This window comes from Colletes latitarsis, chromosome 12, assembly GCF_051014445.1.
Source record: "Colletes latitarsis isolate SP2378_abdomen chromosome 12, iyColLati1, whole genome shotgun sequence".
NCBI lineage: Eukaryota > Metazoa > Arthropoda > Insecta > Hymenoptera > Colletidae > Colletes > Colletes latitarsis.
Genome location: NC_135145.1, coordinates 10,297,100 through 10,441,278, shown reverse-complemented (window position 1 = coordinate 10,441,278; position 144,179 = coordinate 10,297,100).

The following is a 144,179-nucleotide window of genomic DNA, read 5'->3' as shown; positions in this document are numbered from 1 at the left end:
ATGAGCCAGATGATGGCATATACCAGAACTAACCCTGACCTAACCGGTGTTATCCTCTAAAATGTAGATCGAATGCAGGTTTAACACACTGTTTCGGTGTGGTACCACATTACAACGTGATCCATACCAGAAGAAACCCAGTATCTGGCCAACAAGTATCCGAAATATGCGAAAGTATGAGCTGGATGTTGGCAAATACCAGACATAACCCCGACCTAACAGGCGTTATCCTCAAAAATATAGATCGAATCCCGGTTTAATTCACTGTTTCAGTGTGGTACCAAATTACAACTTGCTCGAAAGCAGAAAACGCCCAGGATCTGGCCAACAAGTATGCGAAAAATGCGAAAGTATGACCCAGATGATGGCAAATTCCAGACCTAACCCAGACCTAACAGGCGTTGTCCTCTAAAATATAGATCGAATCCCGGTTTAATCCACTGTATCAGTGTGGTACCAAATTACAACGTGCTCGAAAGCAGAAAAAGCCCAGGATCTTGCGATCAAGTATGCGAAAAATGTGAAGGTATGAGCCAGATGATGGCAAATACCAGACCTAACCCTGACCTGACCGGTGTTATCCTCTAAAATATTGAGCGGACCCAGGCATAACTCACTGTTTCAGTGTGGTACCACATTACAACGTGATCCAAACCAGAAAACGCCCAGGATCTGGCCAACAAGTATGCGAAAAATGCGAAAGTATGACCCAGATGATGGCAAATACCAGACCTAACCCTGATCTAACCGGTGTTATCCTCCAAAATATAGATCGAATCCAGGTTTAACTCACTGTTTCAATGTGGTACCACATTACAACGTGATCCATACCAGAAGAAACCCAGTATCTGGCCAACAAGTATCCGAAATATGCGAAAGTATGAGCTGGATGATGGCAAATACCAGACATAACCCAGACCTAACAGGCGTTATCCTCAAAAATATAGATCGAATCCCGGTTTAATTCACTGTTTCAGAGTGGTACCAAATTACAACTTGCTCGAAAGCAGAAAACGCCCAGGATCTGGCCAACAAGTATGCGAAAAATGCGAAAGTATGACCCAGATGATGGCAAATACCAGACCTAACCCGGACCTAACAGGCGTTGTCCTCTAAAATATAGATCGAATCCCGGTTTAATCCACTGTATCAGTGTGGTACCAAATTACAACGTGCTCGAAAGCAGAAAAAGCCCAGGATCTTGCGATCAAGCATGCGAAAAATGTGAAGGTATGAGCCAGATGATGGCAAATACCAGACCTAACCCTGACCTGACCGGTGTTATCCTCTAAACTATAGGTCGAATACAGGTTTAATTCACTGTTTCAGTGTGGTACCACATTACTACGTGATCTAAACCAGAAAAAACCCAGGATCAAGCAAACAAGTACGCGAAAAATGAGAAAGTTTGAAGAAGATGATGGAAAATACCAGACCTAATCCTGACCTAACCGGTGTTATCCTCTAAAATGTAGATGGAATGCAGGTTTAACTCACTGTTTCGGTGTGGTACCACACTACTACGTGATACAAACCAGAAAACGCCGAGGATCTGCCCAACAAGTATGTGAAAATTGCGGAAGTATGAGCCAGATGATGGCAAAGACCAGACCTGACTCTGACCTTAACAGTGTTATCCTCTAAAACATTGGTCGTATCCAGGTTTAACTCTCTGTTTCAGTGTGGTACCACATTACTACATGATCTAAACCAGAAAAAGCCCAGGATCAAGCCAACATGTATTGCGACAAATGCGACAGTAAGAGCCAGATGACGGAAAATACCAGACCTAACCATGACCTAACCGGTGTTATCCTCTAAAATGTAGATCGAATGCAGGTTTAATTGCCTGTTTCGGTGTGGTACCACATTACTACGTGATCCAAACCAGGAAAAGACCAGGATCTGGCTAACAAGTATGCGAAGAATGCGAAAGTATGAGCCAGATGATGGCCAATACCAGATCTTACCCTTACCTAACCGGTGTTATCCTCTAAAGTATTGATTGGACCCCGGATTAACTCACTGTTTCAGTGTGGTACCATATTACAACGTGCTTCAAAGCAGAAAAAGCCCAGCATCTGGCCAACATGTATGTGAAAATTGCGAAAGTATGAGCCAGATGATGGCAAATACCAGACCTAACCCTGACCTAACAGGCGTTGTCCTCTAAAATATAGATCGAATCCCGTTTAATCCACTGTATCAGTGGGGTACCAAATTACAACGTGCTCGAAAGCAGAAAAAGCCCAGGATCTTGCGATCAAGTATGCGAAAAATGTGAAAGTATGAACCAGATGATGGAACATACCAGACCTAACCCTGACCTAACCGGTGTTATCCTCTAAAATGTAGATCGAATGCAGGTTTAACTCACTGTTTCGGTGTGGTACGACACTACTACGTGATACAAACCAGAAAACGCCCAGGATCTGCCCAACAAGTATGCGATAAATGCGAAAGTATGAGCCAGATGATGGCAAATACCAGACCTAACCCTGACCTAACCGGTGTTATCCTATAAAATGTAGATCGAATGCAGGTTTAACTCACTGTTTCAGTGTTGTACCACATTACTACATGACCTAACCAGAAAAAACCCAGGATCAAGCCATCAAGTACCCGAAAAATGAGAAACTATGAGCCAGATGATGGCAAATACCAGAGCTAACCCTGACCTAACCGGTGTTATCCTCTAAAATGTATATCGAATACAGGTTTAATTCACTGTTTCAGTTTGGTACCACACTACTACGTGATACAAACCAGAAAACGCCCAGGATCTGGCCAACAAGTATGCGAAAAATGTGAAAGTATGAGCCAGATGATGGCAAATACCAGACCTATCCCTGATCTAACCGGTGTTATCCTCTAAAGTATTGATCGGACCCAGGCATAACTCACTGTTTCAGTGTGGTACCACATTACTACATGATCTAAACCAGAAAAAAACCCAGGATCAAGCCAACATGTACCCGAAAAATGAGAAGGTATGAGCCAGATGATGGCAAATACCAGACCTAACCCTGACCTAACCGGTGTTATCCTCTAAAATGTAGATCGAATGCAGGTTTAACTCACTGTTTCGGTGTGGTACCACACTACTACGTGATACAAACCAGAAAACGCCCAGGATCTGGCCAACAAGTATGCGATAAATGCGAAAGTATGAGCCAGATGATGGCAAGTACCAGACCTAACCCAGACCTAACAGGCGTTGTCCTCTAAAATATAGATCGAATCCCAGTTTAATCCACTGTTTCAGTGTGGTACCAAATTACAACGTGCTCGAAAGCAGAAAAAGCCCAGGATCTTGCAATCAAGTATGCGAAAAATGTGAAAGTATGAGCCAGATGATGGCAAATACCAGACCTAACCCTGACCTAACAGGTGTTATCCTCTAAAATATAGGTCGAATACAGGTTTAATTCACTGTTTCAGTTTGGTACCACACTACTACGTGATACAAACCAGAAAACGCCCAGGATCTGGCCAACAAGTATGCGATAAATGCGAAAGTATGAGCCAGATGATGGCAAATACCAGGCCTAACCCTGACCTAACCGGTGTTATCCTCTAAAATATTGATCGGACCAGGCATAACTCACTGTTTCAGTGTGGTACACATTACTACGTGATCCAAACCAGAAGAAGCCCAGGATCTGACCAACAAGTATTCGAAAAATGCGAATGTATGAGCCAGATGATGGCAAATACCAGACCTAACACAGATCTTACAGGTGTTATCCTCTAAAATGTAGATCGAATCATGGTTTAATTCACTGTTTCAGGGTGGTACCACATTACAATGTGCTCGAAGGCAGAAAAAGCCAAGGATCTGGCCAACATGTACGTGAAAATTGCGAAAGTATGAGCCAGATGATGGCAAAGATCAGACCTGACCCTGACCTAAACGGAGTTGTCCTCTAAAAAATTGGTCGTATCCAGGTTTAACTCTCTGTTTCAGTGTGGTACCACATTACTACATGATCTAAACCAGAAAAAAACCCGGGATCAAGCCAACAAGTACCCGAAAAATGAGAAAGGAGGTGCCAGATGATGGCAAATACCAGACCTAACCCTGACCTAACCGGTATTATCCTATAAAATGTAGATCGAATGCAGGTTTAACTCACTGGTTCAGTGTTGTACCACATTACTACATGATCTAAACCAGAAAAAACCCAGGATCAAGCCATCAAGTACCCGAAAAATGAGAAAGTATGAGCCAGATGATGGCAAATACCAGAGCTAACCCTGACCTAACCGGTGTTATCCTCTAAAATGTATATCGAATACAGGTTTAACTCAATGTTTCAGTGTGGTACCACATTACTACGTGATCCAAACAAGAAAACGCCCAGGATAGGCCAACAAGTATGCGAAAAATGCGAAAGTATGAGCCAGATGATGGCATATACCAGAACTAACCCTGACCTAACCGGTGTTATCCTCTAAAATGTAGATCGAATGCAGGTTTAACACACTGTTTCGGTGTGGTACCACATTACAACGTGATCCATACCAGAAGAAACCCAGTATCTGGCCAACAAGTATCCGAAATATGCGAAAGTATGAGCTGGATGTTGGCAAATACCAGACATAACCCCGACCTAACAGGCGTTATCCTCAAAAATATAGATCGAATCCCGGTTTAATTCACTGTTTCAGTGTGGTACCAAATTACAACTTGCTCGAAAGCAGAAAACGCCCAGGATCTGGCCAACAAGTATGCGAAAAATGCGAAAGTATGACCCAGATGATGGCAAATTCCAGACCTAACCCAGACCTAACAGGCGTTGTCCTCTAAAATATAGATCGAATCCCGGTTTAATCCACTGTATCAGTGTGGTACCAAATTACAACGTGCTCGAAAGCAGAAAAAGCCCAGGATCTTGCGATCAAGTATGCGAAAAATGTGAAGGTATGAGCCAGATGATGGCAAATACCAGACCTAACCCTGACCTGACCGGTGTTATCCTCTAAAATATTGAGCGGACCCAGGCATAACTCACTGTTTCAGTGTGGTACCACATTACAACGTGATCCAAACCAGAAAACGCCCAGGATCTGGCCAACAAGTATGCGAAAAATGCGAAAGTATGACCCAGATGATGGCAAATACCAGTCCTAACCCTGATCTAACCGGTGTTATCCTCCAAAATATAGATCGAATCCAGGTTTAACTCACTGTTTCAATGTGGTACCACATTACAACGTGATCCATACCAGAAGAAACCCAGTATCTGGCCAACAAGTATCCGAAATATGCGAAAGTATGAGCTGGATGATGGCAAATACCAGACATAACCCAGACCTAACAGGCGTTATCCTCAAAAATATAGATCGAATCCCGGTTTAATTCACTGTTTCAGAGTGGTACCAAATTACAACTTGCTCGAAAACAGAAAACGCCCAGGATCTGGCCAACAAGTATGCGAAAAATGCGAAAGTATGACCCAGATGATGGCAAATACCAGACCTAACCCGGACCTAACAGGCGTTGTCCTCTAAAATATAGATCGAATCCCGGTTTAATCCACTGTATCAGTGTGGTACCAAATTACAACGTGCTCGAAAGCAGAAAAAGCCCAGGATCTTGCGATCAAGCATGCGAAAAATGTGAAGGTATGAGCCAGATGATGGCAAATACCAGACCTAACCCTGACCTGACCGGTGTTATCCTCTAAACTATAGGTCGAATACAGGTTTAATTCACTGTTTCAGTGTGGTACCACATTACTACGTGATCTAAACCAGAAAAAACCCAGGATCAAGCAAACAAGTACGCGAAAAATGAGAAAGTTTGAACCAGATGATGGAAAATACCAGACCTAATCCTGACCTAACCGGTGTTATCCTCTAAAATGTAGATCGAATGCAGGTTTAACTCACTGTTTCGGTGTGGTACCACACTACTACGTGATACAAACCAGAAAACGCCGAGGATCTGCCCAACAAGTATGTGAAAATTGCGGAAGTATGAGCCAGATGATGGCAAAGACCAGACCTGACTCTGACCTTAACAGTGTTATCCTCTAAAACATTGGTCGTATCCAGGTTTAACTCTCTGTTTCAGTGTGGTACCACATTACTACATGATCTAAACCAGAAAAAGCCCAGGATCAAGCCAACATGTATTGCGACAAATGCGACAGTAAGAGCCAGATGACGGAAAATACCAGACCTAACCCTGACCTAACCGGTGTTATCCTCTAAAATGTAGATCGAATGCAGGTTTAATTGCCTGTTTCGGTGTGGTACCACATTACTACGTGATCCAAACCAGGAAAAGACCAGGATCTGGCTAACAAGTATGCGAAGAATGCGAAAGTATGAGCCAGATGATGGCCAATACCAGATCTTACCCTTACCTAACCGGTGTTATCCTCTAAAGTATTGATTGGACCCCGGATTAACTCACTGTTTCAGTGTGGTACCATATTACAACGTGCTTCAAAGCAGAAAAAGCCCAGCATCTGGCCAACATGTATGTGAAAATTGCGAAAGTATGAGCCAGATGATGGCAAATACCAGACCTAACCCTGACCTAACAGGCGTTGTCCTCTAAAATATAGATCGAATCCCGTTTAATCCACTGTATCAGTGGGGTACCAAATTACAACGTGCTCGAAAGCAGAAAAAGCCCAGGATCTTGCGATCAAGTATGCGAAAAATGTGAAAGTATGAACCAGATGATGGAACATACCAGACCTAACCCTGACCTAACCGGTGTTATCCTCTAAAATGTAGATCGAATGCAGGTTTAACTCACTGTTTCGGTGTGGTACGACACTACTACGTGATACAAACCAGAAAACGCCCAGGATCTGCCCAACAAGTATGCGATAAATGCGAAAGTATGAGCCAGATGATGGCAAATACCAGACCTAACCCTGACCTAACCGGTGTTATCCTATAAAATGTAGATCGAATGCAGGTTTAACTCACTGTTTCAGTGTTGTACCACATTACTACATGACCTAACCAGAAAAAACCCAGGATCAAGCAAACAAGTACCCAAAAAATGAGAAACTATGAGCCAGATGATGGCAAATACCAGAGCTAACCCTGACCTAACCGGTGTTGTCCTCTAAAATGTATATCGAATACAGGTTTAACTCAATGTTTCGGTGTGGTACCACATTACTACGTGATCCAAACCAGAAAACGCCCAGGATCTGGCTAACAAGTATGCGAAAAATGCGAAAGCATGAGCCAAATGATGGCAAATACCACACCTAACCCTGACCTAACCGGTGTTATCCTCTAAAGCATAGATTGAATCCAGGTTTAACTCACTGTTTCAGTGTGGTACCACATTACTACGTGATCCAAGCAAGAAAACGCCCAGGATCTGGCCAACAAGTATGCGAAAAATGCGAAAGTATGAGCCACATGATGGCAAATACCAGACCTAACCCAGACCTAACCGGTGTTATCCTCTAAAATATAGATTGAATCCAGGTTTAACTCACTGTTTCAGTGTGGTAACACATTACTACGTGATCCAAGCAAGAAAACGCCCAGGATCTGGCCAACAAGTATGCGAAAAATGCGAAAGTATGAGCCACATGATGGCAAATACCAGACCTAACCCAGACCTAACCGGTGTTATCCTCTAAAATATAGATTGAATCCAGGCATAACTCACTGTTTCAGTGTGGTACCACATTACTACGTGATCCAAACAAGAAAACGCCCAGGATCCTGCAATGAAGAATGCAAAAAATGTGAAAGTATGAGCCAGATGATGGCAAATACCAGACCTAACCCTGATCTAACTGGTGTTATCCTCTAAAATGTAGAGCAAATCAAGGTTTAATTCACTGTTTCAGGGTGGTACCACATTACAATGTGCTCGAAGGCAGAAAAAGCCAAGGATCTGGCCAACATGTACGTGAAAATTGCGAAAGTATGAGCCAGATGATGGCAAAGATCAGACCTCACCCTGACCTAAACGGAGTTATCCTCTAAAGCATAGATTGAATCCAGGTTTAACTCACTGTTTCAGTGTGGTACCACATTACTACGTGATCCAAACAAGAAAACGCCCAGGATCTGGCCAACAAGTATGCGAAAAATGCGAAAGTATGAGCCACATGATGGCAAATACCAGACCTAACCCTGATCTAACCGGTGTTATCCTCCAAAATATAGATCGAATCCAGGTTTAACTCACTGTTTCAATGTGGTACCACATTACAACGTGCTCGAAAGCAGAAAAAGCCCAGGATCAAACCAACAAGTATTGCGAGAAATGCGACAGTATGAGCCAGATGATGGCAAATACCAGAACTAACCCTGACCTAACCGGTGTTATCCTCTAAAATGTAGATCGAATGCAGGTTTAACTCTCTGTTTCGGTGTGGTACCACATGACTACGTGATCCAAACCAGAAAACGCCCAGGATCTGCCAACAAGTATGCGAAAAATGCGAAAGTATGACCCAGATGATGGCAAATACCAGACCTAACCCTGATCTAACCGGTGTTATCCTCCAAAATATAGATCGAATCCAGGTTTAACTCACTGTATCAATGTGGTACCACATTACAACGTGATCCATACCAGGAGAAACCCAGTATCTGGCCAACAAGTATCCCAAATATGCGAAAGTATGAGCTGGATGGTGGCAAATACCAGACATAACCCAGACCTAACAGGCGTTGTCCTCTAAAATATAGATCGAATCCCGGTTTAATCCACTGTTTCAGTGTGGTACCAAATTACAACGTGCTCGAAAGCAGAAAAAGCCCAGGATCTTGCAATCAAGTATGCGAAAAATGTGAAAGTATGAGCCAGATGATGGCAAATACCAGACCTAACCCTGACCTAACCGGTGTTATCCTCTAAAATGTAGATCGAATGCAGGTTTAACTCACTGTTTCGGTGTGGTACCACACTACTACGTGATACAAACCAGAAAACGCCCAGGATCTGGCCAACAAGTATGCGATAAATGCGAAAGTATGAGCCAGATGATGGCAAGTACCAGACCTAACCCAGACCTAACAGGCGTTGTCCTCTAAAATATAGATCGAATCCCAGTTTAATCCACTGTTTCAGTGTGGTACCAAATTACAACGTGCTCGAAAGCAGAAAAAGCCCAGGATCTTGCAATCAAGTATGCGAAAAATGTGAAAGTATGAGCCAGATGATGGCAAATACCAGACCTAACCCTGACCTAACAGGTGTTATCCTCTAAAATATAGGTCGAATACAGGTTTAATTCATTGTTTCAGTTTGGTACCACACTACTACGTGATACAAACCAGAAAACGCCCAGGATCTGGCCAACAAGTATTCGAAAAATGCGAAATTATGAGCCAGATGATGGCAAATACCGGACCTAACCCAGATCTTACCGGTGTTATCCTCTAAAATATAGATCGAATCCAGGATTAATTCACTGTTTCAGTGTGGTACCACATTACTACGTGATCCAAACCAGAAAAAGCCCAGCATCTTGCAATCGAGTATGCGAATAATGCGAAAGTACGAGCCAGATGATTGCAAATACCAGACCTAACCCAGACCTAACCCAGACCTAACCGGTGTTATCCTCTAAAATATAGATTGAATCCAGGTTTAACTCACAGTTTCAGTGTGGTACCACATTACAACGTGATCCAAACAAGAAAACGCCCAGGATCTTACAATGAAGTATGCGAAAAATGTGAAAGTATGAGCCAGATGATGGCAAATACTAGACCTATCCCTGATCTAACCGGTGTTATCCTCTAAGATATTGATCGGACCCAGGCATAACTCACTGTTTCAGTGTGGTACAACATTACTACGTGATACAAACCAGAAAGAGCCCAGGATCTGGCCAACAAGTACGCGAAGAATGCGAAAGTATGGGCCAGATGATGGCAAATACCAGACCTAACGCTGACCTAACCGGTGTTATCCTATGAAATGTAGATCGAATGCAGGTTTAACTCACTGTTTCAGTGTGGTACCACAATACAACGTGATCCAAACAAGAAAACGCCCAGGATCCTGCAATGAAGTATGCGAAAAATGTGAAAGTATGAGCAAGATGATGGCAAATACCAGACCTAACCCTGAACTAACCGAAGTTATCCTCTAAAATGTAGATCGAATCCAGGTTTAATTCACTGTTTCAGGGTGGTACCACATTACAACGTGCTCGAAGGCAGAAAATGCCAAGGATCTGGTCAGCATGTATGTGAAAATTGAGAAAGTATGAGCCAAATTATGGCAAATACCAGACCTAACCCTGACCTAACCGGTGTTATCCTCTAAAATATAGATTGAATCCAGGTTTAACTCACTGTTTCAGTGTGGTACCACAATACAACGTGATCCAAACAAGAAAACGCCCAGGATCCTGCAATGAAGTATGCGTAAAATGTGAAAGTATGAGCCAGATGATGGCAAATACCAGACCTAACCCTGAACTAACCGATGTTATCCTCTAAAATGTGGTTCGAATCCAGGTTTAATTCACTGTTTCAGGGTGGTACCACATTACAACGTGCTCGAAGGCAGAAAATGCCAAGGATCTGGCCAGCATGTATGTGAAAATTGAGAAAGTATGGGCCAGATGATGACAAATACCAGACCTAGCCCTGATCTAACCGGTGTTATCCTCTAAAATATTGAGCGGATCCAGGCATGACTCACTGTTTCAGTGTGGTACCACATTACAACGTGCTCGAAAGCAGATAAAGCCGAGGATCAAACCAACAAGTATGCGAAAAATGCGAAAGTATGACCCAGATGATGGCAAATGCCAGACCTAACCCTGATCTAACCGGTGTTATCCTCTAAAATATAGATCGAATCCAGGTTTAACTCACTGTTTCAGTGTGGTACCACATTACAACGTGATCCATACCAGAAGAAACCCAGTATCTGGCCAACAAGTATCCGAAATATGCGAAAGTATTAGCTGGATGATGGCAAATACCAGACATAACCCAGACCTAACAGGCGTTATCCTCTAAAATATAGATCAAATCCCGGTTTAATTCACCGTTTCAGTGTGGTACCAAATTACAACGTGCTCGAAAGCAGAAAAAGCCCAGGATCTTGCAATCAAGTATGGGAAAAATGTGAAAGTATGAGCCAGATGATGGCAAATACCAGACCTATCCCTGATCTAACTGGTGTTATCCTCTAAAATATTGATCGGACCCAGGCATAACTCACTGTTTCAGTGTTGTACCACATTACTACATGATCTAAACCAGAAAAAACCCAGGATCAAGCCAACAAGTACCCGCAAAATGCGAAAGTATGAGCCAGATGATGGCAAATACCAGACCTAACCCTGACCTAACCGGTGTTATCCTGTAAAATGTAGATCGAATGCAGGTTTAACTCACTGTTTCAGTGTTGTGCCACATTACTACATGATCTAAACCAGAAAAAACCCAGGATCTGGCTAACAAGTATGCGAAAACTGCGAAAGCATGAGCCAGATGATGGCAAATACCACACCTAACCCTAACCTAACCGGTGTTATCCTCCAAAGCATAGATTGAATCCAGGTTTAACTCACTGTTTCAGTGTGGTACCACATTACTACGTGATCCAAACAAGAGAACGCCCAGGATCTGGACAACAAGTATGCGAAAAATGCGAAAGTATGAGCCACATGATGGCAAATACCAGACCTAACCCAGACCTAACCGGTGTTATCCTCTAAAATATTGAGCGCACCCAGGCATAACTCACTGTTTCAGTGTGGTACCACATTACAACGTGCTCGAAAGCAGAAAAAGCCCAGGATCAAACCAACAAGTATTGCGAGAAATGCGACAGTATGAGCCAGATGATGGCAAATACCAGAACTAACCCTGACCTAACCGGTGTTATCCTCTAAAATGTAGATCGAATGCAGGTTTAACTCACTGTTTCGGTGTGGTACCACATTACTACGTGATCCAAACCAGAAAACGCCCAGGATCTGCCAACAAGTATGCGAGAAATGCGAAAGTATGACCCAGATGATGGCAAATACCAGACCTAACCCTGATCTAACCGGTGTTATCCTCCAAAATATAGATCGAATCCAGGATTAATTCACTGTTCCAGTGTGGTACCACATTACTACGTGATCCAAACCAGAAAAAGCCCTGGATCTTGCAATCGAGTATGCGAATAATGCGAAAGTACGAGCCAGATGATGGCAAATACCAGACCTAACCCAGACCTAACCGGTGTTATCCTCTAAAATATAGATTGAGTCCAGGATTAATTCACTGTTTCAGTGTTGTACTACATTACTACATGATCTAAACCAGAAAAAACCCAGGATCAAGCCAACAAGTACCCGAAAAATGAGAAAGTATGAGCCAGATGATGGCAAATACCAGAGCTAACCCTGACCTAACCGGTGTTATCCTCTAAAATGTATATCGAATACAGGTTTAACTCAATGTTTCAGTGTGGTACCACATTACAAAGTGCTCCAAAGCAGAAAAACCCCAGGATCTGGCCAACATGTATGTGAAAATTGCGAAAGTATGAGCCAGATGATGGCAAAGACCAGACCTAACCCTGACCTAACCGGTGTTATCCTCTAAAATATAGATTGAATCCTGGTTTATCTCACTGCTTCAGTGTGGTACCACATTACTACGTGATCCAAACAAGAAAACGCCCAGGATCCTGCAATCAAGTATGCGAAAAATGCGACAGTAAGAGCCAGATGATGGCAAATACCAGAACTAACCCTGATCTTACCGGCGTTATCCTCTAAAATATAGATCGAATCTAGGTTTAATTCGCTGTTTCAGTGTGGTACCACATTACAAAGTGCTCCAAAGCAGAAAAAACCCAGGATCTGACGAACATGTATGTGAAAATTGCGAAAGTATGAGCCAGATGATGGCAAATACCAGACCTAACCCTGAACTAACCGGGGTTATCCTCTAAAATATTGATCGGACCCACGCATAACTCACTGTTTCAGTGTGGTACCACATTACAACGTGATCCAAACAAGAAAACGCCCAGGATCTTACAATGAAGTATGGGAAAAATGTGAAAGTATGAGCCAGATGATGGCAAATACCAGACCTATTCCTGATCTAACCGGTGTTATCCTCTAAAATATTGATCGGACCAGGCATAACTCACTGTTTCAGTGTGGTACCACATTACTACGTGATCCAAACAAGGAAACGCCCAGGATCCTGCAATGAAGAATGCGAAAAATGTGAAAGTATGGGCCAGATGATGGCAAGTACCAGACCTAACCCTGACCTAACCGGTGTTATCCTATGAAATGTAGATCGAATGCAAGTTTAACTCACTGTTTCAGTGTTGTACCACATTACAACGTGCTCGAAAGCAGATAAAGCCGAGGATCAAACCAACAAGTATGCGAAAAATGCGACAGTAAGAGCCAGATGATGGCAAATACCAGAACTAACCCTGATCTTACCGGTGTTATCCTCTAAAATATAGATCGAATCCAGGTTTAATTCGCTGTTTCAGTGTGGTACCACATTACAAAGTGCTCCAAAGCAGAAAAAACCCAGGATCTGACGAACATGTATGTGAAAATTGCGAAAGTATGAGCCAGATGATGGCAAATACCAGACCTAACCCTTAACTAACCGGGGTTATCCTCTAAAATATTGATCGGACCCACGCATAACTCACTGTTTCAGTGTGGTACCACATTACAACGTGATCCAAACAAGAAAACGCCCAGGATCTTACAATGAAGTATGGGAAAAATGTGAAAGTATGAGCCAGATGATGGCAAAGATCAGACCTGACCCTGACCTAAACGGAGTTATCCTCTAAAAAATTGGTCGTATCCAGGTTTAACTCTCTGTTTCAGTGTGGTACCACATTACTACATGATCAAAACCAGAAAAAGCCCAGGATCTAGCCAACAAGTACACGAGAAATGAGAAAGTATGAGCCAGATGGTGGCAGAGACCACACCTGACCCTGACTTAAACGGAGTTATCCTCTAAAACATTGATCGAATACAGGATTAACTCATTGTTTCTGTGTGGAACCACATTACTACATGATCTAAACCAGAAGTAACCCAGGATCAAGCCAACAAGTACCCGAAAAATGAGAAAGTATGAGCCAGATGATGGCAAATACCGCAACTAACCCAGACCTAACCGGTGTTATCCTCTAAAATATTGAGCGGACCCAGGCATAACTCACTGTTTCAGTGTGGTACCACATTACAACGTGCTCGATAGCAGAAAAGGCCCAGGATCAAGCCATCAAGTATGCGAAAAATGTGAAACTATGAGCCAGATGATGGCAAATACCAGACCTAACCCTGACCTAACCGGAGTTATCCTCTAAAATATTGATCGGACCCAGGTTTTACTCACAGTTTCAGTGTGGTACCACATTACTACGTGATCCAAACAAGAAAACGCCCAGGATCTTGCAATCGAGTATGCGAAAAATGTGAAAGTATGGGCCAGATGATGACAAATACCAGACCTAACCCTGATCTAACCGGTGTTATCCTCTAAAATATTGAGCGGACCCAGGCATAACTCACTGTTTCAGTGTGGTACCACATTACAACGTGCTCGATAGCAGAAAAGGCCCAGGATCAAGCCATCAAGTATTACGAGAAATGTGAAAGTATGAGCCAGATGATGGCAAATACCAGACCTAACCCTGATCTAACAGGCGTTATCCTCTAAAATGTAGATCGAATCCAGGTTTAATTCACTGTTTCAGGGTGGTACCACATTACAACGTGCTCGTAGGCAGAAAAAGCCAAGGATCTGGCCAGCATGTATGTGAAAATTGCGAAAGTATGAGCCAGATTATGGCAAATACCAGACCTAACCCTGACCTAACCGGTGTTATCCTCTAAAATATAGGTCGAATCCAGGTTTAACCCAATGTTTCAGTGTGGTACCACATTACTACGTGTTCCAAACAAGAAAACGGCCAGGATCCTGCAATGAAGTATCCGAAAAATGTGAAAGTATGAGCCAGATGATGGCAAATACCAGACCTAACCCTGATCTAACCGATGTTATCCACTAAAATGTACATCGAATCCAGGTTTAATTCACTGTTTCAGGGTGGTACCACATTACAACGTGCTCGAAGGCAGAAAAAGCCAAGGATCTGGCCAACATGTATGTGAAAATTGCGAAAGTATGAGCCAGATTATGGCAACTACCATACCTAACCCTGACCTAACCGGTGTTATCCTCTAAAATATAGGTCGAATCCAGGTTTAACCCACTGTTTCAGTGTGGTACCACATTACTACGTGATCCAAACCAGAAAAAGACCAGGATCTTGCAATCGAGTATGCGAAAAATGCGAAAGTATGAGCCAGATGATGGCAAATTCCAGACCTAACCCTGACCTATCCGGAGTTATCCTCTAAAATATTGATCAGACCCAGGTTTAACTCACTGTTTCAGTGTGATACCATATTACAACGTGATCCATACCAGAAGAAACCCAGGATCAAGCCAACAAGTACCCGAAAAATGAGAAAGTATGAGCCAGATTGTGGCAAAGACCACACCTGACCCTGACTTAAACGGAGTTATCCTCTAAAGCATTGATCAAATGCAGGATTAACTCACTGTTTCAGTGTGATACCATATTACAACGTGTTCCATACCAGAAGAAACCCAGGATCAAGCCAACAAGTACCCGAAAAATAAGAAAGTATGAGCCAGATGGTGGCAAAGACCACACCTGACCCTGACTTAAACGGAGTTATCCTCTAAAGCATTGATCAAATGCAGGATTAACTCACTGTTTCTGTGTGGTACCACATTACTACGTGATCTAAACCAGAAATAACCCAGGATCAAGCCAACAAATTCCCGAAAAATGAGAAAGTATGAGCCAGATGATGGCAAATACCAGAGCTAACCCTGACCTAACCGGTGTTATCCTCTAAAATCTAGATCGAATGCAGGTTTAACTCACTGTTTCAGTATGGTACCACATAACTACGTGATCCAAACCAGAAAACGCCCAGGATCTGGCCAACAAGTATGCGAAAAATGCGAAAGTATGAGCTAGATGATGGCAAATACCAGAACTAACCCAGACCTAACCGGCGCTATCAAGTAAAGTATTAATCGGAACCAGGTTTAATTGCCTGTTTCGGTGTGGTACGACATTGCTACGTGATCCAAACCAGAAAACGCCCAGGATCTGGCCAACAAGTATGTGAAGAATGCGAAAGTATCAGCCAGATGATGGCCAATACCAGCCCTTACCCTGACCTAACCGGTGTTATCCTGTAAAGTATTGATTGGACCCCGGATTAACTCACTGTTTCAGTGTGGTACCATATTACAACGTGCTCCAAAGCAGAAAAAGCCCAGCATCTGGCCAACATGTATGTGAAAATTGCGAAAGTATGAGCCACATGATGGCAATTACCAGACCTCACCCTGACCTAACCGGTGTTATCCTCTAAAATATTGATCGGACCCAGGTTTAACTCACTGTTTCAGTGTGGTACCACATTACAACGTGATCCATACCAGAAGAAACCCAGTATCTGGCCAACAAGTATCCGAAATATGCGAAAGTATGAGCTGGATGATGGCAAATACCAGACATAACCCAGACCTAACAGGCGTTATCCTCTAAAATATAGATCAAATCCCGGTTTAATTCACTGTTTCAGTGTGGTACTAAAATACAACGTGCTCGAAAGCAGAAAAGGCCCAGGATCTTGCAATCAAGTGTGCGAAAAATGTGAAAGTATGAGCCAGATGATGGCAAATGCCAGACCTAACCCTGAGCTAACCGGTGTTATCCTCTAATATATAGGTCGAATACAGGTTTAACTCACTGTTTCAGTGTGGTACCACGTTACTACGTGATCCAACCCAGAAAACGCCCAGGATCTGGCCAACAAGTATACGAAAAATGTGAAATTATGAGCCAGATGATGGCAAATACCAGACCTAACCGTGATCTTAACGTTGTTATCCTCTAAAATATAGATCGAATCCAGGATTAATTCACTGTTTCAGTGTGGTACCACACTACTACGTGATCCAACCCGGAAAACGCCCAGGATCTGGCCAACAAGTATGCGAAAAATGCGAAAGTATGAGCCAGAAGATGGCAAGTACCAGACCTGAATCTGACCTAAACGGTGTTATCCTCTAAAACATTGGTCGTATCCAGGTTTAACTCTCTGTTTCAGTGTGGTACCACATTACTACATGATCAAAACCAGGAAAAGCCCAGGATCAAGCCAACAAGTATTGCGACAAATGCGACAGTAAGACCCCGATGATGGCAAATACCAGAACTAACCCTGACCTAACCAATGTTATCCTCTAAAATATAGATTGAATCCAGGTTTAACTCACTGTTTCAGTGTGGCAACACATTACTACGATATCTAAACCAGAAAAAACCCAGGATCAAGCCAACAAGTACCCGAAAAATGAGAAAGTATGAGCCAGATGATGGCAAATACCAGACCTAACCCTGACCAAACCGGTGTTATCCTCTAAAATATAGATCGAATCCAGGTTTAACTCACTGATTCAGTGTGGTACCACATTACAGCGTGATCCCTACCAGAAGAAACCCAGTATGTGGCCAACAAGTATCCGAAATATGCGAAAGTATGAGCTAGATGATCGCAAATGCCAGACCTAACCCAGACCTAACAGGCGTTATCCTCTAAAACATAGATCCAATCCCGGTTTAATTCACTGTTTCAGTGTGGTACCAAATTACAACGTGATCTAAACCAGAAAAAACCCAGGATCAATCAAACAAGTACGCGAAAAATGAGAAGGTTTGAGCCAGATGATGGAAAATACCAGAGCTAACCCTGACCTAACCGGTGTTATCCTCTAAAATGTAGATCGAATGGAGGTTTAACACACTGTTTCAGTGTTGTACCACATTACTACGTGATCCAAACCTGAAAACGCCCAGGATCTGGCCAACAATTATGCGAAAAATGCGACAGTATGACCTAGATGATGGCAAATACCAGACCTAACCCTGAACTAACCGGGGTTATCCTCTAAAATATTGATCGGACCCAGGCATAACTCACTGTTTCAGTGTGGTACCACATTACTACGTGATCCAAACCAGAAAACGCCCAGGATCTGGCCAACAAGTGTGCGAAAAATGCGAAAGTATGTGCCAGATGATGGCAAATACCAGACCTAACCCAAACCTAGCCGCTGTTATCCTCTAAAGTATAGATCGAATCCAGGATTAATTCACTGTTTCAGTGTGGTACCACATTACTACGTGATCCAAACCAGAAAAAGCCCAGGATCTTGCAATCGAGTATGCGAATAATGCGAAAGTATGAGCCAGATGACGGCAAATGCCAGACCTAACCCAGACCTAACAGGCGTTATCGTCTAAAATATAGATTGAATCCAGGTTTAACTCACTGTTTCAGTGTGGCACAACATTACTACATGATCAAAACCAGAAAAAGCCCAGGATCAAGCCAACAAGTATTGCGAGAAATGCGACAGTATGAGCCAGATGATGGCAAATACCAGACATAACCCAGACCTAACCGGTGTTATCCTCTAGAATATTAATCGAACCCAGGTTGAACTCACTGTTTCAGTGTGGTACCACATTACAACGTGATCCACACCAGAAGAAGCCCAGTATCTGGCCAACAAGTATGCGAAAATTGCGAAAGTATGAGCTAGATAATGGCAAATGCCAGACATAACAGGCGTTATCCTCTAAAATATATATCGAATCCCGGTTTAATTCGCTGTTTCAGTGTGGTACCACATTACAACGTACTCGAAAGCAGAAAAAGCCCCGGATCAAGCCAGCAAGTATTGCGAGAAATGCGGCAGTAGGAGCCAGATGATGGCAAATACGAGACCTAACCCTGACCTAACCGGTGTAATCCTCTTAAATATAGATTGAATCCGGGTTTAACTCACTGTTTCAGTGTGGTACCACATTACAAAGTGCTCCAAAGCTGAAAAAACCCAGGATATGGCCAACATGTATGTGAAAATTGCGAAAGTATGAGCCAGATGATGGCAAATGCCAGACCTAACCCAGACCTAACAGGCGTTATCCTCTAAAGTATAGATCGAATCCAGGATTAATTCTCTGTTTCAGTGTGGTGCCATATTACTACGTGATCCAAACCTGAAATAGCCCAGGATCTTGCAATCGAGTATGCAAATAATGCGAAAGTACGAGCCAGATGATGGCAAATACCAGACCTAACCCTGACCTAACCGGTGTCATCCTCTAAAATCTAGGTCGAATCCAGGTTTAATTCACTGTTTCAGTGTGGTACCACATTACAAAGTGCTCCAAAGCAGAAAAAACCCAGGATATGGCCAACATGTATGTGAAAATTGCGAAAGTATGAGCCAGATGATGGGAAATACCAGACCTAACCCTGATCAAACCGGTGTTATCCTCTAAAATATAGATTGAATCCACGTTTAACTCACTGTTTCAGTGTGGTACCACGTTACTACGTGATCCAACCCAGAAAACGCCCAGGATCTGGCCAACAAGTATGCGAAAAATGTGAAATTATGAGCCAGATGATGGCAAAGACCAGACCTAACCCTGGCATAACCGTTGATATCCTTTAAAATAATGATCGTATCCAGGTTTAACTCACTGTTTCGGTGTGGTACCACATTACTACGTGATCCAAACCAGAAAAAGCCCAGGGTCAAGCAAACAAGTACGCGAAAAATGAGAAAGTTTGAGCCAGAAGATGGAAAATACCAGAGCTAACCCCGAGCTAACCGGTGTTATCCCCTAAAATGTCGATCGAATGCAGGTTTAGCTCACTGTTTCGGTGTGGTACCACACTACTACGTGATATAAACCAGAAAACGCCCAGGATCTGGCCAACAAGTATGCGATAAATGCGAAAGTATGAGCCAGATGATGGCAAATACCAGACCTAACCCTGACCTAACCGTTGATATCCTTTAAAATAATGATCGTATCCAGGTTTAACTCACTGTTTCAGTGTGGTACCACATTACTACGTGATCCAAACCAGAAAAAGCCCAGGATCTGGCCAACAAGTATTCGAAAAATGAGAAACTATTAGGCAGATGATGGCAAATACCAGACCTAACCCTACTCTAACCGGTGTTATCCTCTAAAATATAGATTGAATCCAGGTTTAACTCGCTGTTTCAGTGTGGTACCACACTACTACGTGATCCAACCCGGAAAACGCCCAGGATCTGGCCAATAAGTATGCGAAAAATGCGAAAGTATGAGCCAGATGATGCAAATACCAGAACTAACCCTGACCTAACCAATGTTATCCTCTAAAATATAGATTGAATCCAGGTTTAACTCACTGTTTCAGTGTGGTACCACATTACTACGTGATCTAAACCAGAAAAAACCCAGGATCAAGCAAACAAGTACGCGAAAAATGAGAAAGTTTGAGCCGGATGATGGAGATACCAGAGCTAACCCTGAGCTAACCGGTGTTATCCTCTAAAATGTATGTCGAATCCAGGTTTAATTCACTGTTTCAGTGTGGTACCACATTACAAAGTGCTCCAAAGCAGAAAAAACCCAGGATATGGCCAACATGTATGTGAAAATTGCGAAAGTATGAGCCAGATGATGGCTAATACCAGACCTAACCCAAACCTAGCCGCTGTTATCCTCTAAAGTATACATCGACTCCAGGATTAATTCACTGTTTCAGTGTGGTACCACATTACTACGTGATCCAAACCAGAAAAAGCCCAGGATCTTGCAATCGAGTATGCGAATAATGCGAAAGTACGAGCCAGATGATGGCAAATACCAGACCTAACCCTGACCTAACCGGTGTCATCCTCTAAAATCTAGGTCGAATCCAGGTTTAATTCACTGTCTCAGTGTGGTACCACATTACAAAGTGCTCCAAAGCAGAAAAAACCCAGGATATGGCCAACATATATGTGAAAATTGCGAAAGTATGAGCCAGATGATGGCAAATACCAGACCTAACCCTGATCTAACCGGTGTTATCCTCTAAAATATAGATTGAATACAGGTTTAACTCACTGTTTCAGTGTGGTACCACGTTACTACGTAATCCAACCCAGAAAACGCCCAGGATCTGACCAACAAGTATGCGAAAAATGTGAAATTATGAGCCAGATGATGGCAAATACCAGACCTAACCCTGATCTAACCGGTGTTATCCTCTAAAATATAGATCGAATAAAGGTTTAATTCACTGTTTCAGTGTGGTACCACATTACTACGTGATCTAAACCAGAAAAAACCCAGGATCAAGCAAACAAGTACGCGAAAAATGAGAAAGTTTGAGCCGGATGATGGAAAATACCAGAGCTAACCCTGAGCTAACCGGTGTTATCCTCTAAAATGTATGTCGAATCCAGGTTTAATACACTGTTTCAGTGTGGTACCACATTACAAAGTGCTCCAAAGCAGAAAAAACCCAGGATATGGCCAACATGTATGTGAAGATTGCGAATGTATGAGTTAGATAATGGCAAATGCCAGACATAACAGGCGTTATCCTCTAAAATATATATCGAATCCCGGTTTAATTCACTGTTTCAGTGTGGTACCGCATTACAACGTACTCGAAAGCAGAAAAAGCCCAGGATCAAGCCAACAAGTATTGCGAGAAATGCGGCAGTATGAGCCAGATGATGGCAAATACCAGACCTAACCCTGACCTAACCGGTGTAATCCTCTTAAATATAGATTGAATCCGGGTTTAACTCTCTGTTTCAGTGTGGTACCACATTACAAAGTGCTCCAAAGCAGAAAAAACCCAGGATATGGCCAACATGTATGTGAAAATTGCGAAAGTATGAGCCAGATGATGGCAAATGGCAGACCTAACCCAGACCTAACCCAGACCTAACAGGCGTTATCCTCTAAAGTATAGATCGAATCCAGGATTAATTCACTGTTTCAGTGTGGAACCACATTACTACGTGATCCAAACCAGAAAAAGCCCAGGATCTTGCAATCGAGTATGCGAATAATGCGAAAGAACGAGCCAGATGATGGCAAATACCAGGCCTAACCCAAACCTAACCGCTGTTATCCTCTAAAGTATAGATCGAATACAAGATTAATTCTCTGTTTCAGTGTGGTACCACATTACAACGTGATCCAACCCAGAAAAACCCCAGGATCTTGCAATCAAGTATGCGAAAAATGTGAAAGTATGAGCCAGATGATGGCAAATACCAGACCTAACCCAAACCTAGCCGCTGTTATCCTCTAAAGTGTAGATCGAATCCAGGATTAATTCACTGTTTCAGTGTGGTACCACATTACTACGTGATCCAAACCAGAAAAAGCCCAGGATCTTGCAATCGAGTATGCGAATAATGCGAAAGAACGAGCCAGATGATGGCAAATACCAGACCTAACCCTGACCTAACCGGTGTCATCCTCTAAAATCTAGGTCGAGTCCAGGTTTAATTCACTGTTTCAGTGTGGTACCACATTACAAAGTGCACCAAAGCAGAAAAAACCCAGGATATGGCCAACATGTATGTGAAAATTGCGAAGGTATGAGCCAGATGATGGCAAATACCAGACCTAACCCTGATCTAACCGGTGTTATCCTCTAAAATATAGATTGAATACAGGTTTAACTCACTGTTTCAGTGTGGTACCACGTTACTACGTGATACAACCCAGAAAACGCCCAGGATCTGGCCAACAAGTATGCGAAAAATGTGAAATTATGAGCCAGATGATGGCAAATACCAGACCTAACCGTGATCTTACCGTTGTTATCCTCTAAAATATAGACCGAATCCAGGATTAATTTACTGTTTCAGTGTGGTACCACACTACTACGTGATCCAACCCGGAAAACGCCCAGGATCTGGCCAACAAGTATGCGAAAAATGCGAAAGTATTAGCCAGATGATGGCAAGTACCAGACCTAACCCTGATCTTACCGGTGTTATCCTCTAAAATATAGATCGAATCCAGGTTTAACTCACTGATTCAGTGTGGTACCACATTACAGCGTGATCCCTACCAGAAGAAACCCAGTATGTGGCCAACAAGTATCCGAAATATACGAAAGTAAGAGCTAGATGATGGCAAATGCCAGACCTAACCCAGACCTAAGAGGCGTTATCCTCTAAAATATAGATCGAATCCCGGTTTAATTCACTGTTTCAGTGTGGTACCAAATTACAACGTGATCTAAACCAGAAAAAACCCAGGATCAATCAAACAAGTACGCGAAAAATGAGAAAGATTGAGCCAGATGATGGAAAATACCAGAGCTAACCTTGACCTAACCGGGGTTATCCTCTAAAATGTAGATCGAATGGAGGTTTAACACACTGTTTCAGTGTGGTACCACATTACTACGTGATCCAATCCAGAAAACGCCCAGGATCTGGCCAACAATTATGCGAAAAATGCGACAGTATGACCTAGATGATGGCAAATACCAGACCTAACCCTGAACTAACCGGGGTTATCCTCTAAAATATTGATCGGACCCAGGCATAACTCACTGTTTCAGTGTGGTACAACATTACTACGTGATCCAAACCAGAAAACGCCCAGGATCTGGCCAACAAGTATGCGAAAAATGCGAAAGTATGTGCCAGATGATGGCAAATACCAGACCTAACCCAAACCTAGCCGCTGTTATCCTCTAAAGTATAGATCGAATCCAGGATTAATTCACTGTTTCAGTGTGGTACCACATTACTACGTGATCCAAACCAGAAAAAGCCCAGGATCTTGCAATCGAGTATGCGAATAATGCGAAAGTATGAGCCAGATGACGGCAAATGCCAGACCTAACCCAGACCTAACAGGCGTTATCGTCTAAAATATAGATTGAATCCAGGTTTAACTCACTGTTTCAGTGTGGCACAACATTACTACATGATCAAAACCAGAAAAAGCCCAGGATCAAGCCAACAAGTATTGCGAGAAATGCGACAGTATGAGCCAGATGATGGCAAATACCAGACATAACCCAGACCTAACCGGTGTTATCCTCTAGAATATTAATCGAACCCAGGTTGAACTCACTGTTTCAGTGTGGTACCACATTACAACGTGATCCACACCAGAAGAAGCCCAGTATCTGGCCAACAAGTATGCGAAAATTGCGAAAGTATGAGCTAGATAATGGCAAATGCCAGACATAACAGGCGTTATCCTCTAAAATATATATCGAATCCCGGTTTAATTCGCTGTTTCAGTGTGGTACCACATTACAACGTACTCGAAAGCAGAAAAAGCCCCGGATCAAGCCAGCAAGTATTGCGAGAAATGCGGCAGTAGGAGCCAGATGATGGCAAATACGAGACCTAACCCTGACCTAACCGGTGTAATCCTCTTAAATATAGATTGAATCCGGGTTTAACTCACTGTTTCAGTGTGGTACCACATTACAAAGTGCTCCAAAGCTGAAAAAACCCAGGATATGGCCAACATGTATGTGAAAATTGCGAAAGTATGAGCCAGATGATGGCAAATGCCAGACCTAACCCAGACCTAACAGGCGTTATCCTCTAAAGTATAGATCGAATCCAGGATTAATTCTCTGTTTCAGTGTGGTGCCATATTACTACGTGATCCAAACCTGAAATAGCCCAGGATCTTGCAATCGAGTATGCAAATAATGCGAAAGTACGAGCCAGATGATGGCAAATACCAGACCTAACCCTGACCTAACCGGTGTCATCCTCTAAAATCTAGGTCGAATCCAGGTTTAATTCACTGTTTCAGTGTGGTACCACATTACAAAGTGCTCCAAAGCAGAAAAAACCCAGGATATGGCCAACATGTATGTGAAAATTGCGAAAGTATGAGCCAGATGATGGGAAATACCAGACCTAACCCTGATCAAACCGGTGTTATCCTCTAAAATATAGATTGAATCCACGTTTAACTCACTGTTTCAGTGTGGTACCACGTTACTACGTGATCCAACCCAGAAAACGCCCAGGATCTGGCCAACAAGTATGCGAAAAATGTGAAATTATGAGCCAGATGATGGCAAAGACCAGACCTAACCCTGGCATAACCGTTGATATCCTTTAAAATAATGATCGTATCCAGGTTTAACTCACTGTTTCGGTGTGGTACCACATTACTACGTGATCCAAACCAGAAAAAGCCCAGGGTCAAGCAAACAAGTACGCGAAAAATGAGAAAGTTTGAGCCAGAAGATGGAAAATACCAGAGCTAACCCCGAGCTAACCGGTGTTATCCCCTAAAATGTCGATCGAATGCAGGTTTAGCTCACTGTTTCGGTGTGGTACCACACTACTACGTGATATAAACCAGAAAACGCCCAGGATCTGGCCAACAAGTATGCGATAAATGCGAAAGTATGAGCCAGATGATGGCAAATACCAGACCTAACCCTGACCTAACCGTTGATATCCTTTAAAATAATGATCGTATCCAGGTTTAACTCACTGTTTCAGTGTGGTACCACATTACTACGTGATCCAAACCAGAAAAAGCCCAGGATCTGGCCAACAAGTATTCGAAAAATGAGAAACTATTAGGCAGATGATGGCAAATACCAGACCTAACCCTACTCTAACCGGTGTTATCCTCTAAAATATAGATTGAATCCAGGTTTAACTCGCTGTTTCAGTGTGGTACCACACTACTACGTGATCCAACCCGGAAAACGCCCAGGATCTGGCCAATAAGTATGCGAAAAATGCGAAAGTATGAGCCAGATGATGCAAATACCAGAACTAACCCTGACCTAACCAATGTTATCCTCTAAAATATAGATTGAATCCAGGTTTAACTCACTGTTTCAGTGTGGTACCACATTACTACGTGATCTAAACCAGAAAAAACCCAGGATCAAGCAAACAAGTACGCGAAAAATGAGAAAGTTTGAGCCGGATGATGGAGATACCAGAGCTAACCCTGAGCTAACCGGTGTTATCCTCTAAAATGTATGTCGAATCCAGGTTTAATTCACTGTTTCAGTGTGGTACCACATTACAAAGTGCTCCAAAGCAGAAAAAACCCAGGATATGGCCAACATGTATGTGAAAATTGCGAAAGTATGAGCCAGATGATGGCTAATACCAGACCTAACCCAAACCTAGCCGCTGTTATCCTCTAAAGTATACATCGACTCCAGGATTAATTCACTGTTTCAGTGTGGTACCACATTACTACGTGATCCAAACCAGAAAAAGCCCAGGATCTTGCAATCGAGTATGCGAATAATGCGAAAGTACGAGCCAGATGATGGCAAATACCAGACCTAACCCTGACCTAACCGGTGTCATCCTCTAAAATCTAGGTCGAATCCAGGTTTAATTCACTGTCTCAGTGTGGTACCACATTACAAAGTGCTCCAAAGCAGAAAAAACCCAGGATATGGCCAACATATATGTGAAAATTGCGAAAGTATGAGCCAGATGATGGCAAATACCAGACCTAACCCTGATCTAACCGGTGTTATCCTCTAAAATATAGATTGAATACAGGTTTAACTCACTGTTTCAGTGTGGTACCACGTTACTACGTAATCCAACCCAGAAAACGCCCAGGATCTGACCAACAAGTATGCGAAAAATGTGAAATTATGAGCCAGATGATGGCAAATACCAGACCTAACCCTGATCTAACCGGTGTTATCCTCTAAAATATAGATCGAATAAAGGTTTAATTCACTGTTTCAGTGTGGTACCACATTACTACGTGATCTAAACCAGAAAAAACCCAGGATCAAGCAAACAAGTACGCGAAAAATGAGAAAGTTTGAGCCGGATGATGGAAAATACCAGAGCTAACCCTGAGCTAACCGGTGTTATCCTCTAAAATGTATGTCGAATCCAGGTTTAATACACTGTTTCAGTGTGGTACCACATTACAAAGTGCTCCAAAGCAGAAAAAACCCAGGATATGGCCAACATGTATGTGAAGATTGCGAATGTATGAGTTAGATAATGGCAAATGCCAGACATAACAGGCGTTATCCTCTAAAATATATATCGAATCCCGGTTTAATTCACTGTTTCAGTGTGGTACCGCATTACAACGTACTCGAAAGCAGAAAAAGCCCAGGATCAAGCCAACAAGTATTGCGAGAAATGCGGCAGTATGAGCCAGATGATGGCAAATACCAGACCTAACCCTGACCTAACCGGTGTAATCCTCTTAAATATAGATTGAATCCGGGTTTAACTCTCTGTTTCAGTGTGGTACCACATTACAAAGTGCTCCAAAGCAGAAAAAACCCAGGATATGGCCAACATGTATGTGAAAATTGCGAAAGTATGAGCCAGATGATGGCAAATGGCAGACCTAACCCAGACCTAACCCAGACCTAACAGGCGTTATCCTCTAAAGTATAGATCGAATCCAGGATTAATTCACTGTTTCAGTGTGGAACCACATTACTACGTGATCCAAACCAGAAAAAGCCCAGGATCTTGCAATCGAGTATGCGAATAATGCGAAAGAACGAGCCAGATGATGGCAAATACCAGGCCTAACCCAAACCTAACCGCTGTTATCCTCTAAAGTATAGATCGAATACAAGATTAATTCTCTGTTTCAGTGTGGTACCACATTACAACGTGATCCAACCCAGAAAAACCCCAGGATCTTGCAATCAAGTATGCGAAAAATGTGAAAGTATGAGCCAGATGATGGCAAATACCAGACCTAACCCAAACCTAGCCGCTGTTATCCTCTAAAGTGTAGATCGAATCCAGGATTAATTCACTGTTTCAGTGTGGTACCACATTACTACGTGATCCAAACCAGAAAAAGCCCAGGATCTTGCAATCGAGTATGCGAATAATGCGAAAGAACGAGCCAGATGATGGCAAATACCAGACCTAACCCTGACCTAACCGGTGTCATCCTCTAAAATCTAGGTCGAGTCCAGGTTTAATTCACTGTTTCAGTGTGGTACCACATTACAAAGTGCACCAAAGCAGAAAAAACCCAGGATATGGCCAACATGTATGTGAAAATTGCGAAGGTATGAGCCAGATGATGGCAAATACCAGACCTAACCCTGATCTAACCGGTGTTATCCTCTAAAATATAGATTGAATACAGGTTTAACTCACTGTTTCAGTGTGGTACCACGTTACTACGTGATACAACCCAGAAAACGCCCAGGATCTGGCCAACAAGTATGCGAAAAATGTGAAATTATGAGCCAGATGATGGCAAATACCAGACCTAACCGTGATCTTACCGTTGTTATCCTCTAAAATATAGACCGAATCCAGGATTAATTTACTGTTTCAGTGTGGTACCACACTACTACGTGATCCAACCCGGAAAACGCCCAGGATCTGGCCAACAAGTATGCGAAAAATGCGAAAGTATTAGCCAGATGATGGCAAGTACCAGACCTAACCCTGATCTTACCGGTGTTATCCTCTAAAATATAGATCGAATCCAGGTTTAACTCACTGATTCAGTGTGGTACCACATTACAGCGTGATCCCTACCAGAAGAAACCCAGTATGTGGCCAACAAGTATCCGAAATATACGAAAGTAAGAGCTAGATGATGGCAAATGCCAGACCTAACCCAGACCTAAGAGGCGTTATCCTCTAAAATATAGATCGAATCCCGGTTTAATTCACTGTTTCAGTGTGGTACCAAATTACAACGTGATCTAAACCAGAAAAAACCCAGGATCAATCAAACAAGTACGCGAAAAATGAGAAAGATTGAGCCAGATGATGGAAAATACCAGAGCTAACCTTGACCTAACCGGGGTTATCCTCTAAAATGTAGATCGAATGGAGGTTTAACACACTGTTTCAGTGTGGTACCACATTACTACGTGATCCAATCCAGAAAACGCCCAGGATCTGGCCAACAATTATGCGAAAAATGCGACAGTATGACCTAGATGATGGCAAATACCAGACCTAACCCTGAACTAACCGGGGTTATCCTCTAAAATATTGATCGGACCCAGGCATAACTCACTGTTTCAGTGTGGTACAACATTACTACGTGATCCAAACCAGAAAACGCCCAGGATCTGGCCAACAAGTATGCGAAAAATGCGAAAGTATGTGCCAGATGATGGCAAATACCAGACCTAACCCAAACCTAGCCGCTGTTATCCTCTAAAGTATAGATCGAATCCAGGATTAATTCACTGTTTCAGTGTGGTACCACATTACTACGTGATCCAAACCAGAAAAAGCCCAGGATCTTGCAATCGAGAATGCGAATAATGCGAAAGTACGAGCCAGAATGATGGCAAATACCAGACCTAACCCTGACCTAACCGATGTCATCCTCTAAAATCTAGATCGAATCCAGGTTTAATTCACTGTTTCAGTGTGGTACCACATTACAAAGTGCCCCAAAGCAGATAAAACCCAGGATATGGCCAAGATGTATGTGAAAATTGCGAAAGTATGAGCCAGATGACGGCAAATGCCAGACCTAACCCAGACCTAACAGGCGTTATCCTCTAAAATATAGATCGAATCCAGGTTTAACTCAACGTTTCAGTGTGGCACAACATTACTACATGATCAAAACCAGAAAAAGCCCAGGATCAAGCCAACAAGTATTGCGAGAAATGCGACAGTATGAGCCAGATGATGGCAAATACCAGACCTAACCCTGACGTAACCGGTGTTATCCTCTAGAATATTAATCGAATCCAGGTTTAGTTCACTGTTTCAGTGTGGTACCACATTACAAAGTGCTCCAAAGCAGAAAAAACCTAGGATATGGCCAACATGTATGTGAAAATTGCGAAAGTATGAGCCAGATGACGGCAAATGCCAGACCTAACCCAGACCTAACAGGCGTTATCCTCTAAAATATAGATCGAATCCAGGTTTAACTCACTGTTTCAGTGTGGCACAACATTACTACATGATCAAAACCACAAAAAGCCCAGGATCAAGCCAACAAGTATTGCGAGAAATGCGACAGTATGAGCCAGATGATGGCAAATACCAGACATAACCCAGACCTAACCGGTGCTATCCTCTAGAATATTAATCGAACCCAGGTTGCACTCACTGTTTCAGTGTGGTACAACATTACAACGTGATCCACACCAGAAGAAGCCCAGTATCTGGCCAACAAGTATGCGAAAATTGCGAAAGTATGAGCTAGATAATGGCAAATGCCAGACATAACAGGCGTTATCCTCTAAAATATATATCGAATCCCGGTTTAATTCACTGTTTCAGTGTGGTACCACATTACAACGTACTCGAAAGCAGAAAAAGCCCAGGATCAAGCCAACAAGTATTGCGAGAAATGCGGCAGTAGGAGCCAGATGATGGCAAATACCAGACCTAACCCTGACCTAACCGGTGTAATCCTCTTAAATATAGATTGAATCCGGGTTTAACTCACTGTTTGAGTGTGGTACCACATTACAATTTGCTCCAAAGCAGAAAAAAACCCAGGATATGGCCAAGATGTATGTGAAAATTGCGAAAGTATGAGCCAGATGACGGCAAATGCCAGACCTAACCCAGACCTAACAGGCGTTATCCTCTAAAATATAGATCGAATCCAGGATTGATTCTCTGTTTCAGTATGGTACCACATTACAACGTGATCCAAACCAGAAAAACCCCAGGATCTTGCAATCAAGTATGCGAAAAATGTGAAAGTATGAGCCAGATGATGGCAAATACCAGACCTAACCCAAACCTAGCCGCTGTTATCCTCTAAAGTATAGATCGAATCCAGGATTAATTCACTGTTTCAGTGTGGTACCACATTACTACGTGATCCAAACCAGAAAAAGCCCAGGATCTTGCAATCGAGTATGCAAATAATGCGAAAGTACGAGCCAGATGATGGCAAATACCAGACCTAACCCTGACCTAACCGGTGTCATCCTCTAAAATCTAGGTCGAATCCAGGTTTAATTCACTGTTTCAGTGTGGTACCACATTACAAAGTGCTCCAAAGCAGAAAAAACCCAGGATATGGCCAACATGTATGTGAAAATTGCGAAAGTATGAGCCAGATGATGGCAAAAACCAGACTTAACCCTGATCTAACCGGTGTTATCCTCTAAAATATCAATCGAATCCAGGATTAATTCTCTGTTTCAGTCTGGTACCACATTACAACGTGATCCAAACCAGAAAAACCCCAGGATCATGCAATCAAGTATGCGAAAAATGTGAAAGTATGAGCCAGATGATGGCAAATACCAGACCTAACCCTGACCTAACCGGTATTATCCTCTAAAATATAGGTCGAATAAAGTTTTAATTCACTGTTTCAGTGTGGTACGACATTACCACGTGATCTAAACCAGAAAAAACCCAGGATCAAGCAAACAAGTACGCAAAAAATGAGAAAGTTTGAGCCAGATGATGGAAAATACCAGAGCTAACCCCGAGCTAACCGGTGTTATCCTCTAAAATGTCGACCGAATGCAGGTTTAACTCACTGTTTCGGTGTGGTACCACACTACTACGTGATTCAAACCAGAAAACGCCCAGGATCTGGCCAACAAGTATGCGATAAATGCGAAAGTATGAGCCAGATGATGGCAAATACCAAACCTAACCCTGACCTAACCGTTGATATCCCTTAAAATAATGATCGTATCCAGGTTTAACTCACTGTTTCAGTGTGGTACCGCATTACTACGTGATCTAAACCAGAAAAAAACCCAGGATCAAGCAAACAAGTACGCGAAAAATGAGAAAGTTTGAGCCAGAAGATGGAAAATACCAGAGCTAACCCTGAGCTAACCGGTGTTATCCTCTAAAATGTAGATCGGATGCGGGTTTAACTCACTGTTTCGGTGTGGTACCACACTACTACGTGATACAAACCAGAAAACGCCCAGGATCTGGCCTACAAGTATGCGATAAATGCGAAAGTATGAGCCAGATGATGGCAAATACCAGACCTAACCGTTGATATCCTTTAAAATAATGATCGTATCCAGGTTTAACTCACTGTTTCAGTGTGGTACCACATTACAAAGTGCTCCAAAGCAGAGAAAACCCAGGATATGGCCAACATGTATGTGAAAATTGCGAATGTATGAGCTAGATAATGGCAAATGCCAGACATAACAGGCGTTATCCTCTAAAATATATATCGAATCCCGGTTTAATTCACTGTTTCAGTGTGGTACCACATTACAACGTACTCGAAAGCAGAAAAAGCCCAGGATCAAGCCATCAAGTATTGCGAGAAATGCGGCAGTATGAGCCAGATGATGGCAAATGCCAGACCTAACCCAGACCTAACAGGCGTTATCCTCTAAAGTATAGATCGAATCCAGGATTAGTTCCCTGTTTCAGTGTGGTACCATATTACTACGTGATCCAAACCTGAAAACGCCCAGGATCTGGCCAACAACTATGCGAAAAATGCGAAAGTATGAGCCAGATGATGGCAAATACCAGGCCTAACCCAAACCTAACCGCTGTTATCCTCTAAAGTATAGATCGAATCCAGGATCAATTCTCTGTTTCAGTGTGGTACCACATTACAACGTGATCCAAACCAGAAAAACCCCAGGATCTTGCAATCAAGTATGCGAAAAATGTGAAAGTATGAGCCAGATGATGGCAAATACCAGACCTAACCCAAACCTAGCCGCTGTTATCCTCTAAAGTATAGATCGAATCCAGGGGTAATTCACTGTTTAAGTGTGGTACCACATTACTACGTGATCCAAACCAGAAAAAGCCCAGGATCTTGCAATCGAGTATGCGAATAATGCGAAAGTACGAGACAGATGATGGCAAATACCAGACCTAACCCTGACCTAACCGGTGTCATCCTCTAAAATCTAGGTCGAATCCAGGTTTAATTCACTGTTTCAGTGTGGTACCACATTACAAAGTGCTCCAAAGCAGAAAAAACCCAGGATATGGCCATCATGTATGTGAAAATTGCGAAAGTATGAGCCAGATGATGGCAAATACCAGACCTAATCCTGATCTAACCGGTGTTATCCTCTAAAATATAGATTGAATCCAGGTTTAACTCACTGTTTCAGTGTGGTACCACGTTACTACGTGATCCAACCCAGAAAACGCCCAGGATCTGGCCAACAAGTATGCGAAAAATGTGAAATTATGAGCCAGATGATGGCAAATACCAGACCTAACCCTGATCTTACCGGTGTTATCCTCTAAAATATAGATCGAATCCAGGTTTAACTCACTGTTTCAGTGTGGTACCACATTACTACGTGATCCAAACAAGAAAACGCCCAGGATCTTGCAATCAAGTATGCGAAAATTGCGAAAGTTTGAGCCAGATGATGGCAAAGACCAGACGTGACCCTGACTTAAACGGTGCTATCCTCTAAAACATTGATCGAATCCAGGTTTAACACACTTTTTCAGTGTGGCAACACATTACTACGATATCTAAACCAGAAAAAACCGAGGATCAAGCCAACAAGTACCCGAAAAATGAGAAAGTATGAGCCAGATGATGGCAAATACCAGACCTAACCCGGACCAAACCGGTGTTATCCTCTAAAATATAGATCGAATCCAGGTTTAACTCACTGATTCAGTGTGGTACCACATTACAGCGTGATCCCTACCAGAAGAAACCCAGTATGTGGCCAACAAGTATCCGAAATATGCGAAAGTATGAGCTAGATGATGGCAAATGCCAGACCTAACCCAGACCTAAGAGGCGTTATCCTCTAAAATATAGATCGAATCGCGGTTTAATTCACTGTTTCAGTGTGGTACCAAATTACAACGTGATCTAAACCAGAAAAAACCCAGGATCAATCAAACAAGTACGCGAAAAATGAGAAAGTTTGAGCCAGATGATGGAAAATACCAGAGCTAACCCTGACCTAACCGGTGCTATCCTCTAAAATCTAGATCGAATGGAGGTTTAACACACTGTTTCAGTGTGGTACCAAATTACTACGTGATCCAATCCAGAAAACGCCCAGGATCTGGCCAACAATTATGCGAAAAATGCGACAGTATGACCTACATGATGGCAAATACCAGACCTAACCCTGAACTAACCGGGGTTATCCTCTAAAATATTGATCGGACCCAGGCATAACTCACTGTTTCAGTGTGGTACCACATTACTACGTGACCCAAACCAGAAAACGCCCAGGATCTGGCCAACAAGTATGCGAAAAATGCGAAAGTATGTGCCAGATGATGGCAAATACCAGACCTATCCCAAACCTAACAGGCGTTATCCTCTAAAATATAGATCAAATCCCGGTTTAATTCACTGTTTCAGTGTGGTACCACATTACTACGTGATCCAAACCAGAAAACGCCCAGGATCTGGACAACAAGTATGCGAAAAATGCGAAAGTATGAGCCAGATGATGGCAAGTGCCAGACCTAACCCAGACCTAACAGGCGTTATCCTCTAAAATGTAAATCGAATCCAGGTTTAATTCACTGTTTCAGTGTAGTACCACATTACAACGTGCTCGATGGCAGAAAAAGGCTAGGATCTGGCCAACATGTATGTGAAAATTGCGAAAGTATGAGCCAGATGATGGCAAAGACCAGGCCAGACCCTGACCTAAACGATGTTATCCTCTAAAACATTGGTCGTATCCAGGTTTAACTCTCTGTATCAGTGTGGTACCACATTACTACATGATCTAAACCAGAAAAAACCCAGGATCAAGCCAACAAGTATCCGAAAAATGAGAAAGCATGAGCCAGATGATGGCAAATTCCAGACCTAGCCCTGACCTAACCGGAGTTATCCTTTAAAATATTGATCGTATCCAGGTTTAACTCACTGTTTCAGCGTGGTACCACATTACTACGTGATCCAAACCAGAAAAAGCCCAGCATCTTGCAATCAAGTATGCGAAAAATGCGAAAGTATGAGCCAGATGATGGCAAATACCAGACCTAACCCTGACCTAACCGGTGTTATCCTCTAAAATATAGATCGAATCCAGGATTAATTCACTGTTTCAGTGTGATACCACATTACTACGTGATCCAACCCAGAAAACGCTCAGCATCTGGCCTACAAGTAGGCGAAAAATGCAAAATTATGAGCCAGATGACGGCAAATACCAGACCTAACCCTGACCTAACCGGAGTTATCCTTTAAAATATTGATCGTATCCTTTTTTACTCACTGTTTCAGTGTGGTACCACATTACTACGTGATCCAAACAAGAAAACGCCCAGGATCTTGCAATGAAGTATGCGAAAAATGCGAGAGTATGAGCCAGATGATAGCAAATACCAGACCTAACCCTGACCTAACCGGTGTTATCCTCTAAAATATAGATCGAATCCAGGTTTTATTCACTGTTTCGGTTGGTGAACAAAGTGATCCAAAGCAGAAAAAATCAAGGATCTGGCCAACATGTATTGTGAAAATTGCGAAAGTATGAGCCAGATGATGGCAATTACCAGACCTAACACTCATCTATCCGGTGCAATCCACTAAAATATTAATCGAAATCAGGATTACAGCCTGTTTAGGTGAGGGTACCACATTACAACGTGCTCAAAAGCAGAAAAAGCCCCGCATCTGGCCAACATGTATGTGAAAATTGCGAAATTATGAGCCACATGATGCCAAATACCAGACCTAACACAAACCTAACCGCTGTTATCCTCTAAATATCGATCGAATCCAGGCTTAACTCACTGTTTCGGTGTGGAACCACATTACTACGTGATCCAAATCAGAAAAAGCCCAGGATCAAGCCAACAAGTATTTCGAGAAATGCGACAGTATGAGCCAGATGATGGCAAATACCAGACCTAACCCTGACCTAACCGGAGTTATCCTTTAAAATATTGATCGTATCCAGGTTTAACTCACCGTTTCAGTGTGGTACCACATTACTACGTGATCCAACCCAGAAAACGCCCAGGATATGGCCAACAAGTATGCGAAAAATGCGAAAGTATGAGCCTGATGATGGCAAATACCAGACCTAACCCTGACCTAACCGGTGTTATCCTCTAAAATATAGATCAAATCCCGGTTTAATTCACTGTTTCAGTGTGGTACCACATTACTACGTGATCCAAACCAGAAAACGCCCAGGATCTGGACAACAAGTATGCGAAAAATGCGAAAGTATGAGCCAGATGATGGCAAGTGCCAGACCTAACCCAGACCTAACAGGCGTTATCCTCTAAAATGTAAATCGAATCCAGGTTTAATTCACTGTTTCAGTGTAGTACCACATTACAACGTGCTCGATGGCAGAAAAAGGCTAGGATCTGGCCAACATGTATGTGAAAATTGCGAAAGTATGAGCCAGATGATGGCAAAGACCAGGCCAGACCCTGACCTAAACGATGTTATCCTCTAAAACATTGGTCGTATCCAGGTTTAACTCTCTGTATCAGTGTGGTACCACATTACTACATGATCTAAACCAGAAAAAACCCAGGATCAAGCCAACAAGTATCCGAAAAATGAGAAAGCATGAGCCAGATGATGGCAAATTCCAGACCTAGCCCTGACCTAACCGGAGTTATCCTTTAAAATATTGATCGTATCCAGGTTTAACTCACTGTTTCAGCGTGGTACCACATTACTACGTGATCCAAACCAGAAAAAGCCCAGCATCTTGCAATCAAGTATGCGAAAAATGCGAAAGTATGAGCCAGATGATGGCAAATACCAGACCTAACCCTGACCTAACCGGTGTTATCCTCTAAAATATAGATCGAATCCAGGATTAATTCACTGTTTCAGTGTGATACCACATTACTACGTGATCCAACCCAGAAAACGCTCAGCATCTGGCCTACAAGTAGGCGAAAAATGCAAAATTATGAGCCAGATGACGGCAAATACCAGACCTAACCCTGACCTAACCGGAGTTATCCTTTAAAATATTGATCGTATCCTTTTTTACTCACTGTTTCAGTGTGGTACCACATTACTACGTGATCCAAACAAGAAAACGCCCAGGATCTTGCAATGAAGTATGCGAAAAATGCGAGAGTATGAGCCAGATGATAGCAAATACCAGACCTAAACCTGACCTAACCGGTGTTATCCTCTAAAATATAGATCGAATCCAGGTTTTATTCACTGTTTCGGTTGGTGAACAAAGTGATCCAAAGCAGAAAAAATCAAGGATCTGGCCAACATGTATTGTGAAAATTGCGAAAGTATGAGCCAGATGATGGCAATTACCAGACCTAACACTCATCTATCCGGTGCAATCCACTAAAATATTAATCGAAATCAGGATTACAGCCTGTTTAGGTGAGGGTACCACATTACAACGTGCTCAAAAGCAGAAAAAGCCCCGCATCTGGCCAACATGTATGTGAAAATTGCGAAATTATGAGCCACATGATGCCAAATACCAGACCTAACACAAACCTAACCGCTGTTATCCTCTAAATATTGATCGTATCCAGGTTTAACTCACTGTTTCAGTGTGGTACCACATTACTACGTGATCCAAACCAGAAAAAGCCCCGGATCTTGCAAGCAAGTATGCGAGAAATGCGAGAGTATGAGCCAGATGATGGCAAATACCAGACCTAACCCTGACCTAACCGGAGTTATCCTTTAAAATATTGATCGTATCCAGGTTTAACTCACCGTTTCAGTGTGGTACCACATTACTACGTGATCTAAACCAGAAAACGCCCAGGATCTGGCCAACAATTATGCGAAAAATGCGACAGTATGACCTAGATGATGGCAAATACCAGACCTAACCCTGAACTAACCGGGGTTATCCTCTAAAATATTGATCGGACCCAGGCATAACTCACTGTTTCAGTGTGGTACCACATTACTACGTGACCCAAACCAGAAAACGCCCAGGATCTGGCCAACAAGTATGCGAAAAATGCGAAAGTATGTGCCAGATGATGGCAAATACCAGACCTATCCCAAACCTAACAGGCGTTATCCTCTAAAATATAGATCAAATCCCGGTTTAATTCACTGTTTCAGTGTGGTACCACATTACTACGTGATCCAAACCAGAAAACGCCCAGGATCTGGACAACAAGTATGCGAAAAATGCGAAAGTATGAGCCAGATGATGGCAAGTGCCAGACCTAACCCAGACCTAACAGGCGTTATCCTCTAAAATGTAAATCGAATCCAGGTTTAATTCACTGTTTCAGTGTAGTACCACATTACAACGTGCTCGATGGCAGAAAAAGGCTAGGATCTGGCCAACATGTATGTGAAAATTGCGAAAGTATGAGCCAGATGATGGCAAAGACCAGGCCAGACCCTGACCTAAACGATGTTATCCTCTAAAACATTGGTCGTATCCAGGTTTAACTCTCTGTATCAGTGTGGTACCACATTACTACATGATCTAAACCAGAAAAAACCCAGGATCAAGCCAACAAGTATCCGAAAAATGAGAAAGCATGAGCCAGATGATGGCAAATTCCAGACCTAGCCCTGACCTAACCGGAGTTATCCTTTAAAATATTGATCGTATCCAGGTTTAACTCACTGTTTCAGCGTGGTACCACATTACTACGTGATCCAAACCAGAAAAAGCCCAGCATCTTGCAATCAAGTATGCGAAAAATGCGAAAGTATGAGCCAGATGATGGCAAATACCAGACCTAACCCTGACCTAACCGGTGTTATCCTCTAAAATATAGATCGAATCCAGGATTAATTCACTGTTTCAGTGTGATACCACATTACTACGTGATCCAACCCAGAAAACGCTCAGCATCTGGCCTACAAGTAGGCGAAAAATGCAAAATTATGAGCCAGATGACGGCAAATACCAGACCTAACCCTGACCTAACCGGAGTTATCCTTTAAAATATTGATCGTATCCTTTTTTACTCACTGTTTCAGTGTGGTACCACATTACTACGTGATCCAAACAAGAAAACGCCCGGGATCTTGCAATGAAGTATGCGAAAAATGCGAGAGTATGAGCCAGATGATAGCAAATACCAGACCTAACCCTGACCTAACCGGTGTTATCCTCTAAAATATAGATCGAATCCAGGTTTTATTCACTGTTTCGGTTGGTGAACAAAGTGATCCAAAGCAGAAAAAATCAAGGATCTGGCCAACATGTATTGTGAAAATTGCGAAAGTATGAGCCAGATGATGGCAATTACCAGACCTAACACTCATCTATCCGGTGCAATCCACTAAAATATTAATCGAAATCAGGATTACAGCCTGTTTAGGTGAGGGTACCACATTACAACGTGCTCAAAAGCAGAAAAAGCCCCGCATCTGGCCAACATGTATGTGAAAATTGCGAAATTATGAGCCACATGATGCCAAATACCAGACCTAACACAAACCTAACCGCTGTTATCCTCTAAATATCGATCGAATCCAGGCTTAACTCACTGTTTCGGTGTGGAACCACATTACTACGTGATCCAAATCAGAAAAAGCCCAGGATCAAGCCAACAAGTATTTCGAGAAATGCGACAGTATGAGCCAGATGATGGCAAATACCAGACCTAACCCTGACCTAACCGGAGTTATCCTTTAAAATATTGATCGTATCCAGGTTTAACTCACCGTTTCAGTGTGGTACCACATTACTACGTGATCCAACCCAGAAAACGCCCAGGATATGGCCAACAAGTATGCGAAAAATGCGAAAGTATGAGCCTGATGATGGCAAATACCAGACCTAACCCTGACCTAACCGGTGTTATCCTCTAAAATATAGATCAAATCCCGGTTTAATTCACTGTTTCAGTGTGGTACCACATTACTACGTGATCCAAACCAGAAAACGCCCAGGATCTGGACAACAAGTATGCGAAAAATGCGAAAGTATGAGCCAGATGATGGCAAGTGCCAGACCTAACCCAGACCTAACAGGCGTTATCCTCTAAAATGTAAATCGAATCCAGGTTTAATTCACTGTTTCAGTGTAGTACCACATTACAACGTGCTCGATGGCAGAAAAAGGCTAGGATCTGGCCAACATGTATGTGAAAATTGCGAAAGTATGAGCCAGATGATGGCAAAGACCAGGCCAGACCCTGACCTAAACGATGTTATCCTCTAAAACATTGGTCGTATCCAGGTTTAACTCTCTGTATCAGTGTGGTACCACATTACTACATGATCTAAACCAGAAAAAACCCAGGATCAAGCCAACAAGTATCCGAAAAATGAGAAAGCATGAGCCAGATGATGGCAAATTCCAGACCTAGCCCTGACCTAACCGGAGTTATCCTTTAAAATATTGATCGTATCCAGGTTTAACTCACTGTTTCAGCGTGGTACCACATTACTACGTGATCCAAACCAGAAAAAGCCCAGCATCTTGCAATCAAGTATGCGAAAAATGCGAAAGTATGAGCCAGATGATGGCAAATACCAGACCTAACCCTGACCTAACCGGTGTTATCCTCTAAAATATAGATCGAATCCAGGATTAATTCACTGTTTCAGTGTGATACCACATTACTACGTGATCCAACCCAGAAAACGCTCAGCATCTGGCCTACAAGTAGGCGAAAAATGCAAAATTATGAGCCAGATGACGGCAAATACCAGACCTAACCCTGACCTAACCGGAGTTATCCTTTAAAATATTGATCGTATCCTTTTTTACTCACTGTTTCAGTGTGGTACCACATTACTACGTGATCCAAACAAGAAAACGCCCAGGATCTTGCAATGAAGTATGCGAAAAATGCGAGAGTATGAGTCAGATGATAGCAAATACCAGACCTAAACCTGACCTAACCGGTGTTATCCTCTAAAATATAGATCGAATCCAGGTTTTATTCACTGTTTCGGTTGGTGAACAAAGTGATCCAAAGCAGAAAAAATCAAGGATCTGGCCAACATATATTGTGAAAATTGCGAAAGTATGAGCCAGATGATGGCAATTACCAGACCTAACACTCATCTATCCGGTGCAATCCACTAAAATATTAATCGAAATCAGGATTACAGCCTGTTTAGGTGGGGGTACCACATTACAACGTGCTCAAAAGCAGAAAAAGCCCCGCATCTGGCCAACATGTATGTGAAAATTGCGAAATTATGAGCCACATGATGCCAAATACCAGACCTAACACAAACCTAACCGCTGTTATCCTCTAAATATTGATCGTATCCAGGTTTAACTCACTGTTTCAGTGTGGTACCACATTACTACGTGATCCAAACCAGAAAAAGCCCCGGATCTTGCAAGCAAGTATGCGAGAAATGCGAGAGTATGAGCCAGATGATGGCAAATACCAGACCTAACCCTGACCTAACCGGAGTTATCCTTTAAAATATTGATCGTATCCAGGTTTAACTCACCGTTTCAGTGTGGTACCACATTACTACGTGATCTAAACCAGAAAACGCCCAGGATCTGGCCAACAATTATGCGAAAAATGCGACAGTATGACCTAGATGATGGCAAATACCAGACCTAACCCTGAACTAACCGGGGTTATCCTCTAAAATATTGATCGGACCCAGGCATAACTCACTGTTTCAGTGTGGTACCACATTACTACGTGACCCAAACCAGAAAACGCCCAGGATCTGGCCAACAAGTATGCGAAAAATGCGAAAGTATGTGCCAGATGATGGCAAATACCAGACCTATCCCAAACCTAACAGGCGTTATCCTCTAAAATATAGATCAAATCCCGGTTTAATTCACTGTTTCAGTGTGGTACCACATTACTACGTGATCCAAACCAGAAAACGCCCAGGATCTGGACAACAAGTATGCGAAAAATGCGAAAGTATGAGCCAGATGATGGCAAGTGCCAGACCTAACCCAGACCTAACAGGCGTTATCCTCTAAAATGTAAATCGAATCCAGGTTTAATTCACTGTTTCAGTGTAGTACCACATTACAACGTGCTCGATGGCAGAAAAAGGCTAGGATCTGGCCAACATGTATGTGAAAATTGCGAAAGTATGAGCCAGATGATGGCAAAGACCAGGCCAGACCCTGACCTAAACGATGTTATCCTCTAAAACATTGGTCGTATCCAGGTTTAACTCTCTGTATCAGTGTGGTACCACATTACTACATGATCTAAACCAGAAAAAACCCAGGATCAAGCCAACAAGTATCCGAAAAATGAGAAAGCATGAGCCAGATGATGGCAAATTCCAGACCTAGCCCTGACCTAACCGGAGTTATCCTTTAAAATATTGATCGTATCCAGGTTTAACTCACTGTTTCAGCGTGGTACCACATTACTACGTGATCCAAACCAGAAAAAGCCCAGCATCTTGCAATCAAGTATGCGAAAAATGCGAAAGTATGAGCCAGATGATGGCAAATACCAGACCTAACCCTGACCTAACCGGTGTTATCCTCTAAAATATAGATCGAATCCAGGATTAATTCACTGTTTCAGTGTGATACCACATTACTACGTGATCCAACCCAGAAAACGCTCAGCATCTGGCCTACAAGTAGGCGAAAAATGCAAAATTATGAGCCAGATGACGGCAAATACCAGACCTAACCCTGACCTAACCGGAGTTATCCTTTAAAATATTGATCGTATCCTTTTTTACTCACTGTTTCAGTGTGGTACCACATTACTACGTGATCCAAACAAGAAAACGCCCGGGATCTTGCAATGAAGTATGCGAAAAATGCGAGAGTATGAGCCAGATGATAGCAAATACCAGACCTAACCCTGACCTAACCGGTGTTATCCTCTAAAATATAGATCGAATCCAGGTTTTATTCACTGTTTCGGTTGGTGAACAAAGTGATCCAAAGCAGAAAAAATCAAGGATCTGGCCAACATGTATTGTGAAAATTGCGAAAGTATGAGCCAGATGATGGCAATTACCAGACCTAACACTCATCTATCCGGTGCAATCCACTAAAATATTAATCGAAATCAGGATTACAGCCTGTTTAGGTGAGGGTACCACATTACAACGTGCTCAAAAGCAGAAAAAGCCCCGCATCTGGCCAACATGTATGTGAAAATTGCGAAATTATGAGCCACATGATGCCAAATACCAGACCTAACACAAACCTAACCGCTGTTATCCTCTAAATATCGATCGAATCCAGGCTTAACTCACTGTTTCGGTGTGGAACCACATTACTACGTGATCCAAATCAGAAAAAGCCCAGGATCAAGCCAACAAGTATTTCGAGAAATGCGACAGTATGAGCCAGATGATGGCAAATACCAGACCTAACCCTGACCTAACCGGAGTTATCCTTTAAAATATTGATCGTATCCAGGTTTAACTCACCGTTTCAGTGTGGTACCACATTACTACGTGATCCAACCCAGAAAACGCCCAGGATATGGCCAACAAGTATGCGAAAAATGCGAAAGTATGAGCCTGATGATGGCAAATACCAGACCTAACCCTGACCTAACCGGTGTTATCCTCTAAAATATAGATCAAATCCCGGTTTAATTCACTGTTTCAGTGTGGTACCACATTACTACGTGATCCAAACCAGAAAACGCCCAGGATCTGGACAACAAGTATGCGAAAAATGCGAAAGTATGAGCCAGATGATGGCAAGTGCCAGACCTAACCCAGACCTAACAGGCGTTATCCTCTAAAATGTAAATCGAATCCAGGTTTAATTCACTGTTTCAGTGTAGTACCACATTACAACGTGCTCGATGGCAGAAAAAGGCTAGGATCTGGCCAACATGTATGTGAAAATTGCGAAAGTATGAGCCAGATGATGGCAAAGACCAGGCCAGACCCTGACCTAAACGATGTTATCCTCTAAAACATTGGTCGTATCCAGGTTTAACTCTCTGTATCAGTGTGGTACCACATTACTACATGATCTAAACCAGAAAAAACCCAGGATCAAGCCAACAAGTATCCGAAAAATGAGAAAGCATGAGCCAGATGATGGCAAATTCCAGACCTAGCCCTGACCTAACCGGAGTTATCCTTTAAAATATTGATCGTATCCAGGTTTAACTCACTGTTTCAGCGTGGTACCACATTACTACGTGATCCAAACCAGAAAAAGCCCAGCATCTTGCAATCAAGTATGCGAAAAATGCGAAAGTATGAGCCAGATGATGGCAAATACCAGACCTAACCCTGACCTAACCGGTGTTATCCTCTAAAATATAGATCGAATCCAGGATTAATTCACTGTTTCAGTGTGATACCACATTACTACGTGATCCAACCCAGAAAACGCTCAGCATCTGGCCTACAAGTAGGCGAAAAATGCAAAATTATGAGCCAGATGACGGCAAATACCAGACCTAACCCTGACCTAACCGGAGTTATCCTTTAAAATATTGATCGTATCCTTTTTTACTCACTGTTTCAGTGTGGTACCACATTACTACGTGATCCAAACAAGAAAACGCCCAGGATCTTGCAATGAAGTATGCGAAAAATGCGAGAGTATGAGCCAGATGATAGCAAATACCAGACCTAAACCTGACCTAACCGGTGTTATCCTCTAAAATATAGATCGAATCCAGGTTTTATTCACTGTTTCGGTTGGTGAACAAAGTGATCCAAAGCAGAAAAAATCAAGGATCTGGCCAACATGTATTGTGAAAATTGCGAAAGTATGAGCCAGATGATGGCAATTACCAGACCTAACACTCATCTATCCGGTGCAATCCACTAAAATATTAATCGAAATCAGGATTACAGCCTGTTTAGGTGAGGGTACCACATTACAACGTGCTCAAAAGCAGAAAAAGCCCCGCATCTGGCCAACATGTATGTGAAAATTGCGAAATTATGAGCCACATGATGCCAAATACCAGACCTAACACAAACCTAACCGCTGTTATCCTCTAAATATTGATCGTATCCAGGTTTAACTCACTGTTTCAGTGTGGTACCACATTACTACGTGATCCAAACCAGAAAAAGCCCCGGATCTTGCAAGCAAGTATGCGAGAAATGCGAGAGTATGAGCCAGATGATGGCAAATACCAGACCTAACCCTGACCTAACCGGAGTTATCCTTTAAAATATTGATCGTATCCAGGTTTAACTCACCGTTTCAGTGTGGTACCACATTACTACGTGATCTAAACCAGAAAACGCCCAGGATCTGGCCAACAATTATGCGAAAAATGCGACAGTATGACCTAGATGATGGCAAATACCAGACCTAACCCTGAACTAACCGGGGTTATCCTCTAAAATATTGATCGGACCCAGGCATAACTCACTGTTTCAGTGTGGTACCACATTACTACGTGACCCAAACCAGAAAACGCCCAGGATCTGGCCAACAAGTATGCGAAAAATGCGAAAGTATGTGCCAGATGATGGCAAATACCAGACCTATCCCAAACCTAACAGGCGTTATCCTCTAAAATATAGATCAAATCCCGGTTTAATTCACTGTTTCAGTGTGGTACCACATTACTACGTGATCCAAACCAGAAAACGCCCAGGATCTGGACAACAAGTATGCGAAAAATGCGAAAGTATGAGCCAGATGATGGCAAGTGCCAGACCTAACCCAGACCTAACAGGCGTTATCCTCTAAAATGTAAATCGAATCCAGGTTTAATTCACTGTTTCAGTGTAGTACCACATTACAACGTGCTCGATGGCAGAAAAAGGCTAGGATCTGGCCAACATGTATGTGAAAATTGCGAAAGTATGAGCCAGATGATGGCAAAGACCAGGCCAGACCCTGACCTAAACGATGTTATCCTCTAAAACATTGGTCGTATCCAGGTTTAACTCTCTGTATCAGTGTGGTACCACATTACTATATGATCTAAACCAGAAAAAACCCAGGATCAAGCCAACAAGTATCCGAAAAATGAGAAAGCATGAGCCAGATGATGGCAAATTCCAGACCTAGCCCTGACCTAACCGGAGTTATCCTTTAAAATATTGATCGTATCCAGGTTTAACTCACTGTTTCAGCGTGGTACCACATTACTACGTGATCCAAACCAGAAAAAGCCCAGCATCTTGCAATCAAGTATGCGAAAAATGCGAAAGTATGAGCCAGATGATGGCAAATACCAGACCTAACCCTGACCTAACCGGTGTTATCCTCTAAAATATAGATCGAATCCAGGATTAATTCACTGTTTCAGTGTGATACCACATTACTACGTGATCCAACCCAGAAAACGCTCAGCATCTGGCCTACAAGTAGGCGAAAAATGCAAAATTATGAGCCAGATGACGGCAAATACCAGACCTAACCCTGACCTAACCGGAGTTATCCTTTAAAATATTGATCGTATCCTTTTTTACTCACTGTTTCAGTGTGGTACCACATTACTACGTGATCCAAACAAGAAAACGCCCAGGATCTTGCAATGAAGTATGCGAAAAATGCGAGAGTATGAGCCAGATGATAGCAAATACCAGACCTAACCCTGACCTAACCGGTGTTATCCTCTAAAATATAGATCGAATCCAGGTTTTATTCACTGTTTCGGTTGGTGAACAAAGTGATCCAAAGCAGAAAAAATCAAGGATCTGGCCAACATGTATTGTGAAAATTGCGAAAGTATGAGCCAGATGATGGCAATTACCAGACCTAACACTCATCTATCCGGTGCAATCCACTAAAATATTAATCGAAATCAGGATTACAGCCTGTTTAGGTGAGGGTACCACATTACAACGTGCTCAAAAGCAGAAAAAGCCCCGCATCTGGCCAACATGTATGTGAAAATTGCGAAATTATGAGCCACATGATGCCAAATACCAGACCTAACACAAACCTAACCGCTGTTATCCTCTAAATATCGATCGAATCCAGGCTTAACTCACTGTTTCGGTGTGGAACCACATTACTACGTGATCCAAATCAGAAAAAGCCCAGGATCAAGCCAACAAGTATTTCGAGAAATGCGACAGTATGAGCCAGATGATGGCAAATACCAGACCTAACCCTGACCTAACCGGAGTTATCCTTTAAAATATTGATCGTATCCAGGTTTAACTCACCGTTTCAGTGTGGTACCACATTACTACGTGATCCAACCCAGAAAACGCCCAGGATATGGCCAACAAGTATGCGAAAAATGCGAAAGTATGAGCCTGATGATGGCAAATACCAGACCTAACCCTGACCTAACCGGTGTTATCCTCTAAAATATAGATCAAATCCCGGTTTAATTCACTGTTTCAGTGTGGTACCACATTACTACGTGATCCAAACCAGAAAACGCCCAGGATCTGGACAACAAGTATGCGAAAAATGCGAAAGTATGAGCCAGATGATGGCAAGTGCCAGACCTAACCCAGACCTAACAGGCGTTATCCTCTAAAATGTAAATCGAATCCAGGTTTAATTCACTGTTTCAGTGTAGTACCACATTACAACGTGCTCGATGGCAGAAAAAGGCTAGGATCTGGCCAACATGTATGTGAAAATTGCGAAAGTATGAGCCAGATGATGGCAAAGACCAGGCCAGACCCTGACCTAAACGATGTTATCCTCTAAAACATTGGTCGTATCCAGGTTTAACTCTCTGTATCAGTGTGGTACCACATTACTACATGATCTAAACCAGAAAAAACCCAGGATCAAGCCAACAAGTATCCGAAAAATGAGAAAGCATGAGCCAGATGATGGCAAATTCCAGACCTAGCCCTGACCTAACCGGAGTTATCCTTTAAAATATTGATCGTATCCAGGTTTAACTCACTGTTTCAGCGTGGTACCACATTACTACGTGATCCAAACCAGAAAAAGCCCAGCATCTTGCAATCAAGTATGCGAAAAATGCGAAAGTATGAGCCAGATGATGGCAAATACCAGACCTAACCCTGACCTAACCGGTGTTATCCTCTAAAATATAGATCGAATCCAGGATTAATTCACTGTTTCAGTGTGATACCACATTACTACGTGATCCAACCCAGAAAACGCTCAGCATCTGGCCTACAAGTAGGCGAAAAATGCAAAATTATGAGCCAGATGACGGCAAATACCAGACCTAACCCTGACCTAACCGGAGTTATCCTTTAAAATATTGATCGTATCCTTTTTTACTCACTGTTTCAGTGTGGTACCACATTACTACGTGATCCAAACAAGAAAACGCCCAGGATCTTGCAATGAAGTATGCGAAAAATGCGAGAGTATGAGCCAGATGATAGCAAATACCAGACCTAAACCTGACCTAACCGGTGTTATCCTCTAAAATATAGATCGAATCCAGGTTTTATTCACTGTTTCGGTTGGTGAACAAAGTGATCCAAAGCAGAAAAAATCAAGGATCTGGCCAACATGTATTGTGAAAATTGCGAAAGTATGAGCCAGATGATGGCAATTACCAGACCTAACACTCATCTATCCGGTGCAATCCACTAAAATATTAATCGAAATCAGGATTACAGCCTGTTTAGGTGAGGGTACCACATTACAACGTGCTCAAAAGCAGAAAAAGCCCCGCATCTGGCCAACATGTATGTGAAAATTGCGAAATTATGAGCCACATGATGCCAAATACCAGACCTAACACAAACCTAACCGCTGTTATCCTCTAAATATTGATCGTATCCAGGTTTAACTCACTGTTTCAGTGTGGTACCACATTACTACGTGATCCAAACCAGAAAAAGCCCCGGATCTTGCAAGCAAGTATGCGAGAAATGCGAGAGTATGAGCCAGATGATGGCAAATACCAGACCTAACCCTGACCTAACCGGAGTTATCCTTTAAAATATTGATCGTATCCAGGTTTAACTCACCGTTTCAGTGTGGTACCACATTACTACGTGATCTAAACCAGAAAACGCCCAGGATCTGGCCAACAATTATGCGAAAAATGCGACAGTATGACCTAGATGATGGCAAATACCAGACCTAACCCTGAACTAACCGGGGTTATCCTCTAAAATATTGATCGGACCCAGGCATAACTCACTGTTTCAGTGTGGTACCACATTACTACGTGACCCAAACCAGAAAACGCCCAGGATCTGGCCAACAAGTATGCGAAAAATGCGAAAGTATGTGCCAGATGATGGCAAATACCAGACCTATCCCAAACCTAACAGGCGTTATCCTCTAAAATATAGATCAAATCCCGGTTTAATTCACTGTTTCAGTGTGGTACCACATTACTACGTGATCCAAACCAGAAAACGCCCAGGATCTGGACAACAAGTATGCGAAAAATGCGAAAGTATGAGCCAGATGATGGCAAGTGCCAGACCTAACCCAGACCTAACAGGCGTTATCCTCTAAAATGTAAATCGAATCCAGGTTTAATTCACTGTTTCAGTGTAGTACCACATTACAACGTGCTCGATGGCAGAAAAAGGCTAGGATCTGGCCAACATGTATGTGAAAATTGCGAAATTATGAGCCAGATGATGGCAAAGACCAGGCCAGACCCTGACCTAAACGATGTTATCCTCTAAAACATTGGTCGTATCCAGGATTAATTCACTGTTTCAGTGTGATACCACATTACTACGTGATCCAACCCAGAAAACGCCCAGGATATGGCCAACAAGTATGCGAAAAATGCGAAAGTATGAGCCTGATGATGGCAAATACCAGACCTAACCCTGACCTAACCGGTGTTATCCTCTAAAATATAGATTGGATCCAGGTTTAACTCACTGTTTCAGTGTGGTACCACATTACTACGTGATCCAAACCAGAAAAAGCCCAGGATCTGGCCAACAAGTATTCGAAAAATGAGATAGTAAGAGCCAGATGATGGCAAATACCAGACCTAACCCTGACCTAACCGGAGTTATCCTTTAAAATATTGATCGTATCCAGGTTTAACTCACCGTTTCAGTGTGGTACCACATTACTACGTGATCCAAACCAGAAAAAGCCCAGGATCTGGCCAACCAGCAGGCGAAAAATGAAATAGTATGAGCCAGATGATGGCAAATACCAGACCTAACCCTGATCTAACCGGTGTTATCCTCTAAAATATAGATTGGATCCAGGTTTAACTCACTGTTTCAGTGTGGTACCACATTACTACGTGATCCAAACCAGAAAAAGCCCCGGATCTTGCAAGCAAGTATGCGAGAAATGCGAGAGTATGAGCCAGATGATGGCAAATACCAGACCTAACCCTGACCTAACCGGAGTTATCCTTTAAAATATTGATCGTATCCAGGTTTAACTCACCGTTTCAGTGTGGTACCACATTACTACGTGATCCAACCCAGAAAACGCCCAGGATATGGCCAACAAGTATGCGAAAAATGCGAAAGTATGAGCCTGATGATGGCAAATACCAGACCTAACCCTGACCTAACCGGTGTTATCCTCTAAAATATAGATCGAATCCAGGATTAATTCACTGTTTCAGTGTGATACCACATTACTACGTGATCCAAACCAGAAAAAGCCCAGGATCTGGCCAACCAGCAGGCGAAAAATGAAATAGTATGAGCCAGATGATGGCAAATACCAGACCTAACCCTGATCTAACCGGTGTTATCCTCTAAAATATAGATTGGATCCAGGTTTAACTCACTGTTTCAGTGTGGTACCACATTACTACGTGATCCAAACCAGCAAAAGCCCAGGATCTGGCCAACAAGTATTCGAAAAATGAGATAGTAAGAGCCAGATGATGGCAAATACCAGACCTAACCCAGACCTAACAGGCGTTATCCTGTAGAATATTAATCGAATCCAGGTTTAATTCACTGTTTCAGTGTGGTACCACATTACAACGTACTCGAAAGCAGAAAAAGCCCAGGATCAAGCCAACAAGTATTGCGAGAAATGCGGCAGTATGAGCCAGATGATGGCAAATACCAGACCTAACCCTGACCTAACCGGTGTTATCCTCTAAAATATAGGTCGAATACAGGTTTAATTCACTGTTTCAGTGTGGTACCACATTACTACGTGATCCAAACAAGAAAACGCCCAGGATCTTGCAATCAAGTATGCGAAAAATGTGAAAGTATGAGCCAGATGATGACAAATACCAGACCTAACCCTGATCTAACCGGTGCTATCCTCTAAAATATTGATCGGACCCAGGCAAAACTCACTGTTTCAGTGTAGTACCATATTACTACGTGATCCAAACCTGAAAACGCCCAGGATCTGGTCAACAAGTATGCGAAAAATGCGAAAGTATGAGCCAGATGATGGCAAATACCAGGCCTAACCCTGACCTAACCGTTGATATCCTTTAAAATATTGATCGTATCCAGGTTTAACTCACTGTTTCAGTGTGGTACCACATTACTACGTGATCCAAACCAGAAAAAGCCCAGGATCTGGCCAACAAGTATTCGAAAAATGAGATAGTAAGAGCCAGATGATGGCAAATACCAGACCTAACCCAGACCTAACAGGCGTTATCATCTAGAATATTAATCGAATCCAGGTTTAATTCACTGTTTCAGTGTGGTACCACATTACAACGTACTCGAAAGCAGAAAAAGCCCAGGATCAAGCCAACAAGTATTGCGAGAAATGCGGCAGTATGAGCCAGATGATGGCAAACACCAGACCTAACCCTGACCTAACCGGTGTTATCCTCTAAAATATAGGTCGAATACAGGTTTAATTCACTGTTTCAGTGTGGTACCACATTACTACGTGATCCAAACAAGAAAACGCCCAGGATCTTGCAATCAAGTATGCGAAAAATGTGAAGGTATGAGCCAGATGATGACAAATACCAGACCTAACCCTGATCTAACCGGTGCTATCCTCTAAAATATTGATCGGACCCAGGCAAAACTCACTGTTTCAGTGTGGTACCATATTGCTACGTGATCCAAACCTGAAGACGCCCAGGATCTGGTCAACAAGTATGCGAAAAATGCGAAAGTATGAGCCAGATGATGGCAAATACCAGGCCTAACCCTGACCTAACCGTTGATATCCTCTAAAATATTGATCGGACCCAGGTTTAACTCACTGTTTCAGTGTGGTACCACATTACTACGTGATCCAAACCAGAAAAAGCCCAGGATCTGGCCAACAAGTATTCGAAAAATGAGATAGTAAGAGCCAGATGATGGCAAATACCAGACCTAACCCAGACCTAACAGGCGTTATCCTCTAGAATATTAATCGAATCCAGGTTTAATTCACTGTTTCAGTGTGGTACCACATTACACCGTACTCGAAAGCAGAAAAAGCCCAGGATCAAGGCAACAAGTATTGCGAGAAATGCGGCAGTATGAGCCAGATGATGGCAAATACCAGACCTAATCCTGACCTAACCGGAGTTATCCTCTAAAATATAGATCGAATCCAGGTTTAACTCACTGTTTCAGTGTGGTACCACATTACAAAATGCTCCAATGCAGAAAAAACCCAGGATCTGGCCAACATATATGTGACAATTGCGAAAGTATGAGCCAGGTGATGGCAAATACCAGACCTAACCGTGATCTTACCGGTGTTATCCTCTAAAATATAGATCGAATCCAGGATTAATTCACTGTTTCAGTGTGGTACCACATTACAAAGTGCTCCAAAGCAGAAAAAACCCAGTATCTGGCCAACATGTATGCGAAAATTGCGAAAGTGTGTGCCAGATGATGGCAAAGACCAGACCTGACTCTGACCTAAACGGTGTTATCCTCTAAAACATTCGTCGTATCCAGGTTTAACTCTCTGTATCTGTGTGGTACCTCATTACTACATGATCAAAACCAGAAAAAGCCCAGGATCAAGCCAACAAGTATTGCGATAAATGCGACAGTAAGACCCTGATGATGGCAAATACCAGAACTAACCCTGACCTGACCAATGTTATCCTCTAAAATATAGATTGAATCCAGGTTTAACTCACTGTTTCAGTGTGGTACCATATTACAACGTGCTCCAAAGCAGAAAAAGCCCAGCATCTGGCCAACATGTATGTGAAAAAAGCGAGAGTATTAGCCAGATAATAGCAAATACCAGAGCTAACCCTGACCTAACCTTTGTTATCCTCTAAAATATAGATTGAACCCAGGTTGAACTCACTGTTTCAGTGTGGTACCACATTACTACGTGATCTAAACCAGAAAAAAACCCAGGATCAAGCAAACAATTACGCGAAAAATGCGAAAGTTTGAGCCAGATGATGGACAATACCAGAGCTAACCCAGACCTAACCGGTGTTATCCTCTAAAATATAGATCGAATCCAGGTTTAATTCACTGTTTCAGTGTGGTACCACATTACTACGTTATCCAAATCTGAAAAAGCCCAGGATCTTGCAATCAAGTATGCGAAAAGTGCGAAAGTATGAGCCAGATGATGGCAAATACCAGACCTAACCCTGACCTAACCGGTGTTATCCTCTAAAATATAGATCGAATCCAGGTTTAATTCACTGTTTCAGTGTGGTACCACATTACTACGTGATCCAAATCTGAAAAAGCCCAGGATCTTGCAATCAAGTATGCGAAAAGTGCGAAAGTATGAGCCAGATGATGGCAAATACCAGACCTAACCCTGACCTAACCGGTGTTATCCTCTAAAATATAGATCGAATCCAGGTTTAATTCACTGTTTCAGTGTGGTACCACATTACTACGTGATCTAGCCCAGAAAACGCCTCGGATCTGGCCAACAAGTATGCGAAGAGTGCGAAAGTATGAGCAATATGATGGCAAATGCCAGGAATAACCCATACCTATCCGGTGTTATCCTCTAAAATATAGATCGAATCCAGGTTTAATTCACTGTTTCAGTGTGGTACCACATTACATCGTGCTCCAAAGCAGAAAAAGCCCAGGATCCTGCCAACAAGTATGCGCAAACTGCGAAAGAGTGAGCTGGATGATGGCAAATACCAGACCTAACCCTGACCTAACCACAGTTATCCATTAAAATAGTGATCGAATCCAGGTTTAATTCACTGTTTCAGTGTGGTACCACATTACTACGTGATCTAACCCAGAAAACGCCTCGGATCTGGCCAACAAGTATGCGAAGAGTGCGAAAGTATGAGCAATATGATGGCAAATGCCAGGAATAACCCATACCTATCCGGTGTTATCCTCTAAAATATAGATCTAATCCAGGTTTAATTCACTGTTTCAGTGTGGTACCGCATTACTACGTGATCCAAACCTTAAAAAGCACAGGATCCTGCCAACAAGTATGCGAAAACTGCGAAAGAATGAGCTGGATGATGGCAATTTCCCGAACTAACCCTGACCAAACCGAAGTAATCCTCGAACATATTGATCAGGTCCAGGATTAGCTCACTGTTTCATTGTGGTACCACATTACTACGTGATCCAAACCAGAAAAATCCCAGGATTTGGCCAACAAGTAAGCGAAAAATGAGAAAGCATGAGACAAATGATGGCAATTTCCAGACCTAACCCAGACCTAACCTGTGATATCCTCTTAAATATTCATCGGACCCAGGATTAATTCACTGTTCCAGTGTGGTACCACATATCAGCGTGATCCAAACCAGAAAAAACCCAGGATCAAACGGACAATTATTGCGGGAAATGCGATAGTATGAGCCAGATGATGGCAAATAACAGAAATAACCCTGACCCTACCGGTCCTATCCTCTACAATATTAATCGAATCCAAGCTTAACTCACTGTTTCAGTGTGGTACCACATTACTAAGTGATCCAAACCAGAAAAATCCCAGGATCTGGTCAACTAGCAAGCGAAAAATGAGAAAGCATGAGCCAGATGATGGCAATTACCAGACCTAACCCAGACCTGTGTCATCCTCTTAAAATATTCATCGGACCCAGGCAAAACTCACTGTTTCAGTGTGGTACCACATTACTACGTGATCCAAACAAGAAAACGCCCAGGATCTTGCAATCAACTATGCGAAAAATGTGAAAGTATGAGCCAGATGACAAATACCAGACCTAACCCTGATCTAACCGGTGCTATCCTCTAAAATATAGATCGAGTCCAGGTTTTATTCACTGTTTCGGTTGGTGAACAAAGTGATCCAAAGCAGAAAAAATCAAGGATCTGGCCAACATGTATTGTGAAAATTGCGAAAGTATGAGCCAGATGATGGCAAAGACCAGGCCTGACCCTGACTTAAAGGGTGTTATCCTCTAAAATATAGATCGAATCCAGGATTAATTCAATGTTTCTGTGTGGTACCATATTACTACATGATCCAAACCAGAAAAAGCCCAGGATCTGGCCAACAAGTATTCGAAAAATGAGATAGTAAGAGCCAGATGATGGCAAATACCAGACCTAACCCTGATCTAACCGGTGTTATCCTCTAAAATATAGATTGGATCCAGGTTTAACTCACTGTTTCAGTGTGGTACCACATTACTACGTGATCCAAACCAGAAAAAGCCCAGGATCTGGCCAACAAGTATGCGAAAAATGCGAAAGCATGAGCCAGATGATGGCAAATACCAGACCTAACCCCGACCTAACTGGTGTTATCCCCTAGAACATAGATCGAATCCAGGTTTAATTCACTGTTTCAGTGTGGTACCACATTACGTCGTGATCCATACCAGAAAAAGCCCAGCATCTGGCCAACAAGTATCCGAAATATGCAAAAGTATGAGCTAGATTATGGCAAATGCCAGACCTAACCCAGACCTAACAGGCGTTATCCTCTAGAATATTAATCGAATACAGGTTTAATTCACTGTTTCAGTGTCGTACCACATTACAACGTACTCGAAAGCAGAAAAAGCCCAGGATCAAGCCAACAAGTATTGCGAGAAATGCGGCAGTATGAGCCAGATGATGGCAAATACCAGACCTAACCCTGACCTAACCGGTGTTATCCTCTAAAATATAGGTCGAATAGAGGTTTAATTCACTGTTTCAGTGTGGTACCACATTACTACGTGATCCAAACAAGAAAACGCCCAGGATCTTGCAATCAAATATGCGAAAAATGTGAAAGTATGAGCTAGATGATGACAAATACCAGACCTAACCCTGATCTAACCGGTGCTATCCTCTAAAATATTGATCGGACCCAGGCAAAACTCACTGTTTCAGTGTGGTACCATATTACTACGTGATCCAAACCTGCAGACGCCCAGGATCTGGTCAACAAGTATGCGTAAAATGCGCAAGTATGAGCCAGATGATGGCAAATACCAGGCCTAACCCTGACCTAACCGTTGATATCCTTTAAAATATTGATCGTATCCAGGTTTAACTCACCGTTTCAGTGGGGTACCACATTACTACGTGATCCAAGCTAGAAAAAGCCCAGGATCTGGCCAACAAGTATTCGAAAAATGAGATAGTATGAGCCAGATGATGGCAAATACCAGACCTAACCCTGATCTAACCGGTGTTATCCTCTAAAATATAGATTGGATCCAGGTTTAACTCACTGTTTCAGTGTGGTACCACATTACTACGTGATCCAAACCAGAAAAAGCCCAGGATCTGGCCAACAAGTATTCGAAAAATGAGATAGTAAGAGCCAGATGATGGCAAATACCAGACCTAACCCAGACCTAACAGGCGTTATCCTCTAGAATATTAATCGAATCCAGGTTTAATTCACTGTTTCAGTGTGGTACCACATTACAACGTACTCGAAAGCAGAAAAAGCCCAGGATCAAGCCAACAAGTATTGCGAGAAATGCGGCAGCATGAGCCAGATGATGGCAAATACCAGACCTAACCCTGACCTAACCGGTGTTATCCTCCAAAATATAGGTCGAATACAGGTTTAATTCACTGTTTCAGTGTGGTACCACATTACTACGTGATCCAAACAAGAAAACGCCCAGGATCTTGCAATCAAGTATGCGAAAAATGTGAAAGTATGAGCCAGATGATGACAAATACCAGACCTAACCCTGATCTAACCGGTGCTATCCTCTAAAATATAGATCGAATCCAGGTTTTATTCACTGTTTCGGTTGGTGAACAAAGTGATCCAAAGCAGAAAAAATCAAGTATCTGGCCAACATGTATTGTGAAAATTGCGAAAGTATGAGCCAGATGATGGCAAAGACCAGGCCTGACCCTGACTTAAACGGTGTTATCTTCTAAAATATAGATCGAATCCAGGATTAATTCAATGTTTCTGTGTGGTACCATATTACTACATGATCCAAACCAGAAAACGCCCAGAATCTGTCCAATAGGTATGGGAAAAATGCGAAAGTATTAGCCAAATGATGGCAAATACCAGAGCTAACCCTGACCTGACCGGAGTTATCCTCTAAAATATAGATCGAATCCAGGTTTAATTCACTGTATCAGTGCGGTACCACATTACAACGGGATCCACACCAGAAGAAGCCCAGTGTCTGGCCAACAAGTATCCGAAATATGCGAAAGTATGACCAAGATGATGGCAAATGCCAGACCTATCCCAGACCTAACAGGCGTTATCCTCTAAAATATAGATCAAATCCCGGTTTAATTCACTGTTACAGTGTGGTACCACATTACTACGTGATCCAAACCAGAAAAAGCCCAGGATCTGGCCAACAAGTATTCGAAAAATGAGATAGTATGAGCCAGATGATGGCAAATACCAGGCCTAACCCTGACCTAACCGTTGATATCCTTTAAAATATTGATCGTATCCAGGTTTAACTCACCGTTTCAGTGGGGTACTACGTGATCCAAACCAGAAAAAGCCCAGGATCTGGCCAACAGGTATTCGAAAAATGAGATAGTATGAGCCAGATGATGGCAAATACCAGACCTAACCCTGATCTAACCGGTGTTATCCTCTAAAATATAGATTGGATCCAGGTTTAACTCACTGTTTCAGTGTGGTACCACATTACTACGTGATCCAAACCAGATAAAAGCCGAGGATCTGGCCAACAAGTATTCGAAAAATGAGATAGTAAGAGCCAGATGATGGCAAATACCAGACCTAACCCAGACCTAACAGGCGTTATCCTCTAGAATATTAATCGAATCCAGGTTTAATTCACTGTTTCAGTGTAGTACCACATTATGTCGTGATCCATACCAGAAAGAGCCCAGCATCTGGCCAACAAGTATCCGAAATATGCGAAAGTATGACCAAGATGATGGCAAATGCCAGACCTATCCCAGACCTAACAGGCGTTATCCTCTAAAATATAGATCAAATCCCGGTTTAATTCACTGTTTCAGTGTGGTACCACATTACTACGTGATCCAAACCAGAAAACGCCCAGGATCTGCCCAACAAGTTAGCGAAAAATGAGAAAGCATGAGCCAGATGATGGCAATTACCAGACCTAACACTCATCTATCCGGTGCAATCCACTAAAATATTGATGGAAATCAGGATTACAGCCTGTTTAGGTGAGGGTACCATATTACAACGTGCTCAAAAGCAGAAAAAGCCCCGCATCTGGCCAACATGTATGTGAAAATTGCGAAATTATGAGCCACATGATGCCAAATACCAGACCTAACACAAACCTAACCGCAGTTATCCTCTAAATATAGATCGAATCCAGGCTTAACTCACTGTTTCTGTGTGGAACCACATTACTACGTGATCCAAACCAGAAAAAGCCTAGGATCAAGTCAACAAGTATTTCGAGAAATGCGACAGTATGAGCCAGATGATGGCAAATACCAGACCTAACCCTGACCTAACGGGAGTTATCCTTTAAAATATAGATCGAATCCAGGATTAATTCACTGTTTCAGTGTGATACCACATTACTACGTGATCCAACCCAGAAAACGCCCAGGATCTGGCCAACAAGCAGGCGAAAAATGCGAAACTTATGAGCCAGATGATGGCAAATACCAGGCCTAACCCTGACCTAACCGTTGATATCCTTTAAAATATTGATCGTATCCAGGTTTAACTCACTGTTTCAGTGTGGTACCACATTACTACGTGATCCAAACCAGAAAAAGCCCAGGATCTGGCCAACAAGTATTCGAAAAATGAGATAGTATGAGCCAGATGATGACAAATACCAGGCCTAACCCTGACCTAACCGTTGATCTCCTTTAAAATATTGATCATATCCAGGCTTAAGTCACTGTTTCAGTGTGGTACCACATTACTACGTGATCCAAACCAGAAAAAGCCCAGGATCTGGCCAACAAGTATTCGAAAAATGAGATAGTATGAGCCAGATGATGGCAAATACCAGACCTAACCATGATCTAACCGGTGTTATCCTCTAAAATATAGATTGGATCCAGGTTTAACTCACTGTTTCAGTGTGGTACCACATTACTACGTGATCCAAACCAGAAAAAGCCCAGGATCTGGCCAACAAGTATGCGAAAAATGCGAAAGTATGAGCCAGATGATGGCAAATACCAGATCTAACCCCGACCTAACTGGTGTTATCCCCTAGAACATAGATCGAATCCAGGTTTAATTCACTGTTTCAATGTGGTACCACATTACTACGTGATCCATACCAGAAAAAGCCCTGCATCTGGCCAACAAGTATCCGAAATATGCGAAAGTATGAGCTAGATTATGGCAAATGCCAGACCTAACCCAGACCTAACAGGCGTTATCCTCTAGAATATTAATCGAATCCAGGTTTAATTCACTGTTTCAGTGTCGTACCACATTACAACGTACTCGAAAGCAGAAAAAGCCCAGGATCAAGCCAACAAGTATTGCGAGAAATGCGGCAGTATGAGCCAGATGATGGCAAATACCAGACCTAACCCTGACCTAACCGGTGTTATCCTCTAAAATATAGGTCGAATACAGGTTTAATTCACTGTTTCAGTGTGGTACCACATTACTACGTGATCCAAACAAGAAAACGCCCAGGATCTTGCAATCAAGTATGCGAAAAATGTGAAAGTATGACCTAGATGATGACAAATACCAGACCTAACCCTGATCTAACCGGTGCTATCCTCTAAAATATTGATAGGACCCAGGCAAAACTCACTGTTTCAGTGTGGTACCATATTACTACGTGATCCAAACCTGAAGACGCCCAGGATCTTGTCAACAAGTATGCGAAAAATGCGAAAGTATGAGCCAGATGATGGCAAATACCAGGCCTAACCCTGACCTAACCGTTGATATCCTTTAAAATATTGATCCTATCCAGGTTTAACTCACTGTTTCAGTGTGGTACCACATTACTACGTGATCCAAACCAGAAAAAGCCCAGGATCTGGCCAACAAGTATTCGAAAAATGAGATAGTATGAGCCAGATGATGGCAAATACCAGACCTAACCCTGATCTAACCGGTGTTATCCTCTAAAATATAGATTGGATCCAGGTTTAACTCACTGTTTCAGTGTGGTACCACATTACTACGTGATCCAAACCTGAAAAAGCCCAGGATCTGGCCAACAAGTATTCGAAAAATGAGATAGTAAGAGCCAGATGATGGCAAATACCAGACCTACCCCAGACCTAACAGGCGTTATCCTCTAGAATATTAATCGAATCCAGGTTTAATTCACTGTTTCAGTGTGGTACCACATTACAACGTACTCGAAAGCAGAAAAAGCCCAGGATCAAGCCAACTAGTATTGCGAGAAATGCGGCAGTATGAGCCAGATGATGGCAAACACCAGACCTAACCCTGACCTAACCGGTGTTATCCTCTAAAATATAGGTCGAATACAGGTTTAATTCACTGTTTCAGTGTGGTACCACATTACTACGTGATCCAAACAAGAAAACGCCCAGGATCTTGCAATCAAGTATGCGAAAAATGTGAAAGTATGAGCCAGATGATGACAAATACCAGACCTAACCCTGATCTAACCGGTGCTATCCTCTAAAATATTGATCGGACCCAGGCAAAACTCACTGTTTCAGAGTGGTACCATATTGCTACGTGATCCAAACCTGGAGACGCCCAGGATCTGGTCAACAAGTATGCGAAAAATGCGAAAGTATGAGCCAGATGATGGCAAATACCAGGCCTAACCCTGACCTAACCGTTGATATCCTTTAAAATATTGATCGTATCCAGGTTTAACTCACTGTTTCAGTGTGGTACCACATTACTACGTGATCCAACCCAGAAAACGCCCAGGATCTGGCCAACAAGTATGCGAAAAATGTGAAAGTATGAGCCAGATGATGGCAAATACCAGACCTAACCGTGATCTTACCGGTGTTATCCTCTAAAATATTGATCGAATCCAGGATTAATTCACTGTTTCAGTGTGGTACCACATTACTACGTGATCCAAACCAGAAAAAGCCCAGGATCTGGCCAACAAGTATTCGAAAAATGAGATAGTAAGAGCCAGATGATGGCAAATACCAGACCTAACCCAGACCTAACAGGCGTTATCCTCTAGAATATTAATCGAATCCAGGTTTAATTCACTGTTTCAGTGTGGTACCACATTACACCGTACTCGAAAGCAGAAAAAGCCCAGGATCAAGGCAACAAGTATTGCGAGAAATGCGGCAGTATGAGCCAGATGATGGCAAATACCAGACCTAATCCTGACCTAACCGGAGTTATCCTCTAAAATATAGATCGAATCCAGGTTTAACTCACTGTTTCAGAGTGGTACCACATTACAAAATGCTCCAATGCAGAAAAAACCCAGGATGTGGCCAACATATATGTGAAAATTGCGAAAGTATGAGCCAGGTGATGGCAAATACCAGACCTAACCGTGATCTTACCGGTGTTATCCTCTAAAATATAGATCGAATCCAGGATTAATTCACTGTTTCAGTGTGGTACCACATTACAAAGTGCTCCAAAGCAGAAAAAACCCAGTATCTGGCCAACATGTATGTGAAAATTGCGAAAGTGTGTGCCAGATGATGGCAAAGACCAGACCTGACTCTGACCTAAACGGTGTTATCCTCTAAAACATTCGTCGTATCCAGGTTTAACTCTCTGTATCTGTGTGGTACCACATTACAACGTGCTCGAAAGCAAAAAAACCAAGGATCTGGCCAACATGTATGTGAAAATTGCGAAAGTATGAGCCCAATGTTGGCAAAGGCAAGGTCTGACCCTGACTTAGACGGTGTTATCCTCTAAAACATTGATCGAACCCAGGTTTATCTCACTGTTTCAGTGTGGTACCACATTGCTACGTGATCCAAACCAGAAAACCCCCAGGATCTTGCAATCAAGTATGCGAAAAGTGTGAAAGTATGAGCCAGATGATGGCACATACCAGACCTAACCTTGACCTAACCGGTGTTATCCTCTAGAATATTAATCGAACCCAGGTTGAACTCACTGTTTCAGTGTGGTACCACATTACTACGTGATCTAAACCAGAAAAAAACCCAGGGTCAAGCAAACAATTACGCGAAAAATGCGAAAGTTTGAGCCAGATGATGGACAATACCAGAGCTAACCCAGACCTAACCGGTGTTATCCTCTAAAATATAGATCGAATCCAGGTTTAATTCACTGTTTCAGTGTGGTACCACATTACTACGTGATCTAACCCAGAAAACGCCTCGGATCTGGCCAACAAGTATGCGAAGAGTGCGAAAGTATGAGCAATATGATGGCAAATGCCAGGAATAACCCATACCTATCCGGTGTTATCCTCTAAAATATAGATCTAATCCGGGTTTAATTCACTGTTTCAGTGTGGTACCGCATTACTACGTGATCCAAACCTTAAAAAGCACAGGATCCTGCCAACAAGTATGCGAAAACTGCGAAAGAATGAGCTGGATGATGGCAATTTCCCGAACTAACCCTGACCAAACCGGAGTAATCCTCGAAGATATTGATCGGGTCCAGGATTAGCTCACTGTTTCATTGTGGTACCACATTACTACGTGATCCAAACCAGAAAAATCCCAGGATTTGGCCAACAAGTAAGCGAAAAATGAGAAAGCATGAGACAAATGATGGCAATTTCCAGACCTAACCCAGACCTAACCTGTGATATCCTCTTAAATATTCATCGGACCCAGGATTAATTCACTGTTCCAGTGTGGTACCACATATCAGCGTGATCCAAACCAGAAAAAGCCCAGGATCAAACCGACAATTATTGCGGGAAATGCGATAGTATGAGCCAGATGATGGCAAATAACAGAAATAACCCTGACCCTACCGGTCCTATCCTCTACAATATTAATCGAATCCAAGCTTAACTCACTGTTTCAGTGTGGTACCACATTACTAAGTGATCCAAACCAGAAAAATCCCAGGATCTGGTCAACAAGCAAGCGAAAAATGAGAAAGCATGAGCCAGATGATGGCAATTACCAGACCTAACCCAGACCTGTGTCATCCTCTTAAAATATTCATCGGACCCAGGCAAAACTCACTGTTTCAGTGTGGTACCATATTACTACGTGATCCAAACCTGAAAACGCCCAGGATCTGGTCAACAAGTATGCGAAAAATGCGAAAGTATGAGCCAGATGATGGCAAATACCAGGCCTAACCCTGACCTAACCGTTGATATCCTTTAAAATATTGATCGTATCCAGGTTTAACTCACTGTTTCATTGTGGTACCACATTACTACGTGATCCAAACCTGAAAAAGCCCAGGATCTGCCAAATAAGTATGCGAAAAATGCGAAATTATGAGCTAGATGATGGCAAATGCCAGACATAACACAAACCGATCCGGTGTTATCCTGTAAAATATAGATCGAATCCAGGTTTAATTCACTGTTTCAGTGTGGTACCACATTACCACGTGATCTAAACCAGAAAAGGCCCAGCATCTGCCCAAGAAGTAAGCGAGAAATGAGAAAGCATGAGCCAGATGATGGCAATTACCAGACCTAACACGTATCTAACCGGTGTAATCCACTAAAATATTGATCGAAACCAGGTTGACAACATGTTTAGGTGTGGTACTACATTACATCGTGCTCAATAGCAGAAAAAGCCCAGGATCTGGACAACAAGTATGCGAAAAATGCGAAAGTATGTGCCAGATGACGGCAAATACCAGACCTAACCCTGACCTAACCGCAGTTATCCTCGAAAATATTGATCGGGCCCAGGTTTAATAGCCTGTTTCGGTGTGGTACCACCTTACTACGTGATCCAAAGCTGAAAAAGCCCAGGATCTGCCCAACAAGTATGCGAAAAATGCGAAAGTATGAGCTAGATGATGGCAAATGCCAGACGTAACACAAACCGATCCGGTGTTATCCTGTAAAATATAGATCGAATCCAGGTTTAATTCACTGTTTCAGTGTGGTACCACATTACTACGTGATCCAGACCAGAAAAAGCCCAGGATCTCGCCAACGAGTATGCGAAAAACGCGAAAGTATAAGCCAGATGATGGCAAATACCAGACCTAACCCAGACCTAATCGGCGTTATCCTCTAAAATAATGATCGAATCCAGGTTTGACTCATTGTTTCTGTGTGGTACCACATTACTACGTGATAAAAACCAGAAAAAGCCCAGAATCTGGCCAACACGTGTGCGAAAAATGCGGACGTATGAGCTGGTTGATGGCAGATACCACACCTAACCCTCACCTAACCTGTGTTACCCTCTTAAATATTGATCGGACCCAGGTTTAACTCACTGTTCAATGTGGTACCACATTACTTCGTGATCCAGACCAGAAAAAGCACAGGATCTGGCCAACGAGTATGCGAAGAATGCGAAAGTATGAGCCAGATGATGGCAATTGCCAGACCTAACACGTATCTAACCGGTGCAATCCACTAAAATATTGATCGAAACCAGGTTGACAACCTGTTTAGGTGTGGTACCACATTACAACGTGCTCAAAAGCAGAAAAAGCCCAGGATCTGGACAAGAAGTATGCGAAAAATGCGAAAGTATGAGCCAGATAATGGCAAACACCAGACTTAACCCTGACTTAACCGGAGATATCCTCTAAAATATTCGTCGAATCCAGTCTTAACTCACTGCTTCAGTGTGGTTCCACATTATTACGTGATCCAATCCTGAAAAAGCACAGGATCTGCCCAACAAGTATGAGAAAAATGCGTAAGTATGAGATAGTTGATAGCTAAGGCCAGCCCTAACACAAACCTAACCGGTGTTATCCTGTAAAATATAGATCGAATCCAGGTTTAATTCCCTGTTTCAGTGTGGTACCACATTACAAGGTGCTACAAGGCAGAAAAAGCCCAGGATCAAACCAACAAGTATGCGAAGATTGAGAAAGTATGAGCCAGATAATGGCAAATACCAGACCTAACCCTGACCTAACCGGTGCTATCCTCCAAAATATAGATCGAATCCAGGTTTAACCAACTGCTTAAGTGTTGTACCACATTACTACGTGATCCATACCAGAAAAAGCCCAGGATCTGGCCAACAAGTATGCGAAAAATGCGAAAGTATGACCTAGATGATGGCAAATACCAGACCGAACACTCACCTAACCTGTGTAATCCTCTTAAATATTGATCGGTCCCAGGTTTAACTCACGGTTTCATTGTGGTACCTCATTACTACGTGATCCAAACCAGAAAAAGCCCAGGATCTGGCCAACAAGTATGCGAAGAATGCGAAAGTATGAGCCAGATGATGGCAAATACCAGACCTAACCCTGACCTAACCGGAGTTATCCTCAAAAATATTGATCGGGCCCAGGTTCAACTCACTGTTTCTATGTGGTACCACATTACTACGTGATCAAGACCAGAAAAAACCCAGGATCTGGCCAACAACTATGCGAAAAATGCGAAAGTATGTGCTAGGTGATGGCAAATACCAGACCTAACCTTGACCTAACCTGTGTAATCCCCTTAAATATTGATCGGTCCCAGGTTTAACTCACTGTTTCAGTGTGGTACCTCATTACTACGTGATCCACACCAGGAAAAGCCCAGGATCTGGCCAACAAGTATGCGAAAAATGCGAAAGTACGAGATAGTTGATGGCAAATGCCAGTCCTAATACAAACCTAACTGGTGTTACCCTGTAAAATATAGATCGAATCCAGGTTTAATTCACTGTTACATTGTGGTACCACATTACTACGTGATCCAAGCCTGAAAAAGCCCAGGATCTGCCCAACAAGTATGCGAAAACTGCGAATGTATGAGATAGTTGATGGCAAATACCAGACCTAACCCTCACCTAATCTCTATTATCCTCTTAAATATTGATCGGACCCAGATTTAGCTCACTGTACAATGTGGTATCACATTACTTCGTGATCCAGACCAGAAAAAGCCCAGGCTCTGGCCTGCATGTAAGTGAAAAATGCCATAGTATGAGCTTGATGATGGCAAATACCAGACCTAACCCAGACCTAATCGGCGTTATCCTCTAAAATATTGATCGAATCCAGGTTTAACTCATTGTTTCTGTGTGGTACCACATTACTACGTGATCCAGACCAGGAAAAGCCCAGGATCTGGCCAACAAGTATGCGAAAAATGCGAAAGTACGAGATAGTTAATGGCAAATGTCAGTCCAAATACAAACCTAACTGGTGTTATCCTGTAAAATATAGATCGAATCCAGGTTTAATTCACTGTTTCAGAGTGGTACCACATTACTACGTGATCCCGACCAGAAAAAGCCCAGGATCTCGCCAACAAGTATGCGAAAAATGCGAAAGTATGAGCAAGGTGATGGCTAATACCAGACCTAACCCAGACCAAATGGGCGTTGTCCTCTAAAATATTGATCTAATCCAGGTTTTACTCATTGTTTCTGTGTGGTACCACATTACTACGTGATGCAGATCAGAAAAAGCCTACGATCTGGCCAACAAGTATGCGAAAAATGCGAAAGTATGAGCCAGATGATGGCAAATACCAGACGTAACCCTCACCTAACCTGTGCTATCCCCTGAAATATTAATCGAAATCAAGTGTAACTCACTGTTTTAATGTGGTACCACATTACGACGTGACCCAAACCTGAAGAAGCCCACGATCTGGCCCACAAGTATGCGAAAAATGCGGAAGCATGAGCTAGGTGTTGACAAATGCGAGACCTAACTCTCACCTAATCTGTGTTATCCACTTAAATATTGATCGGACCCCGGTTTTACTCAGTGTTTCAGTGTGGTACCACATTACTACGTGATCCATACCAGAAAAAGCCCAGGATCAGGCCAACAAGTATGCGAAAAATGCGAAAGTATGAGCTAGATGATAGCATATGCCAGACCTAACCCAGACCTAACCGGCGTTATCCTCTAAAATATTTATCGGAACCAGGTTTAATAGCCCGTTTCTGTGTGGTACCACATTACTACGTGATCAAAACCTGATAAAGCCCAGGATCTGGCCAACATGTGTGCGAAAAATGCGAAAGAATGTGCCAGATGATGGCAAATACCAGACCTAACCCAAACCTAACCGGTGTTATTTTCTAAAATATTGATCGGACCCAGGCTTAACTCACTGATTCAGTGCGGTACCACATTTCTACGTGATCCGTACCAGGAAAAGCCCAGGATCTGGCGAACTAGTATGCGAAAAATGCGAAAGTATGAGCTAGATGATGGCAAATACCAGATCTAACCCTTACCTTTCTTGTGTTATCCTCTCAAATATTGATCGGACCCAGGTTTAACTCACTGTGCAATGTGGTACCACATTACTTCGTGATCCAGACCAGAAAAAGCCCAGGATCTGGCCTGCATGTAAGTGAAAAATGCCAAAGTATGAGCTAAATGATGGCAAATACCAGACCTAACACTCACCTAACCTATGCTCTTAAGTATTGAACGAATCCAGGTTTAACTCATTGTTTCAATGTGGTACCACATTACAACGTGATCCAAACCAGAAAAAGCCCGGGATATGGCTAACAAGTATGCAAAAAATGCGAAAGTATGAGCCAGATGATGGCAAATACCAGACCTAAGCCTGACCTAACCGGAGTTATCCTCAAAAATATTGATCGGGCCCGGGTTCAACTCACGGTTTCTATGTGGTACCACATTACTACGTGATCCAGACCAGAAAAAGCCCAGGATCTGGCCGAAAAGTATGCGGAAAATGCGAAAGTATGAGCCAGATGATGGCAAATACCAGACCTAACCCTGACCTAACCGGTGTTATCCTCCAAAATATAGATCGAATCCAGGTTTATCTCACTGTTTCAATGTGGTACCACATAACAACGTGATCCAAACCAGGAAAAGCCCGTGATATGACCAACAAGTATGCAAAAAATGCGAAAGTACGAGATAGTTGATGGCAAATGCCAGTCCTAATACAAACCTAACTGGTGTTATCCTGTAAAATATAGATCGGATCCAGGTTTAATTCACTGTTTCAGTGTCGTACCACATTACTACGTGATCCCGACCAGAAAAAGCCCAGGATCTCGCCAACAAGTATGCGAAAAATGCGAAAGTATGAGCCAGATGGTGGCAAATACCAGAACCAACTCTGACCTAACCGGTGCTATCCTCTAAAATATTGACCGAAACCAGGTGTAATAGCCTGTTGCGGTGTAGTTCCACATTACAACGTGGTCAAAACCAGAAAAAGCCCAGGATCATGCAAACAAGTATGCGAGTAATGCGAAAGCATGAGCCAGATGATGGTAAATCCCAGACGTAACCCTCACCTAACCTGTGCTATCCCCTAAAATATAAATCGAAACCAAGTGTAACTCACTGTTTTAATGTGGTACCACATTACGCCGTGACCCAAACCTGAAAGAGCCCAGGATCTGGCCCACAAGTATGCGAAAAATGCGAAAGTATGAGCTAGATGATGGTAAATACCAGACCGAACCCTCACCAAACCTGTGTAATCCTCTTAAATATTGATGGGTCCCAGGTTTAACTCACTGTTTCAGTGTGCTGCCTCATTACTACGTGATCCAAACCAGAAAAAGCCCAGGATATGACCAGCAAGTATGCGAAGAATGCGTAAGTATGAGCAAGATGATGGCAAATACCAGTCCTTACACTGACCTAACCTGCGTTGTCCTTTAAGATACTAATCGATCCCAGGTTTAACTCATTGTTTCAGTGTGGTACCTCATTACTACGTGATCCAAACCAGAAAAAGCCCAGGATCTGGCCAACACGCATGCGAAGAAGGCCAAATCATGTGCCAGATGCGGGCATATTCCAGACCTAACCCAGACCTAACCGGTGTTATCCTCTAAAATATTCATCGAGACCACGTTTAATTGTCTGTTTAAGTGTGGTACCACATTACTACGTGATTCAAACCAGAAAAAAACCCGGGATCTGGCCAACAAGTATGTGAAAAAGGCAAAATCATGAGCCAGATGCGGGCATAACCCAGACCTAACCCAGACCTAACCGGTGTTATCCTCTAAAATGTGGATCGAAACCAGGTTTAAATGACTGTTTCATTGTGGTACCACATTACTACGTGATTCAAACCCGAAAAAACCCAGGATCTGGCCAACAAGTATGCGAAGAAGGCAAAATCGTGAGCCAGATGCGGGAATAACCCAGACCTAACCCAGACCTAACGGGTGTTATCCTCTAAAATATTGATCGAAACCAGGTTTAATTGACTGTTTCAGTGTGGTAACACATTACTACGTGATTCAAACCCGAAAAACCCCAGGATCTGGCCAACAAGTATATGAAAAAGGCAAAATCATGAGCCAGATGCGGGCATATTCCAGACCTAACCCAGACCTAACCGGTGTTATCCTCTAAAATGTGGATCGAAACCAGGTTTAATTGACTGTCTCAGTGTGGTAACACATTACTACGTGATTCAAACCCGAAAAAACCTGGGATTTGGCCAACAAGTATGCGAAGAAGGCAAAATCATGAGCCAGATGCGGGCATAGCCCAGACCTAACGCAGACGTAACCGGTGTTACCGACTAAAATACTGACCGAATTCTGGTTTAATTGACTGTTATTGAGTGGTACCACATTACTACGTGATTCAAACCTGAAAAACCCAGGATCTGGCCAACAAGTATGAGAAGAAGGCAAAAACATGAGCCAGATGCGGGCATAACCCAGACCTAACCCAGACCTAACCGGTGTTTCCGTCTAAAATGTGGATCGAAAACAGGTTTAATTGACTGTTTCAATGTGGTACCAGAGAACTACGTGAATCAAACAGGAAGAAACCCAGGATCTGGCCAACAAGTATGCGAAGAAGGCAAAATCATGAGCCAGATGCGGGCATAACCCAGACCTAACCCAGACCTAGCCGGTGTTATCCTCTAAAATATTGATCGAAACCACGTTTAATTGTCTGTTTCAGTTTGGTACCACATTACTACGTGATTCAAACCAGAAAAAAACCCAGGATCTGGCCAACACGCATGCAAAGAAGGCAAAATCATGAGCCAGATGCGGGCATAACCAAGACCTAACCCATACGTAACCGGTGTTTCCGTCTAAAATGTGGATCGAAACCAGCTTTAATTGACTGTTTCAATGTGGTACCAGAGAACTACGTGAATCAAACAGGAAGAAACCCAGGATCTGGCCAACAAGTATGCGAAAAAGGCAAAATCATGAGCCCAGATGCGAGCATAACCCAGACCTAACCGGTGTTTCCGTCTAAAATGTGGATCGAAACCAGGTTTAATTGACTGTTTCAATGTGGTACCAGAGAACTACGTGAATCAAACAGGAAGAAACCCAGGATCTGGCCAACAAGTATGCGGAGAAGGCAAAATCATGTGCCAGATGCGGGCATAACCCAGACCCATCCCAGACCTAACCGGTGTTATCCATTAAAATATTGATTGAAACCAGGATTAATTGACTGTTTCAGTGTGGTACCACATTACTACGTGATTCAAACCCGAAAAAACCCAGGATCTGGCCAACAAGTATACGATGAAGGCAGAATCATGCGCCAGATGCGGGCAAAACCCAGACCTAACCCAGACCTAACCGGTGTTATCCTCTAAAATATTGATCGAAACGACGTTTAATTGTCAGTTTCAGTGTGGTACCACATTATTTCGTGATTCAAACCAGAAAAAAACCCAGGATCTGGCCAACAATTATGCGAAGAAGGCAAAATCATGAGCCAGATGCGAGCATAACCCAGACCTAACCCAGACCTAACTGGTGTTATCCTCTAAAATGTGGATCGAAACCAGGTTTAATTGACTGTTTCAGTGTGGTACCACATTACTACGTGATTCAAACCCGAAAAAACCCGGGATCTGGCCATCAAGTATGCGAAAAAGGCAAAATCATGAGCCAGATGCGGGCATAACCCAGACCTAACCCAGACCTAACCGGTGCTTCCGTCTAAAATGTGGATCGAAACCAGGTTTAATTGACTGTATCCATGTGGTACCAGAGAACTACGTGAATCAAACAGGAAGAAACCCAGGATCTGGCCAACAAGTATGCGAAGAAGGCAAAATCATGTGCCAGATGCGGGCATAACCCAGACCCATCCCAGACCTAACCGGTGTTATCCATTAAAATATTGATTGAAACCAGGATTAATTGACTGTTTCAGTGTGGTACCACATTACTACGTGATTCAGACCCGAAAAAACCCAGGATCTGGCCATCAAGTATGCGAAAAAGGCAAAATCATGAGCCAGATGCAGGCATAACCCAGACCTAACCCAGACCTAACCGGTGTTATCCTCTAAAATATTGATCGAAACGACGTTTAATTGTCTGTTTCAGTGTGGTACCACATTACTACGTGATTCGAACCAGAAAAAACCCAGGATATGGCCAACACGCATGCGAAGATGGCAAAATCATGATCCAGATGCGGGCATAACCCAGTCCTAACACAGTCCTAACCGGTGTTACCGACTATAATACTGACCGAATTCAGGTTTAATTGACTGTTACTGAGTTGTACCACATTACTACGTGATTCAAACCAGAAAAAAACCCAGGATCTGGCCAACACGCATGCGAAGAGTGCAAAAACATGACCCAGATGCGGGCATAACCCAGACCTAACCCAGACCTAACCGGTGTTATCCTCTAAAATACTGACCGAATCCAGGTTTAATTGACTGTTACTGAGTGGTACCACATTACTACGTGATTCAAACCTGAAAAACCCTGGTTCTGGCCAACAAGTATGCGATGAAGGCAAAATCATGAGCCAGATGCGAGCATAACGCAGACCTAACCCAGACCTAACCGATGTTATCCTCTAAAATATTGATCGAAAACACGTTTAATTGTCTGTTTCAGTTTGGCACTACATTACTACGTGATTCAAACCAGAAAAAAACCCAGGAACTGGCCAACACGCATGCGAAGAAGGCAAAATCATGAGCCAGATGCGGGCATAACCCTGACCTAACCCAGACCTAACCGGTGTTACCGACTAAAATACTGACCGAATCCAGGTTGAATTGACTGTTACTGAGTGGTACCACATTACTACGTGATTCAAACCAGAAAAAAACCCAGGATCTGGCCAACACGCATGCGAAGAGTGCAAAATCATGAGCCAGATGCGGGCATAACCCAGACCTAACCCAGACCTAACCGGTGTTATCCTCTAAAATACTGACCGAATCCAGGTTTGATTGACTGTTTCAGTGTGGTACCACATTACTACGTGATTCAAACCCGAAGAAACCCAGGATCTGGCCATCAAGTATGCGAAAAAGGCAAAATCATGAGCCAGATGCGGGCATAACCCAGACCTAACCCAGACCTAACCGGTGTTTCCGTCAAAAATATGGATCGAAACCAGGTTTAATTGACTGTTTCAATGTGGTACCAGAGAACTACGTGAATCAAACAGGAAGAAACCCAGGATCTGGCCAACTAGTATGCGAAGAAGGCAAAATCATGTGCCAGATGCGGGCATAACCCAGACCCATCCCAGACCTAACCGGTGTTATCCATTAAAATATTGATTGAAACCAGGTTTAATTGACTGTTTCAGTGTGGTACCACATTACTACGTGATTCAAACCCGAAACAACCCAGGATCTGGCCAACAAGTAGGCGAAAAAGGCAAAATCATGAGCCAGATGCAGCCATAACCCAGACCTAACACAGACCTAACCGGTGTTATCCTCTAAAATATTGATCGGAACGGCGTTTAATTGTCTGTTTCAGTGTGGTACCACATTACTACGTGATTCAAAACATAAAAAAACCCAGGATCTGGCCAACACGCATGCAAAGAAGGCAAAATCATGAGCCGGATGCGGGCATAACCCAGACCTAACCCAGACCTAACCGGTGTTTCCGTCTAAAATGTGGATCGAAACCAGGTTTAATTGACTGTTTCAATGTGGTACCAGAGAGCTACGTGAATCAAACAGGAAGAAACTCAGGATCTGGCCAACAAGTATGCGAAGAAGGCAAAATCATGAGCCAGATGCGAGCATAACCCAGACCTAACCCAGACCTAACCGGTGTTTCCGTCTAAAATGTGGATCGAAACCAGGTTTACTTGACTGTTTCAATGTGGTACCAGAGAACTACGTGAATCAAACAGGAAGAATCCCAGGATCTGGCCAACACGCATGCGAAGAAGGCCAAATCATGAGCCAGATGCGGGCATATTCCAGACCTAACCCAGACCTAACCGGTGTTATCCTCTAAAATATTGATCGAGACCACGGTTAATTGTCCGTTTAAGTGTGGTACCACATTACTACGTGATTCATACCAGAAAAAACCCCGGGATCTGGCCAACAAGTATGTGAAAAAGGCAAAATCATGAGCCAGATGCGGGCATAACCCAGACCTAACCTTGACCTAACCGGTGTTTTCCTCTAAAATATTGATCGGAACGGCGTTTAATTGTCTGTTTCAGTGTGGTACCACATTACTACGTGATTCTAAACAGAAAAAAACCCAGGATCTGGCCAACACGCATGCAAAGAAGGCAAAATCATGAGCCAGATGCGGGCATAACCCAGACCTAACCCAGACCTAACCGGTGTTTCCGTCTAAAATGTGGATCGAAACCAGGTTTAATTGTTTCAATGTGGTACCAGAGAACTACGTGAATCAAACAGGAAGAAACCCAGGATCTGGCCAACAAGTATGCGAAGAAGGCAAAATCATGTGCCAGATGCGGGCATAACCCAGACCCATCCCAGACCAAACCGGTGTTATCCATTAAAATATTGATTGAAACCAGGATTAATTGACTGTTTCAGTGTGGTACCACATTACTACGTGATTCAAACCCGAAAAAACCCAGGATCTGGCCATCAAGTATGCGAAAAAGGCAAAATCATGACCCAGATGCAGGCATAACCCAGATCTAACCCAGACCTAACCGGTGTTATCCTCTAAAATATTGATCGAAACGACGTTTAATTGTCTGTTTCAGTGTGATACCACATTACTACGTGATTCAAACTAGAAAAAAACCCAGGATATGGCCAACACGCATGCGAAGATGGCAAAATCATGATCCAGATGCGGGCATAACCCAGACCTAACACAGACCTAACCGGTGTTACCGACTATAATACTGACCGAATTCAGGTTTAATTGACTGTTACTGAGTGGTACCACATTACTACGTGATCCAAACCTGAAAAACCCAGGTTCTGGCCAACAAGTATGCGATGAAGACAAAATCATGAGCCAGATGCGGGCATAACGCAGACCTAACCCATACCTAACCGGTGTTTCCGTCTAAAATGTGGATCGAAACCAGGTTTAATTGACTGTTTCAATGTGGTACCAGAGAACTACGTGAATCAAACAGGAAGAAACCCAGGATCTGGCCAACAAGTAGGCGAAAGAGGCAAAATCATGAGCCAGATGCAGCCATAACCCAGACCTAACACAGACCTAACCGGTGTTATCCTCTAAAATACTGACCGAATCCAGGTTTGATTGACTGATACTGAGTGGTACCACATTACTACGTGATTCAAACAGGAAGAAACCCAGGATATGGCCAGCAAGTATGCGAAAAAGGCAAAATCATGAGCCAGATGCGGGCATAACCCTGACCTAACCCAGACCTAACCGGTGTTACCGACTAAAATACTGACCGAATCCAGGTTTAATTGACTGTTACTGAGTGGTACCACATTACTACGTGATTCAAACCAGAAAAAAACCCAGGATCTGGCCAACACGCATGCGAAGAGTGCAAAATCATGAGCCAGATGCGGGCATAACCCAGACCCATCCCAGACCTAACCGGTGTTATCCATTAAAATATTGATTGAAACCAGGATTAATTGACTGTTTCAGTGTGGTACCACATTACTACGTGATTCAAACCCGAAACAACCCAGGATCTGGCCAACAAGTATGCGAAAAAGGCAAAATCATGAGCCAGATGCAGCCATAACCCAGACCTAACACAGACCTAACCGGTGTTATCCTCTAAAATATTGATCGGAACGGCGTTTAATTGTCTGTTTCAGTGTGGTACCACATTACTACGTGATTCAAAACAGAAAAAAACCCAGGATCTGGCCAACACGCATGCAAAGAAGGCAAAATCATGAGCCAGATGCGGGCATAACCCAGACCTAACCCAGACCTAACCGGTGTTATCCTCTAAAATATTGATCGAAACCACGTTTAATTGTCTGTTTCAGTTTGGTACCACATTACTACGTGATTCAAACCAGAAAAAAACCCATGATCTGGCCAACACGCATGCAAAGAAGGCAAAATCATGAGCCAGATGCGGGCATAACCCAGACCTAACCCATACCTAACCGGTGTTTACGTCTAAAATGTGGATCGAAACCAGGTTTAATTGACTGTTTCAATGTGGTACCAGAGAACTACGTGAATCAAACAGGAAGAAACCCAGGTTCTGGCCAACAAGTATGCGATGAAGGCAAAATCATGAGCCAGATGCGGGCATAACGCAGACCTAACCCAGACCTAACCGGTGTTATCCTCTAAAATATTGATCGAAAACACGTTTAATAGTCTGTTTCAGTTTGGTACTACATTACTACGTGATTCAAACCAGAAAAAAACCCAGGAACTGGCCAACACGCATGCGAAGAAGGCAAAATCATGAGCCAGATGCGGGCATAACCCTGACCTAACCCAGACCTAACCGTAGTTACCGACTAAAATACTGACCGAATCCAGGGTTAATTGACTGTTACTGAGCGGTACCACATTACTACGTGATTCAAACCAGAAAAAAACCCAGGATCTGGCCAACACGCATGCGAAGAGTGCAAAATCATGAGCCAGATGCGGGCATAACCCAGACCTAACCCAGACCTAACCGGTGTTTCCGTCTAAAATGTGGATCGAAACCAGGTTTAATTGACTGTTTCAATGTGGTACCAGAGAACTACGTGAATCAAACAGGAAGAAACCCAGGATCTGGCCAACTAGTATGCGAAGAAGGCAAAATCATGTGCCAGATGCGGGCATAACCCAGACCCATCCCAGACCTAACCGGTGTTATCCATTAAAATATTGATTGAAACCAGGATTAATTGACTGTTTCAGTGTGGTACCACATTACTACGTGATTCAAACCCGAAACAACCCAGGATCTGGCCAACAAGTATGCGAAAAAGGCAAAATCATGAGCCAGATGCAGCCATAACCCAGACCTAACACAGACCTAACCGGTGTTATCCTCTAAAATATTGATCGGAACGGCGTTTAATTGTCTGTTTCAGTGTGGTACCACATTACTACGTGATTCAAAACAGAAAAAAACCCAGGATCTGGCCAACAAGTATGCGAAAAAGGCAAAATCATGAGCCAGATGCGAGCATAACCCAGACCTAACCCAGACCTAACCGGTGTTTCCGTCTAAAATGTGGATCGAAACCAGGTTTAATTGACTGTTTCAATGTGGTACCAGAGAACTACGTGAATCAAACAGGAAGAAACCCAGGATCTGGCCAACAAGTATGCGAAGAAGGCAAAATCATGTGCCAGATGCGGGCATAACCCAGACCCATCCCAGACCTAACCGGTGTTATCCATTAAAATATTGATTGAAACCAGGATTAATTGACTGTTTCAGTGTGGTACCACATTACTACGTGACTCAAACCCGAAAAAACCCAGGATCTGGCCATCCAGTATGCGAAAAAGGCAAAATCATGAGCCAGATGCAGGCATAACCCAGACCTAACCCAGACCTAACCGGTGTTATCCTCTAAAATATTGATCGAAACGACGTTTAATTGCCTGTTTCAGTGTAGTACCACATTACTACGTGATTCAAACCAGAAAAACCCAGGATCTGGCCAACAAGTATGAGAAGAAGGCAAAAACATGAGCCAGATGCGGGCATAACCCAGACCTAACCCAGACCTAACCGGTGTTTCCGTCTAAAATGTGGATCGAAACCAGGTTTAATTGACTGTTTCAATGTGGTACCAGAGAACTACGTGAATCAAACAGGAAGAAACCCAGGATCTGGCCAACAAGTATGCGAAGAAGGCAAAATCATGTGCCAGATGCGGGCATAACCCAGACCCATCCCAGACCTAACCGGTGTTATCCATTAAAATATTGATTGAAACCAGGATTAATTGACTGTTTCAGTGTGGTACCACATTACTACGTGATTCAAACCCGAAAAAACCCAGGATCTGGCCAACAAGTATGAGAAGAAGGCAAAAACATGAGCCAGATGCGGGCATAACCCAGACCTAACCCAGACCTAACCGGTGTTTCCGTCTAAAATGTGGATCGAAACCAGGTTTAATTGACTGTTTCAATGTGGTACCAGAGAACTACGTGAATCAAACAGGAAGAAACCCAGGATCTGGCCAACACGCATGCGAAGAAGGCCAAATCATGAGCCAGATGCGGGCATATTCCAGACCTAACCCAGACCTAACCGGTGTTATCCTCTAAAATATTGATCGAGACCACGGTTAATTGCCCGTTTAAGTGTGGTACCACATTACTACGTGATTCATACCAGAAAAAACCCCGGGATCTGGCCAACAAGTATGTGAAAAAGGCAAAATCATGAGCCAGGTGCGGGCATAACCCAGACCTAACCCAGACCTAACCGGCGTTATCCTCTAAAATATTGATCGGAACGGCGTTTAATTGTCTGTTTCAGTGTGGTACCACATTACTACGTGATTCAAACCAGAAAAAAACCCAGGATATGGCCAACACGCATGCGAAGATGGCAAAATCATGATCCAGATGCGGGCATAACCCAGACCTAACACAGACCTAACCGATGTTACCGACTATAATACTGACCGAATTCAGGTTTAATTGACTGTTACTGAGTGGTACCACATTACTACGTGATTCAAACCTGAAAAACCCTGGTTCTGGCCAACAAGTATGCGATGAAGGCAAAATCATGAGCCAGATGCGAGCATAACGCAGACCTAACCCAGACCTAACCGATGTTATCCTCTAAAATATTGATCGAAAACACGTTTAATTGTCTGTTTCAGTTTGGCACTACATTACTACGTGATTCAAACCAGAAAAAAACCCAGGAACTGGCCAACACGCATGCGAAGAAGGCAAAATCATGAGCCAGATGCGGGCATAACCCTGACCTAACCCAGACCTAACCGGTGTTACCGACTAAAATACTGACCGAATCCAGGTTGAATTGACTGTTACTGAGTGGTACCACATTACTACGTGATTCAAACCAGAAAAAAACCCAGGATCTGGCCAACACGCATGCGAAGAGTGCAAAATCATGAGCCAGATGCGGGCATAACCCAGACCTAACCCAGACCTAACCGGTGTTATCCTCTAAAATACTGACCGAATCCAGGTTTGATTGACTGTTTCAGTGTGGTACCACATTACTACGTGATTCAAACCCGAAGAAACCCAGGATCTGGCCATCAAGTATGCGAAAAAGGCAAAATCATGAGCCAGATGCGGGCATAACCCAGACCTAACCCAGACCTAACCGGTGTTTCCGTCAAAAATATGGATCGAAACCAGGTTTAATTGACTGTTTCAATGTGGTACCAGAGAACTACGTGAATCAAACAGGAAGAAACCCAGGATCTGGCCAACTAGTATGCGAAGAAGGCAAAATCATGTGCCAGATGCGGGCATAACCCAGACCCATCCCAGACCTAACCGGTGTTATCCATTAAAATATTGATTGAAACCAGGTTTAATTGACTGTTTCAGTGTGGTACCACATTACTACGTGATTCAAACCCGAAACAACCCAGGATCTGGCCAACAAGTAGGCGAAAAAGGCAAAATCATGAGCCAGATGCAGCCATAACCCAGACCTAACACAGACCTAACCGGTGTTATCCTCTAAAATATTGATCGGAACGGCGTTTAATTGTCTGTTTCAGTGTGGTACCACATTACTACGTGATTCAAAACATAAAAAAACCCAGGATCTGGCCAACACGCATGCAAAGAAGGCAAAATCATGAGCCGGATGCGGGCATAACCCAGACCTAACCCAGACCTAACCGGTGTTTCCGTCTAAAATGTGGATCGAAACCAGGTTTAATTGACTGTTTCAATGTGGTACCAGAGAGCTACGTGAATCAAACAGGAAGAAACTCAGGATCTGGCCAACAAGTATGCGAAGAAGGCAAAATCATGAGCCAGATGCGAGCATAACCCAGACCTAACCCAGACCTAACCGGTGTTTCCGTCTAAAATGTGGATCGAAACCAGGTTTACTTGACTGTTTCAATGTGGTACCAGAGAACTACGTGAATCAAACAGGAAGAATCCCAGGATCTGGCCAACACGCATGCGAAGAAGGCCAAATCATGAGCCAGATGCGGGCATATTCCAGACCTAACCCAGACCTAACCGGTGTTATCCTCTAAAATATTGATCGAGACCACGGTTAATTGTCCGTTTAAGTGTGGTACCACATTACTACGTGATTCATACCAGAAAAAACCCCGGGATCTGGCCAACAAGTATGTGAAAAAGGCAAAATCATGAGCCAGATGCGGGCATAACCCAGACCTAACCTTGACCTAACCGGTGTTTTCCTCTAAAATATTGATCGGAACGGCGTTTAATTGTCTGTTTCAGTGTGGTACCACATTACTACGTGATTCTAAACAGAAAAAAACCCAGGATCTGGCCAACACGCATGCAAAGAAGGCAAAATCATGAGCCAGATGCGGGCATAACCCAGACCTAACCCAGACCTAACCGGTGTTTCCGTCTAAAATGTGGATCGAAACCAGGTTTAATTGTTTCAATGTGGTACCAGAGAACTACGTGAATCAAACAGGAAGAAACCCAGGATCTGGCCAACAAGTATGCGAAGAAGGCAAAATCATGTGCCAGATGCGGGCATAACCCAGACCCATCCCAGACCAAACCGGTGTTATCCATTAAAATATTGATTGAAACCAGGATTAATTGACTGTTTCAGTGTGGTACCACATTACTACGTGATTCAAACCCGAAAAAACCCAGGATCTGGCCATCAAGTATGCGAAAAAGGCAAAATCATGACCCAGATGCAGGCATAACCCAGATCTAACCCAGACCTAACCGGTGTTATCCTCTAAAATATTGATCGAAACGACGTTTAATTGTCTGTTTCAGTGTGATACCACATTACTACGTGATTCAAACTAGAAAAAAACCCAGGATATGGCCAACACGCATGCGAAGATGGCAAAATCATGATCCAGATGCGGGCATAACCCAGACCTAACACAGACCTAACCGGTGTTACCGACTATAATACTGACCGAATTCAGGTTTAATTGACTGTTACTGAGTGGTACCACATTACTACGTGATTCAAACCTGAAAAACCCAGGTTCTGGCCAACAAGTATGCGATGAAGACAAAATCATGAGCCAGATGCGGGCATAACGCAGACCTAACCCATACCTAACCGGTGTTTCCGTCTAAAATGTGGATCGAAACCAGGTTTAATTGACTGTTTCAATGTGGTACCAGAGAACTACGTGAATCAAACAGGAAGAAACCCAGGATCTGGCCAACAAGTAGGCGAAAGAGGCAAAATCATGAGCCAGATGCAGCCATAACCCAGACCTAACACAGACCTAACCGGTGTTATCCTCTAAAATACTGACCGAATCCAGGTTTGATTGACTGATACTGAGTGGTACCACATTACTACGTGATTCAAACAGGAAGAAACCCAGGATATGGCCAGCAAGTATGCGAAAAAGGCAAAATCATGAGCCAGATGCGGGCATAACCCTGACCTAACCCAGACCTAACCGGTGTTACCGACTAAAATACTGACCGAATCCAGGTTTAATTGACTGTTACTGAGTGGTACCACATTACTACGTGATTCAAACCAGAAAAAAACCCAGGATCTGGCCAACACGCATGCGAAGAGTGCAAAATCATGAGCCAGATGCGGGCATAACCCAGACCCATCCCAGACCTAACCGGTGTTATCCATTAAAATATTGATTGAAACCAGGATTAATTGACTGTTTCAGTGTGGTACCACATTACTACGTGATTCAAACCCGAAACAACCCAGGATCTGGCCAACAAGTATGCGAAAAAGGCAAAATCATGAGCCAGATGCAGCCATAACCCAGACCTAACACAGACCTAACCGGTGTTATCCTCTAAAATATTGATCGGAACGGCGTTTAATTGTCTGTTTCAGTGTGGTACCACATTACTACGTGATTCAAAACAGAAAAAAACCCAGGATCTGGCCAACACGCATGCAAAGAAGGCAAAATCATGAGCCAGATGCGGGCATAACCCAGACCTAACCCAGACCTAACCGGTGTTATCCTCTAAAATATTGATCGAAACCACGTTTAATTGTCTGTTTCAGTTTGGTACCACATTACTACGTGATTCAAACCAGAAAAAAACCCATGATCTGGCCAACACGCATGCAAAGAAGGCAAAATCATGAGCCAGATGCGGGCATAACCCAGACCTAACCCATACCTAACCGGTGTTTACGTCTAAAATGTGGATCGAAACCAGGTTTAATTGACTGTTTCAATGTGGTACCAGAGAACTACGTGAATCAAACAGGAAGAAACCCAGGTTCTGGCCAACAAGTATGCGATGAAGGCAAAATCATGAGCCAGATGCGGGCATAACGCAGACCTAACCCAGACCTAACCGGTGTTATCCTCTAAAATATTGATCGAAAACACGTTTAATAGTCTGTTTCAGTTTGGTACTACATTACTACGTGATTCAAACCAGAAAAAAACCCAGGAACTGGCCAACACGCATGCGAAGAAGGCAAAATCATGAGCCAGATGCGGGCATAACCCTGACCTAACCCAGACCTAACCGTAGTTACCGACTAAAATACTGACCGAATCCAGGGTTAATTGACTGTTACTGAGCGGTACCACATTACTACGTGATTCAAACCAGAAAAAAACCCAGGATCTGGCCAACACGCATGCGAAGAGTGCAAAATCATGAGCCAGATGCGGGCATAACCCAGACCTAACCCAGACCTAACCGGTGTTTCCGTCTAAAATGTGGATCGAAACCAGGTTTAATTGACTGTTTCAATGTGGTACCAGAGAACTACGTGAATCAAACAGGAAGAAACCCAGGATCTGGCCAACTAGTATGCGAAGAAGGCAAAATCATGTGCCAGATGCGGGCATAACCCAGACCCATCCCAGACCTAACCGGTGTTATCCATTAAAATATTGATTGAAACCAGGATTAATTGACTGTTTCAGTGTGGTACCACATTACTACGTGATTCAAACCCGAAACAACCCAGGATCTGGCCAACAAGTATGCGAAAAAGGCAAAATCATGAGCCAGATGCAGCCATAACCCAGACCTAACACAGACCTAACCGGTGTTATCCTCTAAAATATTGATCGGAACGGCGTTTAATTGTCTGTTTCAGTGTGGTACCACATTACTACGTGATTCAAAACAGAAAAAAACCCAGGATCTGGCCAACAAGTATGCGAAAAAGGCAAAATCATGAGCCAGATGCGAGCATAACCCAGACCTAACCCAGACCTAACCGGTGTTTCCGTCTAAAATGTGGATCGAAACCAGGTTTAATTGACTGTTTCAATGTGGTACCAGAGAACTACGTGAATCAAACAGGAAGAAACCCAGGATCTGGCCAACAAGTATGCGAAGAAGGCAAAATCATGTGCCAGATGCGGGCATAACCCAGACCCATCCCAGACCTAACCGGTGTTATCCATTAAAATATTGATTGAAACCAGGATTAATTGACTGTTTCAGTGTGGTACCACATTACTACGTGACTCAAACCCGAAAAAACCCAGGATCTGGCCATCCAGTATGCGAAAAAGGCAAAATCATGAGCCAGATGCAGGCATAACCCAGACCTAACCCAGACCTAACCGGTGTTATCCTCTAAAATATTGATCGAAACGACGTTTAATTGCCTGTTTCAGTGTAGTACCACATTACTACGTGATTCAAACCAGAAAAACCCAGGATCTGGCCAACAAGTATGAGAAGAAGGCAAAAACATGAGCCAGATGCGGGCATAACCCAGACCTAACCCAGACCTAACCGGTGTTTCCGTCTAAAATGTGGATCGAAACCAGGTTTAATTGACTGTTTCAATGTGGTACCAGAGAACTACGTGAATCAAACAGGAAGAAACCCAGGATCTGGCCAACAAGTATGCGAAGAAGGCAAAATCATGTGCCAGATGCGGGCATAACCCAGACCCATCCCAGACCTAACCGGTGTTATCCATTAAAATATTGATTGAAACCAGGATTAATTGACTGTTTCAGTGTGGTACCACATTACTACGTGATTCAAACCCGAAAAAACCCAGGATCTGGCCAACAAGTATGAGAAGAAGGCAAAAACATGAGCCAGATGCGGGCATAACCCAGACCTAACCCAGACCTAACCGGTGTTTCCGTCTAAAATGTGGATCGAAACCAGGTTTAATTGACTGTTTCAATGTGGTACCAGAGAACTACGTGAATCAAACAGGAAGAAACCCAGGATCTGGCCAACACGCATGCGAAGAAGGCCAAATCATGAGCCAGATGCGGGCATATTCCAGACCTAACCCAGACCTAACCGGTGTTATCCTCTAAAATATTGATCGAGACCACGGTTAATTGCCCGTTTAAGTGTGGTACCACATTACTACGTGATTCATACCAGAAAAAACCCCGGGATCTGGCCAACAAGTATGTGAAAAAGGCAAAATCATGAGCCAGGTGCGGGCATAACCCAGACCTAACCCAGACCTAACCGGCGTTATCCTCTAAAATATTGATCGGAACGGCGTTTAATTGTCTGTTTCAGTGTGGTACCACATTACTACGTGATTCAAACCAGAAAAAAACCCAGGATATGGCCAACACGCATGCGAAGATGGCAAAATCATGATCCAGATGCGGGCATAACCCAGACCTAACACAGACCTAACCGATGTTACCGACTATAATACTGACCGAATTCAGGTTTAATTGACTGTTACTGAGTGGTACCACATTACTACGTGATTCAAACCTGAAAAACCCAGGTTCTGGCCAACAAGTATGCGATGAAGACAAAATCATGAGCCAGATGCGGGCATAACGCAGACCTAACCCAGACCTAACCGGTGTTATCCTGTAAAATATTGATCGAAAATACGTTTAATTGTCTGTTTCAGTTTGGTACTACATTACTACGTGATTCAAACCAGAAAAAACCCAGGAACTGGCCAACACGCATGCGAAGAAGGCAAACTCATGTGCCAGATGCGGGCATAACCCTGACCTAACCCAGACCTAACCGGTGTTACCGACTAAAATACTGACCGAATCCAGGTTTAATTGACTGTTACTGAGTGGTACCACATTACTACGTGATTCAAACCAGAAAAAAACCCAGGATCTGGGCAACACGCATGCGAAGAGTGCAAAATCATGAGCCAGATGCGGGCATAACCCAGACCTAACCGGTGTTATCCTCTAAAATACTGACCGAATCCAGGTTTGATTGACTGATACTGAGTGGTACCACATTACTACGTGATTCAAACCTGAAAATCCCAGGTTCTGGCCAACAAGTATACGATGAAGGCAGAATCATGCGCCAGATGCGGGCAAAACCCAGACCTAACCCAGACCTAACCGGTGTTACCGACTATAATACTGACCGAATCCAGGTTTAATTGACTGTTACTGAGTGGTACCACATTACTACGTGATTCAAACAGGAAGAAACCCAGGATATGGCCAGCAAGTATGCGAAAAAGGCAAAATCATGAGCCAGATGCGGGCATAACCCAGACCTAACCCAGACCTAACCGGTGTTTCCGTCTAAAATGTGGATCGAAACCAGGTTTAATTGACTGTTTCAATGTGGTACCAGAGAACTACGTGAATCAAACAGGAAGAAACCCAGGATCTGGCCAACTAGTATGCGAAGAAGGCAAAATCATGTGCCAGATGCGGGTATAACCCAGACCCATCCCAGACCTAACCGGTGTTATCCATTAAAATATTGATTGAAACCAGGATTAATTGACTGTTTCAGTGTGGTACCACATTACTACGTGATTCAAACCCGAAACAACCCAGGATCTGGCCAACAAGTATGCGAAAAAGGCAAAATCATGAGCCAGATGCAGCCATAACCCAGACCTAACACAGACCTAACCGGTGTTATCCTCTAAAATATTGATCCGAACGGCGTTTAATTGTCTGTTTCAGTGTGGTACCACATTACTACGTGATTCAGAACAGAAAAAAACCCAGGATCTGGCCAACACGCATGCAAAGAAGGCAAAATCATGAGCCAGATGCGGGCATAACCCAGACCTAACCCAGACCTAACCGGTGTTATCCTCTAAAATATTGATCGAAACCACGTTTAATTGTCTGTTTCAGTTTGGTACCACATTACTACGTGATTCAAACCAGAAAAAAACCCAGGATCTGGCCAACACGCATGCAAAGAAGGCAAAATCATGAGCCAGATGCGGGCATAACCCTGACCTAACCCAGACCTAACCGGTGTTACCGACTAAAATACTGACCGAATCCAGGTTTAATTGACTGTTACTGAGCGGTACCACATTACTACGTGATTCAAACCAGAAAAAAACCCAGGATCTGGCCAACACGCATGCGAAGAGTGCAAAATCATGAGCCAGATGCGGGCATAACCCAGACCTAACCCAGACCTAACCGGTGTTATCCTCTAAAATACTGACCGAATCCAGGTTTGATTGACTGATACTGAGTGGTACCACATTACTACGTGATTCAAACCTGAAAAACCCAGGTTCTGGCCAACAAGTATACGATGAAGGCAGAATCATGCGCCAGATGCGGGCAAAACCCAGACCTAACCCAGACCTAACCGGTGTTACCGACTATAATACTGACCGAATCCAGGTTTAATTGACTGTTAATGAGTGGTACCACATTACTACGTGATTCAAACAGGAAGAAACCCAGGATCTGGCCAACAAGTATGCGAAGAAGGCAAAATCATGTGCCAGATGCGGGCATAACCCAGACCCATCCCAGACCTAACCGGTGTTATCCATTAAAATATTTATTGAAACCAGGTTTAATTGTCTGTTTAAGTGTGGTACCACATTACTTCGTGATTCATACCTGAATAACCCAGGTTCTGGCCAACAAGTATGCGATGTAGGCAGAACCAAGAGCCAGATGCGGGCATAACCCAGACCTAACCCAGACCTACCCGGTGTTATCCTCTAAAATATTGATCAAAACCACGTTTAATTGTCTGTTTCAGTTTGGTACCACATTACTACGTGATTCAAACCAGAAAAAAACCCAGGAACTGGCCAACACGCATGCGAAGAAGGGAAAATCATCAGCCAGATGCGGGCATAACCCTGACCTAACCCAGACCTAGCCGGTGTTATCCATTAAAATATTGATTGAAACCAGGATTAATTGACTGTTTCAGTGTGGTACCACATTACTACGTGATTCAAACCCGAAAAAACCCAGGATCTGGCCAACAAGTATGCGATGTAGGCAGAACCATGAGCCAGATGCGGGCATAACCCAGACCTAACCCAGACCTAACCGGTGTTACCGACTATAATACTGACCGAATCCAGGTTTGATTGACTGATACTGAGTGGTACCACGTTACTACGTGATTCAAACCTGAAAAACCCAGGATCTGGCCAACAAGTATGAGAAGAAGGCAAAAACATGAGCCAGATGCGGGCATAACCCAGACCTAACCCAGACCTAACCGGTGTTTCCGTCTAAAATGTGGATCGAAACCAGGTTTAATTGACTGTTTCAATGTGGTACCAGAGAACTACGTGAATCAAACAGGAAGAAACCCAGGATCTGGCCAACACGCATGCGAAGAAGGGAAAATCATCAGCCAGATGCGGGCATAACCCAGACCTAACCCAGACCTAACCGGTGTTATCCTCTAAAATATTGATCGAAACCACGTTTAATTGTCTGTTTCAGTTTGGTACCACATTACTACGTGATTCAAACCAGAAAAAAACCCAGGAACTGGCCAACACGCATGCGAAGAAGGCAAAATCATCAGCCAGATGCGGGCATAACCCTGACCTAACCCAGACCTAACCGGTGTTACCGACTATAATACTGACCGAATCCAGGTTTGATTGACTGATACTGAGTGGTACCACGTTACTACGTGATTCAAACCTGAAAAACCCAGGATCTGGCCAACAAGTATGAGAAGAAGGCAAAAACATGAGCCAGATGCGGGCATAACCCAGACCTAACCCAGACCTAACCGGTGTTTCCGTCTAAAATGTGGATCGAAACCAGGTTTAATTGACTGTTTCAATGTGGTACCAGAGAACTACGTGAATCAAACAGGAAGAAACCCAGGATCTGGCCAACAAGTATGCGAAGAAGGCAAAATCATGAGCCAGATGCGGGCATAACCCAGACCTAACCCAGACCTAACCGGTGTTTCCGTCCAAAATGTGGATCGAAACCAGGTTTAATTGACTGTTTCAATGTGGTACCAGAGAACTACGTGAATCAAACAGGAAGAATCCCAGGATCTGGCCAACACGCATGCGAAGAGTGCAAAATCATGAGCCAGATGCGGGCATAACCCAGACCTAACCCATACCTAACCGGTGTTTCCGTCTAAAATGTGGATCGAAACCAGGTTTAATTGACTGTTTCAATGTGGTACCAGAGAACTACGTGAATCAAACAGGAAGAAACCCTGGATCTGGCCAACAAGTATGCGAAAAAGGCAAAATCATGAGCCAGATACGAGCATAACCCAGACCTAACCCAGACCTAACCGGTGTTTCCGTCTAAAATGTGGATCGAAACCAGGTTTAATTGACTGTTTCAATGTGGTACCAGAGAACTACGTGAATCAAACAGGAAGAAACCCAGGATCTGACCATCAAGTATGCGAAAAAGGCAAAATCATGAGCCAGATGCAGGCATAACCCAGACCTAACCCAGACCTAACCGGTGTTATCCTCGAAAATATTGATCGAAACGACGTTTAATTGCCTGTTTCAGTGTGGTACCACATTACTACGTGATTCAAACCAGAAAAACCCAGGATATGGCCAACAAGTATGAGAAGAAGGCAAAAACATGAGCCAGATGCGGGCATAACCCAGACCTAACCCAGACCTAACCGGTGTTTCCGTCTAAAATGTGGATCGAAACCAGGTTTAATTGACTGTTTCAATGTGGTACCAGAGAACTACGTGAATCAAACAGGAAGAAACCCAGGATCTGGCCAACAAGTATGCGAAGAAGGCAAAATCATGAGCCAGATGCGGGCATAACCCAGACCTAACCCAGACCTAACCGGTGTTTCCGTCCAAAATGTGGATCGAAACCAGGTTTAATTGACTGTTTCAATGTGGTACCAGAGAACTACGTGAATCAAACAGGAAGAATCCCAGGATCTGGCCAACACGCATGCGAAGAGTGCAAAATCATGAGCCAGATGCGGGCATAACCCAGACCTAACCCAGACCTAACCGGTGTTATCCTCTAAAATACTGACCGAATCCAGGTTTGATTGACTGATACTCAGTGGTACCACATTACTACGTGATTCAAACCCGAAAAAACCCAGGATCTGGCCAACAAGTATGCGAAAAAGTCAAAATCATGAGCCAGATGCGGGCATAACCCAGACCTAACCCAGACCTAACCGGTGTTTCCGTCTACAATGTAGATCGAAACCAGGTTTAATTGACTGTTTCAATGTGGTACCAGAGAACTACGTGAATCAAACAAGAAGAAACCCAGGATCTGGCCAACACGCATGCGAAGAAGGCCAAATCATGAGCTAGATCCGGGCATATTCCAGACCTAACCGAGACCTAACCGGTGTTATCCTCTAAAATATTGATCGAGACCACGTTTAATTGTCTGTTTAAGTGTGGTACCACATTACTACGTGATTCAAACAAGAAAAAACCCAGGATCTGGCAATCAAGTATGCGAAAAAGGCAAAATCATGAGCCAGATGCAGGCATAACCCAGACCCATCCCAGACCTAACCGGTGTTATCTTCTAAAATGTGGATCGAAACCAGGTTTAAATGACTGTTTCAGTGTGGTACCACATTACTACGTGATTCAAACCCGAAAAAACCCGGGATCTGGCCATCAAGTATGCGAAAAAGGCAAAATCATGAGCCAGATGCGGGCATAACCCAGACCTAACCCAAACCTAACCGGTGTTTCCGTCTAAAATGTGGATCGAAACCAGGTTTAATTGACTGTTTCAATGTGGTACCAGAGAACTACGTGAATCAAACAGGAAGAAACCCAGGATCTGGCCAACAAGTATGCGAAGAAGGCAAAATCATGTGCCAGATGCGGGCATAACCCAGACCCATCCCAGACCTAACCGGTGTTATCCATTAAAATATTGATTGAAACCAGGATTAATTGACTGTTTCAGTGTGGTACCACATTACTACGTGATTCAAACCCGAAAAAACCCAGGATCTGGCAATCAAGTATGAGAAAAAGGCAAAATCATGAGCCAGATGCAGGCATAACCCAGACCTAACCCAGACCTAACCGGTGTTATCCTCTAAAATATTGGTCGAAACGACGTTTAATTGTCTGTTTCAGTGTGGTACCACATTACTACGTGATTCAAACCAGAAAAAACCCAGGATATGGCCAACTCGCATGCGAAGATGGCAAAATCATGATCCAGATGCGGGCATAACCCAGACCTAACACAGACCTAACCGGTGTTACCGACTATAATACTGACCGAATTCAGGTTTAATTGACTGTTACTGAGTGGTACCACATTACTACGTGATTCAAACCTGAAAAACCCAGGTTCTGGCCAACAAGTATGCGATGAAGGCAAAATCATGAGCCAGATGCGGGCATAACGCAGACCTAACCCAGACCTAACCGGTGTTATCCTCTAAAATACTGACCGAATCCAGGTTTGATTGACTGATACTGAGTGGTACCACATTACTACGTGATTCAAACCTGAAAAACCCAGGTTCTGGCCAACAAGTATGCGATGAAGGCAAAATCATGAGCCAGATGCGGGCATAACGCAGACCTAACCCAGACCTAACCGGTGTTATCCTCTAAAATATTGATCGAAAACACGTTTAATTGTCTGTTTCAGTTTGGTACTACATTACTACGTGATTCAAACCAGAAAAAAACCCAGGAACTGGCCAACACGCATGCGAAGAAGGCAAAATCATGAGCCAGATGCGGGCATAACCCAGACCTAACCCAGACCTAACCGGTGTTATCCTCTAAAATACTGACCGAATCCAGGTTTGATTGACTGATACTGAGTGGTACCACATTACTACGTGATTCAAACCTGAAAAACCCAGGTTCCGGCCAACAAGTATACGTTGAATGCAGAATCATGCGCCAGATGCGGGCAAAATCCAGACCTAACCCAGACCTAACCGGTGTTATCCTCTAAAATATTGATCGAAACGACGTTTAATTGTCTGTTTCAGTGTGGTACCACATTATTACGTGATTCAAACCAAAAAAAACCCAGGATCTGGCCAACAAGTATGCGAAGAAGGCAAAATCATGAGGCAGATGCGAGAATAACCCAGACCTAACCCAGACCTAACTGGTGTTATCCTCTAAAATGTGGATCGGAACCAGGTTTAATTGACTGTTTCAGTGTGGTATCACATTACTACGTGAATCAAACAGGAAGAAACCCAGGATATGGCCAACACGCATGCGAAGATGGCAAAATCATGATCCAGATGCGGGCATAACCCAGACCTAACACAGACCTAACCGGTGTTACCGACTATAATACTGACCGAATTCAGGTTTAATTGACTGTTACTGAGTGGTACCACATTACTACGTGATTCAAACCTGAAAAACCCAGGTTCTGGCCAAGAAGTATGCGATGAAGGCAAAATCATGAGCCAGATGCGGGCATAACGCAGACCTAACCCAGACCTAACCGGTGTTATCCTCTAAACTATTGATCGAAAACACGTTTAATTGTCTGTTTCAGTTTGGTACTACATTACTACGTGATTCAAACCAGAAAGAAACCCAGGAACTGGCCAACACGCATGCGAAGAGTGCAAAATCATGAGCCAGATGCGGGCATAACCCAGACCTAACCCAGACCTAACCGGTGTTATCCTCTAAAATACTGACCGAATCCAGGTTTGATTGACTGATACTGAGTGGTACCACATTACTACGTGATTCAAACCTGAAAAACCCAGGTTCTGGCCAACAAGTATACGATGAAGGCAGAATTATGCGCCAGATGCGGGCAAAACCCAGACCTAACCCAGACCTAACCGGTGTTACCGACTATAATACTGACCGAATCCAGGTTTAATTGACTGTTACTGAGTGGTACCACATTACTACGTGATTCAAACAGGAAGAAACCCAGGATATGGCCAGCAAGTATGTGGAGAAGGCAAAATCATGAGCCAGATGCGGGCATAACCCAGACCTAACCCAGACCTAACCGGTGTTATCCATTAAAATATTTATTGAAACCAGGTTTAATTGTCTGTTTAAGTGTGGTACCACATTACTTCGTGATTCAAACCTGAATAACCCAGGATCTGGCCAACAAGTATGCGAAGAAGGCAAAATCATGTGCCAGATGCGAGCATAACCCAGACCTAACCCAGACCTAACCGGTGTTTCCGTCTTAAATGTGGATCGAAACCAGGTTTAATTGACTGTTTCAATGTGGTACCAGAGAACTACGTGAATCAAACAGGAAGAAACCCAGGATCTGGCCAACACGCATGCGAAGAAGGCCAAATCATGAGCCAGATGCGGGCATATTCCAGACCTAACCCAGACCTAACCGGTGTTATCCTCTAAAATATTGATCGAGACCACGTTTAGTTGTCTGTTTAAGTGTGGTACCACATTACTACGTGATTCAAACCAGAAAAAAACCCGGGATCTGGCCAACAAGTATGTGAAAAAGGCAAAATCATGAGCCAGATGCGGGCATAACCCAGACCTAACCCAGACCTAACCGGGGTTATCCTCTAAAATGTGGATCGAAACCAGGTTTAAATGACTGTTTCAGTGTGGTACCACATTACTACGTGATTCAAACCCGAAAAAACCAGGGATCTGGCCATCAAGTATGCCTAAAAGGCAAAACCATGAGCCAGATGCGGGCATAACCCAGACCTAACCCAGACCTAACCGGTGCTTCCGTCTAAAATGTGGATCGAAACCAGGTTTAATTGACTGTTTCCATGTGGTACCAGAGAACTACGTGAATCAAACAGGAAGAAACCCAGGATCTGGCCAACAAGTATGCGAAGAAGGCAAAATCATGTGCCAGATGCGGGCATAACCCAGACCTAACCCAGACCTAACCGGTGTTATCCTCTAAAATATTGATCGAAAACACGTTTAATTGTCTGTTTCAGTTTGGTACTACATTACTACGTGATTCAAACCAGAAAAAAACCCAGGATATGGCCAACACGCATGCGAAGATGGCAAAATCATGATCCAGATGCGGGCATAACCCAGACCTAACACAGACCTAACCGGTGTTACCGACTATAATACTGACCGAATTCAGGTTTAATTGACTGTAACTGAGTGGTACCACATTACTACGTGATTCAAACCTGAAAAACCCAGGTTCTGGCCAACAAGTATGCGATGAAGGCAAAATCATGAGCCAGATGCGAGCATAACGCAGACCTAACCCAGACCTAACCGGTGTTATCCTCTAAAATACTGACCGAATCCAGGTTTGATTGACTGATACTGAGTGGTACCACATTACTACGTGATTCAAACCTTGAAGACCCAGGTTCTGGCCAACATGTATACGATGAAGGCAGAATCATGCGCCAGATGCGGGCAAAACCCAGACCTAACCCAGACCTAACCGGTGTTATCCTCTAAAATATTGATCGAAACGACGTTTAATTGTCTCTTTCAGTGTGGTACCACATTATTACGTGATTCAAACCAGAAAAAAACCCAGGATCTGGCCAAGAAGTATGCGAAGAAGGCAAAATCATGAGCCAGATGCGAGCATAACCCAGACCTAACCCAGACCTAACTGGTGTTATCCTCTAAAATGTGGATCGAAACCAGGTATAATTGACTGTTTCAGTGTGGTACCACACTACTACGTGATTCAAACCCGAAAAAACCCAGGATCTGGCCATCAAGTATGCGAAAAAGGCAAAATCATGAGCCAGATGCGGGCATAACCCAGACCTAACCCAGACCTAACCGGTGTTTCCGTCTAAAATGTGGATCGAAACCAGGTTTAATTGACTGTTTCAATGTGGTACCAGAGAACTACGTGAATCAAACAGGAAGAAACCCAGGATCTGGCCAACAAGTATGCGAAGAAGGCCAAATCATGTGCCAGATGCGGGCATAACCCAGACCCATCCCAGACCTAACCGGTGTTATCCATTAAAATATTGATTGAAACCAGGAGTAATTGACTGTTTCAGTGTGGTACCACATTACTACGTGATTCAAACCCGAAAAAACCCAGGATCTGGCCAACAAGTATGCGAAAAAGGCAAAATCATGAGCCAGATGCAGGCATAACCCAGACCTAACACGGACCTAACCGGTGTTATCCTCTAAAATATTGATCGGAACGGCGTTTAATTGTCTGTTTCAGTGTGGTACCACATTACTACGTGATTCAAAACAGAAAAAAACCCAGGATCTGGCCAACACGCATGCAAAGAAGGCAAAATCATGAGCCAGATGCGGGCATAACCCAGACCTAACCCAGACCTAACCGGTGTTTCCGTCTAAAATGTGGATCGAAACCAGGTTTGCTTGACTGTTTCAATGTGGTACCAGAGAACTACGTGAATCAAACAGGAAGAAACCCAGGATCTGGCCAACACGCATGCAAAGAAGGCAAAATCATGAGCCAGATGCGGGCATAACACAGACCTAACCCAGACCTAACCGGTGTTATCCTCTAAAATATTGATCGAGACCACGTTTAATTGTCTGTTTAAGTGTGGTACCACATTACTACGTGATTCAAACCTGAATAACCCAGGTTCTGGCCAACAAGTATGCGATGTAGGCAGAACCATGAGCCAGATGCGGGCATAACCCAGACCTAACCCAGACCTAACCGGTGTTATCCTCTAAAATATTGATCGAAACCACGTTTAATTGTCTGTTTCAGTTTGGTACCACATTACTACGTGATTCAAACCAGAAAAAAACCCAGGACCTGGCCAACACGCATGCAAAGAAGGCAAAATCATGAGCCAGATGCGGGCATAACACAGACCTAACCCAGACCTAACCGGTGTTTCCGTCTAAAATGTGGATCGAAACCAGGTTTAATTGACTGTTTCAATGTGGTACCAGAGAACTACGTGAATCAAACAGGAAGAAACCCAGGATCTGGCCAACAAGTATGCGAAGAAGGCAAAATCATGAGCCAGATGCGAGCATAACCCAGACCTAACCCAGACCTAACCGGTGTTTCCGTCTAAAATGTGGATCGAAACCAGGTTTAATTGCCTGTTTCAATGTGGTACCAGAGAACTACGTGAATCAAACAGGAAGAAACCCAGGATCTGGCCAACACGCATGCGAAGAAGGCCAAATCATGAGCCAGATGCGGGCATATTCCAGACCTAACCCAGACCTAACCGGTGTTATCCTCTAAAATATTGACCGAGACCACGTTTAATTGTCTGTTTAAGTGTGGTACCACATTACTACGTGATTCAAACCAGAAAAAAACCCGGGATCTGGCCAACAAGTATGTGAAAAAGGCAAAATCATGACCCAGATGCAGGCATAACCCAGACCTAACCCAGACCTAACCGGTGTTATCCTCTAAAATGTGGATCGAAACCAGGTTTAAATGACTGCTTCAGTGTGGTACCACATTACTACGTGATTCAAACCCGAAAAAACCCGGGATCTGGCCATCAAGTATGCGAAAAAGGCAAAATCATGAGCCAGATGCGGGCATAACCCAGACCTATCCCAGACCTAACCGGTGTTTCCGTCTAAAATGTGGATCGAAACCAGGTTTAATTGACTGTTTCAATGTGGTACCAGAGAACTACGTGAATCAAACAGGAAGAAACCCAGTATCTGGCCAACACGCATGCGAAGAGTGCAAAATCATGAGCCAGATGCGGGCATAACCCAGACCTAACCTAGACCTAACCGGTGTTATCCTCGAAAATACTGACCGAATCCAGGTTTGATTGACTGATACTGAGTGGTACCACATTACTACGTGATTCAAACCCGAAAAAACCCAGGATCTGGCCAACAAGTATGCGAAAAAGGCAAAATCATGAGCCAGATGCGGGCATAACCCAGACCTAACCCATACCTAACCGGTGTTATCCTCTAAAATATTGATCGAAACGACGTTTAATTGTCTGTTTCAGTTTGGTACCACATTACTACGTGATTCAAACCAGAAAAAAACCCAGGATCTGGCCAACACGCATGCAAAGAAGGCAAAATCATGAGCCAGATGCGGGCATAACACAGACCTAACCCAGACCTAACCGGTGTTTCCGTCTAAAATGTGGATCGAAACCAGGTTTAATTGACTGTTTCAATGTGGTACCAGAGAACTACGTGAATCAAACAGGAAGAAACCCAGGATCTGGCCAACAAGTATGCGAAGAAGGCCAAATCATGAGCCAGATGCGGGCATATTCCAGACCTAACCCAGACCTAACTGGTGTTATCCTCTAAAATATTGATCGAGACCACGTTTAATTGTCTGTTTAAGTGTGGTACCACATTACTACGTGATTCAAACCAGAAAAAAACCCGGGATCTGGCCATCAAGTATGCGAAAAAGGCAAAATCATGAGCCAGATGCGGGCATAACCCAGACCTAACCCAGACCTAACCGGTGTTTCCGTCTAAAATGTGGATCGAAACCAGGTTTAACTGACTGTTTCAATGTGGTACCAGAGAACTACGTGAATCAAACAGGAAGAAACCCAGGATCTGGCCAACAAGTATGCGAAGAAGGCAAAATCATGTGCCAGATGCGGGCATAACCCAGACCCATCCCAGACCAAACCGGTGTTATCCATTAAAATATTGATTGAAACCAGGATTAATTGACTGTTTCAGTGTGGTACCACATTACTACGTAATTCAAACCCTAAAAAACACCAGGATCTGGCCATCAAGTATGCGAAAAAGGCAAAATCATGAGCCAGATGCAGGCATAACCCAGACCTAACCCAGACCTAACCGGTGTTATCCTCTAAAATATTGATCGAAACGACGTTTAATTGTCTGTTTCAGTGTGGTACCACATTACTACGTGATTCAAACCAGAAAAAAACCCAGGATATGGCCAACACGCATGTGAAGAAGGCAAAATCAGGAGCCAGATGCGGGCATAACCCAGACCTAACCCAGACCTAACCGGTGTTATCCTCTAAAATACTGACCGAATCCAGGTTTGATTGACTGATACTGAGTGGTACCACATTACTATGTGATTCAAACCTGAAAAACCCAGGTTCTGGCCAGCAAGTATACGATGAAGGCAGAATCATGCGCCAGATGCGGGCAAAACCCAGACCTAACCCAGACCTAACCGGTGTTATCCTCTAAAATATTGATCGAAACGACGTTTAATTGTCTGTTTCAGTGTGGTACCACATTATTACGTGATTCAAACCAGAAAAAAACCTAGGATCTGGCCAACAAGTATGCGAAGAAAACAAAATCATGAGCCAGATGCGGGCATAACCCAGACCCATCCCAGACCTAACCGGTGTTATCCATTAAAATATTGATTGAAACCAGGATTAATTGACTGTTTCAGTGTGGTACCACATTACTACGTGATTCAAACCCGAAAAAACCCAGGATCTGGCCAACAAGTATGCGAAAAAGTCAAAATCATGAGCCAGATGCGGGCATAACCCAGACCTAACCCAGACCTAACCGGTGTTATCCTCCAAAATATTGATCGAAACCACGTTTAATTGTCTGTTTCAGTTTGGTACCACATTACTACGTGGTTCAAACCAGAAAAAAACCCAGGATCTGGCCAAGACGCATGCAAAGAAGGCAAAATCATGAGCCAGATGCGGGCATAACCCAGACCTAACCCAGGCCTAACCGGTGTTTCCGTCTAAAATGTGGATCGAAACCAGGTTTAATTGACTGTTTCAATGTGGTACCATAGAACTACGTGAATCGAACAGGAAGAAACCCAGGATCTGGCCAACACGCATGCGAAGAAGGCCAAATCATGAGCCAGATGCGGGCATATTCCAGACCTAACCCAGACCTAACTGGTGTTATCCTCTAAAATATTGATCGAGACCACGTTTAATTGTCTGTTTAAGTGTGGTACCACATTACTACGTGATTCAAACCAGAAAAAAACCCGGGATCTGGCCATCAAGTATGCGAAAAAGGCAAAATCATGAGCCAGATGCGGGCATAACCCAGACCTAACCCAGACCTAACCGGTGTTTCCGTCTAAAATGTGGATCGAAACCAGGTTTAATTGACTGTTTCAATGTGGTACCAGAGAACTACGTGAATCAAACAGGAAGAAACCCAGGATCTGGCCAACAAGTATGCGAAGAAGGCAAAATCATGTGCCAGATGCGGGCATAACCCAGACCCATCCCAGACCAAACCGGTGTTATCCATTAAAATATTGATTGAAACCAGGATTAATTGACTGTTTCAGTGTGGTACCACATTACTACGTAATTCAAACCCGAAAAAACACCAGGATCTGGCCATCAAGTATGCGAAAAAGGCAAAATCATGAGCCAGATGCAGGCATAACCCAGACCTAACCCAGACCTAACCGGTGTTATCCTCTAAAATATTGATCGAAACGACGTTTAATTGTCTGTTTCAGTGTGGTACCACATTACTACGTGATTCAAACCAGAAAAAAACCCAGGATATGGCCAACACGCATGTGAAGAAGGCAAAATCAGGAGCCAGATGCGGGCATAACCCAGACCTAACCCAGACCTAACCGGTGTTATCCTCTAAAATATTGATCGAAGCCAGGTTTGATTGACTGATACTGAGTGGTACCACATTACTACGTGATTCAAACCTGAAAAACCCAGGTTCTGGCCAACAAGTATACGATGAAGGCAGAATCATGTGCCAGATGCGGGCAAAACCCAGACCTAACCCAGACCTAACTGGTGTTATCCTCTAAAATGTGGATCGGAACCAGGTTTAATTGTCAGTTTCTGTGTGGTACCACATTACTACGTGATTCAACCAGAAAAAAACCCAGGATCTGGCCAACTCGCATGTGAAGAAGGCAAAATCAGGAGCCAGATGCGGGCATAACCCAGACCTAACCCAGACCTAACCGGTGTTATCCTCTAAAATATTGATCGAAACCAGGTTTGATTGACTGATACTGAGTGGTACCACATTACTACGTGATTCAAACCTGAAAAACCCAGGTTCTGGCCAACAAGTATACGATGAAGGCAGAATCATGTGCCAGATGCGGGCAAAACCCAGACCTAACCCAGACCTAACCGATGTTATCCTCTAAAATATTGATCGAAACGACGTTTAATTGTCTGTTTCAGTGTGGTACCACATTATTACGTGATTGAAACCAGAAAAAAACCCAGGATCTGGCCAACAAGTATGCGAAGAAGGCAAAATCATGAGCCAGATGCGAGCATAACCCAGACCTAACCCAGACCTAACTGGTGTTATCCTCTAAAATGTGGATCGGAACCAGGTTTAATTGACTGTTTCAGTGTGGTATCACATTACTACGTGATTCAAACCCGAAAAAACCCAGGATCTGGCCATCAAGTATGCGAAAAAGGCAAAATCATGAGCCAGATGCGGGCATAACCCAGACCTAACCCAGACCTAACCGGTGTTTCCGTCTAAAATGTGGATTTAAACCAGGTTTAATTGACTGTTTCAATGTGGTACCAGAGAACTACGTGAATCAAACAGGAAGAAACCCAGGATCTGGCCAACACGCATGCGAAGAAGGCCAAATCATGAGCCAGATGCGGGCATAACCCAGACCCATCCCAGACCTAACTGGTGTTATCCATTAAAATATTGATTGAAACCAGGATTAATTGACTGTTTCATTGTGGTACCACATTACTACGTGATTCAAACCCGAAAAAACCCAGGATCTGGCCAACAAGTATGCGAAAAAGGCGAAATCATGAGCCAGATGCAGGCATAACCCAGACCTAACCCAGACCTAACCGGTGTTATCCTCTAAAATATTGATCGAAACGACGTTTAATTGTCTGTTTCAGTGTGGTACCACATTACTACGTGATTCAAAACAGAAAAAAACCCTGGATATGGCCAACACGCATGCGAGGATGGCAAAATCATGATCCAGATGCGGGCATAACCCAGACCTAACACAGACCTAACCGGTGTTACCGACTATAATACTGACCGAATCCAGGTTTAATTGTCTGTTTCAGTTTGGTACTACATTACTACGTGATTCAAACCAGAAAAAACCCAGGAACTGGCCAACACGCATGCGAAGAAGGCAAAATCATGAGCCAGATGCGGGCATAACCCAGACCTAACCCAGACCTAACCGGTGTTATCCTCTAAAATATTGATCGAAACCAGGTTTAATTGTCAGTTTCTGTGTGGTACCACATTACTACGTGATTCAACCAGAAAAAAACCCAGGATCTGGCCAACTCGCATGTGAAGAAGGCAAAATCAGGAGCCAGATGCGGGCATAACCCAGACCTAACCCAGACCTAACCGGTGTTTCCGTCTAAAATGTGGATCGAAACCAGGTTTAATTGACTGTTTCAATGTGGTACCAGAGAACTACGTGAATCAAACAGGAAGAAACCCAGGATCTGGCCAACAAGTATGCGAAGAAGGCAAAATCATGAGCCATATGCGGGCATAACCCAGACCTAACCCAGACCTAACCGGTGTTATCCTCTAAAATATTGATCGAAACCACGTTTAATTGTCTGTTTCAGTTTGGTACCACATTACTACGTGATTCAAACCAGAAAAAACCCAGGATCTGGCCAACACGCATGCAAAGAAGGCAAAATCATGAGCCAGATGCGGGCATAACCCAGACCTAACCCAGACCTAACCGGTGTTATCCTCTAATATGTGGATCGAAACCAGGTTTAATTGACTGTTTCAATGTGGTACCAGAGAACTACGTGAATCAAACTGGAGGAAACCCAGGATCTGGCCAACACGCATGCGAAGAAGGCCAAATCATGAGCCAGATGCGGGCATATTCCAGACCTAACCCAGATCTAACCGGTGTTTCCGTCTAAAATGTGTATCGAATCCAGGTTTAATTGACTGTTTCAATGTGGTACCAGAGAACTACGTGAATCAAACAGGAAGAAACCCAGGATCTGGCCAACAAGTATGCGAAGAAGGCAAAATCATGTGCCAGATGCGGGCATAACCCAGACCCATCCCAGACCTAACCGGTGTTATCCATTAAAATATTGATTGCAACCAGGATTAATTGACTGTTTCAGCGTGGTACCAGAGAACTACGTGAATCAAACAGGAAGAAACCCAGGATCTGGCCAACAAGTATGCGAAGAAGGCAAAATCATGAGCCAGATGCGAGCATAACCCAGACCTAACCCAGACCTAACCGGTGTTTCCGTCTAAAATATGGATCGAAACCAGGTTTAATTGACTGTTTCAATGTGGTACCAGAGAACTACGTGAATCAAACAGGAAGAAACCCAGGATCTGGCCAACAAGTATGCGAAGAAGGCAAAATCATGAGCCAGATGCGAGCATAACCCAGACCTAACCCAGACCTAACCGGTGTTTCCGTCTAAAATGTGGATCGAAACCAGGTTTAATTGACTGTTTCAATGTGGTACCAGAGAACTACGTGAATCAAACAGGAAGAAACCCAGGATCTGGCCAACAAGTATGCGAAGAAGGCAAAATCATGTGCCAGATGCGGGCATAACCCAGACCCATCCCAGACCTAACCGGTGTTATCCATTAAAATATTGATTGCAACCAGGATTAATTGACTGTTTCAGCGTGGTACCACATTACTACGTGATTCAAACCCGAAAAAACCCAGGATCTGGCCATCAAGTATGCGAAAAAGGCAAAATCATGAGCCAGATGCAGGCATAACCCAGACCTAACCCCAGACCTAACCGGTGTTATCCTCTAAAATATTGGTCGAAACGACGTTTAATTGTCTGCTTCAGTGTGGTACCACATTACTACGTGATTCAAACCAGAAAAAATCCCAGGATATGGCCAACACGCATGCGAAGATGGCAAAATCATGATCCAGATGCGGGTATAACCCAGACCTAACACAGACCTAACCGGTGTTACCGACTATAATACTGACCGAATCCAGGTTTAATTGACTGTTACTGAGTGGTACCACATTACTACGTGATTCAAACCTGAAAAACCCAGGATCTGGCCAACAAGTATGCGAAGAAGGCAAAATCATGAGCCAGATGCGAGCATAACCCAGACCTAACCCAGACCTAACCGGTGTTTCCGTCTAAAATGTGGATCGAAACCAGGTTTAATTGACTGTTTCAATGTGGTACCAGAGAACTACGTGAATCAAACAGGAAGAAACCCAGGATCTGGCCGACACGCATGCGAAGAAGGCCAAATCATGAGCCAGATCCGGGCATATTCCAGACCTAACCCAGACCTAACCTGTGTTTCCGTCTAAAATGTGGATCGAAACCAGGTTTAATTGACTGTTTCAATGTGGTACCAGAGAACTACGTGAATCAAACAGGAAGAAACCCAGGATCTGGCCAACACGCATGTGAAGAAGGCCAAATCATGAGCCAGATGCGGGCATATTCCAGACCTAACCCAGACCTAACCGGTGTTATCCACTAAAATATTGATCGAGACCACGTTTAATTGTCTGTTTAAGTGTGGTACCACATTACTACGTGATTCAAACCCGAAAAAAACCCAGGATATGGCCAACACGCATGCGAAGAAGGCAAAATCATGAGCCAGATGCGGGCATAACCCTGACCTAACCCAGACCTAACCGGTGTTACCGACTAAAATACTGACCGAATCCAGGTTTAATTGACTGTTTCAGTTTGGTACTACATTACTACGTGATTCAAACCAGAAAAAAACCCAGGATCTGGCCAACTCGCATGTGAAGAAGGCAAAATCAGGAGCCAGATGCGGGCATAACCCAGACCTAACCCAGACCTAACCGGTGTTATCCTCTAAAATATTGATCGAAACCAGGTTTGATTGACTGATACTGAGTGGTACCACATTACTACGTGATTCAAACCTGAAAAACCCAGGTTCTGGCCAACAAGTATACGATGAAGGCAGAATCATGTGCCAGATGCGGGCAAAACCCAGACCTAACCCAGACCTAACCGGTGTTATCCTCTAAAATATTGATCGAAACGACGTTTAATTGTCTGTTTCAGTGTGGTACCACATTATTACGTGATTGAAACCAGAAAAAAACCCAGGATCTGGCCAACAAGTATGCGAAGAAGGCAAAATCATGAGCCAGATGCGAGCATAACCCAGACCTAACCCAGACCTAACTGGTGTTATCCTCTAAAATGTGGATCGGAACCAGGTTTAATTGACTGTTTCAGTGTGGTATCACATTACTACGTGATTCAAACCCGAAAAAACCCAGGATCTGGCCATCAAGTATGCGAAAAAGGCAAAATCATGAGCCAGATGCGGGCATAACCCAGACCTAACCCAGACCTAACCGGTGTTTCCGTCTAAAATGTGGATTTAAACCAGGTTTAATTGACTGTTTCAATGTGGTACCAGAGAACTACGTGAATCAAACAGGAAGAAACCCAGGATCTGGCCAACACGCATGCGAAGAAGGCCAAATCATGAGCCAGATGCGGGCATAACCCAGACCCATCCCAGACCTAACTGGTGTTATCCATTAAAATATTGATTGAAACCAGGATTAATTGACTGTTTCAGTGTGGTACCACATTACTACGTGATTCAAACCCGAAAAAACCCAGGATCTGGCCAACAAGTATGCGAAAAAGGCGAAATCATGAGCCAGATGCAGGCATAACCCAGACCTAACCCAGACCTAACCGGTGTTATCCTCTAAAATATTGATCGAAACGACGTTTAATTGTCTGTTTCAGTGTGGTACCACATTACTACGTGATTCAAAACAGAAAAAAACCCTGGATATGGCCAACACGCATGCGAGGATGGCAAAATCATGATCCAGATGCGGGCATAACCCAGACCTAACACAGACCTAACCGGTGTTACCGACTATAATACTGACCGAATCCAGGTTTAATTGTCTGTTTCAGTTTGGTACTACATTACTACGTGATTCAAACCAGAAAAAACCCAGGAACTGGCCAACACGCATGCGAAGAAGGCAAAATCATGAGCCAGATGCGGGCATAACCCAGACCTAACCCAGACCTAACCGGTGTTATCCTCTAAAATATTGATCGAAACCAGGTTTAATTGTCAGTTTCTGTGTGGTACCACATTACTACGTGATTCAACCAGAAAAAAACCCAGGATCTGGCCAACAAGTATGAGAAGAAGGCAAAAACATGAGCCAGATGCGGGCATAACCCAGACCTAACCCAGACCTAACCGGTGTTTCCGTCTAAAATGTGGATCGAAACCAGGTTTAATTGACTGTTTCAATGTGGTACCAGAGAACTACGTGAATCAAACAGGAAGAAACCCAGGATCTGGCCAACAAGTATGCGAAGAAGGCAAAATCATGAGCCATATGCGGGCATAACCCAGACCTAACCCAGACCTAACCGGTGTTATCCTCTAAAATATTGATCGAAACCACGTTTAATTGTCTGTTTCAGTTTGGTACCACATTACTACGTGATTCAAACCAGAAAAAACCCAGGATCTGGCCAACACGCATGCAAAGAAGGCAAAATCATGAGCCAGATGCGGGCATAACCCAGACCTAACCCAGACCTAACCGGTGTTATCCTCTAATATGTGGATCGAAACCAGGTTTAATTGACTGTTTCAATGTGGTACCAGAGAACTACGTGAATCAAACAGGAGGAAACCCAGGATCTGGCCAACACGCATGCGAAGAAGGCCAAATCATGAGCCAGATGCGGGCATATTCCAGACCTAACCCAGATCTAACCGGTGTTTCCGTCTAAAATGTGTATCGAATCCAGGTTTAATTGACTGTTTCAATGTGGTACCAGAGAACTACGTGAATCAAACAGGAAGAAACCCAGGATCTGGCCAACAAGTATGCGAAGAAGGCAAAATCATGAGCCAGATGCGAGCATAACCCAGACCTAACCCAGACCTAACCGGTGTTTCCGTCTAAAATGTGGATCGAAACCAGGTTTAATTGACTGTTTCAATGTGGTACCAGAGAACTACGTGAATCAAACAGGAAGAAACCCAGGATCTGGCCAACAAGTATGCGAAGAAGGCAAAATCATGAGCCAGATGCGAGCATAACCCAGACCTAACCCAGACCTAACCGGTGTTTCCGTCTAAAATATGGATCGAAACCAGGTTTAATTGACTGTTTCAATGTGGTACCAGAGAACTACGTGAATCAAACAGGAAGAAACCCAGGATCTGGCCAACAAGTATGCGAAGAAGGCAAAATCATGAGCCAGATGCGAGCATAACCCAGACCTAACCCAGACCTAACCGGTGTTTCCGTCTAAAATGTGGATCGAAACCAGGTTTAATTGACTGTTTCAATGTGGTACCAGAGAACTACGTGAATCAAACAGGAAGAAACCCAGGATCTGGCCAACAAGTATGCGAAGAAGGCAAAATCATGTGCCAGATGCGGGCATAACCCAGACCCATCCCAGACCTAACCGGTGTTATCCATTAGAATATTGATTGCAACCAGGATTAATTGACTGTTTCAGTGTGGTACCACATTACTACGTGATTCAAACCCGAAAAAACCCAGGATCTGGCCATCAAGTATGCGAAAAAGGCAAAATCATGAGCCAGATGCAGGCATAACCCAGACCTAACCCAGACCTAACCGGTGTTATCCTCTAAAATATTGGTCGAAACGACGTTTAATTGTCTGCTTCAGTGTGGTACCACATTACTACGTGATTCAAACCAGAAAAAATCCCAGGATATGGCCAACACGCATGCGAAGATGGCAAAATCATGATCCAGATGCGGGTATAACCCAGACCTAACACAGACCTAACCGGTGTTACCGACTATAATACTGACCGAATCCAGGTTTAATTGACTGTTACTGAGTGGTACCACATTACTACGTGATTCAAACCTGAAAAACCCAGGATCTGGCCAACAAGTATGCGAAGAAGGCAAAATCATGAGCCAGATGCGAGCATAACCCAGACCTAACCCAGACCTAACCGGTGTTTCCGTCTAAAATGTGGATCGAAACCAGGTTTAATTGACTGTTTCAATGTGGTACCAGAGAACTACGTGAATCAAACAGGAAGAAACCCAGGATCTGGCCGACACGCATGCGAAGAAGGCCAAATCATGAGCCAGATCCGGGCATATTCCAGACCTAACCCAGACCTAACCTGTGTTTCCGTCTAAAATGTGGATCGAAACCAGGTTTAATTGACTGTTTCAATGTGGTACCAGAGAACTACGTGAATCAAACAGGAAGAAACCCAGGATCTGGCCAACACGCATGTGAAGAAGGCCAAATCATGAGCCAGATGCGGGCATATTCCAGACGTAACCCAGACCTAACCGGTGTTATCCACTAAAATATTGATCGAGACCACGTTTAATTGTCTGTTTAAGTGTGGTACCACATTACTACGTGATTCAAACCCGAAAAAACCCAGGATCTGGCCAACAAGTATGCGAAGAAGGCAAAATCGTGAGCCAGATGCGGGAATAACCCAGACCTAACCCAGACCTAACGCGTGTTATCCTCTAAAATATTGATCGAAACCAGGTTTAATTGACTGTTTCAGTGTGGTAACACATTACTACGTTATTCAAACCAGAAAAAACCCAGGATCTGGCCAACAAGTATGTGAAAAAGGCAAAATCATGAGCCAGATGCGGGCATAACCCAGACCTAACCCAGACCTAACCGGTGTTTCCGTCTAAAATGTGGATCGAAACCAGGTTTAATTGACTGTTTCAATGTGGTACCAGAGAACTACGTGAATCAAACAGGAGGAAACCCAGGATCTGGCCAACACGCATGCGAAGAAGGCCAAATCATGAGCCAGATGCGGGCATATTCCAGACCTAACCCAGACCTAACCGGTGTTTCCGTCTAAAATGTGGATCGAATCCAGGTTTAATTGACTGTTTCAATGTGGTACCAGAGAACTACGTGAATCAAACAGGAAGAAACCCAGGATCTGGCCAACAAGTATGCGAAGAAGGCAAAATCATGAGCCAGATGCGAGCATAACCCAGACCTAACCCAGACCTAACCGGTGTTTCCGTCTAAAATGTGGATCGAAACCAGGTTTAATTGACTGTTTCAATGTGGTACCAGAGAACTACGTGAATCAAACAGGAAGAAACCCAGGATCTGGCCAAGAAGTATGCGAAGAAGGCAAAATCATGTGCCAGATGCGGGCATAACCCAGACCCATCCTAGACCTAACCGGTGTTATCCATTAAAATATCGATTGAAACCAGGATTAATTGACTGTTTCAGTGTGGTACCACATTACTACGTGATTCAAACCAGAAAAAAAACCAGGATATGGCCAACACGCATGCGAAGATGGCAAAATCATGATCCAGATGCGGGCATAACCCAGACCTAACACAGACCCAACCGGTGTTACCGACTATAATACTGACGGAATCCAGGTTTAATTGACTGTTACTGAGTGGTACCACATTACTACGTGATTCATACCTGAAAAACCCAGGTTCTGGCCAACAAGTATGCGATGAAGGCAGAATCATGAGCCAGATGCGGGCATAACGCAGACCTAACCGCTGTTATGCTCTAAAATATTGATCGAAAACGCGTTTAATTGTCTGTTTCAGTTTGGTACTACATTACTACGTGATTCAAACCAGAAAAAAACCCAGGATCTGGCCAACACGCATGCGAAGAGTGCAAAATCATGAGCCAGATGCGGGCATAACCCAGACCTAGCCCAGACCTAACCGGTGTTATCCTCTAAAATACTGACCGAATCCAGGTTTGATTGACTGATACTGAGTGGTACCACATTACTACGTGATTCAAACCTGAAAAACCCAGGTTCTGGCCAACAAGTATACGATGAAGGCAGAATCATGCGCCAGATGCGGGCACAACCCAGACCTAGCCCAGACCTAACTCAGACCTAACCGGTGTTATCCTCTAAAATATTGATCGAAACCAGGTTTAATTGTCTGTTTCTGTGTGGTACCACATTACTACCTGATTCAAACCAGAAAAAACCCAGGATCTGGCCAACAAGTATGAGAAGAAGGCAAAAACATGAGCCAGATGCGGCCTAACCCAGACCTAACCCAGACCTAACCGGTGTTTCCGTCTAAAATGTGGATCGAAACCAGGTTTAATTGACTGTTTCAATGTGGTACCAGAGAACTACGTGAATCAAACAGGAAGAAACCCAGGATCTGGCCAACAAGTATGCGAAGAAGGCAAAATCATGAGCCAGATGCGGGCATAACCCAGACCTAACCCAGACCTAACCGGTGTTATCCTCTAAAATATTGATCGAAACCACGTTTAATTGTCTGTTTCAGTTTGGTACCACATTACTACGTGATTCAAACCAGAAAAAACCCAGGAACTGGCCAACACGCATGCGAAGAAGGCAAAATCATGAGCCAGATGCGGGCATAACCCAGACCTAACCCAGACCTAACCGGTGTTATCCTCTAAAATATTGATCGAAACCAGGTTTAATTGTCAGTTTCTGTGTGGTACCACATTACTACGTGATTCAACCAGAAAAAAACCCAGGATCTGGCCAACAAGTATGAGAAGAAGGCAAAAACATGAGCCAGATGCGGGCATAACCCAGACCTAACCCAGACCTAACCGGTGTTTCCGTCTAAAATGTGGATCGAAACCAGGTTTAATTGACTGTTTCAATGTGGTACCAGAGAACTACGTGAATCAAACAGGAAGAAACCCAGGATCTGGCCAACAAGTATGCGAAGAAGGCAAAATCATGAGCCATATGCGGGCATAACCCAGACCTAACCCAGACCTAACCGGTGTTATCCTCTAAAATATTGATCGAAACCACGTTTAATTGTCTGTTTCAGTTTGGTACCACATTACTACGTGATTCAAACCAGAAAAAAACCCAGGATCTGGCCAACAAGTATGCGAAGAAGGCAAAATCATGAGCCAGATGCGAGCATAACCCAGACCTAACCCAGACCTAACTGGTGTTATCCTCTAAAATGTGGATCGGAACCAGGTTTAATTGACTGTTTCAGTGTGGTATCACATTACTACGTGATTCAAACCCGAAAAAACCCAGGATCTGGCCATCAAGTATGCGAAAAAGGCAAAATCATGAGCCAGATGCGGGCATAACCCAGACCTAACCCAGACCTAACCGGTGTTTCCGTCTAAAATGTGGATTTAAACCAGGTTTAATTGACTGTTTCAATGTGGTACCAGAGAACTACGTGAATCAAACAGGAAGAAACCCAGGATCTGGCCAACACGCATGCGAAGAAGGCCAAATCATGAGCCAGATGCGGGCATAACCCAGACCCACCCCAGACCTAACTGGTGTTATCCATTAAAATATTGATTGAAACCAGGATTAATTGACTGTTTCAGTGTGGTACCACATTACTACGTGATTCAAACCCGAAAAAACCCAGGATCTGGCCAACAAGTATGCGAAAAAGGCGAAATCATGAGCCAGATGCAGGCATAACCCAGACCTAACCCAGACCTAACCGGTGTTATCCACTAAAATATTGATCGAAACGACGTTTAATTGTCTGTTTCAGTGTGGTACCACATTACTACGTGATTCAAAACAGAAAAAAACCCTGGATATGGCCAACACGCATGCGAGGATGGCAAAATCATGATCCAGATGCGGGCATAACCCAGACCTAACACAGACCTAACCGGTGTTACCGACTATAATACTGACCGAATCCAGGTTTAATTGTCTGTTTCAGTTTGGTACTACATTACTACGTGATTCAAACCAGAAAAAACCCAGGAACTGGCCAACACGCATGCGAAGAAGGCAAAATCATGAGCCAGATGCGGGCATAACCCAGACCTAACCCAGACCTAACCGGTGTTATCCTCTAAAATATTGATCGAAACCAGGTTTAATTGTCAGTTTCTGTGTGGTACCACATTACTACGTGATTCAACCAGAAAAAAACCCAGGATCTGGCCAACAAGTATGAGAAGAAGGCAAAAACATGAGCCAGATGCGGGCATAACCCAGACCTAACCCAGACCTAACCGGTGTTTCCGTCTAAAATGTGGATCGAAACCAGGTTTAATTGACTGTTTCAATGTGGTACCAGAGAACTACGTGAATCAAACAGGAAGAAACCCAGGATCTGGCCAACAAGTATGCGAAGAAGGCAAAATCATGAGCCATATGCGGGCATAACCCAGACCTAACCCAGACCTAACCGGTGTTATCCTCTAAAATATTGATCGAAACCACGTTTAATTGTCTGTTTCAGTTTGGTACCACATTACTACGTGATTCAAACCAGAAAAAACCCAGGATCTGGCCAACACGCATGCAAAGAAGGCAAAATCATGAGCCAGATGCGGGCATAACCCAGACCTAACCCAGACCTAACCGGTGTTATCCTCTAATATGTGGATCGAAACCAGGTTTAATTGACTGTTTCAATGTGGTACCAGAGAACTACGTGAATCAAACAGGAGGAAACCCAGGATCTGGCCAACACGCATGCGAAGAAGGCCAAATCATGAGCCAGATGCGGGCATATTCCAGACCTAACCCAGATCTAACCAGTGTTTCCGTCTAAAATGTGTATCGAATCCAGGTTTAATTGACTGTTTCAATGTGGTACCAGAGAACTACGTGAATCAAACAGGAAGAAACCCAGGATCTGGCCAACAAGTATGCGAAGAAGGCAAAATCATGAGCCAGATGCGAGCATAACCCAGACCTAACCCAGACCTAACCGGTGTTTCCGTCTAAAATGTGGATCGAAACCAGGTTTAATTGACTGTTTCAATGTGGTACCAGAGAACTACGTGAATCAAACAGGAAGAAACCCAGGATCTGGCCAAGAAGTATGCGAAGAAGGCAAAATCATGAGCCAGATGCGAGCATAACCCAGACCTAACCCAGACCTAACCGGTGTTTCCGTCTAAAATATGGATCGAAACCAGGTTTAATTGACTGTTTCAATGTGGTACCAGAGAACCACGTGAATCAAACAGGAAGAAACCCAGGATCTGGCCAACAAGTATGCGAAGAAGGCAAAATCATGAGCCAGATGCGAGCATAACCCAGACCTAACCCAGACCTAACCGGTGTTTCCGTCTAAAATGTGGATCGAAACCAGGTTTAATTGACTGTTTCAATGTGGTACCAGAGAACTACGTGAATCAAACAGGAAGAAACCCAGGATCTGGCCAACAAGTATGCGAAGAAGGCAAAATCATGTGCCAGATGCGGGCATAACCCAGACCCATCCCAGACCTAACCGGTGTTATCCATTAAAATATTGATTGCAACCAGGATTAATTGACTGTTTCAGTGTGGTACCACATTACTACGTGATTCAAACCCGAAAAAACCCAGGATCTGGCCATCAAGTATGCGAAAAAGGCAAAATCATGAGCCAGATGCAGGCATAACCCAGACCTAACCCAGACCTAACCGGTGTTATCCTCTAAAATATTGGTCGAAACGACGTTTAATTGTCTGTTTCAGTGTGGTACCACATTACTACGTGATTCAAACCAGAAAAAATCCCAGGATATGGCCAACACGCATGCGAAGATGGCAAAATCATGATCCAGATGCGGGCATAACCCAGACCTAACACAGACCTAACCGGTGTTACCGACTATAATACTGACCGAATCCAGGTTTAATTGACTGTTACTGAGTGGTACCACATTACTACGTGATTCAAACCTGAAAAACCCAGGATCTGGCCAACAAGTATACGATGAAGGCAGAATCATGCGCCAGATGCGGGCAAAACCCAGACCTAACCCAGACCTAACCGGTGTTATCCTCTAAAATATTGATCGAAACGACGTTTAATTGTCTGTTTCAGTGTGGTACCACATTATTACGTGATTCAAACCAGAAAAAACCCAGGATCTGGCCAACACGCATGCAAAGAAGGCAAAATCATGAGCCAGATGCGGGCATAACCCAGACCTAACCCAGACCTAACCGGTGTTATCCTCTAATATGTGGATCGAAACCAGGTTTAATTGACTGTTTCAATGTGGTACCAGAGAACTACGTGAATCAAACAGGAGGAAACCCAGGATCTGGCCAACACGCATGCGAAGAAGGCCAAATCATGAGCCAGATGCGGGCATATTCCAGACCTAACCCAGATCTAACCGGTGTTTCCGTCTAAAATGTGTATCGAATCCAGGTTTAATTGACTGTTTCAATGTGGTACCAGAGAATTACGTGAATCAAACAGGAAGAAACCCAGGATCTGGCCAACAAGTATGCGAAGAAGGCAAAATCATGAGCCAGATGCGAGCATAACCCAGACCTAACCCAGACCTAACCGGTGTTTCCGTCTAAAATGTGGATCGAAACCAGGTTTAATTGACTGTTTCAATGTGGTACCAGAGAACTACGTGAATCAAACAGGAAGAAACCCAGGATCTGGCCAACAAGTATGCGAAGAAGGCAAAATCATGAGCCAGATGCGAGCATAACCCAGACCTAACCCAGACCTAACCGGTGTTTCCGTCTAAAATATGGATCGAAACCAGGTTTAATTGACTGTTTCAATGTGGTACCAGAGAACTACGTGAATCAAACAGGAAGAAACCCAGGATCTGGCCAACAAGTATGCGAAGAAGGCAAAATCATGAGCCAGATGCGAGCATAACCCAGACCTAACCCAGACCTAACCGGTGTTTCCGTCTAAAATGTGGATCGAAACCAGGTTTAATTGACTGTTTCAATGTGGTACCAGAGAACTACGTGAATCAAACAGGAAGAAACCCAGGATCTGGCCAACAAGTATGCGAAGAAGGCAAAATCATGTGCCAGATGCGGGCATAACCCAGACCCATCCCAGACCTAACCGGTGTTATCCATTAAAATATTGATTGCAACCAGGATTAATTGACTGTTTCAGTGTGGTACCACATTACTACGTGATTCAAACCCGAAAAAACCCAGGATCTGGCCATCAAGTATGCGAAAAAGGCAAAATCATGAGCCAGATGCGGGCATAACCCAGACCTAACCCAGACCTAACCGGTGTTATCCTCTAAAATATTGATCGAAACCAGGTTTAATTGTCAGTTTCTGTGTGGTACCACATTACTACGTGATTCAACCAGAAAAAAACCCAGGATCTGGCCAACAAGTATGAGAAGAAGGCAAAAACATGAGCCAGATGCGGGCATAACCCAGACCTAACCCAGACCTAACCGGTGTTTCCGTCTAAAATGTGGATCGAAACCAGGTTTAATTGACTGTTTCAATGTGGTACCAGAGAACTACGTGAATCAAACAGGAAGAAACCCAGGATCTGGCCAACAAGTATGCGAAGAAGGCAAAATCATGAGCCATATGCGGGCATAACCCAGACCTAACCCAGACCTAACCGGTGTTATCCTCTAAAATATTGATCGAAACCACGTTTAATTGTCTGTTTCAGTTTGGTACCACATTACTACGTGATTCAAACCAGAAAAAACCCAGGATCTGGCCAACACGCATGCAAAGAAGGCAAAATCATGAGCCAGATGCGGGCATAACCCAGACCTAACCCAGACCTAACCGGTGTTATCCTCTAATATGTGGATCGAAACCAGGTGTAATTGACTGTTTCAATGTGGTACCAGAGAACTACGTGAATCAAACAGGAGGAAACCCAGGATCTGGCCAACACGCATGCGAAGAAGGCCAAATCATGAGCCAGATGCGGGCATATTCCAGACCTAACCCAGATCTAACCGGTGTTTCCGTCAAAAATGTGTATCGAATCCAGGTTTAATTGACTGTTTCAATGTGGTACCAGAGAACTACGTGAATCAAACAGGAAGAAACCCAGGATCTGGCCAACAAGTATGCGAAGAAGGCAAAATCATGAGCCAGATGCGAGCATAACCCAGACCTAACCCAGACCTAACCGGTGTTTCCGTCTAAAATGTGGATCGAAACCAGGTTTAATTGACTGTTTCAATGTGGTACCAGAGAACTACGTGAATCAAACAGGAAGAAACCCAGGATCTGGCCAACAAGTATGCGAAGAAGGCAAAATCATGAGCCAGATGCGAGCATAACCCAGACCTAACCCAGACCTAACCGGTGTTTCCGTCTAAAATATGGATCGAAACCAGGTTTAATTGACTGTTTCAATGTGGTACCAGAGAACTACGTGAATCAAACAGGAAGAAACCCAGGATCTGGCCAACAAGTATGCGAAGAAGGCAAAATCATGAGCCAGATGCGAGCATAACCCAGACCTAACCCAGACCTAACCGGTGTTTCCGTCTAAAATGTGGATCGAAACCAGGTTTAATTGACTGTTTCAATGTGGTACCAGAGAACTACGTGAATCAAACAGGAAGAAACCCAGGATCTGGCCAACAAGTATGCGAAGAAGGCAAAATCATGTGCCAGATGCGGGCATAACCCAGACCCATCCCAGACCTAACCGGTGTTATCCATTAAAATATTGATTGCAACCAGGATTAATTGACTGTTTCAGTGTGGTACCACATTACTACGTGATTCAAACCCGAAAAAACCCAGGATCTGGCCATCAAGTATGCGAAAAAGGCAAAATCATGAGCCAGATGCAGGCATAACCCAGACCTAACCCAGACCTAACCGGTGTTATCCTCTAAAATATTGGTCGAAACGACGTTTAATTGTCTGTTTCAGTGTGGTACCACATTACTACGTGATTCAAACCAGAAAAAATCCCAGGATATGGCCAACACGCATGCGAAGATGGCAAAATCATGATCCAGATGCGGGCATAACCCAGACCTAACACAGACCTAACCGGTGTTACCGACTATAATACTGACCGAATCCAGGTTTAATTGACTGTTACTGAGTGGTACCACATTACTACGTGATTCAAACCTGAAAAACCCAGGATCTGGCCAACAAGTATGCGAAGAAGGCAAAATCATGAGCCAGATGCGAGCATAACCCAGACCTAACCCAGACCTAACCGGTGTTTCCGTCTAAAATGTGGATCGAAACCAGGTTTAATTGACTGTTTCAATGTGGTACCAGAGAACTACGTGAATCAAACAGGAAGAAACCCAGGATCTGGCCGACACGCATGCGAAGAAGGCCAAATCATGAGCCAGATCCGGGCATATTCCAGACCTAACCCAGACCTAACCGGTGTTATCCACTAAAATATTGATGGAGACCACGTTTAATTGTCTGTTTAAGTGTGGTACCACATTACTACGTGATTCAAACCCGAAAAAACCCAGGATCTGGCCAACAAGTATGCGAAGAAGGCAAAATCGTGAGCCAGATGCGGGAATAACCCAGACCTAACCCAGACCTAACGCGTGTTATCCTCTAAAATATTGATCGAAACCAGGTTTAATTGACTGTTTCAGTGTGGTAACACATTACTACGTTATTCAAACCAGAAAAAACCCAGGATCTGGCCAACAAGTATGTGAAAAAGGCAAAATCATGAGCCAGATGCGGGCATAACCCAGACCTAACCCAGACCTAACCGGTGTTTCCGTCTAAAATGTGGATCGAAACCAGGTTTAATTGACTGTTTCAATGTGGTACCAGAGAACTACGTGAATCAAACAGGAGGAAACCCAGGATCTGGCCAACACGCATGCGAAGAAGGCCAAATCATGAGCCAGATGCGGGCATATTCCAGACCTAACCCAGACCTAACCGGTGTTTCCGTCTAAAATGTGGATCGAATCCAGGTTTAATTGACTGTTTCAATGTGGTACCAGAGAACTACGTGAATCAAACAGGAAGAAACCCAGGATCTGGCCAACAAGTATGCGAAGAAGGCAAAATCATGAGCCAGATGCGAGCATAACCCAGACCTAACCCAGACCTAACCGGTGTTTCCGTCTAAAATGTGGATCGAAACCAGGTTTAATTGACTGTTTCAATGTGGTACCAGAGAACTACGTGAATCAAACAGGAAGAAACCCAGGATCTGGCCAAGAAGTATGCGAAGAAGGCAAAATCATGTGCCAGATGCGGGCATAACCCAGACCCATCCTAGACCTAACCGGTGTTATCCATTAAAATATCGATTGAAACCAGGATTAATTGACTGTTTCAGTGTGGTACCACATTACTACGTGATTCAAACCAGAAAAAAAACCAGGATATGGCCAACACGCATGCGAAGATGGCAAAATCATGATCCAGATGCGGGCATAACCCAGACCTAACACAGACCTAACCGGTGTTACCGACTATAATACTGACGGAATCCAGGTTTAATTGACTGTTACTGAGTGGTACCACATTACTACGTGATTCAAACCTGAAAAACCCAGGTTCTGGCCAACAAGTATGCGATGAAGGCAGAATCATGAGCCAGATGCGGGCATAACGCAGACCTAACCGCTGTTATGCTCTAAAATATTGACCGAAAACGCGTTTAATTGTCTGTTTCAGTTTGGTACTACATTACTACGTGATTCAAACCAGAAAAAAACCCAGGATCTGGCCAACACGCATGCGAAGAGTGCAAAATCATGAGCCAGATGCGGGCATAACCCAGACCTAGCCCAGACCTAACCGGTGTTATCCTCTAAAATACTGACCGAATCCAGGTTTGGTTGACTGATACTGAGTGGTACCACATTACTACGTGATTCAAACCTGAAAAACCCAGGTTCTGGCCAACAAGTATACGATGAAGGCAGAATCATGCGCCAGATGCGGGCACAACCCAGACCTAACCCAGACCTAACTCAGACCTAACCGGTGTTATCCTCTAAAATATTGATCGAAACCAGGTTTAATTGTCTGTTTCTGTGTGGTACCACATTACTACCTGATTCAAACCAGAAAAAACCCAGGATCTGGCCAACAAGTATGAGAAGAAGGCAAAAACATGAGCCAGATGCGGCCTAACCCAGACCTAACCCAGACCTAACCGGTGTTTCCGTCTAAAATGTGGATCGAAACCAGGTTTAATTGACTGTTTCAGTGTGGTACCAGACAACTACGTGAATCGAACAGGAAGAAACCCAGGATCTGGCCAACAAGTATGCGAAGAAGGCAAAATCATGAGCCAGATGCGGGCATAACCCAGACCTAACCCAGACCTAACCGGTGTTATCCTCTAAAATATTGATCGAAACCACGTTTAATTGTCTGTTTCAGTTTGGTACCACATTACTACGTGATTCAAACCAGAAAAAAACCCAGGATCTGGCCAACACGCATGCAAAGAAGGCAAAATCATGAGCCAGATGCGGGCATAACCCAGACCTAACCCAGACCTAACCGGTGTTATCCTCTAATATGTGGATCGAAACCAGGTTTAATTGACTGTCTCAGTGTGGTAACACATTACTACGTGATTCAAACCCGAAAAAACCTAGGATTTGGCCAACAAGTATCCGAAGAAGGCAAAATCATGAGCCAGATGCGGGCATAACCCAGACCTAACCCAGACCTAACCGGTGTTTTCGTCTAAAATGTGGATCGAATCCAGGTTTAATTGACTGTTTCAATGTGGTACCGGAGAACTACGTGAATCAAACAGGAAGAAACCCAGGATCTGGCCAACAAGTATGCGAAGAAGGCAAAATCATGAGCCAGATGCGGGCATAACCCAGACCCATACCAGACCTAACCGGTGTTATCCATTAAAATATTGATTGAAACCAGGATTAATTGACTGTTTCAGTGTGGTACCACATTACTACGTGATTCAAACAAGAAAAAACCCAGGATCTGGCCATCAAGTATGCGAAAAAGGCAAAATCATGAGCCAGATGCAGGCATAACCCAGACCTAACCCAGACCTAACCGGTGTTATCCTCTGAAATATTGATCGAAACGACGTTTAATTGTCTGTTTCAGTGTGGTACCACATTACTACGTGATTCAAACCAGAAAAAAACCCAGGATATGGCCAACACGCATGCGAAGATGGCAAAATCATGATCCAGATGCGGGCATAACCCAGACCTAACACAGACCTAACCGGTGTTACCGACTATAATACTGACCGAATCCAGGTTTAATTGACTGTTACTGAGTGGTACCACATTACTACGTGATTCAAACCTGAAAAACCCAGGTTCTGGCCAACAAGTATGCGATGAAGGCAGAATCATGAGCCAGATGCGGGCATAACGCAGACCTAACCGCTGTTATGCTCTACAATATTGATCGAAAACACGTTTAATTGTCTGTTTCAGTTTGGTACTACATTACTACGTGATTCAACCCAGAATAAAACCCAGGATCTGGCCAACACGCATGCGAAGAGTGCAAAATCATGAGCCACATGCGGGCATAACCCAGACCTAGCCCAGACCTAACCGGTGTTATCCTCTAAAATACTGACCGATTCCAGGTTTGATTGACTGATACTGAGTGGTACCACATTACTACGTGATTCAAACCTCAAAAACACAGGTTCTGGCCAACAAGTATACGATGAAGGCAGAATCATGCGCCAGATGCGGGCATAACCCAGACCTAACCCAGACCTAACCGGTGTTTCCGTCTAAAATGTGGATCGAAACCAGGTTTAATTGACTGTTTCAATGTGGTACCAGACAACTACGTGAATCAAACAGGAAGAAACCCAGGATCTGGCCAACAAGTATGCGAAGAAGGCAAAATCATGAGCCAGATGCGGGCATAACCCAGACCTAACCCAGACCTAACCGGTGTTATCCTCTAAAATATTGATCGAAACCACGTTTAATTGTCTGTTTCAGTTTGGTACCACATTACTACGTGATTCAAACCAGAAAAAAACCCAGGATCTGGCCAACACGCATGCAAAGAAGGCAAAATCATGAGCCAGATGCGGGCATAACCCAGACCTAACCCAGACCTAACCGGTGTTATCCTCTAATATGTGGATCGAAACCAGGTTTAATTGACTGTCTCAGTGTGGTAACACATTACTACGTGATTCAAACCCGAAAAAACCTAGGATTTGGCCAACAAGTATGCGAAGAAGGTAAAATCATGAGGCAGATGCGGGCATAACCCAGACCTAACCCAGACCTAACCGGTGTTTCCGTCTAAAATGTGGATCGAATCCAGGTTTAATTGACTGTTTCAATGTGGTACCAGAGAACTACGTGAATCAAACAGGAAGAAACCCAGGATCTGGCCAACAAGTATGCGAAGAAGGCAAAATCATGAGCCAGATGCGAGCATAACCCAGACCTAACCCAGACCTAACCGGTGTTTCCGTCTAAAATGTGGATCGAAACCAGGTTTAATTGACTGTTTCAATGTGGTACCAGAGAACTACGTGAATCAAACAGGAAGAAACCCAGGATCTGGCCAACAAGTATGCGAAGAAGGCAAAATCATGTGCCAGATGCGGGCATAACCCAGACCCATCCTAGACCTAACCGGTGTTATCCATTAAAATATTGATTGAAACCAGGATTAATTGACTGTTTCAGTGTGATACCACATCACTACGTGATTCAAACCCGAAAAAGCCCAGGATATGGCCAACACGCATGCGAAGATGGCAAAATCATGATCCAGATGCGGGCATAACCCAGACCTAACACAGACCTAACCGGTGTTACCGACTATAATACTGACCGAATCCAGGTTTAATTGACTGTTTCTGAGTGGTACCACATTACTACGTGATTCAAACCTGAAAAACCCAGGTTCTGGCCAACAAGTATGCGAAAAATGCGAAAGTATGAGATAGTTGATGACAAATGCCAGTCCTAACACAAACCTAACCGGTGTTATCCTGTAAAATATAGATCGATTCCAGGTTTAATTCACTGTTTCAGTGTGGTACCACATTACTACGTGATCCAGGCCAGAAAAAGCCCAGGATCTCGCCAACAAGTATGCGAAAAATGCGAAAGTATGAGATAGTTGATGACAAATGCCAGTCCTAACACAAACCTAACCGGTGTTATCCTATAAAATATAGATCGAATCCAGGTTTAATTCACTGTTTCAGTGTGGTACCACATTACAACGTGCTCCAAAGCAGAAAAAGACCAGGATCAAACTAACGAGTATTGCGAGAAATGCGGTAGCATGTGCCAAATGATGACGGATACCAGAACTAACCCTGACCTAACAGTTGCTATCCTCTAAAATATAGATCGGACCCAGGTTTAACTCTCTGATTCAGTGCGGTAACACATTACTACGTGATCCGTACCACGAAAAGCCCACGATCTGGCCAACAAGTATGCGAAAAATGCGAAAGTATGACCTAGATGATTGCAAATACCAGACCTAACCCTCACCTAACATATGCTCTTAAATATTGATCGAATCCAGGTTTAATTCACTGTTTCAGTGTGGTACCTCATCACAACGTGATCCAAACCAGAAGAAGCCCAGGATCTGGCCAACAAGTAAGCGAAAAATGCGGTAGTATGTGCCAGATGATGACGAATACCAGAATTAACCCTGATCTATCCGGTGTTATCCTCTAAAATATAGATTGAATCCAGGTTTAACTCGCTGTTTCAGTGTGGTACCACGTTACTACGTAATCCAACCCAGAAAAAGCCCAGGATCTTGCAATCGAGTATGCGAATAATGCGAAAGTATGAGCCAGATGATGGCAAATACCAGACCTAACCCTGATCTATCCGGTGTTATCCTCTAAAATATAGATTGAATCCAGGTTTAACTCGCTGTTTCAGTGTGGTACCACGTTACTACGTAATCCAACCCAGGAAACGCCCAGGATCTGGCCAACAAGTATGCGAAAAATGTGAAACTATGAGCCAGATGATAGCAAATACCAGACCTAACCGTGATCTTACCGGTGTTATCCTCTAAAATATAGATCGAATCCAGGATTAATTCACTGTTTCAGTGTGGTACCACACTACTACGTGATCTAACCCGGAAAACGCCCAGGATCTGGCCAACAAGTATGCGAAAAATGCGAAAGTATGAGCCAGATGATGGCAAATACCAGAATTAACCCTGACCTAACCAATGTTATCCTCTAAAATATAGAATGAATCCAGGTTTAACTCACTGATTCAGTGTGGTACCACATTACTACGTGATCTAAACCAGAAAAAACGCAGGATCAAGCAAACAAGTACGCGAAAAATGAGAAAGTTTGAGCCAGATGATGGAAAATACCACAGCTAACCCTGAGCTAACCGGTGTTATCCTCTAAAATGTAGATCGAATGCAGGTTTAACTCACTGTTTCGGTGTGGTACCACACTACTACGTGATACAAACCAGAAAACGCCCAGGATCTGGCCAACAAGTATGCGATAAATGCGAAAGTATGAGCCAGATGATGGCAAATACCAGACCTAACCGTTGATATCCTTTAAAATAATGATCGTATCCAGGTTTAACTCACTGTTTCAGTGTGCTACCACATTACTACATGATCAAAACCAGAAAAAGCCCAGGATCTTGCAATCGAGTATTGCGACAAATGCGACAGTAAGACCCAGATGATGGCAAATACCAGAACTAACCCTGACCTAACCAATGCTATCCTCTAAAATATAGATTGAATCCAGGTTTAACTCACTGTTTCAGTGTGGTACCACATTACTACGTGATCTAAACCAGAAAAAACCCAGGATCAAGCAAACAAGTACCCGAAAAATGAGAAAGTTTGAGCCGGATGATGGAAAATACCAGAGCTAACCCTGAGCTAACCGGTGTTATCCTCTAAAATGTATGTCGAATCCAGGTTTAGTTCACTGTTTCAGTGTGGTACCGCATTACAAAGTGCTCCAAAGCAGAAAAAACCCAGGATTTGGCCAACATGTATGTGAAAATTGCGAAAGTATGAGCCAGATGACGGCAAATGCCAGACCTAACCCAGACCTAACAGGCGTTATCCTCTAAAATATAGATCGAATCCAGGTTTAACTCACTGTTTCAGTGTGGCACAACATTACTACATGATCGAAACCAGAAAAAGCCCAGGATCAAGCCAACAAGTATTGCGAGAAATGCGACAGTATGAGCCAGATGATGGCAAATACCAGACCTAACCCAGACCTAACCGGTGTTATCCTCTAGAATATTAATCGAACCCAGGTTGAACTCACTGTTTCAGTGTGGTACCACATTACAACGTGATCCACACCAGAAGAAGCCCAGTATCTGGCCAACAAGTATGCGAAAATTGCGAAAGTATGAGCTAGATAGTGGGAAATGCCAGACATAACAGGCGTTATCCTCTAAAATATATATCGAATCCCGGTTTAATTCACTGTTCCAGTGTGGTACCACATTACAACGTACTCGAAAGCAGAAAAAGCCCAGGATCAAGCCAACAAGTATTGCGAGAAATGCGGCAGTAGGAGCCAGATGATGGCAAATACCAGGCCTAACCCAGACCTAACAGGCGTTATCCTCTAAAGTATAGATCGAATCCAGGATTAATTCTCTGTTTCAGTGTGGTACCATATTACTACGTGATCCAAACCTGAAATCGCCCAGGATCTGGCCAACAAGTATGCGAAAAATGCGAAAGTATGAGCCAGATGATGGCAAATACCAGGCCTAACCCAAACCTAACCGCTGTTATCCTCTAAAGTATAGATCGAATCCAGGATTAATTCACTGTTTCAGTGTGGTACCACATTACTACGTGATCCAAACCAGAAAAAGCCCAGGATCTTGCAATCGAGTATGCAAATAATGCGAAAGTACGAGCCAGATGATGGCAAATACCAGACCTAACCCTGACCTAACCGGTGTAATCCTCTAAAATCGAGGTCGAATCCAGGTTTAATTCACTGTTTCAGTGTGGTACCACATTACAAAGTGCTCCAAAGCAGGAAAAACCCAGGATATGGCCAACATGTATGTGATAATTGCGAAAGTATGAGCCAGATGATGGCAAATACCAGACCTAACCCTGATCTAACCGGTGTTATCCTCTAAAATATAGATTGAATCCAGGTTTAACTCACTGTTTCAGTGTGGTACCACGTTACTACGTGATCCAACCCAGAAAACGCCCAGGATCTGGCCAACAAGTATACGAAAAATGTGAAATTATGAGCCAGATGATGGCAAAGACCAGACCTGACCCTGACTTAAACGGAGTTATCCTCTAAAATATAGATCGAATCCAGGATTAATTCTCTGTTTCAGTCTGGTACCACATTACAACGTGATCCAAACCAGAAAAACCCCAGGATCATGCAATCAAGTATGCGAAAAATGTGAAAGTATGAGCCAGATGATGGCAAATACCAGACCTAACCCTGATCTAACCGGTGTTATCCTCTAAAATATAGATTGAATCCAGGTTTAACTCACTGTTTCAGTGTGGTACCACGTTACTACGTGATCCAACCCAGAAAACGCCCAGGATCTGGCCAACAAGTATGCGAAAAATGCGAAAGTATGAGCTAGATGATGGCAAATACCAGACCTAACCCAGACCTAACCGGTGTTATTTTCTAGAATATTGATCGAATCCAGGTTTAACTCTCTGATTCAGTGCGGTACCACATTACTACGTGATCCGTACCAGGAAAAGCCCAGGAACTGGCCAACTAGTATGCGAAAAATGCGAAAGTAAGAGCTAGATGATGGCAAATACCAGACCTAACCCTCACAACACCTGTGTTATCCTCTTAAATAATGATCGGACCCAGGTTTAACTCACTGTGCAATGTGGTACCGCATTTCTTCGTGATCCAGACCAGAATAAGCCCAGGATCTGGCCTGCATGTAAGTGAAAAATGCCAAAGTATGAGCCAGTTGATAGCAATTACCAGACCTGACCCAGACCTAACCTATGCTATCCTCTTAAATATTCATCGTACCCAGGTCTAATTCACTGTTTCCGTGTGGTACCACATTACAACGTGATCCAAACCAGAAATTGCCCAGGATCAAACCGACAAGAATTGCGAGAAATGCGATAGTATGAGCCTGATGATTGCAAATACCAGAACTAACCCCTGACCTAACCGGTGCTATCCTCTAAAATATTGAACGAAACCTGGATAACAGCCTCTTTCGGTGTGGTACCACATTACAACGTGCTCAAAAGGAGAAAAAGCCCAAGAACTGGACAACAAGTATGCGAAGGATGCGAAAGTACGAGCCAGATGATGGCAAATACCAGACCTAACCCTGACCTAACCGGTGTCATCATCTAAAATCTAGGTCGAATCCAGGTTTAATTCACTGTTTCAGTGTGGTACCACATTACAAAGTGCTCCAAAGCAGAAAAAACCCAGGATATGGCCAACATGTATGTGAAAATTGCGAAAGTATGAGCCAGATGATGGCAAATACCAGACCTAACCCTGATCTATCCGGTGTTATCCTCTAAAATATAGATTGAGTCCAGGTTTAACTCGCTGTTTCAGTGTGGTACCACGTTACTACGTAATCCAACCCAGAAAACGCCCAGGATCTGGCCAACAAGTATGCGAAAAATGTGAAATTATGAGCCAGATGATAGCAAATACCAGACCTAACCGTGATCTTACCGGTGTTATCCTCTAAAATATAGATCGAATCCAGGATTAATTCACTGTTTCAGTGTGGTACCACACTACTACGTGATCTAACCCGGAAAACGCCCAGGATCTGGCCAACAAGTATGCGAAAAATGCGAAAGTATGAGCCAGATGATGGCAAATACCAGAATTAACCCTGACCTAACCAATGTTATCCTCTAAAATATAGAATGAATCCAGGTTTAACTCACTGATTCAGTGTGGTACCACATTACTACGTGATCTAACCCAGAAAAAACGCAGGATCAAGCAAACAAGTACGCGAAAAATGAGAAAGTTTGAGCCAGATGATGGAAAATACCAGAGCTAACCCTGAGCTAACCGGTGTTATCCTCTAAAATGTAGATCGAATGCAGGTTTAACTCACTGTTTCGGTGTGGTACCACACTACTACGTGATACAAACCAGAAAACGCCCAGGATCTGGCCAACAAGTATGCGATAAATGCGAAAGTATGAGCCAGATGATGGCAAATACCAGACCTAACCGTTGATATCCTTTAAAATAATGATCGTATCCAGGTTTAACTCACAGTTTCAGTGTGCTACCACATTACTACATGATCAAAACCAGAAAAAGCCCAGGATCTTGCAATCGAGTATTGCGACAAATGCGACAGTAAGACCCAGATGATGGCAAATACCAGAACTAACCCTGACCTAACCAATGCTATCCTCTAAAATATAGATTGAATCCAGGTTTAACTCACTGTTTCAGTGTGGTACCACATTACAACGTGATCCATACCAGAAGAAACCCAGTATCTGGCCAACAAGTATCCGAAATATGCGAAAGTATGAGCTGGATGATGGCAAATACCAGACATAACACAGACCTAACAAGCGTTATCCTCTAAAATATAGATCAAATCCCGGTTTAATTCACTGTTTCAGTGTGGTACCAAAATACAACGTGCTCGAAAGCAGAAAAGGCCCAGGATCTTGCAATCAAGTATGCGAAAAATGTGAAACTATGAGCCAGATGATGGAAAATACCAGACCTAACCCTCACCTAACCGGTGTTATCCTCTAAAATGAAAATCGAATGCAGGTTTAACTCTCTGTTTCGGTGTGGTACCACATTACTACGTGATCCAAACCAGAAAAAGCCCAGGATCTTGCAATCAAGTATGCGAAAAATGCGACAGTATGAGCCAGATGATGGCAAATACCAGACCTAACCCTGACCTAACCGGTGTTATCCTCTAAAATATAGATTGAATCCAGGTTTAACTCACTGTTTCAGTGTGGTACCACATTACTACGTGATCCGAACAAGAAAACGCCCAGGATCTTGCAATCAAGTATGCGAGAAATGCGACAGTATGAGCCAGATGATGGCAAATACCGGAGCTATCCGTGACCTAACCGGTGTTACCCCCTAAAATGTAGATCGAACGCAGGTTTAACTCACTGTTTCAGTGTGGTACCAAATTACAACGTGATCTAAACCAGAAAAAACCCAGGATCAATCAAACAAGTACGCGAAAAATGAGAAAGTTTGAGCCAGATGATGGAAAATACCAGAGCTAACCCTGACCTAACCGGTGTTATCCTCTAAAATGTAGATCGAATGGAGGTTTAACACACTGTTTCAGTGTGGTACCACATTACTACGTGATCCAAACCAGAAAAAGCCCAGGATCTTGCAATCGAGTATGCGAATAATGCGAAAGTACGAGCCAGATGATGGCAAATACCAGACCTAACCCTGACCTAACCGGTGTCATCCTCTAAAATCTAGATCGAATCCAGGTTTAATTCACTGTTTCAGTGTGGTACCACATTACAAAGTGCCCCAAAGCAGAAAAAACCCAGGATTTGGCCTAGATGTATGTGAAAATTCCGAAAGTATGAGCCAGATGACGGCAAATGCCAGACCTAACCCAGACCTAACAGGCGTTATCCTCTAAAATATAGATCGAATCCAGGTTTAACTCACTGTTTCAGTGTGGCACAACATTACTACATGATCAAAACCAGAAAAAGCCCAGGATCAAGCCAACAAGTATTGCGAGAAATGCGACAGTATGAGCCAGATGATGGCAAATACCAGACCTAACACTGACGTAACCGGAGTTATCCTCTAGAATATTAATCGAATCCAGGTTTAATTCACTGTTTCAGCGTGGTACCACATTACAAAGTGCTCTAAAACAGAAAAAACCCAGGATATGGCCAACATGTATGTGAAAATTGCGAAAGTATGAGCCAGATGACGGCAAATGCCAGACCTAACCCAGACCTAACAGGCGTTATCCTCTATAATATAGATCGAAACCAGGTTTAATTCTCTGTTTTAGTGTGGTACCATATTACTACGTGATCCAAACCTGAAATCGCCCAGGATCTGGCCAACAAGTATGCGAAAAATGCGAAAGTATGAGCCAGATGATGGCAAATACCAGGCCTAACCCAGACCTAACAGGCGTTATCCTCTAAAGTATAGATCGAATCCAGGATTAATTCTCTGTTTCAGTGTGGTACCATATTACTACGTGATCCAAACCTGAAATCGCCCAGGATCTGGCCAACAAGTATGCGAAAAATGCGAAAGTATGAGCCAGATGATGGCAAATACCAGGCCTAACCCAAACCTAACCGCTGTTATCCTCTAAAGTATAGATCGAATCCAGGATTAATTCACTGTTTCAGTGTGGTACCACATTACTACGTGATCCAAACCAGAAAAAGCCCAGGATCTTGCAATCGAGTATGCAAATAATGCGAAAGTACGAGCCAGATGATGGCAAATACCAGACCTAACCCTGACCTAACCGGTGTAATCCTCTAAAATCGAGGTCGAATCCAGGTTTAATTCACTGTTTCAGTGTGGTACCACATTACAAAGTGCTCCAAAGCAGAAAAAACCCAGGATATGGCCAACATGTATGTGATAATTGCGAAAGTATGAGCCAGATGATGGCAAATACCAGACCTTACCCTGATCTAACCGGTGTTATCCTCTAAAATATAGATTGAATCCAGGTTTAACTCACTGTTTCAGTGTGGTACCACGTTACTACGTGATCCAACCCAGAAAACGCCCAGGATCTGGCCAACAAGTATACGAAAAATGTGATATTATGAGCCAGATGATGGCAAAGACCAGACCTGACCCTGACTTAAACGGAGTTATCCTCTAAAATATAGATCGAATCCAGGATTAATTCTCTGTTTCAGTCTGGTACCACATTACAACGTGATCCAAACCAGAAAAACCCCAGGATCATGCAATCAAGTATGCGAAAAATGTGAAAGTATGAGCCAGATGATGGCAAATACCAGACCTAACCCTGATCTAACCGGTGTTATCCTCTAAAATATAGATTGAATCCAGGTTTAACTCACTGTTTCAGTGTGGTACCACGTTACTACGTGATCCAACCCAGAAAACGCCCAGGATCTGGCCAACAAGTATGCGAAAAATGCGAAAGTATGAGCTAGATGATGGCAAATACCAGACCTAACCCAGACCTAACCGGTGTTATTTTCTAGAATATTGATCGAATCCAGGTTTAACTCTCTGATTCAGTGCGGTACCACATTACTACGTGATCCGTACCAGGAAAAGCCCAGGAACTGGCCAACTAGTATGCGAAAAATGCGAAAGTAAGAGCTAGATGATGGCAAATACCAGACCTAACCCTCACAACACCTGTGTTATCCTCTTAAATATTGATCGGACCCAGGTTTAACTCACTGTGCAATGTGGTACCGCATTTCTTCGTGATCCAGACCAGAATAAGCCCAGGATCTGGCCTGCATGTAAGTGAAAAATGCCAAAGTATGAGCCAGTTGATAGCAATTACCAGACCTGACCCAGACCTAACCTATGCTATCCTCTTAAATATTCATCGTACCCAGGTCTAATTCACTGTTTCCGTGTGGTACCACATTACAACGTGATCCAAACCAGAAATTGCCCAGGATCAAACCGACAAGAATTGCGAGAAATGCGATAGTATGAGCCTGATGATTGCAAATACCAGAACTAACCCCTGACCTAACCAATGCTATCCTCTAAAATATAGATTGAATGCAGGTTTAACTCACTGTTTCAGTGCGGTACCACATTACAACGTGATCCATACCAGAAGAAACCCAGTATCTGGCCAACAAGTATCCGAAATATGCGAAAGTATGAGCTGGATGATGGCAAATACCAGACATAACCCAGACCTAACAGGCGTTATCCTCTAAAATATAGATCAAATCCCGGTTTAATTCACTGTTTCAGTGTGGTACCAAAATACAACGTGCTCGAAAGCAGAAAAGGCCCAGGATCTGGCAATCAAGTATGCGAAAAATGTGAAACTATGAGCCAGATGATGGAAAATACCAGACCTAACCCTGACCTGACCGGTGTTATCCTCTAAAATATAGATTGAATGCAGGTTTAACTCACTGTTTCAGTGTGGTACCACATTACAAAGTGCTCCAAAGCAGAAAAAACCCAGGATATGGCCAACATGTATGTGAAAATTGCGAAAGTATGAGCCAGATGATGGCAAATACCAGACCTAACCCTGATCTAACCGGTGTTATCCTCTACAACATAGATTGAATCCAGGTTTCACTCACTGTTTCAGTGTGGTACCACATTACTACGTGATCCAAACAAGAAAACGGCCAGGATCCTGCTATGAAGTATGCGAAAAATGCGACAGTATGACCCACATGATGGCAAACACCACACCTAACCCTGATCTAACCGTTGTTGTCCTCTAAAATATAGATCGAATCCAGGTTTAACTCACTGTTTCAGTGTGGTACCACATTACAACGTGATCCATACCAGAAGAAACCCAGTATCTGACCAACAAGTATCCGAAATATGCGAAAGTATGAGCTGGATGATGGCAAATACCAGACATAACCCAGACCTAACAGGCGTTATCCTCTAAAATATAGATCAAATCCCGGTTTAATTCACTGTTTCAGTGTGGTACGAAAATACAACGTGCTCGAAAGCAGAAAAGGCCCAGGATCTTGCAATCAAGTATGCGAAAAATGTGAAACTATGAGCCAGATGATGGAAAATACCAGACCTAACCCTGACCTAACCGGTGTTATCCTCTAAAATGAAGATCGAATGCAGGTTTAACTCTCTGTTTCGGTGTGGTACCACATTACTACGTGATCCAAACCAGAAAAAGCCCAGGATCTGGCAATCAAGTATGCGAAAAATGCGACAGTATGAGCCAGATGATGGCAAATACCAGACCTAACCCTGACCTAACCGGTGTTATCCTCTAAAATATAGATTGAATCCAGGTTTAACTCACTGTTTCAGTGTGGTACCACATTACTACGTGATCCGAACAAGAAAACGCCCAGGATCTTGCAATCAAGTATGCGAGAAATGCGACAGTATGAGCCAGATAATGGCAAATACCGGAGATATCCGTGACCTAACCGGTGTTACCCCCTAAAATGTAGATCGAACGCAGGTTTAACTCACTGTTTCAGTATGGTACCACATAACTACGTGATCCAAACCAGAAAACGCCCAGGATGTGGCCAACAAGTATGCGAAAAATGCGAAAGTATGAAGCAGATGATGGCAAATACCAGAACTAAACCAGACCTAACCGGCGCTATCAAGTAAAGTATTAATCGGAACCACGTTTAATTGCCTGTTTCGGTGTGGTACCACATTACTACGTGATCCAAAGCAGAAAAAGCCCAGCATCTGGCCAAAATGTATGTGAAAATTGCGAAAGTATGAGCCACATGATGGCAAATACCAGACCTAACCCTGACCTAACAGGCGTTATCCTCTAAAGTATAGATCGAATCCAGGATTAATTCTCTGTTTCAGTGTGGTACCATATTACTACGTGATCCAAACCTGAAATCGCCCAGGATCTGGCCAACAAGTATGCGAAAAATGCGAAAGTATGAGCCAGATGATGGCAAATACCAGGCCTAACCCAAACCTAACCGCTGTTATCCTCTAAAGTATAGATCGAATCCAGGATTAATTCACTGTTTCAGTGTGGTACCACATTACTACGTGATCCAAACCAGAAAAAGCCCAGGATCTTGCAATCGAGTATGCAAATAATGCGAAAGTACGAGCCAGATGATGGCAAATACCAGACCTAACCCTGACCTAACCGGTGTAATCCTCTAAAATCGAGGTCGAATCCAGGTTTAATTCACTGTTTCAGTGTGGTACCACATTACAAAGTGCTCCAAAGCAGAAAAAACCCAGGATATGGCCAACATGTATGTGATAATTGCGAAAGTATGAGCCAGATGATGGCAAATACCAGACCTTACCCTGATCTAACCGGTGTTATCCTCTAAAATATAGATTGAATCCAGGTTTAACTCACTGTTTCAGTGTGGTACCACGTTACTACGTGATCCAACCCAGAAAACGCCCAGGATCTGGCCAACAAGTATACGAAAAATGTGAAATTATGAGCCAGATGATGGCAAAGACCAGACCTGACCCTGACTTAAACGGAGTTATCCTCTAAAATATAGATCGAATCCAGGATTAATTCTCTGTTTCAGTCTGGTACCACATTACAACGTGATCCAAACCAGAAAAACCCCAGGATCATGCAATCAAGTATGCGAAAAATGTGAAAGTATGAGCCAGATGATGGCAAATACCAGACCTAACCCTGATCTAACCGGTGTTATCCTCTAAAATATAGATTGAATCCAGGTTTAACTCACTGTTTCAGTGTGGTACCACGTTACTACGTGATCCAACCCAGAAAACGCCCAGGATCTGGCCAACAAGTATGCGAAAAATGCGAAAGTATGAGCTAGATGATGGCAAATACCAGACCTAACCCAGACCTAACCGGTGTTATTTTCTAGAATATTGATCGAATCCAGGTTTAACTCTCTGATTCAGTGCGGTACCACATTACTACGTGATCCGTACCAGGAAAAGCCCAGGAACTGGCCAACTAGTATGCGAAAAATGCGAAAGTAAGAGCTAGATGATGGCAAATACCAGACCTAACCCTCACAACACCTGTGTTATCCTCTTAAATATTGATCGGACCCAGGTTTAACTCACTGTGCAATGTGGTACCGCATTTCTTCGTGATCCAGACCAGAATAAGCCCAGGATCTGGCCTGCATGTAAGTGAAAAATGCCAAAGTATGAGCCAGTTGATAGCAATTACCAGACCTGACCCAGACCTAACCTATGCTATCCTCTTAAATATTCATCGTACCCAGGTCTAATTCACTGTTTCCGTGTGGTACCACATTACAACGTGATCCAAACCAGAAATTGCCCAGGATCAAACCGACAAGAATTGCGAGAAATGCGATAGTATGAGCCTGATGATTGCAAATACCAGAACTAACCCCTGACCTAACCAATGCTATCCTCTAAAATATAGATTGAATGCAGGTTTAACTCACTGTTTCAGTGCGGTACCACATTACAACGTGATCCATACCAGAAGAAACCCAGTATCTGGCCAACAAGTATCCGAAATATGCGAAAGTATGAGCTGGATGATGGCAAATACCAGACATAACCCTGACCTGACCGGTGTTATCCTCTAAAATATAGATTGAATGCAGGTTTAACTCACTGTTTCAGTGTGGTACCACATTACAAAGTGCTCCAAAGCAGAAAAAACCCAGGATATGGCCAACATGTATGTGAAAATTGCGAAAGTATGAGCCAGATGATGGCAAATACCAGACCTAACCCTGATCTAACCGGTGTTATCCTCTACAACATAGATTGAATCCAGGTTTCACTCACTGTTTCAGTGTGGTACCACATTACTACGTGATCCAAACAAGAAAACGGCCAGGATCCTGCTATGAAGTATGCGAAAAATGCGACAGTATGACCCACATGATGGCAAACACCACACCTAACCCTGATCTAACCGTTGTTGTCCTCTAAAATATAGATCGAATCCAGGTTTAACTCACTGTTTCAGTGTGGTACCACATTACAACGTGATCCATACCAGAAGAAACCCAGTATCTGACCAACAAGTATCCGAAATATGCGAAAGTATGAGCTGGATGATGGCAAATACCAGACATAACCCAGACCTAACAGGCGTTATCCTCTAAAATATAGATCAAATCCCGGTTTAATTCACTGTTTCAGTGTGGTACGAAAATACAACGTGCTCGAAAGCAGAAAAGGCCCAGGATCTTGCAATCAAGTATGCGAAAAATGTGAAACTATGAGCCAGATGATGGAAAATACCAGACCTAACCCTGACCTAACCGGTGTTATCCTCTAAAATGAAGATCGAATGCAGGTTTAACTCTCTGTTTCGGTGTGGTACCACATTACTACGTGATCCAAACCAGAAAAAGCCCAGGATCTGGCAATCAAGTATGCGAAAAATGCGACAGTATGAGCCAGATGATGGCAAATACCAGACCTAACCCTGACCTAACCGGTGTTATCCTCTAAAATATAGATTGAATCCAGGTTTAACTCACTGTTTCAGTGTGGTACCACATTACTACGTGATCCGAACAAGAAAACGCCCAGGATCTTGCAATCAAGTATGCGAGAAATGCGACAGTATGAGCCAGATAATGGCAAATACCGGAGATATCCGTGACCTAACCGGTGTTACCCCCTAAAATGTAGATCGAACGCAGGTTTAACTCACTGTTTCAGTATGGTACCACATAACTACGTGATCCAAACCAGAAAACGCCCAGGATGTGGCCAACAAGTATGCGAAAAATGCGAAAGTATGAAGCAGATGATGGCAAATACCAGAACTAAACCAGACCTAACCGGCGCTATCAAGTAAAGTATTAATCGGAACCACGTTTAATTGCCTGTTTCGGTGTGGTACCACATTACTACGTGATCCAAAGCAGAAAAAGCCCAGCATCTGGCCAAAATGTATGTGAAAATTGCGAAAGTATGAGCCACATGATGGCAAATACCAGACCTAACCCTGACCTAACCGGTGTTATCCTCTAAAATATAGATTGAATCCAGGTTTAACTCACTGTTTCAGTGTGGAACCACATTACAACGTACTCGAAAGCAGAAAAAGCCCAGGATCAAGCCAACAAGTATTGCGAGAAATGCGACAGTATGAGCCAGATGATGGCAAATACCAGACCTAACCCTGACGTAACCGGAGTTATCCTCTAGAATATTAATCGAATCCAGGTTTAATTCACTGTTTCAGTGTGGTACCACATTACAAAGTGCTCCAAAGCAGAAAAAACCCAGGATATGGCCAACATGTATGTGAAAATAGCGAAAGTATGAGCCAGATGACGGCAAATGCCAGACCTAAACCAGACCTAACAGGCGTTATCCTCTAAAATATAGATCGAGTCCAGGTTTAACTCACTGTTTCAGTGTGGCACAACATTACTACATGATCAAAACCAGAAAAAGCCCAGGATCTTGCAATCGAGTATTGCGAGAAATGCGACAGTATGAGCCAGATGATGGCAAATACCAGACATAACCCAGACCTAACCGGTGTTATCCTCTAGAATATTAATCGAATCCAGGTTGAACTCACTGTTTCAGTGTGGTACCACATTACAACGTGATCCACACCAGAAGAAGCCCAGTATCTGGCCAACAAGTATGCGAAAATTGCGAAATTATGAGCTAGATAATGGCAAATGCCAGGCATAACAGGCGTTATCCTCTAAAGTATAGATCGAATCCAGGATTAATTCTCTGTTTCAGTGTGGTACCATATTACTACGTGATCCAAACCTGAAATCGCCCAGGATCTGGCCAACAAGTATGCGAAAAATGCGAAAGTATGAGCCAGATGATGGCAAATACCAGGCCTAACCCAAACCTAACCGCTGTTATCCTCTAAAGTATAGATCGAATCCAGGATTAATTCACTGTTTCAGTGTGGTACCACATTACTACGTGATCCAAACCAGAAAAAGCCCAGGATCTTGCAATCGAGTATGCAAATAATGCGAAAGTACGAGCCAGATGATGGCAAATACCAGACCTAACCCTGACCTAACCGGTGTAATCCTCTAGAATCTAGGTCGAATCCAGGTTTAATTCACTGGTTCAGTGTGGTGCCACATTACAAAGTGCTCCAAAACAGAAAAAACCCAGGATATGGCCAACATGTATGTGAAAATTGCGAAAGTGAGCCAGATGACGGCAAATGCCAGACCTAACCCAGACCTAACAGGCGTTATCCTCTAAAATATAGATCGAATCCAGGTTTAACTCACTGTTTCAGTGTGGCACAACATTACTACGTGATCTAAACCAGAAAAAACGCAGGATCAAGCAAACAAGTACGCGAAAAATGAGAAAGTTTGAGCCAGATGATGGAAAATACCAGAGCTAACCCTGAGCTAACCGGTGTTATCCTCTGAAATGTAGATCGAATGCAGGTTTAACTCACTGTTTCGGTGTGGTACCACACTACTACGTGATACAAACCAGAAAACGCCCAGGATCTGGCCAACAAGTATGCGATAAATGCGAAAGTATGAGCCAGATGATGGCAAATACCAGACCTAACCGTTGATATCCTTTAAAATAATGATCGTATCCAGGTTTAACTCACTGTTTCAGTGTGCTACCACATTACTACATGATCAAAACCAGAAAAAGCCCAGGATCTTGCAATCGAGTATTGCGACAAATGCGACAGTAAGACCCAGATGATGGCAAATACCAGAACTAACCCTGACCTAACCAATGCTATCCTCTAAAATATAGATTGAATCCAGGTTTAACTCACTGTTTCAGTGTGGTACCACATTACTACGTGATCCAAACAAGAAAACGGCCAGGATCCTGCTATGAAGTATGCGAAAAATGCGAAAGTATGACCCAGATGATGGCAAACACCAGACCTAACCCTGATCTAACCGTTGTTGTCCACTAAAATATAGATCGAATCCAGGTTTAACTCACTGTTTCAGTGTGGTACCACATTACAACGTGATCCATACCAGAAGAAACCCAGTATCTGGCCAACAAGTATCCGAAATATGCGAAAGTATGAGCTGGATGATGGCAAATACCAGACATAACCCAGACCTAACAGGCATTATCCTCTAAAATATAGATCAAATCCCGGTTTAATTCACTGTTTCAGTGTGGTACCAAAATACAACGTGCTCGAAAGCAGAAAAGGCCCAGGATCTTGCAATCAAGTATGCGAAAAATGTGAAACTATGAGCCAGATGATGGAAAATACCAGACCTAACCCTGACCTAACCGGTGTTATCCTCTAAAATGAAGATCGAATGCAGGTTTAACTCTCTGTTTCGGTGTGGTACCACATTACTACGTGATCCAAACCAGAAAAAGCCCAGGATCTTGCAATCGAGTATGCAAATAATGCGAAAGTACGAGCCAGATGATGGCAAATACCAGACCTAACCCTGACCTAACCGGTGTAATCCTCTAAAATCTAGGTCGAATCCAGGTTTAATTCACTGTTTCAGTGTGGTACCACATTACAAAGTGCTCCAAAGCAGAAAAAACCCAGGATATGGCCAACATGTATGTGATAATTGCGAAAGTATGAGCCAGATGATGGCAAATACCAGACCTAACCTGATCTAACCGGTGTTATCATCTAAAATATAGATTGAATCCAGGTTTAACTCACTGTTTCAGTGTCGTACCACATTACTACGTGATCTAAACCAGAAAAAACCCAGGATCAAGCAAACAAGTACGCAAAAAATGAGAAAGTTTGAGCCAGATGATGGAAAATACCAGAGCTAACCCCGAGCTAACCGGTGTTATCCTCTAAAATGATCGAATGCAGGTTTAACTCTCTGTTTCGGTGTGGTACCACACTACTACGTGATACAAACCAGAAAACGCCCAGGATCTGGCCAACAAGTATGCGATAAATGCGAAAGTATGGGCCAGATGATGGCAAATGCCAGACCTGACCCAGACCTAACAGGCGTTATCATCTAAAATATAGATTGAATCCAGGTTTAACTTGCTGTTTCAGTGTGGTACCACATTACAACGTGATCCACACCAGAAGAAGCCCAGTATCTGGCCAACAAGTATGCGAAAATTGCGAAAGTATGAGCTAGATAATGGCAAATGCCAGACATAACAGGCGTTATCCTCTAAAATATATATCGAATCCCGGTTTAATTCACTGTTTCAGTGTGGTACCACATTACAACGTACTCGAAAGCAGAAAAAGCCCAGGATCAAGCCAACAAGTATTGCGACAAATGCGACAGTAAGACCCCGATGATGGCAAATACCAGAACTAACCCTGACCTAACCAATGTTATCCTCTAAAATATAGATTGATTCCAGGTTTAACTCACTGTTTCAGTGTGGTACCACATTACTACGTGATCCAAACAAGAAAACGCCCAGGATCTTGCAATCAAGTATGCGAGAATTGCGAAAGTTTGAGCCAGATGATGGCAAAGACCAGACGTGACCCTGACTTAAACGGTGCTATCCTCTAAAACATTGATCGAATCCAGGTTTAACACACTGTTTCAGTGTGGCAACACATTACTACGATATCTAAACCAGAAAAAACCCAGGATCAAGCCAACAAGTACCCGAAAAATGAGAAAGTATGAGCCAGATGATGACAAATACCAGACCTAACCCTGACCTAACAGGCGTTATCCTCTAAAATATAGATCGAATCCCGGTTTAATTCACTGTTTCAGTGTGGTACCAAATTATAACGTGGTCTAAACCAGAAAAAACCCAGGATCAATCAAACAAGTACGCGAAAAATGAGAAAGTTTGAGCCAGATGATGGAAAATACCAGAGCTAACCCTGACCTAACCGGGGTTATCCTCTAAAATATTGATCGGACCCAAGCATAACTCACTGTTTCAGTGTGGTACCACATTACTACGTGATCCAAACCAGAAAACGCCCAGGATCTGGCCAACAAGTATACGAAAAATGCGAAAGTATCTGCCAGATGATGGCAAATACCAGACCTAATACAAACCTAGCCGCTGTTATCGTCTAAAGTATAGATCGAATCCAGGATTAATTCACTGTTTCAGTGTGGTACCACATTACTACGTGATCCAAACCAGAAAAAGCCCAGGATCTTGCAATCGAGTATGCGAATAATGCGAAAGTACGAGCCAGATGATGGCAAATACCAGACCTAACACTGACCTAACCGGTGTCATCCTCTAAAATCTAGATCGAATCCAGGTTTAACTCACTGTTTCAGTGTGGCACAACATTACTACATGATCAAAACCAGAAAAAGCCCAGGATCAAGCCAACAAGTATTGCGAGAAATGCGACAGTATGAGCCAGATGATGGCAAATACCAGACATAACCCAGACCTAACCGGTGTTATCCTCTAGAATATTAATCGAACCCAGGTTGAACTCACTGTTTCAGTGTGGTACCACATTACAACGTGATCCACACCAGAAGAAGCCCAGTATCTGGCCAACAAGTATGCGAAAATTGCGAAAGTATGAGCTAGATAATGGCAAATGCCAGACATAACAGGCGTTATCCTCTAAAATATATATCGAATCCCGGTTTAATTCACTGTTTCAGTGTGGTACCACATTACAACGTACTAGAAAGCAGAAAAAGCCCAGGATCAAGCCAACAAGTATTGCGACAAATGCGACAGTAAGACCCCGATGATGGCAAATACCAGAACTAACCCTGACCTAACCAATGTTATCCTCTAAAATATAGATTGATTCCAGGTTTAACTCACTGTTTCAGTGTGGTACCACATTACTACGTGATCCAAACAAGAAAACGCCCAGGATCTTGCAATCAAGTATGCGAGAATTGCGAAAGTTTGAGCCAGATGATGGCAAAGACCAGACGTGACCCTGACTTAAACGGTGCTATCCTCTAAAACATTGATCGAATCCAGGTTTAACACACTGTTTCAGTGTGGCAACACATTACTACGATATCTAAACCAGAAAAAACCCAGGATCAAGCCAACAAGTACCCGAAAAATGAGAAAGTATGAGCCAGATGATGACAAATACCAGACCTAACCCTGACCTAACAGGCGTTATCCTCTAAAATATAGATCGAATCCCGGTTTAATTCACTGTTTCAGTGTGGTACCAAATTATAACGTGGTCTAAACCAGAAAAAACCCAGGATCAATCAAACAAGTACGCGAAAAATGAGAAAGTTTGAGCCAGATGATGGAAAATACCAGAGCTAACCCTGACCTAACCGGGGTTATCCTCTAAAATATTGATCGGACCCAAGCATAACTCACTGTTTCAGTGTGGTACCACATTACTACGTGATCCAAACCAGAAAACGCCCAGGATCTGGCCAACAAGTATACGAAAAATGCGAAAGTATCTGCCAGATGATGGCAAATACCAGACCTAATACAAACCTAGCCGCTGTTATCGTCTAAAGTATAGATCGAATCCAGGATTAATTCACTGTTTCAGTGTGGTACCACATTACTACGTGATCCAAACCAGAAAAAGCCCAGGATCTTGCAATCGAGTATGCGAATAATGCGAAAGTACGAGCCAGATGATGGCAAATACCAGACCTAACACTGACCTAACCGGTGTCATCCTCTAAAATCTAGATCGAATCCAGGTTTAACTCACTGTTTCAGTGTGGCACAACATTACTACATGATCAAAACCAGAAAAAGCCCAGGATCAAGCCAACAAGTATTGCGAGAAATGCGACAGTATGAGCCAGATGATGGCAAATACCAGACATAACCCAGACCTAACCGGTGTTATCCTCTAGAATATTAATCGAACCCAGGTTGAACTCACTGTTTCAGTGTGGTACCACATTACAACGTGATCCACACCAGAAGAAGCCCAGTATCTGGCCAACAAGTATGCGAAAATTGCGAAAGTATGAGCTAGATAATGGCAAATGCCAGACATAACAGGCGTTATCCTCTAAAATATATATCGAATCCCGGTTTAATTCACTGTTTCAGTGTGGTACCACATTACAACGTACTAGAAAGCAGAAAAAGCCCAGGATCAAGCCAACAAGTATTGCGACAAATGCGACAGTAAGACCCCGATGATGGCAAATACCAGAACTAACCCTGACCTAACCAATGTTATCCTCTAAAATATAGATTGATTCCAGGTTTAACTCACTGTTTCAGTGTGGTACCACATTACTACGTGATCCAAACAAGAAAACGCCCAGGATCTTGCAATCAAGTATGCGAGATTGCGAAAGTTTGAGCCAGATGATGGCAAAGACCAGACGTGACCCTGACTTAAACGGTGCTATCCTCTAAAACATTGATTGAATCCAGGTTTAACACACTGTTTCAGTGTGGCAACACATTACTACGATATCTAAACCAGAAAAAACCCAGGATCAAGCCAACAAGTACCCGAAAAATGAGAAAGTATGAGCCAGATGATGACAAATACCAGACCTAACCCTGACCTAACAGGCGTTATCCTCTAAAATATAGATCGAATCCCGGTTTAATTCACTGTTTCAGTGTGGTACCAAATTACAACGTGGTCTAAACCAGAAAAAACCCAGGATCAATCAAACAAGTACGCGAAAAATGAGAAAGTTTGAGCCAGATGATGGAAAATACCAGAGCTAACCCTGACCTAACCGGGGTTATCCTCTAAAATATTGATCGGACCCAAGCATAACTCACTGTTTCAGTGTGGTACCACATTACTACGTGATCCAAACCAGAAAACGCCCAGGATCTGGCCAACAAGTATACGAAAAATGCGAAAGTATCTGCCAGATGATGGCAAATACCTGACCTAATACAAACCTAGCCGCTGTTATCGTCTAAAGTATAGATCGAATCCAGGATTAATTCACTGTTTCAGTGTGGTACCACATTACTACGTGATCCAAACCAGAAAAAGCCCAGGATCTTGCAATCGAGTATGCGAATAATGCGAAAGTACGAGCCAGATGATGGCAAATACCAGACCTAACACTGACCTAACCGGTGTCATCCTCTAAAATCTAGATCGAATCCAGGTTTAACTCACTGTTTCAGTGTGGCACAACATTACTACATGATCAAAACCAGAAAAAGCCCAGGATCAAGCCAACAAGTATTGCGAGAAATGCGACAGTATGAGCCAGATGATGGCAAATACCAGACATAACCCAGACTTAAACGGAGTTATCCTCTAGAATATAGATCGATTCCAGGATTAATTCTCTGTTTCAGTCTGGTACCACATTACAACGTGATCCAAACCAGAAAAACCCCAGGATCATGCAATCGAGTATGCAAATAATGCGAAAGTACGAGCCAGATGATGGCAAATACCAGACCTAACCCTGACCTAACCGGTGTCATCCTCTAAAATCTAGGTCGAATCCAGGTTTAATTCACTGTTTCAGTGTGGTACCACATTACAAAGTGCTCCAACGCAGAAAAAACCCAGGATATGGCCAACATGTATGTGAAAATTGCAAAAGTATGAGCCAGATGATGGCAAATACCAGACCTAACCCTGATCTAACCGGTGTTATCCTCTAAAATATAGATTGAATCCAGGTTTAACTCGCTGTTTCAGTGTGGTACCACGTTACTACGTAATCCAACCCAGAAAACGCCCAGGATCTGGCCAACAAGTATGCGAAAAATGTGAAATTATGAGCCAGATGATGGCAAATACCAGACCTAACCGTGATCTTACCGGTGTTATCCTCTAAAATATAGATCGAATCCAGGATTAATTCACTGTTTCAGTGTGGTACCACACTATTACGTGATCTAAACCAGAAAAAACCCAGGATCAGGCAAACAAGTACGCGAAAAATGAGAAAGTTTGAGCCAGATGACGGAAAATACCAGAGCTAACCCTGAGCTAACCGGTGTTATCCTCTAAAATGTAGATCGAATGCAGGTTTAACTCACCGTTTCGGTGTGTTACCACACTACTATGTGATACAAACCAGAAAACGCCCAGGATCTGGCCAACAAGTATGCGATAAATGCGAAAGTATGAGCCAGATGATGGCAAATACCAGACCTAACCCTGACCTAACCAATGTTATCCTCTAAAATATAGATTGATTCCAGGTTTAACTCACTGTTTCAGTGTGGTACCACATTACTACGTGATCCAAACAAGAAAACGCCCAGGATCTTGCAATCAAGTATGCGAGAATTGCGAAAGTTTGAGCCAGATGATGGCAAAGACCAGACGTGACCCTGACTTAAACGGTGCTATCCTCTAAAACATTGATCGAATCCAGGTTTAACACACTGTTTCAGTGTGGCAACACATTACTACGATATCTAAACCAGAAAAAACCCAGGATCAAGCCAACAAGTACCCGAAAAATGAGAAAGTATGAGCCAGATGATGACAAATACCAGACCTAACCCTGACCTAACAGGCGTTATCCTCTAAAATATAGATCGAATCCCGGTTTAATTCACTGTTTCAGTGTGGTACCAAATTACAACGTTGTCTAAACCAGAAAAAACCCAGGATCAATCAAACAAGTACGCGAAAAATGAGAAAGTTTGAGCCAGATGATGGAAAATACCAGAGCTAACCCTGACCTAACCGGGGTTATCCTCTAAAATATTGATCGGACCCAAGCATAACTCACTGTTTCAGTGTGGTACCACATTACTACGTGATCCAAACCAGAAAACGCCCAGGATCTGGCCAACAAGTATACGAAAAATGCGAAAGTATCTGCCAGATGATGGCAAATACCTGACCTAATACAAACCTAGCCGCTGTTATCGTCTAAAGTATAGATCGAATCCAGGATTAATTCACTGTTTCAGTGTGGTACCACATTACTACGTGATCCAAACCAGAAAAAGCCCAGGATCTTGCAATCGAGTATGCGAATAATGCGAAAGTACGAGCCAGATGATGGCAAATACCAGACCTAACACTGACCTAACCGGTGTCATCCTCTAAAATCTAGATCGAATCCAGGTTTAACTCACTGTTTCAGTGTGGCGCAACATTACTACATGATCAAAACCAGAAAAAGCCCAGGATCAAGCCAACAAGTATTGCGAGAAATGCGACAGTATGAGCCAGATGATGGCAAATACCAGACATAACCCAGACTTAAACGGAGTTATCCTCTAGAATATAGATCGATTCCAGGATTAATTCTCTGTTTCAGTCTGGTACCACATTACAACGTGATCCAAACCAGAAAAACCCCAGGATCATGCAATCGAGTATGCAAATAATGCGAAAGTACGAGCCAGATGATGGCAAATACCAGACCTAACCCTGATCTAACCGGTGTTATCCTCTAAAATATAGATTGAATCCAGGTTTAACTCGCTGTTTCAGTGTGGTACCACGTTACTACGTAATCCAACCCAGAAAACGCCCAGGATCTGGCCAACAAGTATGCGAAAAATGTGAAATTATGAGCCAGATGATGGCAAATACCAGACCTAACCGTGATCTTACCGGTGTTATCCTCTAAAATATAGATCGAATCCAGGATTAATTCACTGTTTCAGTGTGGTACCACACTACTACGTGATCTAAACCAGAAAAAACCCAGGATCAGGCAAACAAGTACGCGAAAAATGAGAAAGTTTGAGCCAGATGACGGAAAATACCAGAGCTAACCCTGAGCTAACCGGTGTTATCCTCTAAAATGTAGATCGAATGCAGGTTTAACTCACCGTTTCGGTGTGTTACCACACTACTATGTGATACAAACCAGAAAACGCCCAGGATCTGGCCAACAAGTATGCGATAAATGCGAAAGTATGAGCCAGATGATGGCAAATACCAGACCTAACCGTTGATATCCTTTAAAATAATGATCGTATCCAGGTTTAACTCACTGCTTCAGTGTGCTACCACATTACTACATGATCAAAACCAGAAAAAGCCCAGGATCTTGCAATCGAGTATTGCGACAAATGCGACAGTAAGACCCAGATGATGGCAAATACCAGAACTAACCCTGACCTAACCAATGTTATCCTCTAAAATGTATGTCGAATCCAGGTTTAATTCACTGCTTCAGTGTGGTACCACATTACAAAGTGCTCCGAAGCAGAAAAAACCCAGGATATGGCCAACATGTATGTGAAAATTGCGAAAGTATGAGCCAGATGATGGCAAATACCAGACCTCACCCTGATCTAACCGGTGTTATCCTCTAAAATATAGATTGAATCCAGGTTTAACTCACTGTTTCAGTGTGGTACCACATTACTACGTGATCCAAACAAGAAAACGGCCAGGATCCTGCAATGAAGTATGCGAAAAATGCGAGGGTATGACCCAGATGATGGCAAATACCAGACCTAACCCTGATCTAACCGTTGTTATCCTCTAAAATATAGATCGAATCCAGGTTTAACTCACTGTTTCAGTGTGGTACCACATTACAACGTGATCCATACCAGAAGAAACCCAGTATCTGGCCAACAAGTATCCGAAATATGCGAAAGTATGTGCTGGATGATGGCAAATACCAGACATAACCCAGACCTAACAGGCGTTATCCTCTAAAATATAGATCAAATCCCGGTTTAATTCACTGTTTCAGTGTGGTATCAAAATACAACGTGCTCAAAAGCAGAAAGGGCCCAGGATCAAGCAAACAAGTACGCGAAAAATGAGAAAGTTTGAACCAGATGATGGAAAATAGCAGACCTAACCCTGACCTAACCGGTGTTATCCTATAAAATGTAGATCGAATGCAGGTTTAACTCACTGTTTCGGTGTGGTACCACACTACTCCGTGAGACAATCCAGAAAACGCCCAGGATCTGGCCAACAAGTATGCGATAAATGCGAAAGTATGAGCCAGATGATGGCAAATACCAGACCTAACCCTGACCTAACCGTTATTATCCTTTAAAATACTGATCGTATCCAGGTTTAACGCACTGTTTCAGTGTGGTAACACATTACTACGTGATCCAAACCAGAAAAAGCCCAGGATCTGGCCAACAAGGCATTCGAAAAATGCGAAACTATGAGCCAGATGATGGCAAATACCAGACCTAACCCTGATCTAACCGGTGCTATCCTCTAAAATATTGATCGGACCCAGGCAAAACTCACTGTTTCAGTGTGGTACCATATTACTACGTGATCCAAACCTGAAAACGCCCAGGATCTGGTCAACAAGTATGCGAAAAATGCGAAAGTATGAGCCAGATGATGGCAAATACCAGGCCTAACCCTCTGATAATTAAATATTCACTCAATTTCAATGATCAGATGAAATTGAATGATTTTAATTTCATTATTAAGTAAATTTTTTTATACATACTAGTAATTTCACTATAATTTTACTATAACTCTGATAATTAAATATTCACTCAATTTCAATGATCAGGTGAAATTGAATGATTTTAATTTCATTATTAAGTAAATTTTTTTATACATACTAGTAATTTCAC